Raw genomic sequence first — 111044 nt, 5'->3', positions numbered from 1 at the left:
CGCTAGGACTCACCTCTCACAGGTCCCATCGGCTCAACACTGGCACACTGAGGACCAAGCCTTCAATGCGTGAGCCCTGGGGATAGGCCACATCTAAACAAGAGCACTCCTCCAAATCCTTCGCGCCTGATCTTCAGCTGAGCACGGACTCCTGCCAGATGCCTGTGTTCAGCAGAGGGCAGAGGACGGGGGACAATGGGACCCCAGGAAACTCGAGGCTAAGGGGCTGGACACAGCTCAGGGACAGTGTTTCTCTGGGATGCTGCAAAAATGAAAACATGGCACCTGTGAAGTGACCCTAGAGTGCCCCGCGGCTCCCAGGCGGTCCCAGGAACGGCTGGACCTGTCTACACAACATCCGGAGAGTTTTCCCTGTTGAACCTGCTCCCTTGGCCGGGGGATGTAGCTCAGTGGTAGGGTGCCTGCCTCAAATGCACAGGGCCCTCGGATCAATCCCCAGCACAGAAAACTGTTTCCTTGAAAACTGGGGGTGATTCTTAGACCCCAATAACAGCAACATTCTGACACATCCTGGCTTTCACGCAGCCTGCCCTATGACGTTTGGGCCAGTTTTTGGATATTTCTTACTAATCTTTTTTTTTTTTTTTTTTAACTGGAGATTGAATCCAGGGTCACTTAACCACTGAGCCACGTCCCCAGCCCTTTATATATATATATTTGAGACAGGAAGTTGCTTAGGGCCTCACGGAGTTGCTGAGGCTGGGTTTGAACTCACCATCCTCCTGCCTCAATCCTCCTGCCTCAGCCTCCAGGGGCGCCCCCACACCGACCGTTTCTTTCTCTCTCTCACTGGCCGCCTGCACATGGTCTCTGTCGGGACCTCGAGGTCACTTCCGGGTGCCCTGTGGAGTTGGGCACTCTCAGCAGGTCACCCACAGAGCCTCTGCCGCCCTGCTCTGCTGCCCTCTGTGGCTCGCCAGTGGCGCTCTCCCACCTTCTTTCCGTTCAGCGCTGGACTCTGCTCCCCTCCGGGGCAGGTCCCCGCAGTGGGCCGCTCAGGTGGGCGCTGGGTCATAGAAAACGCTCCTTGGCCTGCTCTCCACAGAGCGCCGAGGACACCCCAACACACAGAGCCCAGAGTTCTCCACCTCCGCGCGCTGACCTCCCGGCCTTGACTTCTGGAGGCACCTCAGCAGCATCCCTGACAGCCACTCACTTGATGCCAGTAACATCGTTCCCCAAGCTGCAAAAACCAAAAATGTTCCCCGGGGAGCACAGTCACCCTCAGCTGAGACCCATTTTTAACCCATGCTCGAACCTCTGAGGTGGGGAATACCATCACCATTTTCCAGATGAGGAAACTGAGACTTGGCAAAGAAGGACGACAGTCCAGGCGCAAGAGGATGGGAATGTCTCTCTGAAACCAGTGATTCTCAGATTCCCCAGCTGACAAAACCCCCCGGGACCCTGGCTCACAGAGGCCTGGCCCCAGCCCAGACCTGTGGCTTGGGAGGTGTCAGGAAAGGGCAGGAGCCCAGCATCTGCTCCAGGGTGGATTTCGGATACCACCCTGCCCTCCATCTCCCTCCAAGGTGCTGGCATCAAGCCCAGGACTTTCCCCTCCACACACACCCAACAATTTGAAATCATCTTGCTTTTCAAATGAAATCTGAAGGTCATCATTCAGTCCCTTGCCAAAAGAAACTAGCTGGGTTGGCAAGCAGGGTTCAGAAGGTCATTGTCATGCATCCAGTGACCCTGAAAATGATAAAGGTGTGCTCAAACCACCATTAAGCAACCCGTGTTTGGTTAAGATGTGGCTGACTCCTGCTGAGCACTGGCCCTGGAGTTGAGTTCTTTTGAATCCTACAGCAAAGATCCACGTGTAAGAACCATCCCGTTGTAGAAAGAAACTGAGGCCCAGGTTCTGAACCGACCAAAATCACACAGACCACAGGAAGGGGAAAATACAATTAAAAAGAGAGAGAGAGAGAGATAAGAGAGAGGAGGGAGAGGAGGAGGAGGAGGAAAGAAACAAGCAAAAACAAACCAACCAAAATCAAGAAAAAAAGGAAAGTGAGCCGGAGGCCCTGTGCCTAGGCCCCCATTGGCAGGGGCGTGAGGGGCGTGTGATCCACCCCACGGTGGTGCCCCAGACACACCCTCCGGGGCTGAGTGAGACCCTGCCTGCGGTGACACGCCTGGCTGTCCAGTGCCGTCCCCAGCTGGACAGAGAAGGAGCTGGCCAGGTGTCCTGCAGGGGGCCTCTCTCACTTCAGACATGACAGGTTCCTGGCAGGGTGACCCCCAGACCCCTCCCCAGGCCAGCAGGCTCCCCACAGTCCCTGTGATACCGGGGCCACTCAGGAGGCCTCTCCCCTGCCCTCAGGAGCCGGAGGTGACCTCTGGTCTCTAGGGGACTCCTGTCCGAGAAAAATCCCATGAGTCATTCTCCAAGGTTCCCAGGGAAAAGGACTCCCAGATAAGGGGCCCATCCCAGAAAGAAAAAAACTCTGGCCCAGGGCCCAGCGGCTCAGGGAAACCAGCTGGCCTGCCCTGGGGGAGGGGGCAGTGGTCACCTTGAGCCAAGTCTCTTCGTTTAGATTCAAACAGTCTTTCATCAGCTCTTTATAGGTATGACATTTGCTCACTCATTCAACAAATATTTATTGGAAAGGGCAAGGTAATCCTCGCCTTTAACCACAGTATCCCCTCCTTATGTGGCCGGGGCTTTGCCTTTTTCAATGGCAATTACCTGTGGTCAACCATATTGCAAAAATATTAAATGGAAGAGTTCAGAAATAAGCAATTCATAAGTTTTGAGGTACACACTCTTCTGAGTAGCGTGATGAAATTTCCTGGTAATATCCGAGTCTCGGGCATCCGCTGGGGGCTTTGGAGTGTGTCCCTGCTGGATTAAAGGGGGACCATCATACACTTTTGAATTGCCGCCATTCACTGCTCCAGTGAGCCTGTTCTGCTTCTGTTTGTCTGAATCAGCCTGGGGTCTGATGTTTTATTATTGTCGTTGTTTGCGGTGCCGGGCAGAGAATCAAGGGCCTCACGCAAGCTAGGCCCGCGTTCCACCACCAACTTACAACCCTGCCTTTCTTTCTTTTCTTTCCCCCTTTAGGCAGGACTACCACTGAGCCGCATCCCCAGTTCTTTTTTCTTTTTCTTTTGAAATAGAGTCTCGCTAAGTTGCTGAGGCTGGCCTGGCACTTAGGGTCCTCCGGCCTCAGCCTGCGGGGTCACTGGGATTACCGGGGTGGGCCACCCGCCTGGCATGTGTTCATTTTGTGCCTAGCAACCTGACGCAAGGGCAGCTACTCTTTCCTGGTAATTCCAGCCAAAGGCCCAGGAATGAGGCCCAACTGTCCAGCGGGATCGTCCCTCCCAACCAATCATCATGGCCTGAGGAATGTAAAAGCCTGCTGGTCCAGTCGCCCCCGGGAGCCAGGGGCCGGACCCATACCCCCGGGGCAAAGCTGGGGAGGGAATGGTTCCCAAAGAAGAACTGAGATGCTGTTTTCCGATCCAGAAGAAATAAATGTCACCCAGGCCAGACAGATCTCCACTGCACACGCTTCCTGGAGAAGCTGACTGGACTTTGCCAGGTGACAGGAAGGAAATGACCGGAAAGGGCAAATACCTAGGGAACAGGTCTTGTTCTGGAAAAGGGAAGTAGTTTAGGTCAACACGGCAGGTGGAGGGAGAGGAGGAGAGGAGGTCAGAGAGCCAAGGGCCACGCTGCGGAACTGCGACGTGACCCTGCCTCTCTCGCCCCTGCCGCCCACCCGTCCCACTCTGGGCACCAAAACTGAGTCATGGGGCTTCACCCTGTCCTGCTCCAAGACTGGCACAGCGGCTGTGCCTCAGCCAACGTGTCCTCCGTCAGCAGGACTTGTCACCCGCTGATCCACAGCATGGTGTGCAATGTCAGCCGATTCCCACAGACTGGACCACACAGACTGGACCACAGACTGGACCACAGATCTCCCAGAGTCTCACAGGATGAATCCCCTTTCTTCTTCCCTTTCTTTTTTCTTTCCCTTATTTTTTAAAATTCTTCTTCTTATTATTTTGATACCAGGGATTGAACCCAGGGGCGCTTAATTACTGAGCCACATCCCCAGCCCTCTTTTATTTTTTTTTAAATTTTGAGACAGTGTCTCACTGAGTTGCTTAGCACCTGACAAAGTTGTTGAGACCGGCTTTGGAGTTGCAATCCTCTGCCTTAGCCTCCTGAGCCGCTGGGATTACTGGCGTACCTTAGTCAGTATCATACCGCCAGGTGTGGAACTTGCAGGTATTCGGGCAAGTTTGGCTTATTTATTTATTTATTCTTTAAATTATTTATTTTTTTAGCTGTAGGTGGACACAATATCTTTATTTCATTTTTATTTGGTGCTGAGGATCCAGCCCAGTGCCTCACACGTGGTAGGCCAGCGCTCTGCCACCAAGCCCCAGCCCCAGCCCCAGGCAGGTTCCATTTAACTGGAACCAAGGACTCTCTTCATAACTGTGTCTGGCCTGTGTGGAGGCCCGTGCCTGCAATCCCAGGAACATGGGAGGCTGATCACCTGTTCAAGGTTAGCCTGGGCCGCTTCACAAGACCCTGTCTCCAAATGAAAAATGTAAAGGGATTCAGCTCCGTGGTAAAACACTTGTCTAGCATCACGAGGCCTGGGCTCCTCCCCGGCTTTGCAGAAGAAAAACAATCAGGTCCCTGGCCACCACCGTCCCTTGACGATGTCCTGTCTCTGGCAGCTGCGTCTCCTGTATCTTAGAAGATTCCTCAAGAGGAAGATGCTCTTGCTGTCCCCATTTCTCAGGTGGGACTTGATGCCCCAGACTCGATGCCTTGTCTCGACTCACAAACCTGACGGCTTCTCATTCCCTACAGCCCGTGTAGGATACAGGGAGACCTCTCTTCCCACAGAGTAGAAGCAAAAATCGGGGGTGGTCACACACGGCTGGGGTGTGAAGGGGCAGCCACGCCGGGCTACAGTACAGTGGCACCACAAAAGGTTAAACCGGGCCTGCGCTCCCCAGCAGCTCCACTCCTAGGAACACCCGAGGGTGGAAAACCTGCCACAAGAAGATCTGTACACCCTCCATAGCCGTATTGTTCCTTATAGCCCAACGTGGCAACGACACAAGTGTCCAACAACCAACAAAGGCTCAAATGAAACGTGCTATGTCCCTACAGTGAAATCTTACGCAGCACTAAAAAAATGAGTGGCGTTCTGATAAGTGCTATGGGACAGGTTGACTTTGAAAAGAAAACAAAACGCAACATATGTTATATGATTTGTTTATATGAAATGTCCAGGGCTGGGGATGTGGATCAAGCGGTAGCGCACTCGTCTGGCATGAGTGCGGCCCAGGTTCGATCCTCAGCACCACATACAAAGATGTTGCGTCCGCCAAAAACTAGAAAGTAAATATTGAAAAATTCTCTCTCTCTCTCTCTCTCTCTCTTAAAAAAAATTAAAAAAAAAATAAAATGAAATGTCCAGAATAGGCACATTTATAGATATTCTAATAGAGGCCTTTGGGGGTAAGTGGGAAGTGCTGCTAATGAGTGTGGGGTTTCTTCTGGGGCTGATGCCAGGACTCTAAAGTGGACTGAGGAGTGGGCTATACAACTCTGACTATATGAAAAACTTTTGACTTGTATGCTTTGCTTTTTTCCTTGAATGAAGTTGCATGCGTTGAAAGGGTATACTGTATGGGAATTATATCTCAATAAAGTTGTTACACAACAAGAGTTAACAAATAATAATAAGGGGGTGGGCTGTGCCATGACCTTCACCACAACTCGTGCTTGAACCCCTGTTCCTATTAGTGTTCAACTAGCCTGAGCCAAAAAATGCGAGGCGAGGAGCAGGATGTATTAGTTCATGTAGTTGAAAAGTCCAGGGGTATTTCAGGAGCGGCTTGATCCAGGAGCTTAAATAATGTCACTGGTCCTTTGTTGCTCCTCAGATTCGCCCTGCGCTGCGTTCCTTTTCAAGCCAATGACAAGGTTAGACTTGGCAGCTGTCATCTAGGGGACTCTTGCTCTCCTGGCCACTCTGGGAAACTAGCTTTCTACTTATTGATTCCAATAAAGGTCTCAGGGCAGCTTCACAGAGATACAGCTGGGATCACCTTTGAATCAGTCACCATGGCCAGGACAATCTGCTGCTTCAGTGGGCCAGGGCTGGTGGCGACATCAAGAGTGGAGCCAGGTGGGTGGTTGGCTCCACCCACGCACATGGTCAGTCGCGGCAGGGTTCCCCGAAGGAGAGCTGGGACTCCAGGCAGGTGGGGGCCGCTGCTGCCCAGCAGGTGGGGGGACCGCGGCTCCACGCTTCTTCTGCATGTGGCGATGTGCCCTTGGCAGAGTGCTTGACCTCTCTTGCCTCAGTGGCTTCATCTGGACAAAGGTGGGACCTCCCTGTAGGGTCACCCTCTGAGGCTTCAGGGGTCTGACTTCAGGAAGAGGCCTAGGATGGTACCCAGCACGGCTGGCATCGGCTGCCATTCTCACCCCCGCTCCTCAGAGCCAGGGAAGGTACCCACGTGGCTTTGGGGTCAGCAGGGGATCCATTTATCCAGTGTTGGCCAAATCGGAGTTCGGGAGACGCCTATGAGGAAAGGGGAGAAGGTGGCTCTGGGACTTCCCGGGTGGCCTCTGCTTCCCCACTGGGGCACAAGCCACTGTGCTGGACCTGCTGGGCCCCCTCAAGCGCCCTCTTTAACTCAGGGCACCTGAGAGAAGTCCTGGCCCTGCAGAGGGGACCTGGGCTTGCGGGTTCAGAAGTGCAGGCAACTCTAGAGACAGAACTCAGGTGACCAGTGTGAAAGCGAGGGAAAGGGTCCATCTGCAAATCACTCATCTCAAGTAACTGGACGCTGGAAGAGTCAGGATCCTGTCCTCTGAGCTCTCTTTAGGCAGTTTACCAGACGTGCCCGCACAGGGGCTGCCCCTGCCCCCTCCAGCGCACTCAGGAGCTCCCGGCACCTCCCAGCGCCAAGAAGTCACGGCAGAGCTGCCCCTGGACCAATGAAGATTCTGTGTGCACGAGTGTGTGTGTGTGTGTGTGTGTGTGTGTGTGTGTGTGTGATACGGAGGATGGAACCCAGGGCGTTCTACCACAGAGCTACACCCCAGCCCTTTTTATTTTGAGACAGGGTCTTGCTAGGTTGACCAGGATGACCTTGAACTTGTGACCCTCAGAGTCACTGGGACCCCAGATGCCATCAGATACCCAGAAGTGAAGGTTTCTAAGTGTTTGTTACAGGCCTGGCTATGAGCTACACCCTGCTTATTTCCTACCTCAGATACCCACACCCACAAAGCTGAAAAGGCAGACACGCGGGGTTTTTTGTTTTGTTTCATTATTTTTGTTTTCTTTAGGCAATGAAGAGTTTTACAAATTCCTCTCCTGCCCAATTGAGTCTTGAGGACTCTGAAGTGAAACTGACCTGGTTAGCTCCCTGCTCCGAGTTCTGTGCTAGGGGAGTCACCTCCCTGCTCTGAGCCTCGGTTTCCCTCTCTGTGCAACGTGTTAAATTGAGAGGACTAAGTAAGATCAAGTCAGGCTGATCACGAGCTTAACAAAGTGCCTAGAGTTTGTGTCTAATACATTTCTTTTCCATTTTCTACTTCTCTGTTTGATGATGTCCTGCTTTCAAACAGAACAAAAGGGTAGAAAATGAGTCTCCTTCTGGGTGTGGGGACAAATGCCTATAACCCCAGAGACTCAGGAGGCTGAGGCGGGAGGATTCCAAGTTGGAGACCAGTCTCAGCAACTTAATGAGACCCTCAAAATTAAAAATAAGAAGGGTTGCGTCTGAAACGCATGGGAATACTCCTGGTTTCAATCCCCAGTACAATAATAATAGTAAAACATTAATAACAGAAAAATACACACACTTGCCACGCATGGTGGCTCATACCTGTAATCTCAGCTACTTGGGAGACTGACATAGGAGGATCGCAAGTTTGAGGCCAAACTAGACACTTAACAAGACCCTGTCTCAAAATAAAATTAAACTAAAAGGGATAGGAGGGTAGCTTGGTGGTAGAACACTTGCCTACCATGTGCCAAACCCTGGGTTCCATCCCCAGCACAGCAAGAAAAGAGGGAGGGGGCTGGGGCTGGGGCTCAGTGGCAGAGCACATGCCTCGCATGCATGAGGCACTGGGTCCGATCCTCAGCACCACAGAAAAATAAATAAGTAAAGATATCGTGTCTATCTACAACTAAAAAAATATTTTAAAAAAAAGAGGGGTGGGCGGGAGAGACACCCTTTTCCCCTGGTTCCTTGATCCACTATTTCCTCTCGCAGATGCAACCATAAGTACAGGTTTCAAAATCCTTTCCAATGTACAGAAATGTTACAAGAATAATTCAGAGAATTCCAGAGTACCCTCTTCCCCGAACCCCCGGTCTTCAGTATTTTGTGTCTGTTTCCCTTCCTTCATGTCAACACACTGACCACCAACGTCATTTGTTCTTAAACCGTTTGGGAGAGACCAGAGGGGCCCTGCCCCGTCTCCTCCTCAATATTTCAACACTTGTCCCAGAGCTCAGGAGCTCGTGGTCTGCAGCCACAGCACCGTTGCCAAGTTCAGGAAATCCACCTTCATGCAACTCAGTCACGCCCGTGTCCTGACGGGGACACACTCGAGAATCCCACCATCGTGTGAACACCTCCCCTTCTGGGACCTCCCTTTGCCTGTGCCACCCTTCCCTGACAAGCGCAGTTGTGTGGCGCCGGCTGCCCAGTGCCACCTGGGCTCCAGTCAGGGCCAGATGCCTCTCAGTGGTGATGTGGTTCTAAAGTGCCCCCGAGGATGTGTCTCCCCGAGACTGAAAAGGAACCCTTGGGGTGTGGGTGGCCGGGCCGTGAGGACCATTTAGATATTTTGTTCTCATCGAATTTCCCCCCTTAGTTTTAGCACCCAGGGGCGGGTTTTGCCCGAAACAATCTTGACAACAATGGTTATAAAATGACACGCGTGTTTTAACCCAGGTAAATATGAATGTTTCTGCACCTTTCGCTCATTGGTTTGTTGGTAACAGTTTATCTTGGAGAACATTCCACGGTGGCATGATCTTTTCTTTCTGGCGGCGCTGGGGATCAAACTTAGGGTCTCACTGCACCCCAGCCCTGGCATGATCTTCTTTTAAAAATAGCTATTATGTGAATGATGTTGTTATGCATGAATAATGATATGGTTGTTGTTATTGTTATTATTATTTCTGATACTTTTTGGGGATTGAATCCAGGGTCCTGCATATGCTAGACAAGTGCTCTACCATTGAACTATGTCCCCAGCTCTTTTTTATTTCTAATTTTGAGACAGGGTTTTGCTAGGGCTGGCCTCAAACTTGCCCTCCTCCTGCCTCAGCCTCCTGAGTGGCTGGGATTGTAGGTGTGCACCCCCACACCCTGTTGGCTCATGTCTTTTGAATGATGGTTGCTCCTTCTCAGTCTTTCCTCACCCACTCCGGTGGTCCACTCATCTTCTACGAGTCTATTCTAAAATCATCTCGTCAAGAGACTTTGGCTGAGCACTTGATTAAAATCTGCAGCCCCTCTAAATATGTCTTGTACTCCGCATCCCTCTCTCTGCCTAGTTTCCCTGTAGTGTTCAGACCCACCAAAGGGGAGAGCAGGGGCTGTGTGCATTTCCTACACAGACGCCTGCCTAGCAGCCAGCACCGAGCCTCTTCAGTCTCCATAAATGCCTAGTGACAGGGCACTTGCTTAGCAGCCCCAGCACCACAAATAACTACTTATTGTGCGAATGAATGAAGAAGGAGCCAGGGGTGGTGGGGATAACTGTGATCCCAGCGACTTGGGAGGCTCAAGCAGGAGTATCCCAAGTTCAAGAGCAGCCTCAGCAAGTCGGTGAGAGCCTCAGCAACGTAGCAAGACCCTGTCTCAAAAAATAAAAGTTGTCTGAGGTGGAGCTCAGGGGTAAAGCTCCCCTGGGTTCAGGCACCAGTCCAGCCAGGAGCGGAGCCAGGAGCGGCTGTGGACACACTAGGAGCCCACAAGTCCAAGAGTGTTGTTTGAATTACTGAGTACAAGAAAGAAAGAAGAGCGCCCACCCACGTGGTTCCAGCTGAGGCTGACTTGAGGGTATTGCTCAAGGTCACTTACTGAAATATCCGTACCCACAGCTCTCTCTCCCACCGTCCTGGGGCTGACAGCATGGACGGTCAGGTGGCTGGCATCAGACCGGGCCCGGATGTGGTGGTCAGGCCACAGTCCAGGGGCAGCGGGAGCCTTGTGGCCAGAGGCGCAGTGTGGGTGCCCAGTGGAGCAACCCAAGCACAGCTGGCGCCTGTGCTTGGATCTGAAACAGGAACTGGGGCGGCTGCTCAGGAAGGAGGCCCCACCTGGGCCCCTCAGCCCTGGCCACTGCTGGCTTCCAACAGGCCACAGATGCTTTGGGGGGGGAACTTGGTTATTGAAGTGGAACATGCATTCAGAAAAGTACACACGCGAGCGACAGGTAGCGCCCCGAATGTTCAAGGCATTAGGATGAAAGGAATTAGGAGGACCCGCCCCCAGATCAGGGAAGGAATCCCCACCCACACCCGGCTGCTTCCTTCCACCTTCATGTCTGTCATCCTCAGTGACGACCCTCACCACGATTTCAACACCGATGACTGCTTTTCGTTCTTCCCCTTGGCACTGGGGATTGAATCCACGGCCTTTAAGCGGCACCCCAGCCCTTCTCTCTTTACTTTTCATTTTGAGACGGGGTCTCACAAGTTACTTAGGCCTCACTAAATTGCTGAGGCTGGCCTCAGGTTTTTGGCCCTCCTGCCTCGGCCTCCCAAGAGGCTGGGATTACAGGCGTGCACCGCTGCGTCCGGCTTATACCATATTCTTTAACTTCTCAGTTTCTCTGTCTAGGAAATGGGGTTTAAAGATTTCCTTAACAAAATCAGTAGGATGAGTGGTAAGAGCCACTGAGGGCGTGAATCGTGAGAGGCTAGGTACTGAAGGACCTAAATGGACCTGCCTGACGGAGACCTCAGCTCCTGGAGGAAAGCCCTGGGCCGACGCTGGGCAGTGGCTGTCTCCCTGGAGGAGCTGAGGAAGCCCCTGGTCCTACAGGGTGCGGTCCCCCATCTGCTCATCGGGGGGTGGTAGTGCATCTGTCTTCTTGGCCATCCCCCATGTCCTCTTAACAGCACCCCGATTTCCAGGGAGCCCCGTCTTTGCTTTCTGTCCCTGTGAGGCCCGTGGGCTGACTCCATCCTGGGCACCAGGAAAGCCCCAGAGCCGCAAGCCGGGCCCTCAGCACCCACATCCCTTTGCCCACATGAATCAGCCCTGAGGTTTTTGCAGCAATTATTGGGAAAAGATTGCTCTGTTCTCTTTCCTTCTGCTCTGGTGGGTGAGTGAGAGGAAGTGGCCACTGCTGGGGGAGTGAGAGAAAGACGGAGCCGAGCACCTGAAACGTCCAAGCCCCTGATCTAGCCGCACCTGAAGGCAGCGACACGCTCTTGAACATGCTATTCTCTGGAATCCATTGGGTTCCTTTTTTGGCCTAGGTCACTGGAGCAGGTGATGTTGCTCTCTGCCCTGGCCCCTTTGGCACTCATCATTTTCTTGCACAATGACCTGATGGCTTCCAGCACCCTCCCTCTCTGCCAGAGGGACCCACAGGGGGAGAATGCCCGGGTTCACCCCCCTGGGAGCAGCCCTTAACCAGTGGTTGACAGGAGCGGGTGCAGCAATACCCCCCTCTCCTGCATTTGAGGGGTCAGTCCCGAGGAGGGTTCTACACGGAGTCCCACGGCTCCCCGGGAGTGGGAGCGTCCCTCCCCGCCTCATGTCCCATCCCCAGCCAAGCTTCTTGGGATGGTTCATCTCCCAAGTAAACCACTGGCACACAAACCCTGTCTCAGAGCTGCTTTAGCAGGATCCCGACCCCCGGCGTTTCCCAAGCTCTGCCTGATACACAGGTCAGCGTTCTTTCCAAGCCTCTGCCTCAGCCCAACCCATTTTCCACTAAAAAGCAGTGCACGCTCTGGGGGTGGTTTCCGCACTGCACCGACCTCTTGGCGTCCCCCATTCCCGCGCAGAGCAGCCCGTCCCTCCCGTACTCTTTTATCTGCAAGGCCTGCCAGTGATAAGAATGTTCCATGTCATCTTCCTGTCCCTGACCTTTGACGAACTCTGTCCACTCAGGGCCTGTGACGGTGACTCAGACTGAGATGTTCCTTTCTGTGGATGAAAGCAGCAGGAACAGAGAGGGGCCCGGGGGCTACTGCTCCTCCCTCCCCCTCCCCAGCAGTCACTGAGCACCCGGCTCTCCAGCAGGAAGGCCTAGTTGTTGACACCCAGGAGCGGTCAGAGCCGTGGCCAGGAGCGGCAGAAGCCCCAAGCTTCACAGCTGAGCTGTTCTGGCTGAAATGTCACTGCAGCTGCTGCTGCCACCTCTGCCTGGGGCTGAGAATCCAGGGCTGGCCTCTGGAACTCCCCTGCTGGAGGACAAACGCCTCTGCGTTGAACTTGCCAGGCTTGGTGCCTCTGCTTGCTCTTGCTTCCCGGGCTCAGCAGGATGAACCCAGGGGCAGAAGGTGTGCCCGCTGCAGGGGACTCTGGGAACTGGGGCTTTTTCCCTCCTGCGCTTTATAAAGCAGGCGCACCAAGGAGAGTTGGCTAAGTGTGGAGTGAGCCAGGCAGTGGCACTGCCTGCTGTAGGTCCGCAGCAACGATAAAGTCAGAAAAGTCCCCCACTTTCCAAGCACCCAGAGTTGAGGGGGAAGACAACACAAAGAAGAAATTCCAGGAGAGTGGAGCATTACTTCAGAGAAAGTATAGCAAGTAGCAAGCATACATTCCAGGAAGATTCACCTCTTCCAACAGGACCACCTGACAGAGGTGTCATTGTGCATAACTTGTGAGGATGAATAGGGGACAACTGGGCAAAGAAGAGCAGGTGGGAACAGTACCTAAGGCAAGCACAAGCATCATGTGCAAAGGCCCGTGGTAGGGAAGACGGTGAGGGAAGTATGGGAGCAGTTGAGAGAAGATAGTTGGTTGGAGAACAGAGAACAAGGAAAAATGAGGAAGCAGAGGGGTGGGAAGGGAACGCTAAGGAGTTCAGACTTTCTCCTAAGGGCAATGGCGAGCCCTCGGGCTGACAAGCAGGGCAGTAGCATGATAGCAGCTGATAATATTTATTGAGCCAACTCTTTTGCTAAACTGCTGACGTAGATCACATAGTACACATTTGCAACAATCCTATAAGTCAAGTTCTACAGACCGTGAGCAAATTTCTCAGCCACTATGTGACTCAGTTTCCTCATATGCACAGTGAAAGTAATAATAGAGCCCACTGCAGAGGGTTATTATGATGGGTGATACGTGTGCCCAAGCCAGGCACTGGGGCGCACACCTGTAATCCCAGAGGCTCAGGAGGCTGAGGCACGAAGAGGATCACAAGTTCAAGACCAGCCTCAGCAACTTGCAAGCCTCTAAGCAACTCAGTGAGACCCTGTTTCTAAATAAAATAGGAAAAAAAAAATGGGCTGGGGATGTGGCTCAGTGGTTCAGCACCCCTGGGTTCAATCCCGATACAAAAAAAGAGTGCCCGAGGGGAGGGGGCCGCACCCACATTAGCTTATGCTGCTATTTTTCCATCTTAACCTATGAAAAAGCTGAAGCCCAGACAGATCTATCAGCTTGCCCGCAGTCATGTGGCAAACAAGGTAAAGAATGGACGAGTCGGGGTGGTGCGAGTGGAGGGGCCGGTGAGCACGGAGAAGCCATGTCTTTATCCTAGGGCTGCTGTGGGCACCCACACGGCCAGCCTCTCTCTGAAGGCTGGTGTGTGGCCAGTGTCTGAATTGCGGCCTGCCACTATGTCTATGCTTGACATCTCCCGTGGCTTTAATGTTTATATAAATGGCGGCATACTAACAGTTTACTTGTGCAAGCTCGGTCAACACTTTGCCCTGTGACGCCTTCATCTTCAATGTCTGTTTGTATCCCATTACGGGAAGTGTGCTGTGGTTCGCCCGGCCCCGGCCCTCGCCTGTTCAGTGCATTCCACCTTTGGCCTTTGCTGGGCAAAGTGGCCACACCCATCTTTGCACCTGTTAGAGCCTCTCCAGGATGTGGTGATGTTGGTCACAGGGCTGTGGACTTCGGCCACCTCACACAGAGTGTGTGTGATCTGGCGTCCCCACCTCCTCACCACCGAGAGCACCACCAGCACGTACCAGGCCACTTCCCCAGCCCCATCTGCTCTGTTTCCACCAAGTGCCCACCCACACGGTGCCAGGCACAGATCCTGCCCCCAGGGGCGTTTGCTTTGAAGACCAGAAATCCAGGCGCAGCCAAGGCCTGGAGGGCCTTTTCCCAAAGCAGACACCTGTCTGCCAATAAATGGAGGGAAAGACCTTCCAGGTTCCTCCCCAGCCGGCAGTGCAAGTTGAAGAACTGAGAGACTTCTCCTAGCAGCAGACGGGCAGCAGTTCCAAACCAGAAAATACCAAAGTCACCAGCCCACACCTGTGACCAGGCAGCTAGATGGCCCCCGATTCAGGCCCTTTGTGACCCGTCTCAACTCCACCTCCCCAATGTCCTCTCCCTGGTCACCTCCTCTGTTTCTCATGAGTACTGCCAGCTGTCCTCTGTCTCTTGTACACGTGATGTCCTCTACTCTTCCCACGGTGGCTCCATCTCTTCCTTCAGGCCTCAGCCCAAATGCCACTCCTTGGAGAGGCTTCCCGACCTTGCTGTCCAGACGAAACCCAGGCACCAAGAGACTGGGCAGAAGGGAAGAACTTGTATGACTGAAGCACTGGTGAGATCTGGGGTCATCTTTTTTTTTATAATGTATATTTTTTAGTTGTAGATGGACATAATACCTTTATTTTATTTTTACGTGGTTCCGGGGATCGAACCCAGTGCCTCATGCATGCTAGGCAAGCGCTGTACCACCGAGTCACGGCCCCGGGTCCTGGGATCATCTTATTATGTGCCAGTATTTCAAGTTTTTCCAAAATGATAATGTATTCCCTGTATGGATTTTTTATTTTTTATTTTTTTTGGTGCCTGGGAGCACTTAACTAACTGAGCCACCTCCCCAGCCCTTTTTCATTTTTATTTTTTATTTTGAGACAAGGTCTCCCTAAGTTTCTTAGGGCCTTGCTAAGTCGCTGAGGCTGGCCTTGAACTTGTGAACTTGTGGTCCTCCTGCCTCAGCCTCCTGAGCTGCTGGGATGACAGTCCTGCGCCACCACCACACCGTGCCGAATAAGAGCCATCAGTGGTCAGTGATCAGAAATGCTGGGCTCCAGATGCAAAAGCCAGACCTGAAGCTACCCCCTCCCCAGAAATACCAACGAGCACCCCCAAGGCCTGTTTCAAACGTCAAAGGCCATGATGCTCCCTGTGGGCAAAGCTTCTCTGTCCCAGAGGTGAGAAGGATCAGAACTCAAGGCCATAACCTGGGTGCTGTTTTCAATGCCATCTACCGGAGATGTGCCCCCTGCTCCACCCGAGCTCGCACCCCAGTGAGTTCTCTCTCCCCTGCCTCAAGTACACCCTGCTCCATTTACTCTTCCCTCCCTTGACTGTCCGGGAGCTTATTCTTTCAAATGAGATAAGAACCAGAAAGGAAATTGGGGAAGCAGGGAATCTAGTCCCACCTCAACACTCAGGTTTCACTATGTGATTTTTTTTTAAATTCAAATCTAATTTTAAAAAGTGTTTTGAGTTGTAGATGGACACAATACCTTTCATTCATTCATTCATACTGGGGATCGAACCCAGGGGGCACTTTACGGCTGAGCCACATCCCCTGCCCTTTTTGTGTTTTATTTAGAGACAGGGTCTCCATAAGTCGCTGAGGCTGGCTTTGAACTCATGATCCTCCTGCCTCAGCCTCCCACGCAGCTGGAATCACAGGAGTGTGCCACGGTGCCTGGCACAGATTTGTTGAATGAACACCATCCTGTCGTGGTGGGTTCAACTGAACAGTACCACAGCCGACCCCTCTTCAGGGCCTTTGAGATGAATGCGTGGAGGTCTACGGACTGACTGGGCCACTAAACCCCGCTGAAGGGCTGTGGGTGAGATCAATGGTCCAACGAAACCGGAGGCAGGAAGAGTCAGCCCTCCCTCCCAGAACACTGAGAAGGGTGGGAGACCCGCCCGACCCACCCTGCCTTCTCAGTCTCCTTGTGATTCACTGGGAGAGGACTTGAGTAAACAAGGGTGACTCTGTGTTCAAGAACCTCAAAGATCTGGACAGACAAATAGCTCAGGGATCACTGCAGCCCAGAGGTGAAGCTGTTCAGCACGCACCCCCCCCCCCCCCCGCGCCGCCCCGCTCCCCACGTGGGCTCACTTTTATCTGATTTCGAAAGTAATGTTGACTCCTAACTATAAAGTTTTTTTTTTTTTTCAAACACCTTGGAAAAGTATGAAGAGAGTGAAAAATAGTCACAAATCTAGAGCATTTTGTAAATTACCTCAGCTTTCTTCCCAGTGCATATAGTACATTCAAACTCCAAAGTAAATTTGTGCTTTTTATTAAGCAGGAATACCTGAGATTTATTGAGTAACTTACAGTGCATATGCCAGTTGCTCTCTGTGTGTGAATCTACTTTATATTCACAATAGTCCTGGGTAATGAGCACTGTTGTTTTTTTTTTTTTTTTTCCTTTTCCAGTACTAGAGATTGAAGCTAGGGGATTCTACCCCTGCGCCACATGCCCAGTCCTAAGTTTTATTTTTGAGACAGGTTCTCACTAAGTTGCCCGGGTTGATCTCGTGTTCTACCCTCCTTCCTCAGCCTGCGGAGGAGCTGGGATTGATTACAGGCATGTGCCAGGGTGCCTGGCACCCATTTTACAGATAGAAACTGAGGCACAGAGAGGTGAGTGATTTGCCCAAGGTCAAGGTGTAGGTGGCCCAGCCAGGATTCAGACTCGCAGAGTCTGACGTCAAGGCCCCGGGATCTTAACAGTGCACTCTGTGGTCAAGCCGGAATGGAGGCCCCTTCCCAAGCTAATACAGAGAGGCATGTTCTCAGGATCCGCATTTATTCTCCTGTCCACAGATGATTGAGGTTTCCCTAATTTTCCCCCATTAGGAAAGAGAGAGAAAGGTCCCTTTGGGGCCATAAATGAGGTAAGAAAACTGCTTTGATGTCACCACAAGCTGTATTTCTGTCCTAGGAGTGGCAGAACAGGCTCAGCCCAGCGGGGGCAGTCACCCTGCAGTGGCACACACGTCCGCAGGACACACCCAAGGGGTCCACGTGCGCCACGCGGGTTCAGCGCTGCTGCATGCTGGTTTATTTGATCCGAAGAGAACACTCTGGAATGCCAGCCGGGGACGCGGATCCAAGGTTAACTTGCCCAAGTGTAAGCGGCAGGGCTTGGCCCTGGGGTCCGGTTCCTCCTCCGGGTGGAAGCACCCAGGTGCCGCCGCAGGCGGGTGGCAAGGCGGGCCACCCCGGCACAGGGCGAGCGGGACCTGCCGGCAAAACGGAGACTGAGGCTGGGTTTTGAACGAAGCCCTGGACTTTGTGTCTCATGCTCCAGTTCAACCGGCCTCTGGTCACCCTTGGTTTCCAGGGAGCTGGCCGGCCCTGGGTCCTCAAAGCAAACCACCTGCAGGTCAGGCTGAAGGCAGCAAGGCCAGTGTGTATCATGTCCCGTTGGGACAATACCCATTTACTTGCTGGCCCCGGGTTCTGCTGTCCCCACGTTCTCATGGGCTCTGCTGGATGCTAGGCTCAGTGTCACAGGCGCGTTGAGAGGTCGCCGTCCAGTCCTCCTCGGGAAGCCAGCTTTGAGCTCACTTTGGAGGTTGGCAGCTGCAGAACCGAGGCGCGCACCCCCGACTTGCAGCCCCGAGGCTCCCTCTGCCCTGCGGTCCTGCGGCCCTTTCCATCTTTGCATTTAAGGCAAGTGCCTTGCCGATCCTGGTGGCGCAGGACTGTAATCCCAGCAGCTCGGGAGGTAGGAGGATCACAAGTTCCAGGGAGCCTCAGCAACTTAGGTGCTGGGAGCCATCAGCCAAGTAGGTATGACAATCTCCTTGCCAGCTTACTCCCATGCTGTCTAGTGGAAGGACTTCTGTAAGGTGACCTTGCTCAAGGACCAGGGCAGGATCCGTGTTTAGGGTGTTCCCCCTTTAGAATAGGGCAGTTTAGCATAATAGGAGATTAGGGTGTTCCCCCTTTAGAATAGGGCGTATCCTGCTGCTGAGTTCCTCTTGAGTGCTTAGGGTCAGACAATATATTTTGAGAGAGTGGATTTGGGCAGAGAACGTGGATTCCCCCAGAACGTGTTTGTAGACGGCCGGTGTGAGTTCGAGAATAAAGAATTGCTGTTTGAATCTACAAGCTGTGTGGAGACTCGTGATTTGTGCCCAGCCAGAGACTGCGGCACTTAGGCCCTAAGCCCAGTTTCAAAATAAAGAATTAAAAGGGCTGGGGATGTGGCTCAGTGGTTCAGCGCCCTTGGGTGTAAATAATGAAGTGAAGGCAAATACTTTGAATGTCCCACAGACTTGTAGAAGAACCAGAGGGACAGGGACATCCCTCAGGAAGAGGTGGCTTATGGGGCCATCCTGCTTCCATTCGGGCTGGGGCCCTGGGCTGCTGTGAGGTGTCCTTCCTGGAGTCCGCTGGGTGCCCCAGGGGAGCCTTCCCCACACCCGCCTGCCATCCCTCCACCCAGCACCTCCCCTGAGGTGAAGCCAGAGGAGACCCCAGAAGATTCCTAAGGAGGAAATGAGGTTAGAGAGACAGTCACCCCCCAAAGGGAGCCCTTTGTGCTATTGTGTGCACACAGTAGGTGCTTCATCCATGGTTAATGACTTCTACCGGGTACTGTTCTGTGCACTAGAGCCCCTTTCAGTCTAATGAGGATGACAGATAATAAGGAAGTGAATTTTTCAAAGAAATAGAATATTACACTAAGTGAAAGAAGCCAGATAGAAAATGCCACATTTTTATTCCGTTCATAGGAAGTGCTCAAACAGGCAGATTCACAGAGATAGAAAATAGCTCATGATTGACAGGTGCGGGGTGAAGTGCACGGAGAGTCTTGTCAGGGTGATGGGAATGTTCAGGAATCTGAGAGTGGAGACAGTGGCACAGCACGGGGAATACACTTCAAAATGATGAAGGTCATGTATTATAGGAATATTTCAATGACAATTTTTAAACATTTTGTCTGTGTGTGTGGTGCTGGGGATTGAACCCAAGGCCTTGTGCAGGCGAGGCAAGCACTCTACCCACTGAGCTCTAGCCCCAGCCCCTTAAAACATTTTTTGGAAGAACAAAACAGGAGAATTTCACACAGTGCTATGAGCCACGAAGTCAAGAAAGTAAAACGTTGAAAGACAGCAATGGTTTGGGCAGGTGGAGGGACTACCTCAGGCAGGATGGTTTCCTCTGAGGCACAGACTTTTGTGATGGGACCTGGCAGGCTTAGAGGGCAGCTATATAGACACACACAGCGAGTGCAAGGGTCCTGAGGCAGGGATAGCTCTGCATGTTCAAGGAGAAGTCAGTACAGCTGGAGCTGGGTGAGCTGGGGAGAGGTCAGAGAGCCCTGAGGAGGCAGTGGACCAGAGGGGGCCTTGCAGACCACTAACAGACGTTGGAGTTCGGCTCACCATCAAAGGGGAGCCCCAGGTGAGTTTGAGCAGGAGAAACATGATCTGATACAGGAGGCAGCGGGTAGGGATCAAAGCAGAAAATACAGGTAAAGCAGCTGGCACGGCTCTGGGGCTGGCAGCACCCAGAAACCCCCAGTCACTTCCATAAACCAGAAAGATGCCAGCTTGTCAGGTTCAGTTGAACACAGGAAGTCAAGACCAGGGGCATCTTGGTATTTCCACTGACTCATGCCCTATTGTGTGAGTCACCTTCCCTATCAGTTATTCCTCTCCTCCCCACAGTCACCTTTGTGTCTTTGCCACCGTCCCCACCCTGAGCCTGGTGACAGATGGAAACACTATCTTCTAGACGGCCCTGAGCTGATCTTTTTGCTTTCTCTCTCTCTTAAGAACGTAATATTTTACTGGGTGTGGTGGTGTATGCCTGTAATGCCAGCAACTCAGGAGGCTGGGGCAAGAGGATTGCAAGTCTGAGGCCGGCCTCAGTAATTCAGTGAGGCCCAAAACAACTTAGAGAGACCTTGTCACAAAATAGAAAATGAGAAGGGCTGGGGTTGTAGCTCAGCGGTAGAGCACCCCTTGGTTCAATCCCCAATATAGCAACAAACAAACCACAGCAAACCCATCCTGGCTTTAGGTTTTATTTTTATTGAGGTCATTCATACACATAAGTTGAAGAGTCAAATTTCAATTCATTTTCCAAAGAAAGAAATCTCCACTTTACTCCCTCTTCCTATTACCCCTCTCACCTTGAATTTTTTTTTTCTGCCTTTAACCCTGCCTCTAGGTAACACGCTTGTATTGCAACTTGTTAATTTTTCTTTTCCAGTCTGACCTGCTCTCCACTGCAGATGACGAGGCTTCTGGGGGCTTTGCCCTCCCACACCCGAGTGCTCCAGCACATACACACACACACACACCCTTGCCCTCCCCCTTCCTCTCAATATAGCTAAATGGTGACTTGGGTGAGGTCGATACTTGCCATTCACCTCGTGGGGATCATGTAAGCGCCATTTGCAGCTGAGCTCCGCGGTGCACTGGGGTGGCCTTGACTTTCCTGCTCAGCTTTTCATGTTTCCTTGGTTATTAATTATCCTCCTCTCCTGCCCCCACCCTGGCCTAATTTTCTCAGTACTTGTCAGTTCAACTGCAAACTCTTTGACGGAGGTCCAAGTGTCCTCTCAACCCTCTCTAATTTATCATAATTCTATCCATTTACCTCCTGGACAAAACACCCTGGAGTCTCAGATAAGCGAACTCCTGGACTGCATACTCTTTGGTTTAGGGCCACCATCCTGAGGTTTCTTGCTGTCTCCATTTAGGGATTGTGCTTACTTCAGTCCCAATCAGAGTTTCTGTTTCCCGTGTCAAGGGTCTTATTCTTTTTTACTTGACCCGCCCCCCGCCTTTTTTTTTGGTACCGAAGATTGAACTCAGGGGCACTCGACCACTGAGCCACATCCCCAGCCCTATTTTGTATTTTATTTAGAGACAGGGTCTCACTGAGTCGCTTAGGGTCTTGCTAAGTTGCTGAGGCTGGCTTTAAACTCGTCATCCTCCTGCCTCAGCCTCCCAAGCCTCTAGGATTACAGATGTACACCATTGTGCCCAGCTGACCCTTATCTTTTTGATGTAAGCACCTTAAGAAAGGGTATATGGGAAGTAGAAATCTTGAGACTTTCTGTAGCTAAAAATGTTTTTATTCTGTTTTTTTTTCTTTGACAATGGTTTAGCTGGGTATAGAGTTCTAGGTTGAAAATCATTTTCCTTTGGAATTTGGAAGACACTACTCTCACCTGCTTGCTTCTAAGTTTTTATTAAGTCTAGGTTATTCTGATACTTTATATGTAATGTATTTCCCCGTCTCTTCTGGAAGTTCACGGGTTCTTTTCTCATATTTTGAAGTTTTGTAATAATGTTTCTTGTCAAGATCTGAAAGTTTGGTTCTCAAGTGGACTTTTAGTTGATTTCCTTATTTAATACCCTCCTCTCTGGAGGTGCCTACTCATTTCAATTTCATTTTCAAAGTACCTGGTGCAAAAATTCCTGAGCCTTTTGGAGTTTTGGGGAGTAAACCAGGTTGGCCTTGGCTTTCCCCATACCAATTCAGAATTCTGTATTCCCAGTTCTTTTGAGTGGTTCACCCACTAACCTATCCACTGGCTGTTATACAAAATGTTTTATAATCTCCTCTTCTGTTCTCAGGTGCATGAAGGCTTATTTTCATAATCGTAAACCCCTGCCTTGTCAATCCAGTGGTGCTTAGTGGTATTGCAAAAGTAAAAACATACCTTTGTTCTGTCATCTTTTCCCCAAAGTCTGGCTGGCTGATCTGAACACAGCACTTTCTCCATTGCTGAAACCACATATCTTCCCCAGGGCCTCTCCTGACTCCCCTCTCCTTCCTCAGGCTACCTCTGAGGTTGATCACTAGTAAACATGGGGGACATTTAACAGGATCCCCCTCAGTAGTGATCACCACGTGGGATTACCCTAAGAAGTCCCTGGGATGCAGGAATGGGGGAGAATTAAGACAGGAAAGAGCAAGAAGTCAGTACAGGTGCGGAGCCAGCCACCACTGTGGGCAGGCTGAGCTTGACCCCATGGGGGGTCTCAGGAAATAGTTGAGGACGTGCAGCACAGACTGGCCCCGCCCAAAGGGTGAGGGAGTGGGGCATGGATTCTCCAGGGGCCACTAGCTATTTGTTAAGAAGCATGAATTCCCCGGATGGCTGGCTTGTTCTGGGCTGGGAGGGAGCCCTTTCTCAGTCAATCTCTGTCACTAGGTCAGAATACCCGAGACTGGGACATTTAGAGAGAGAGGATATTTATCTCTTACAATTCTGGAGGCTGGGAAGTCTAACACTGAGGGGTGGCATCTGGCAAGGGCCTTCTCGCTGTGGCATTCTGTGGCAGAAGGGCAAAGAGAAGGCGAGAGAGAGGGGCAAAGGAGGGCCAAATTGATCCTTTTATAGAGAACCCAGTCCTGTTGTAACAAGGCTACTCTTACTACAATGACATGGATCCTTTGAGGAGGGCAGAGTCCTGAAGGCCTAATCACCTCTTGAAGGTCCCACCTCTTAATAGTATTGCATCTGGAGTTAAGACTCCAACACAGGCTTTTAAAAGGAAGACACATTCAAACTATGGAACTCAGGACGGGATGTAGCTCAGCGGTAGAGCGCTTGCCTACCATGTGCAAGGCCCTGGGCTCAATCTCCAGTACTGAAGAGAGGGAGGGAGGGAGGGAGGGGGAGAAATCATGTACAATTCTCTTCCATTTTCTCTCTCAACAATAACAAACTGATACTAAATAACACTAAATGATATAAATGAATGAAGGTGAATCCAGCCTAGATCTTATTTTTCCTGCGGTGTGGTGGGCAGAAAAATGGCTGTTCTAAAGGTGAGTACATGGCCATTCTAAAGGTGGGCACGTGCTAGCCCCTGACCCGTGGACATGCTGTGTTACACGGCGGAAGGTCGAAGGTTGCGGATGGTCAGGTCACGTGAAATGGGGAAATTGTCTGTTTTCTGGATGAGTGCGTGTAAGGGAGAGAGGAAGGCAGAACCTCAGGGTCACTGTCCCCACAATGTGAAGGAAGCTGAGGATGGGGGATGCAGTTGCTGGCTTTGAAGACGCACGATGGGCCACGAGCCAGTTGCCACCCCTCAGTGTTGGACTTCCCAGCCTGCCCTGTGGGATTGGGACAGCCTCTAGAAGCAGACAGCCCAGGGAGGCGGACTCTCCTATGGCCTCCAGCTGGAAGGCGGCCTCGCCCACCCCAGGATTTTAGCCCCTTGTGGCTTCTAACCAATAGAACGAGGCCATAATCAGGTTGTCCTGTTCTATAACAATTACTGGCTGTAAGTCTTTTTCCCCCTGAAGTACCAGGGGTTAAACCCGAGGCCTCTGTGCATGCGAGGCAAATGCTCTACTACTGAGCGCCACAAATCCCAGCCATAAATATTTTTATATAAATCTATATTTTAATATATCTCTCTTACTGGTCCTGCGTCTCTGAACCCTGACTGATCCACGTGTAACCACTTTGATTCCCTTTTTATTTTTTGTTTTTATTTAATCATGCATTTCTTGCAGTGCTGGGGATTGAACCCAGGGCCTCGTGCATGCTGGAAAAGGACTACACCACTGAGCCACAACCCCAAGCCCTAGGCTCTTTTAAAATAATATGAAATAGCAAACTTCTTAAGGAGTCTTTGGTGGTCCCTGATTTTGTTGACAGCTTCAGCATTTTCTGTCTTTTTTTTTTTTCCTTCTTCTTCTTCTTTTCTTTCTCTTTCCCAGTACTAGGAACCCAAGCCAGGAGTGGTGTACTCCTGAGCGACATCCTGAGATCCTCCCCCGCTTTTTTTATTAAGTTGCCCAGCTTGACCTCAAACTTGTGATCCTCCTGACTCAGCCTCCCGCCTGCGCCACCACACACCTGGCAGCTCCAGCATTTCTTAGGTTCTGGGAAAAGAATGATGAGCAAGACTTCAGGGTTCCACCTCTGTAAACCTGGGCTCAAAAGAATATTTCTCTTATAGGGTTACTGTCATGAGTGAGCCATGCCATCCACATAGACCACAGCCAAACAGGTTAGGTCACGATGTCAGTGTAAGGTCAGGCAAGGGATGGCAACCAGCCATGAACTCACAGGCCAAATCACTTTCAGCCATAGCAGTTCACCAAATACTCACAGGTCACCTGGTGGTCATAAGCTACGTAATGACAAGTTCTTTTATTCTAGTCTTAACTACCAATATCCATAGCACTCAAGTCACACATCACACTGTACATAATTATATATGCACAAGTTACAGACAGGCCAAGAAAGGGTTAAGATGGCCACAGGGGTTCCGGAGACTGAATCCAGGGCAAAGGTAGATAGTGAGCTACATGGGAGGCAGAGTCTCTGTAGGTGGTCAAGTAAGATTAGCAACCAGCAGAAGCCCTTGTTCAGGGTACAGAGCTGCCAAAGCTGATTCTAAGCCAGAGTCTGGATGGAAGGAGTGTCTGCTTGAGATGTCACAGTGGGTCATGCCTGGTCTTCTCCGGCAGGAGAAACCACGCTATGCTGAAGCCCAAGGACAGAGATTTGGAAATTTGTCACTGTAGAGATTTTCCTGGGCAAGGCTTGTGACTAGTGACCAGGTGACGGGGTCAGGGTGCCACCATATCCAGTCGCAGGGTGGCCTCCTTTTATGGGCCTCTGTTGAGGGGATTGCTTCATTGGGTGGTCTGGTGGGCTCCATGAACTTACAGTCCTGGTTTTTGCCATATAAATTGGATACGACCATGCACCTGTGTGCTTCTGATTGACCTGTTGAGTTTGCTGGTGGTCGTTTTCATAGCATTGTTGGTTTAGTTTGTTTCTTGTGGTGGTGTGAGGCAGGAGGTTGTTTACTTGTACAAACAAGGCGTGGGGTCACTCCACCGCAGCCCTTAGACTCAAAAGGGAGGAACTCACAGCAAATCGCCGCTTTGTAAAAGGGCGTAACTCCAGGTCAGGCACAGCCTGAAAGCACCTTGTGGAGTGATGCCCAGCAGGGCACAGCCTGCTCTCCACCATTATTATAAGGATTAAATAAATGACTGAGCACAATACTCTTGGAACAATGCCTGGAGCAGAGCAGGCATTCAAGAACCGTTATAAGAGGCTCGGGAGGAAGGACACAGGAGAGACTCCAATCCTTGATTTCCCAAGCTGTGTCCCAGGGAGGGAAAGGTGATGAACTCAGGAAGGCAGGAGAGAAGCTGGCAGAGGAGCGGGGAAGAAGGAACAATTCTGGTAGTGCAAAATGCCGCGGAGACACTTGCTTGTGTTTTAAACTTTGGCCCAGAGGTCAGAGCCTGTGGGCCACATCTAGCCTGCCACCTATTTTCATATGCCCCAATGGCTAAGAGTGGCTTTACTTTTTTTTTTGTACTAGGAATTGAACTCAGGGACCCTTGACCACTGAGCCCCATCCCAGCCCTTTTTTTTTTTTTTTTTTTTGTATTTTATTTAGAAACAGGGTCTCACTGAGCTGCTTAGGGCCTTGCTTTTGCTGAGGCTGGCTTTGAACTCTTGATCCTTCTGCCTCAACCTCCAAGCCGCTGGAATCACAGGCGTGTGCCACTGTGCCCGGCTTGGTTTTACATTTTTTAAATGGTCAAAAACGATCCAAAAGAGAAGAGTGAAAATAATGACACGTGTAAATACCATGACATTCAAATGTCAACATTCATGAAGTTTTATTGGAACCTGGCCCCACCTTCTTGTGTCTTCCAGGTCTGTTCTTTCACTGCAAAGCCTGGATTTACTGTCTTTAGAGGAAAAGTTTGCAGGTCAGAGAGGGCCCCCTCACCCAGGAGGCTGCAGGAGGTGACATCGGAGGTGACATCGGAGATGACAAGAGGTGGAATAACAAGGCGGAAGGTTGGAGGTAGTGGGTAGAGCAGAGCAGGCAGAGAGAACCCAGGCAGGCACTTTCTCTCTAACCCGGCGACAGTCTTCTAAGAGGGGTGCTGACAAAAATTGTGGTGACTCCCTGAGGCCTCCCAGGCTTGGATAGACCTGCAACTTGCAGGCTGGCACTTCTGGGCCTGGCACAGCCCTGAGCCCAGGACCTGCATGTCCAGTGGCCTTATTTGTCTTCCTGGGGCCATGACCTAGAGAGTTTAGATTAATTCCCAGGAATAGGTGAGAAGAACCTGGGACTTGACCACAGGCCTGCGAGCAGGTGACCTGCAGCCTCAGGGCTGGCAGCAGGCCCCAGGAGGCCGGGGCCGCAGTCCAAGGACTGTTGCCAAGGGCTGACCTGGCCTTGACTGGTGAGGGCAGTGAGTGGTAGGGGAGCAGCCCTTGGTGAATCGCAGCCAGGTGGGGTTTTCTGGGGCTGGAGAAAGAGGAACAGCCTTGAGCTCTTGGGTAACAAGTGAAAGCAAATGAAAGAGAATATAAAAAGAAAAAGAAACTGAGCCAGACCTCAAGGAATCCGCCATGCTTTATTAGGCAGCAGAGGGGCACACTTTCAGGAGGCAGCATGGCCACGGGCTACAACAAGGGTCTGAGTTCCACAGGGCCCAGCGGGGCCAGGCTGTGGGAGGAGTTGGTCAGTTAGGATTGCAACAGGTCAGATTCCTGAGCTCCCTTTTTCCCTGAGGGTTTTGTAAATCTCCATTTCCTTCAACAAGTATGGCCTGAGAGCACCCAGCGTTCAACCTCTGCCACCCACTCGTCTCCCATAAGGCTCTGGGTCTACTTTTATTTTAGAGTCAGAGAAACTAAGGCAGTACAGAGAAACAGGGCTATTGTTAAAAAAAAAAAAAAAATGAGCTGAGCTGGTCACGGTGGCCTACACTAGCAGTCCCAACCACTTGAGAGGCTGAGGAGAATATTAAGTTCAAGGCCAGCTGAGTGATTTAGGGCCCAGGAAGTCGCTGGGTCAAAGTGATTTTTTTTTTTTTCAGTATTGAGGATCGAATCCAGAAGCGCTCTACTCCCGAGCTACATTCCTAGCTCCCTGCCCCCTGCCTTTTTTTTTTTTTTTTTTTTTTGGTAGTGTTACCCAAAGCTCAGTCCTTGTCCCTGATGCCAATCAAATAACAAGGACACAGTTTTGAGAAAAAGGAAAAAGAAGGTTTATTATTTTGCTTGCAAAGGAGAAACTCAGGGGACTCTTGTCCCAAAGGCTATGATTCTACTCATCAAGGGGAACAGGAAGCTTTTAAAAAGGTGATTCAAAGGTTCACTTGTTAATTTTGGGGACAGTCATTTCTGAGATCTTCTGGTGCCATCCCCCAAATCTGAATTACTTCATTCCCACGGTGGGTGTGTGCTCAAGGACAGATAACTCGATGGGGAAGAAAGGTAATCCTGTTTCCCCTGAGATTAGGGAGGGGGAGAGGTTAGGGAGGAGAACAGAGAAAAGAGAAACATGTCCTTTTAAAAAATGAGTCACAGTGGCAGAGCAGCAAGGGCTATATTCAATGCATAAAAGGGTCCCCTGTTACAGTAGTGCCGGGGACTGAACCAGGAACAGACCCTAGTTGCACCCTCAGCCTTTTTTTTATTTTTTATTTTGAAACAGGGGCTCCCTAACTTGCCCAGACTGGCCTGCGATTTGGGATCCTCCTGCCTCAGTCTCCCCAATTGCTGGGATTACAGGTGTGCACTTTTATATCCAGCCTCCAAATAAAAATTTTAAAGGGCTGGGGGTTTAGCTCAGTGGTATAGAGAGCTTTTCTAGCATGCACAAGACCTTCTCCAGCACAACACACACACACACACACACACACAGGCACGTGCGCACATGAAAGAGAGACAGAGACAGACTGTGCCTCAGTTCCAGCTTCATGGTTTGCTTTTGTGTGACTGCAGGCAAGTGGCTTGACTTCTCTGTGTTGATTCAGTTCCTGAATAACGACAGTTTCGACAGTTGTCTAGAAAGCTGTGGAAGGAATTAAGGAAACAATAGCCTCACACCACACCCACAGGAAGGGCTCAAAAAACCAGCAGAATCTAACCTCATTCTCTCAGTTTTGACAAGAGTCCTAAAAGGTCTCGGAGGGTGGAGAACTCTGGGTTTCTCAGTTCAGCTCCTCAGGGCCAAAACTCTGACTTCATCCTCTTTCAACTGCCCCACTCCATCAGCAAACCCTGCCTTCAATGTGCACCCAGTCCAACCGCACCTGCCACTCCATGTACTGCCTTCATCCAAATGCCATCAGCTCTCACCCAGATGACTGTCAAGGCCTCCTGGCTGGTCTTGGGGCTTCTCCCCTAGATCCACCACACCCAATCAACACTCCACAAGCAGCCAAGGTTGTGTCATTTGTTGGAAGGAATCCTTTCTGTGACTCCCTGAAGCACTTAGAATGAACTTATTTATCCGATGATGATTATTATTGAGTGTCTACCACAAGCCTGGTACTATTTTAGGCACTGGAGATAAAATGGAGAATAAAACAGACAAGAATCTCTGTATTCATGAAGGTTCTGTCACAGGAGAAGAGATGTCTCCAGAGAAGGAGGAGTTCCCAGAAAATAGAAGGAACTCAACTGAGGACCAACAGGGTTCTTGCCACATGTGACAGAAAGGAAAAGAATTTCTGCAAGAGCCAGACAAAGGTTTAGATAGGTTTATTGCAGAAGGTAGACAGACATTCAAGAGAGACTTGGGCTGTCTGCAGAGGGAGAAGCAGCCCTGACTCGGACTGAGGGGTCCAATATTTATAGAAGGGCTGTATCAGGGACTAGACTTCAGCTGCACAATTCTGTGCCATTTTTCCGGTGCTTGTGTATTTATTTCCCTTATTTTACAGGGACACAGGCCTAGGGTATGGGCCAAGACTTGCCCATTTGTGTTTTCTGCATCTCAATGGGTTGATTCTGCATTTCAATTGCTTGAGGGTGTTTCCCTATCTCAGTTCCACTCTCATTGTACAAGATGGACAATAACTATCTAAGCAAATCACTATATATATGAACATATGAAGCCAGGAGTAATTTACCACAGTCACATCCCCAGCCCTTTTTATTTTTCTGGCTTTAATTTGAAATCCTCCTGCCCCAGCCTCCCAACTCACTGGGATCATAGGCGAGCACCATCACGCCCAGCAAAATACATGGTATTTTAGGAGATCTATGGAAAAATAGTTCAGGGACGGTGGGGGTCCTTGGATTTTAAATAGTCAGGATTTTAAATGGTCAGGGAAGACTTAATGCAAAAGGCTGAAGGTGGGAAAGGTGGAGCCCAAGCAGTTGCCTAAGAGCAGAGCATTCTTGACCAAGGGCTGGGCAAGTACCAGGGCAAGTGGTGCTCTCAGGGCAACAAGCATAGGGAGGAAGCTGCTGTGATAACAGCACAAAGTGGGGAGGGAGTGAACCGAGACCCAGCTTACTGGGGCAAACGGGGCACAGCTGATTCCTGGAGATGGTCCAGGGCTTTAAGACTGTAAGTCACTACAGGTTCTGAGCAGAAGCGTGACTGTAGTTTTAAGGATCACTCTGACCTCTATGGAAGACCTTCAGGAACCCGCACAGACATTCAGGGAGTGTGTGATTAACCAGATGAGATTCTATGGCTCCGACCAGGGCAGCAGAGGCGGTCAGTTAAACCCCAAAGCCTTACAGTAGCCCTTCTGATGGGGTCCCCCTACCCGCCACCGCACTGCTGGGCACATAGTAGGCGCCTATAACTAATTTGTTGAACCAGGGGGCGGGGGGGGGGGGGCGTGTAGCTCAGTGGTAGAGCGCTTCCTAGCAAGCATGAGGCTGGGAGGGGGGATTTTTGTCCCGGATTTCAGCCGAATGAATGTCAGGGCGCTGGGTAGAGTGCTTGCCCTCAAGGTGAGTCACAGTGACCTCACAGGAGTTTCCCCTAAATCGTCCCCTCCAGGTAATCGGGAAAAGGCTGACTCTCCGGGGCAGTGCTGCCACGTGGCCCAAACCGGATGTAAGCCCAGACAGTCCCGGGAGAGCCCTCCCACGCGCCTCCTCCCACCCTCAGGCTACTGAGAAGTCAGGACAGAGGGTCACCCTCGCGAGGTCGAGGCCCCGCCCCCCGCTCGCTGGCCCGCCCGCGCCTCCAGCGGAAGCCGGAAGCGACCGTGGGCCCCGCTAGCCCCGCGGCTCCAAACTCGGTGGTCTTGGAGGCTCCGCAGGATGGGGGAGAAGATGGCGGAAGAGGAGTGAGTGGGCTTTTCCGGGGCGGCGGAGGAGGCAGGGCTGGGCCCCGGCGGGTGACGGCGAGCCTCTGGTCCGGAAGGCGGGGTTCCTGTGCCAGTTGTCAGGACTGCCCCTGCCCGCGCCCACGCGGAGGGCGGGATGGGGACGTGGGCCCGGTCGGGCCCTGCAGCCCCCGGAGGTCGGACCCCGGGCTGGGGGCGCCCCGGGAGCAGCCCTGCGGAGGCCGCGGCCCACCTCCACCGACTGGGTTTCCGCCCTGCGGAGGCCGCTGCGCGCTCCTCGTCCCGCCGCAGGAAGGCTCCGGCCCCCCCGCGCCCGCTCGCTGCCTCGCCAGCCGCAGCCTCCTCTAACGATCGGTTCGCGTCCGTCCCCTTCACCGAGTTTCATTCATCCGAGGACGGTTGGCGCAGTTGCAGGCCCGAGGCACATGGTAGTGAGGGAGGCGGACCAGGAGCTGCTTGAAGGGACCCACGCGGTGGGCCCAGGCCCGATAAACGCGAGGAGTGGAGTAGCGTTCGGGTGCGGAGTTCCCAGGAAGAAGCGTCGCTTGAGCAGAAGCTTTAACAAACAGGAGGAATAGGAGGGGTGACAAGTTCAAAAGACCTTTCTCAAGAGAGGGTTTAGTGCTTTGGAGTGACCGAAAGAAAGGCAGCAGGGATGGAGTGTAGAAAACAGGCGAATGAGCTCCATGTGATGAGGTAGGGAGGGCGTCTGTGTCCTCCAGGCCTTTGTGGCCAAGGTCCATCGCCATCGTTGCAGGCCACCATCTGTTGCACGTTCTAGACACCCTGTCAGTGTTCGTGGAATGAGTATGTGAAGGTTAGCAAGGTACCCATTGATACTGGACTTCTTCACCTGATAACCTTTTAATAGCCCTTGGCCACGTGGGGGCCAAGTCATTCAGTCGACTGACTTATTGGGCATCTGCTCCAGACACTGAACTAGTCCTCAACAGCACAAAGCAAAGAGACTGGACTAGCCCCGTGCTGTCAGGCTTGGGTTGAAGCTTGATTCTGCCATTGACTAATAAGGATGTTGGTCAAGGTATGGAACCTGGAGAGGTAGTTTGTTACCTTGTTCCTTCAATGAAGCAGGACGCAGTAAATACCAATTGTTAAAATCACAATTAACCATTATTATCATGTCACATTGCCCTAGTTCACAGTCCCAACACAATATGAAAAGAGAACCTTGGCACAGAAGCCATGGGGTGGGTACACTGGGTGGGGTGGAGTATTATAAAGCAGGTAACCTGAGCCTTTTGAAATCTGAGTAGGATTTTGTAAGGTAGGGTAGGTCATTCTGACCAGAGTGACAATTGGGCAAATTCAGGTGGTTCTTCCACATGCAGAAATAATACAAAGAACACGAACTGGATAAATAAAAGCATGAAGTAATGGACCTTGGGATGTGTTGAGACTAGTTGCCCCCATCAAGTGTGAAAAAGCAGGACATATTTCGTTTCTTTGCCAGCCCAGATTTGCCCTTGTTCCTGGCCTCTGGGAGGCTATAATCAAAGGCACCTGAGGCCTTTATTACCCTCCTGCAGGCAGGGGTTTCCTTCATCTCCATTTCTCTGAGGCCTGCCTCTCTTTGGGAGACTTGTGAATCCCATGAAATTCTTTGCCAGGTTCTTTTCCATTTTGAGGTGTGTGTATTGATACTTAGAGACCCCTTTCTGTCATCTAATTCTGCTTTTTATATTCTCCAACAGGTTCTCCAATACAACTCATGAGGGTTTCAATGTCACCCTCCACACCACCCTGGGTGTCACGACCAAACTGGTGCTCCCGACCCCTGCCAAGCCCATCCTCCCTGTGCAGACAGGCGAGCAGGCCCAGCAGGAGGAGCAGTCAAGTGGCATGACCATTTTCTTCAGCCTCCTTGTCTTAGGTGAATATGGAGCCCACCATTGCCCTCAGGAGTGTTTGTGGTTGACCCTGTCATCGCTGTCTCCGTCAGGCCTTCCTGCCATGTGGTTCCACTTTCAACACTGAGGGCCAGTGGTCATAACACCTTAAGGGTCTATGGAATCATGGGGCTAAGCAGTTCTGAAGAGCTCTTAGTGTCGTATCCTGACCCTTGAAAGAAGGAATTAAAGAATTTTTGACCCAAAAAGGATCTTGAACAACCGTTAGTAGATTTCGTATTCTGCTCATAGGAATCTGTGTGTGTGTGTGTGTGTGTGTGTGTGTATGTATGTGTATGTACATGCACACATGTGTGAAGGTGGTGGGCAGGAGGTAGGAGGAACCAAGTGAGAACACATCTGACTTCCTGTCCCTAACTTAATTCAACCAGAGCAAGCATTTTGTCTCTTGTATTTATTAGGTTTCTGGGTATATTTCTAATTTAGTTTAAGGTTTGAGTGAAAGACCAAACCCTTGTGTCAGACACCATTTAGCTGTCATTCCCATTGACTATGGTTGTGACCTTTGCCATCTCTGCACACTCTGTGCTCTTTCCTTTCTTATATTTTTGTTTAAATGGGCTAATTTTGTCCAAGTTAAAATCTTACCTGTTCACCTTCCTCCTCCAGTGATCTAGAGAGGTCGAGCAATCGCACACCTGGCTGGTGGAGACTAGTGGCTGATATCCAGGTTGCCAGATGCCAGTCAGGCAGTCTAGATAAAGAGGTCAAAACTTCAGTGCCTCTCAGAGACAGGAGATAGACAGAGGACAACTGTTTTGGAGAAATTGTACAGTCACTTTAGATTAGCTGAGTATGGACAAAGAACTTGGAGGGTGACGGGACCCAAGTCCAGACTCTCATTTCAAAAGTTTGCATGTTTACATTTGCTGCTTTTCCTTAATGATACTGATGTCATTTAATTAGATTAGACCTTTTTAGAGGAGTGAAAGGAACTGGGGTTTTATGAGTATTGTTTTGATGTTTAATAGGACTGGTTTTGGAGAAAAAGTGTAATTTTGTTACATTTATATTCAGACTGTGGTAAATGGTCAAAGAGTTTTAACAGTATAGTAGTTTATTGGAAATCCTACGATTCATCCTTTTCCATCATAGAATTTTAAAAACTTTTAAATTGAATAATGAGAAAGTGCACAATTCGAAGTGTACAATGTGTGGGACGTAGTACACCTGGACCATTTTTTTACCCAGTAAATGTAATTGAATGGTCTCTAGTGGATTACTTCCAATAATCAAGGACTCTTTGGTTTTGTTTTCTTTTCCTTTGGTTAAAGTAATTGAATACAAAGAAGAAAAGCAGTTCTTTTCTTTATTAAGAACTCTTCAGGACCTGACGTCATCTTTCAGGATGGAGCGTTGTTAGTCTGACACTGCTGGCAGCCTGCTCTGTTACAGAATAGAAAAGGCAGCCTGGGAAACTTCTGTGATCACTTTTTTTAAGGGAGGATGAAATGTCAAAGTAAAACTTTCAGGATGTGAGGCACTTAAGATTAACTTGTGCTGGAGATCAGAAAACAGCTTTCGATAATGTGCCTTCTAATCTCAGCAAAATCCTGCCCAGTGTCAGCTCATCTTGGGGGCTGGGAAGGCCGAAACGTATTTAATAGTGCTGGGTATTTTTCTTGATTGTTTTCTCTTCAAACTGATCATAAACCTAGACTCTAGAGTCACACTGTTGTTCCGTTAGTTTTGTTTTCACCTAATCAGATTCTTGGATGAGTTAGTGTTTCTACTTACTTATCAGCAGGCATTGTCAGAAGGGAATAATGCTTGCTTTTGTTTTTATTTTATTTTTGCAGAGTTGGGGATCATACCCAAGAGAGCTCTGTCACTGAGCCATATCTCCAGTCCTTTTTATAGTTATATGTTTTGAGACAGGGTCTTACTACCTGACCTCAGCCTCCCAAGTAGTTTAGATTGCACAAGTGGAACAGGGTGCTCCAGCCATTTACCACTTTTGTTTACTATTTTAGTTAAATCAAATGAAATTGTAATTTTGTGTCCTGTAAGCATATCACAGGATTATAGTGTTTCCTCTTTGTTATGAAGGGATGACAAAACTCTATAGTTACTTTTGACTTTTAGAAACTTGAATTCAGTTGACTTGCATCTAACGTGACTGATCTTTGACTTCACTAGAAACAATGATGAGTCATTATTATTGACTTAAACTAGAGTTAACAATTAACATCATTTAGTGCATCTTATGGGCCATTAAACTTAATGGAGTTATTAAAATTGACGTTTGTTTTAATGTATTTTCCATAATTGCCAGGTCAGGCACAAAAAAAGAGAAGCACATTAGTTTATGGGATGCACTCCCTCCGTACCACACAAGTTTTCATCCCTTCTTGCGTTTTTTTCCCCTTACTGTACTTGAAGGCATGTTTGTATGAATATGCACATATATCCATTTATAAGCACATACAGGTGTGCAGGCACATATAGTTTGGAGTTTATTTTAACAAACGGAATTCGGTAATTTACTTTTTCTCACAGAATGTCTATGCTTTCTTTTTTCATGTTAGTAGATTTTATATCCACCTCATTTTTAATTGTGGTAAAATAAACAAAATATCATTTAAACCATTTTAAAGTGTATAATTCAGCTACGTTTATTCCGTTCAGAGTGTTGGGCAGCCATCTAGATCCAGAATATTTTCTTTTTCTATGGTTCTGGGGATGGAACCCAGAGGCGCTCTACCACTAAGCTACATCCCAGGCTTTTTTTAATATATTGAGCCAGGACTTTGCTAAGTTGCCCAGGCTTGGTTTGAACTTGTGACTTTTTGGCTGAGTGTCTCTGGGCTGTTGTTTTAATTATAGCTATCCCATGTGCTACTGTGCCTGGCTCGGAATATTTTTATCACTTCAGAAGGAAAGCATTAAAACAAAGCATTAGGGCTGGGCTGTAGTTCGGTGGCAGAGCGCTGGCCTAGCACGCGTGAGGCACTGGGTTTGATCTTCAGCACCACATGAAAATAAATAAAATAAAGACATGCTGTCCACCTATAGCTATTAAAAAAATTAAAAAACCCAAAGCATTAAAAGCAGTTACTCCTTAGTCTTTGTTGCTGTAGCAATCACCATGTTGCTCTCTGATTCTAGGAATTTATTTATTAAGAATATTTCATATAGCCTGGGTGTGGTGACGCACGCCTATAATCCCAGTGGCTTGGGAGGCTGAGACAGCAAGGTGCTGAGCAACTCAGTGAGACCCTGTCTCTAAATAAATACAAAATTGGGCTGGGGATGTGGCTCAGTGACTGAGTGCCCCTGAGTTCAATCCCTGGTACCCCCCCAAAAGAATATTTTTATATATAGGGAATCATACAATGTGAGACCTTTTGTGATTGGCTTATTCACTTAGCATAATGTCCTAAGGATTCTTCCATGTCAGAGCATGTTTTAGAATGCACTCCTGTTTATGCTGGATAATAGTCCATTGTATGGCTATGTTTATCAGGTGATGGACACTTAGATTGTTTCCACCTTTTGACTATTCTGAATAGTGCGTCTGTGAACATTTGTGTACAGGTTTTGTTTTGTTTTGTTTTGTTTTTGTGTGTGTGTGTGGAGCGGGTACTGGGGATCGAACCTGGGGTGCTCTATCACTGAACTATATCTCCCACCCTTATTTTTTAATTTTTTTATTTGTTCTTTTTAGATATACATGACAGAGTATATTTGGACATATTATACATAAATGGAGTATATGTTTTTTGTTTTGAGACAGGGTCTGGCTAAGTTGCTCAGGCTGGTCTTGAATTGGCAGTACTCTTGCCTCAGCCTCCTGAATGGCTAGGATTATGAACAGACATGTGCTAATGCACTTGGCAGTGTTTTTCGTTCTCTTAGATATTTACCTATGAGTGAACTTGTTTGATGGAATGGTTACTTTGTTTAACTCTCAGGAACTGCCAAACTTTTTCACAGTCTGCACCATCTTATAAGAGTTTGGTTTCTCCATGTTTTTATCAATGCTTGCTATATTCTGCTTTTTTTTTGTTGTTGTTGTTCCAGGGATTGGACCCAAGAGTGCTTAACCACTGAGCTACATCCCCAGCACTTTTTATTTATTTTTTATTTTGAGATAGCATCTCACTAGCTTGCTACAGCCTCAATAAATTGCTGAGGCTGGCTTCAAATCTGCAATCCTCCTGCCTCAGCTTCCTGAGCTGCTGGGATTACAAACATGCATGACCATGCCTGGCTGTTGTTTTTATTATAGCCATCCCAGCTGGGCATGTAGCACTCCCCTGTAATCCCATCCACTTAGGAGGCTGAGGCAGGAGGATGACAAGTTCAAGGCCAGCCTATAAAACTCAGGGAGACCTTGTCTCAAAAAATAAAATGGGCTGAGGATCACTGATAGAGGGCCCCTGGGTTCAAGCCCAGCGTGAATAAGTCAATAGATAATAAGATGGATGGATCCGAGAGGATGTGAAGTTTCGTCCCATTGTGGTTTGGTTTTGTTTCTCTAGAACTGTTGATGGTGAGCCCTTTTCCTGTGCTTACTTGCCATTTACTTGGAAAAATGTCTGTTAAGTTCTTCGCCCATTTTTAAACTGTGCTGGCTCTTTGTTGTTGGCTGTAGGAGTTCTCTGTATATTCTCTATACTAGTCCATCGTCATATATAGTAGTGCAAATATTTCCCCCCATTCTGGGGGTGTCTTTTCAGAGTTTTTTGTTAGTGGCTGAGATCATTACCTGGCATTGATGGACTTCATAGTTAGCACTTTATACTAATAGACAATTTCTCCTTAAAACTACATATAATCATTTGCTTTTTATATGAGTAAACTTTTCAAGTTAAGTTTTAGAAATCCAGCTTGGTGCAAAGAAAGAGCAGAAACTGATGCCGTTTTCTGTCTCCTCATGCTCACGTGCTCTTTCCTCCGGTCAGCGCACGCTCATCAGCACACGCTGTGCTTGCATTTGGGGACTTTTTTCATGCTTTTATTATTTAATGTAGATTTTCTAACTAGGTTAAATATTTCTATTAAAATAACATCACAGATTAATAGTGTGAAGCACAGAATGAACGAGGGATAACTCTGTATAACTGCTTTCTTTGGCCACCTGGTGCTTTTTAGTGGGATTGAAGAAATCTCATTTGTTAGTGTGGGCTCTGAGGGTGTTAACAGTTATGCAGATTGTTTAAACGTTTCCTTTAAAAAATTCAGTTCTAGTAGGATAATACTGTGATTAGCAGATGGTGTGCCACAGAGGAGCCTAATGAAAGAGAGTCTACGTATTAAGGTCTGGGCCATGAATTATTATGCGATGCTTACTTTTTTTTTCTTTTTTTGGTACCGGGCTTGAAGTCCAGCACTCACCCACTGAGCCTCATCCCCAGCCCTATTTTGTATTTTATTTAGAGGCAGGGTCTCACTGAGTTGCTTAGCACCTCGCCGTTGCTGAGGCTGGCTTTGAACTCATGATCCTCCTGCCTCAACCTCCCAAGCCACTGGGATTACAGGCGTGCACCACCATGCACTGCTGCAGTACTTTCTTTTTTTAAATAGTTTTACATCCTCTTCTCTTGTTTCCTGGCAGAACCCCTGTGAGACAAGTGAGGCTTGAGTCCTGTTTTGGAGGTTGAGGAATGGAGGCTGCCAGCCAGGTAGGAGGTGGCAGAGAGCACTGTGGCACAGAGCACAGGGTCGCAGCACCACCTGTGTGTGGCGTCCTCAGGCCTCGCTTTTCTCTGTCCAAAGAATGTAATGGTGATAACAGCTAGCCCAGGGTGGAGTTGGGATCCAGTGTGCCAACTCTGGGGAGTGCTCAGTGCAGTTCTGGACTCTTGGGGAACTGCTCGGCCCAGCTGTAGACAGCTGGGGAGCAGGAGTATCCCATCTTCGAATCTCTTTGGTGTTTTCTTCACTAAACCAAAGTATTGACCTCACTTCCTTCATAATAGAGAGCTGGTCAGGTGGTGACAAAGTATTTCATGTCTACATAACCTATTGCAGTTATATTTGCGTAAAAGTGATTTCATTGATTTCCTCTTCACTGTTTAGAGTTTTCCAGTTGAAAATTAGTTTTTAAAAAATAGGACCATTTCTCATAATCAGGAAAATCTATGTAATTTAAATGCTTGTATGTTTTTGCAGCTTATTGAAACATCAGCTACCAGAAAACAAAGTAATTCAGGCATACAAAGAAGTATAGAGAAATATTATAAAAACTGTAAGTTTAAGTTTACTTCCAGGTTAAAAGCTAAGATAATATATAGAAGAATGAAAGGTTATACTCCATTTATGTATGATGTGTCAAAATGCATTGACTGTCATGTATAACTAATTAGAATAACAAAAGAAAAAATTTTTAAAAAGATAATGAAAATACAATCGAAGCTCACTGTGCCATTACCAAGTGTCTATTATGCTGATAGCCCCCCCCAATAAACACTGCTTTGAACTTGATGTTTATTCAAATTTGGACTTTTTTTTTTTAAACACTGTCTTATTTTTTCCCACAGCTATCTGCATCATATTGGTGCATTTACTGATCCGATACAGATTGCATTTCTTACCAGAGAGCGTTGCTGTTGTTTCTCTAGGTAAGTGCTTATTGGTGATCTCATAATAAAAGTGATAACAGTAACCACCATTTTTTTAAGTGCCTCCTTAGTGCTGGAAACTACAAGAGTTGCATTGGGTATTTGATTCCATTTCTTCCTCACTGTAGTCTGCGTAGGTTGTTATGAGCGCACATTAAAGATGTGAACCTGGGCTCAGACAGTGGTGGTTACCCTCTGCAGGTCATGCAGCAGTCCGTCTACATAGCAAAGGCCTTTCTGTGGTCTCCTGCTTCTCACTGCCCTTGGTGCACATTAGCCTCTGCTGCTCAACTAGGCTGATGTCCTCCTTAGTTAAGGCAGGTGGTTGATAGTTAATTTACAGGATCACTATTTTTTTGCCCCTTGAACTGAATTTAATTGAGGGCCTTACATATGCCAGGCAAGTGCTCTACCATTGAGCTACATCCCCAGCTCTGTTTTTGAAGCAGGGTCTGGCTTAGGTGCCCAGGCTGGCCTCAAACTTGTGATCCTCCTGGCCTCAGCCTCCCTAGTTGCTGGGATTATAAGTGTGTGCCACTGTGCCTGGTTCTCCAGTCCTTTTTATTTTGAGACAGGATTTTGGTCAGTTGCTGAGAGTCTCATTAAATTGCCCAGGCTGCCAGGCACAGTGGTGCAGGCCTGTAATCCCAGCAGCTTGGGAGGCTGAGGCAGGAGGATTGTGATTCAAAGCCAGCCTCAGCACCTTAGTGAGGCTCTTAGCAACTCAGTGAGACCCTGTCTCTAAATAAAATATAAAATAGGGCTGGGGATGTGGCTCAGTGGTCGAGCACCCCTGAGTTCAATCCTTGGTATCAAAAAAAAAAAAAAAAAAAGATCACCCAGGCTGGCCAACTTGCTAACCTCCTGTCTTAGCCTTCCAGATTGTTGGGAGTGTGGGTGATGCACCATCATGCCTTGGTTTCCAGTCTACCCCACTTAACTTTCTCTGTTTCCTGTGGCAAATAATTGTTAAGATAATTAGCTTTTAATTTGGGAGAATGAATCTATGTAATAATAGGTATGAACACATGTGCAGGTTCATTGAAGTGGTTTGTGAAGAAAGAAGCAGGGACTTCAAGTGACATTAAATTCTAGTCTAAAATGTTTGTAGTTGCTCAAGGCACAGTTAAGTAGTTTCCTAAGATCACCTGAGACTTTTATCTGTTTCTTTTAGCTGTTTTTACTAGTTTCCACTTACCTACTGTTAATTTTTCCTTATCACCACTGATGCTTTATAAGTTAATTTTCTTTGCCTTTGGATCTCGATTACTGGACTAGTAATTCTTTTTCTTTTCTTTCTTTCTTTCTTTTTTTTTTTTAAATACCTTGTGTATGTAGTTGTAGTTGGACACAATATCTTTATTTTATTTTTATGTGGTGCTGAGGATCGAACCCAGGGCCTCACATGTGCTAGGCGAGCGCTGTACCGCTGAGCCACAGCCTTAGCCCTGGGACTAGTAATTCATTTGCAACATAGTTATGTCTGTGTTAGCTTTGGAAATGAACAGATTGTTCACCGGCTGCATCACTACCTGTGTCCTGATACGCTGGTGCCGACCCTCCTCTGTTTCCCCGGACCTCACTGTACTACTGAGTGCCTGCTCTAGCCCCTGAGCTTTCATGTGCCATTTCATTTAAGTCTTGTAACTTCCAGTACCACCATATCTTAAGGAGCAGGCAGAACTGGATAGTAATGTTTTTGTTTTTTTGGTACCAGGGATTGAACTCAGGAGTGCTTAACCACTGAGCCACATCCCCATCCCTTTTTTATTCTTTGAGACGGGGTCTCACTAAGTTGCTTAGGGCTTTGCTAAGTTGCTGAGGCTGGTTTTGAACTCATGTTTCTTCTTCTGGGATTATACAGAGTTGGAAACTAGTTTTACTCAGGGTTCCTGCTCTTTATTTAACAGGGGATTTTATTTTGTTTTCTGGTGCTGGGGTCAAACTCTGGGCCTTGTGCTTGCTCTGCAAGTTCTCTACCAGTGAGCTACACCCCCAGCCTTCTGGTCCCTACCCCTTGGTGCTGAGGGTGGAACCCAGGTCCTTGCCCACACTAGGCAAAAGCTCTGCCACTGAGCTGTAACCTGAGCTCAGCCCGCAGGTTCTTTGGCTGTATATCCTGGCAGGTTCTAACAGCCTTGGCTAACAGGTAGTCTTAGAACTCTGAGCATGGGAGGCTAACTCATTAACATTCCTTTCCTGCTATTAGGCACATTGAAAATAACCTCCATAGGTAATACCCATTATTCTGCCGCATTCAGCAAAGGCTTAAAAAACCACATCAAGGAATTTATGGCTTTGTGGTTAATTCATAGTTTCTTAAGAATAAAGATTATGGTTGGTGTTTATTTAGGTTGGATGTACATGAAAATTAAAATGATAATTCTCATAATTTGGTTTGGAAAGTTGTGTTCTTCACTGTCTCACCAAACACCAGTGCTTATGTTAGGACCTAGAACAGACATTGTCGCTTGCCTACCTAGGAGTCGTTTCCCTCTTCTTCCTTGGAAATAGAACCATACATTTGATCAGGTGTCCTCCGCAGTGTATGCTCCAGGAGGAGGGGGCTGTCCAAGTCACGCTTTGTCTTTGCCATCATGGTGACTCCACCCTTCCTTGCCTATGGTGGAGGCAGTGGGGTAGTATGAAGCTCCCTTCTGGCCAGTGACAGTAACAGGAAGTACGCTGGGGTGGTTGGTCTTGGAAAGTGCCCTTCCCCAATAGAAACAAGGGAAATTTCCCACTCTTCCCTCTGATACTGTGGATTGAGGATGTGTGCCTGGAGCACTGGTAGCCATTTGAAACCACTGTGACAACTGTGCCTCAGAGACAAAAGCCAGAAGGGGAGAGAGATGGGAAGCACAGATTTTTTTTTTTTTTTTTGGTACTGGAGATTAAACCCAGGGTTCAGTGTAGCTCTACTACTGAGCTACACCCCCCCCGTCTTTTTTTTTTATATTTATTTTTAGTTTTTTAGTTGGACTCAATATCTTTATTTATTTATTTTTATGTGGTGCTGAGGATTGAACCCAGGGCCTCACATGTACTAGACAAGTGCTCTACCCCTGAGCCACAACCCCAGCCCACCCAGCCCTTTTAATTATTTTATTTTGAGACAGGACCTTATTAAGTTGCTGAGGCTGGACTGGCACCTGTGGTACCTCCTGCCCGAGTCTCTGGAGTCTCTGGGATTTTAGGTGTGTCCCACCATACCCAGAGAAGCTTGATCACATATTTAACCAATAGCCCTGAAGCTGCTTATCTCAGTGATGTCTGTTACATGAGAGAATAAATACCTGTTGTTTGAGCCACATTTATTTATTTATTTATTTATTTATTTATTTATTTATTTTTACTTGCAGCTGAAAGCATCTTTATTTTATTTATTTATTTTTGGTGCTGGGCATTGAACCAGAGGTGCTCTACCACTGAGCTACATACAGAGCCCTTTTTATTTTTTGTGACCTGGTCTCCCTAAGGAGAGACCTGGTCCCTGAGGACCAGGCTGGCCTCAAATTTGCAATCCTCTTGCTTCAACTTCCTAAGTCGCTGGGATTACAGGCATGAGCCACTGCACCTGGCTAAAAGCATCTTAATATAGAACTCTTCCATTTGATGAACAGACTTAATTTGATTTAGGGAAGACAGATTGGTGGGTGTGGAGCGGTGCACCTGTTGGCTTATGTAACTGGAAAGCTACAAGTGGCACTGGCTTTCCCTTCCTACTGACCTGGGTCCAGCTCTCTGGACGGGTCTTCCATTCCTCCTGCCTTCTGTTTTGTTTGGCTGCCCTCAGGCAGCAGCGATTGAAGCAGAAAAGATGGCCTCCTCTTCCCTCTGGCAGCAGATGGATGAATGCCACGTGGCCACCTCCGAATTAGGGTGCAGTGGTGCTGGGGTCACCTGAAGATAAACCATCTGCAACGTTCGTCTCTACATTGATGCTGCAGAAATAATTGCAGCCTTTTGAGCTGGTGTGGAGCTTGAGATTGGTGATGGAAAGTAAGGGTTGCTTTCAATACTTCTTTGCCAACTCAGGTGATTGGAAAGCTAAGAGAGTGTCCAGGAAAAGAGTGCCAGGGTCCAGAAAAGAGTAGTATTTGAAAGGACAGTGGGCTGGGGATGTTGCTCGATGGTAGGGCACTTGCCCACCATGCACGAGGGGAAAAAAAAAGAAAAAGAACTTATTACTTTAGAGGACATTTTGTTAGAATTTAGAAATGCTGATGAAGCTATGAAAATAGTTCTTATTTCATAAAGCCAAGGATGTTAAAGGAAAATGTTTCTTCATGGAGCAAATCATAATGAACCATTGAGACCGCTTCCAGGAAGGCCCTTTGTACCAGAAAAGCATCCAGAGGTGCTGGAGAGCCGCCTTCATTCTTCCAGGGATAAGTTTTCCTAGCCTGCTTCTTCCAACCAGCAGTTACAAATAACCTGCAGTCACTTAGAGCCTTTTGTGTTAGGGCTAAGGATTCTGAGTTCCTAAGAAATGGCATAGAGAAGGACCAGATACACTCTGAAGCTTTTTCACCTGTTGTGTTATTGCTGTTGTTTGAAGCACTGGGGATTGAACACGGGGCTCTCTAACTCAGCTATATCCCCAGTCCTTTTTTTTTTTTTTTTTTTTTTGGTTGTAGATGGACAGAATGCCTTTATTTTATTTATTTATATGTGGTGCTAAGGATTGAACACAGTGCCTCACACATGCTAGGCAGGCGCTCTGCCACTGAGCTATGACCTTAGCCCTCCCCAGTGCTTTTTTAAAAACTTTTTTCATTTTGAGACAATCTTGCTAAGTTTCCCAGGCTGACCTTGAACTTCAGATCCTGCTGCCTCAGCCTCCTGAGTATGTGGAATTACAGGTGTGGGCCACTGTGCCCAGCTACTTTTTTATATTTTCAAATGAGTTTAGGCATTTTTTTTTATTCTTTATAAAAACAGTATCACTATAAAGTTCTAAAGAGATTTCCTTGACCTTTGTTCAAAGTTTTTAGGATACTTTCTGTCCTTTATGAAGTTCTGTAGTCTTGGCTTTTAAATTTTTTTCCTTTTCATAAACAACTGTACTTTAAAAAACAATCCTGTTTAAAAGCTGAGTATTTTTATCATGGTTCCTTCTTTTCCAAGCCATGTGTGGACTTATACATGTGTTAGATAATTTTCTGAGAGTCATTTTGTATTTTTTTCTTTTTTATATTTCCTCATATTAGTTTTTCACGTGCTTATTTTTGTTGGCCTTTTAGTGCCGATGTACTGTCTATGTATTTTGGGCCAAGGATGAGAAGTGAAATAATTGTATTACGCTCCGTTGTGTATAACACAATTTTTCTTTATTTTAGAGTGAAAAAAGACCAGAATGGGGTTAGAGTGCTAGAAATTTGACTTTTTCAAATGCCAAGGTTTAGCCTGAACACTAGTGATAGTTCAAAAAAACATTTTGATGAACCAGTTTTATGAATTGCATTTGATTTGATTGTTGAGTAAATAGGACACAAAAGTGCCTCTCATTCCTTTTTTAAAAAATATTTTTTTAGTTGTAGTTGGACATGATATCTTTATGCTTACTTTTACGTGGTGCTGAGGACCAAACAAAGCGCCTTGCACTGAGGGTGAGCGCTCCACCGCTGAGCCCCAGCCCCAGCTCCCCACCATTCCTTTTTTTTGTGTGTGGTGCTGGGGCTCAAACCCAGGGCCTTGTGCATGCAAGGCGAAAGGCAAGCACTCTACCAACCAAGCTATCTCCCCAGCCTCGCCCATCATTCCTTCTTAACCGTGTTTGGGGTGTGTTTTATTTATTTTTTAAATATTTTTTTAGTTGTCAATGGACTTTATTTATATGTGGTGCTGAGAATTGAACCCAGTGCCTCACACATGCTAGGCAAGGCGCTACCACTGAGCCACAACCCTAGCCCTGTGGTGTGTTTTATATATACACACACACATATGTAAATTATGTGATACATGGATTTTTAACACTGGGCCTCATGCGTCTAGGAAGGCACTCTGCTACTGAGCTACAGCCCTAAGTGGGTTTTTTATCTGGTACCAGGAATTGAACTTCAATGAGGTTAACCATTGAGTCATGTCTCCAGCCCTTTTTATGTTTTGAGATAGGGTTTTGCCAAGTTGCTGAGGCTAGCTTTGAACTTGGGATCGTACCTCAGACTCCTGAGTTGCTAGTATTTCAGACATGCACCACCGCGGCAGGCCACCCGTTGGACTTTTTATTTTAATGAGAGAGGGTCTTGTTAAATTGCTGAGTGATGCTTCTGCCTCAGCCTCCTAAGTAACTGGGATTATAGGCATGCACCATCACGCCCAGCTTAATATATATTTGTTTTTGTGGTATTGGGGATTCAACCCTGGGCTTCGTGAATACCAGGCAAGCTTTATACCACCGAGCTATAGTCCCAGCCCAGCTTTAAGAATAATGTTCTTTTTGCCAGTGAGGCTTTGAGTAGAAAATGCGAGGAAAAAATTAATTGCTTAGTTTGAATTGTTTACTAAAGGTAATTCTGGAAAGCAAATATAATTTTATATATGTGTCTGTGTGTGTGTGTGTATGTATATAAATTTTTTTTTTGTACTGGGAATTGAACTCAGGGGCACTCAACTATAGAGCCACATCCCCAGCCCTTTTTTGTATTTTTATTTTTTAGAGATGGGGTCTCACTGAGTTGCTTAGCACCTTGTCATTGCTGAGACTGGCTTTGAACTCATGATCCTCCTGTCTCAACCTTCCGAGCCTCTGGGAGGATAGGCATGCACCACCATGCTCAGCAATTATATTCTTATTTGTACTTAAGTTCTTTTAACAAACTTTTTAGAACTTTTTAGAGGGCTGGAGATATAGCTCAATTGGTAGAATGCTTGCCTCGCTACACAAGGCCCTGGGTTCAATCCCTAGCACCACACACACAAAAACAAAAGAAAAAAGAACTTATCAGAGGAGAATCCTAAATGTGACCGTAACAGCTTTTGTTACTTTTTAAAACTATTATTCTAAGTAATGTTGACGGAGCTTATGTTGTCCCCTGGGTAACTGCCTGCTGATTTTTACTGGAGACACAGGTATTCATCTGTCGGTATTCAGGTAGCTGTCTCAGTGGCCAAGGCCTAAACAGTTGTCAGATTGACAAGAAACCATGTTAGACTAGAAGGCTTTTCCAGGCTTTCATATGCCATAAGAGGGGGTTGTCAGCATGGTCTTGGAGCCTCAGTGTTTCTGACATCATGAATTAGAAGTGACAGTTTATCCCTGTGATGCCCTGCCGCAGTCTCTGGCTGGGCACAAATCACGAGTCTCCACACAGCTTGTAGATTCAAACAGCAATTCTTTATTCCCGAACTCACACCGGCCGTCTACAAACACGTTCTGGGGGAATCCACGTTCTCTGCCCAAATCCACACTCTGCCCAAATCCACTACTCTGCCCAAATCCACTCCGCATGGGCTTCTGTCTCCCAAAATATACTGTCTGACCCTAAGAACTCAAGAGGAACTCAGCAGCAGGATACGCCCTATTCTAAAGGGGAACACCCTAATCTCCTATTATGCTAAACTGCCCTGGTCCTTGAGCAAGGTCACCTTTCAGAAGTCCTTCCACTAGACAGCATGGGAGTAAGCTGGCAAGGAGATTGTCATACCTACTTGGCTGATGGCTCCCAGCAATGCCCCATTGCTGTGTTGCAGCCTTAGCTTAGGGCTTAGCTTCGGGCGCGCTCTGCAGGTGCCAACTTCATGATTTTGCCTAGAGTCTTATTTTAAAACTCGTCTAGTTTTATGGTCATCTTTTTTGCTTGGCCTTTTCTCATCTATGTGTTGTGTTTTATACTTTGGTCTTCAAGTAAAGTATATGCCCAGATAGTGAGGTCATCTACACTTTAAAAAAGGGAGGAAGTAGGTCGTTAAAGGATTGTCTTCTGACACTTGCCATATAAGGGCTGATCTTTTTTGTTTTGGGTGGGGGGGGGATAGAACCCAGGGGCACAGTAACCTGAGCCACATCCCCAGTCCTTTTTATGTTTTATTTAGGGACAGGGTCTTGCTGCATTGCCTAGGGCCTCCTTAAGTTGCTGAGGCTTTAAACTCATGATCCTCCTTCCTCAGCCTCCCCAGTTCCTGGAATTATAGGCCCGTGCCACGGTGCCCAGCCTGTTTTTTCTTTTACCACATTAATATTCTCATCTGAAGATTAGAAAGGATTACAGTTCTCTAAAAAAAAAAAAAATGAGCTACTTTAAAAACCATACAAACAGCCTTTCCCCCCCCAAACAGACTAACCTGAGGCGTTGATTCCCACCTCCCTGCAAGGACTGTCTTTAAGGGTATCTCGGATGTCTACTTGCAAGTAGGTAGTAGAATCACTGATGGGTTTTCAAAATCAGTCCATTATAACTTGATTCTATAATTATAGCCACAAAACATGCTTCAGGCATCTTATTTTTCCAGTACTGGGGATTGAACCCAGCGGCACTCTACCATTGAGCTGCATCCCAGCCCTTTGGGACAGGGTCTTGAAAAGTTGCCCAGGCTGGCCTCCAACTTTGAATCCTCCTGGCTGAGCCCTTTGAGTCAGTGGCATTACAGGTGTGCCAACCACACCCAACTTAAAAAGCATTTTATAAGGGCCCCGAGTATGTAAACTGTTTTTGGAAAATCCTTTGTGGTGGGTTTTAAAGTGTCACATAGGTAATCCTGTGTAGCAGCAGATCTGCCCCTCATGATCCTTGCCAGCGTGTCCTCCACTAATAGGCCTTCTGGTCTCTTGGCACAGGGAGTCCAGAGTGACGAGGAAGGCAGCATTGTGACTCTTCAATGGGTGAACCCTAGGAATGTCCCCCTCTGGAAGCCAGGATTTCTTGATCCACTAAGCCTAGCCTTCCAGGGTGAGAAATGGCCTCAGTAGGAATCCACTCCCAAGGGGGTCACTGGGAATGATGTTGCGTGTGGCCACTTCTACCCATTGCTTACTGTATCAGTGCTTACCGTTGGGGACATACCACCCATGATAGCCTTTAAGGAATATATTGCATCCTGGCTCCAATCCTCATGGAATGGGACATCCAGTCTTGTCTCAGTTCTGTCTGTAGGAGGTCATTTTGCCACTTTGGCGACTGACAGCTTCTGGGTGATTGCCATAAAGTCATTCTCTTAGTTTGACTCGTTGTGTAGGTCCCCACACTGGTGGGTCAGACACTTGTGGGCTAGTTGAAAGACATACTGTGTGTCAGCGCCAGTCAGGACGAGTTGCTGCCCTTCCAAGGGTGAGAGGGGTCTGATGTTCAGGTTGCCGCCAGCTGGTCCTCTCATGGGAGGCTGCCCAGGCTCCATGCAGTGTTGCCGTACTGGGATCAGCTTGATGGGAGGGAGCTCCTGTCCTGGACCCATGTCCACCTTCCAGCTCAGCCATCATGGCTACTGTCACATGTTCTCTGTACACACTAAGCTGGTTGGGCTGACTGGATCATCCTGCACCAAGCTTGGGGTTGTAAGAATTTGCCAGTGACACAGTATATAGGAGGCAAAGGAGGGTGTCAATGTAACAGTGGAAAGTGACATGGTGGAATGGGCCACCTGTCCACATAGCACACTGTCCTCTAGACCTGCAGAGGGCTGATCTCTAATGTAACACCTCATCTTCTGATTGGATTACTGCTGTGCCCAGCTAGCGTGTAACTTGGTAGGTCTGACAACTCAGCTTATGAAGGACATTTCTGACCATATGGTCACTTGTGTCCCTGCTCAGATGCTCTGTCTCTGCCAGGCCCCATGCCAGATACAATTTTTTGAATTGCAAATAATTCTCCACTGCAAATAGCATGACCTTGCTCCAGAACCCTAGAGATCTGTGCTCAGCCACCTTCCCCTGGAGCTTGCCCAGGATGCCACATGGCGTCCCTTCCTCCCACTGATACCTTCAGGACCACAGGGTCTGCCAGATCACGTGGCCAGAGTGGCAGGACTGCCTGACCGGCAGCGGGACCTGCTGCCAGGCCCTTTCTTCTGGGCTCACTAGGCACCATCAGCCTTCCGCACGTGGCTTCCTCAGGTTTGGGGAGTTACCTTAAATCCAGAAGAGGCCCCAGGCCCTGTGTGCCTTTCTTAGTGCTAGGAAAAAGAAGGCACAATGTCTTGTCCTTTACTTAGAAGGAATGTCACGCATGCCCCAGCCCCTGAGCCCTGAACCCTCTAATGAGCAGCCCAGACCTTTCTGTCCTGAAGCATGTGTGTCTCACGAAGGCATCTACTTCTTTCTCATCCCATAGACTAGCAGGATGTCGTTGGTAGAGCAGGCCAGCACGTCACTCTGTGGAACGTCCGTGTAGTCCAGCGCCTTTCAAACTATGTTAATGACAGAAAGCAGGCACTAGCCTAATCCTGGAGCAAGACCATGAGTGCATCCTCTCCTCTGTCCTTTGGGAATTGAGGCCGTCTCCGATGCTTCTTCCTGTTGGGAGTGAAGGAGGACACATTTTGCAGGTCAAGAGCCAACACCACAGGCTTGAGGTTTACCCTCCGGGTTCTTCTCAGGGCCCCACAGCACAGCTGCTGCAGTTTGCACTGATCTGCTGCATTTGCCAGTTTTAGCAGGGGCCACACTGGTTGACTAAAGGGACCACTACTTTTGTGTTAAGTATTTCAGGGTGGCAGTGATCTCTGCCCTTCTCCTTGGGGTGCTGTATTATTTGGGCAGAGTTGTTAGGGACCCGGGCTGGGCATTTCTCTTGACCTTTCCTGCTACAGTAGCCTTTACTTGGTTGGTCAAGAACTAATGTGAGGGGCTGTGGCTGTGGCTTATGCTAGCGCTTGCCTGGCATGTGTGAGGCCCTGGGGTTGATTCTCAGCACTTCGTATAGATAAATAAATGTCCATTGACAACTAAAAAATATTTTAAAAAACCAAAAAAAAACCCAAAAAAACAAAACTACTGTGAGCGGGGCATGGTAGTGCATGCCTATAATCTCAGCCATTCGAGAGGCTGAGGCAAAAGGATTCAAGTTCAAGGTAAGTCTCAGCAACTTAGTAAGACCCTATCTCAAAGTAAAAAGGGCTGAGAATGTAGCTCAGTGGCAGAGCACCCTGGGTTCAGTCCCCAGTACCAAACGATCACTAATGTGAGAGCCTGCCAGCTGCTAGGACACCCCTGGAACTGGGAGACAACTGCCATGTAGCTGAGTTGGCAGGGAGACCGGCACTGGGTGGGCTGCACCAGCCTGCGCTTCCTACCTCATCATCTGCTCCTGCCCCTGGGGGAGCCACGCTGCCACCTGGTATTAGTGTCAGCCTGGCTCCCATTTCTAGCAGCTGTGGGAGCCCTGAACGTTGCCCCTCCGGGTTTCTAGCTTTGTGTCGCACAGCTGCCGGGCTCCTCTGTGCGGGTGGACCACCATCTCCCTTTGCACCTGCTGTGGTGTCTTGGGTCCTTTCTCATGGTCTGCTTTTTCCTTCAGTTTGTGGGTTTAGGTCTCGGAACTGGCTTGGGTCTGGGATTGGGAAATGGATTGTGATTTTTCCATTTTGACATGAACTCTAACTTTCCTTTCTTGATCCCTTCTGATGGGACACGTTAAGCCAGGGTTTCCACAGGTCCCCGCGGGTTGCCCTTGCTGGGGGCCTTGCCTTGGCTTGCTAAGTATTGTCACTTTGCCTCTGCAATTCCAGAATTCCTTTTTCCCCAGTGCCATATCAGCACCTTTTTTTTGGTGGGCAGGTGAGACAGGTGGGGATTGAATCCAGGGGTGCCTTAGCACTGAGCCACATCCCCAGCCGTGTGTGTGTGTGTGTGTGTGTGTGTGTGTGTGTGTGTGTGTGTTTTGCCGGGGATTGAACCCAGGGTCTTGTGCATGCAAGGCAAGCACTCTACCAACTGAGATATATAGTTGGCTATATTCCAGCCCCCATTTTGTTTTTTAATTTGAGTCAGAGTCTCACCAAGTTGCTGAGGCTGACCTTAAACTTGTGATCCTCCAGCCTGAGCCTCTAGAGTCACTGGGATTTCAGGTTTGCACCACTGCACCCGGCCCACACCTCATTTTGTTACCTGGGCCCCTGGGGCTTTTCAGTGACATAGGTGCCCCTTTTACCAGTGCAATCCTGGCTGCTTGTCCTGAGGAGCACAGTCACCGCGTGAGTTTACCATCTACAGAGAGTCCCTTCTTGCATGTCAGTCTCTCTGAACCTTTCAGTCCCTTTCTGGCACTTATGCCTTTTTTCATCTGTACTATCGCTTTCCATATTCTGGGGCCTCCTGCACCAGGGCTGCCTTCTGGAGCTCTTGCTGTAGTGCTGCGTCATGTCAGGGGCGCCAGATTAACAGGCTCTCCTGTACCCTGCTTTACATTGTTCCCCCCATCTTTGATCTTCCTGGGCTGGTGCGTGTTAATGGGGTCTCCTAGGTCCTTTTGTATCTAATCCCCCCCCCCCCCCCACCATGGCAGGCCCGTACTGCTGAGGTTTGACTGGCTAGGCTGGGGGTCGAGTGAGGGCTTTTCCTTTTTTTTTTTTTTTTTTTTTTGGTACTGGGGAATGAACTCGGGGGCACTGAGCCACATCCCCAGCCCTTTTTCATATTTTATTTAGAGACAGGGTCTTGCTGAGTTGCTTAGCACCTTGCTTTTGCTGAGGCTGGCTTGAACTCTTGATCCTCCTGCCTCAGCCTCCCAGGCTGCTGGGATTACAGGCGTGCACCACTGTGCCTGGCTTTTCCTTGTCCTGTAAGGAACTTGCCTCATTTGGGGTGTCTGTGTAGTCTTGAGACAGCCTCGGGTGCCTTTATTCTCACAAGGAGACGGGGCTGTGTGGGCAGGCTGAGAGGGCCCATGGGAACCATGGGTCATGGGTCCTGGTTACAGGTGCTTGTGTGTCTCTCCCTGAGCACCCCTGCCTCAAGGCTCAGAGCCCACCTTTCCCCACTGGGGGAGAAACAGACTTGCCTGGTTGAGTCAGCTTCCTTGGAAGCTGTGTGCTCTTCTGCGCAAGTCCTCCGCCCTGTCCGCTCTCTAAGCCTTCCAGGTGCAGGAGATGAGCATCTCCAGTGCTACCAGGAAGCCCTTGCTTCCTGGCCCGGTCATTTCCTCTTTTTAAAGCATAAGAAATTCAGCACCAACCACAAAGTCCCCTGGAATCTCTCCCACGCCAGGAGACCGCAGGACCCGGGTATCTCCCTCCACAGTCCCTGACCCAGCCAACACAGGTGTGAGTCTTAGCACCTGCACTGCCACCCACGTGAGGGGTGTCAGCCCACCTACCACCAGTGACAGGGTCCTTGTTGCACTAAGTTGCGGAGTGACACCCAACTCCAGGATCCACATCCTTCCAGTGGGCTTCCTGCGACCATTCCATCCGTGGTACCAGCTCTCTTAGAAGCAAAGTCTGAGACGTGGCTGGGGACAGGTACTTTGTGAGAGGGCTTCTCTCAGGAATAATTCTGTGAGGAGGGAGAGTCAAACAGACGTGGATTCAGGTGACTAGCCTGAGTCGGGGTGGGCAGGGGCAGGAGCACAGCCAGGGTTGCCCTCTTTAAAGCAAGTGGTCCAGGCTTCTGTGCCCCACCAGGTGATCACTGGCTACTAACTAGGTGGGGCACATTCACCTAGCACATGGGGCCTGCCCACAGCTAGGGGCAGTGTTCTGCAAGGTACAGGTGGGAGCATTTAGCAGCCACCACTCCCGACAGCTGGGATGGTGCAGTGCCCTGGGGAAGGACCCGTGTGTGCTGCCGTGGAGTGGTTGCCAAGGTACGTGTTAAGGTTAAAAGAGTGAGCCAGGCTGGTGGTGCACACTTGTAATCTCATCTACCTTCGAGGCTGAGACAGGAGGATCGCAAGGTTGAGGACAGGCTGGGCAACTCAGCGAGAGCCTGTCTCAAAAAAAGGGGGGTGGGACTGGGATGGAGCTCAGTGCCTAATACAGCCAAATAAATAAGTAGATGAGAATGTGAATATTAAATATCATTTGTCTTGAAAACTTGACATGTTCATGCATGTATACAGATGAGACTATAAATGTGCAGACACTAAGAAAAAATGTAGAATTATCAAGAAACCTTAACACTGGAAAGGAGAAAAGGGAATGGGGGAGGGAGGGAGACTCATGTCTTCACTGTGTACCTTTATATACTCCTTTGTACCTTTTTAGTTTTGTAACAAATAATCAAATAAAAATAATTAATATTAATATTATTGTTTTAGTCAGCTTTTTTATTGCTGTGACTAAAAGATATGACCAGAACAATTGTAGGGAAGGAAAAGCTTGTTTGGGGGCTCATGGTTTCAGAGGTTGCAGTCCATGGGCAGCTGGCTCTATTCCCCGGGGCTCAAGGTGAGGCTGAACATCACGGTGGAAGAGTGTGGTAGAGGGAAGCAGCTTGCTGTAATCAGAAAGCAGAGAGAGACTCCACTTGCCAAATACAAATATAGACCCCAAAGCCACCGGCTCCCCACAGACCTCGCCTCCTCCAGCCATACCGCACCTGCCTCCAGCCACCACTTAGTTAATCCCATCAGGAGATTGATCCTTTGATTGGGTTAGGGCTCTCACCACCCAATCATTTCTCCTCTGAACCCTCTTGCACTGTCTCATATGAGTTTTTGGGAGACACCTCACATCCAAGTTATAACAAATTATCATGATTTTTTGTTATATGGTTTTATTACCTTGTAGGCTAGTTGTGAGAATGAGCTAAAAAATGGGCTTTACACATAAGCATGGCACCTGCACAGTGTGGATGTGGGTGTGCTTGTGTATTTTTAGCAGAGTGCAAATAAATAGATGTGTGTATATTTTAAGAACTAGGACCATACTGTGCATACTGTTTGGCAACCTGATTATTAATGCGTTTTCAGTATTTTTTCCGTGGCCTTCATGACCAGGGATACTCATGTTTTACAGTGGTAATCGTAGCCCAGCAGTGCACTCTGGGGGAGAGAGTCGCCGTCGCAGTTCTTAGAGGCCATGCCGTTCATAGTGGCCATGTGGATGGGCGGCAGCCAGTCTGCCTGTCTTCGCATCTTGTGGAGGTAGAATATACTTGGAGCCAGCAGACTGGCCAGGCTTGCTGGCCCCGAGCCTTCAGACGAGCTACTTAAACTCTGAGCTTTGCTCCCTACAGCATCTCTTGAGGATTAAAACTAATTTAAAGTGACAGATCCTGGGAGAAGGAGCTCAACAAATAACCATTAGCTGCTTCTGTGCTTTGAATGAGTCTGTGCTGTCCTGATGAGATGTGGGCATGAAAAGCCAAAAAGAAAATGTGAGAACTTGGGTTTCTGTTTATTTTTAATCGCACTCTTTTATAATTTCTGGTTTTGTGTGCATATATTTTAAAATATATTAGAGAATCGGGCTCAGTGGCTATGTTGCTGTAGTCCCAGCAACTCAGGAGGTTGAGGTAGGAGCGTCACTGAGCCCAGAGTTGGAGACGGACCTGGACAACATAACAAGACCCCATCGCATAACAACCAACCTGTAATCCTTGCAACTTGGGAGGCTGAGGCAGGAGGATCACAAATTCCAGGCCAGCCTCAGCAACTTAGTGAGACTGTGCCTCAAAATAAGATGTAAGGGGAAAAAAAAGTACTGGGAATGTAACTTGGAGGCAGAATGCCCCTGGGATCAGTCCCCAGTACTACAGAAACAAATAGAAGCCAGGCATGGTGGCGTGCACCTGTAGTTCCAGTGCTCAGGAAGCTCCCTTGAGTCTAGGAGTTTGAAGCCAGCGTGGGCAACACAGGGAGACCCCTCTCAAAAAACAACAGCAACAAACATTGGAAACAATTAGTACAGTAGCACTTGCATAAAGTAATAAAAATCTGTAGCCATGCACGCTTAAATTATACTTACTGATAGGAATATATAAAACTGTATCAGGGTATATTCTCTCTGTAGACTAGGTTGAGTTAACTTTGAACCTCAGCCTCAAGACATAAAATAGAAGTTTGCCAACTTAATACTGCACTGTAATTTAGTCCTGGGATCAATCTCAAAAGGATTTCTCTGGTGATCAGCTATTGTTATTCATAAAATATACTCACAAAATATATTCACATTATATTTTGTAAAGTTTCCCAGCCCCTCATAGGCAATAATATAGACACAGGCACAGGCAGTAGAGTGACTTCTCAGGTGGAACTGCTTGTGTGCACCTAGGGAAGCATTAATTGTTTTAAAATTTGGCATGCACCTACAAGGGGAAAAGAAAGTTGAAATTTCAGCAGAGCAGAAAAATACTAGCTTTAAAAATGAAATCTGGAACCATGTTCAACTTCCGTGGTCATCAGGAATCATTGCTGAATGCAATACAAATTAAAACATTGAAGTATAATTCTTGCCCATCATGTTGGCAGAAATGTCAGTGTCTGCTGGTTATTCATATCCACCCTGGTGAGGACGTGGAGTCTCTCATGCAGAGGTGTAAGTTGGCACAGCCACTTTGGAGGATAATTTGGCAACAGTTTCAGAGATAAAAGTGCTTGTGTTTTATAATCTAGCCCTTCTTAGTCTCGGGATCTGCCTTAGGGACACTATTTCAGACAAAGTGGCAGGTAGGAACGTTCATTGCAGCACCCTTGTTGACAGCAGCAGTTGGAGACAAATGAAGTACTATTCACATGTCGTACGTAAACTTTGTCACTTCAAAGTGTACAATCCAGTGCTTTTCAGTATATTCACAGGGTTTTGCAGCTATCCCCTCTATTCTAGAACATTTCATCACCTCAAAAGGAAACCCCATGCCCACATCCCCTTCTTACAGTCCCTAGAAACCACTAATCTGCCCTCTGGCTCCATGAAATGACCTGTTCTGGACTTCTCCCTTGTTTTATTTTTTTACCACCTTTGTTACTGGGGATTGAGTCCAGGGCACTTTATCACTGAGCTACATCTAAGTTGCTGAGGGTCTCACTAAGTTACTGGGGCTGGCCTTGAACATGGGATCTTGCCTGAGCTTCCTGTGTTGCTAAGGTTATGGGCATGTGCCACCATGCCCTGCTTGGACATTTCATATCAGTGCAATTATATAATCTGTGATTTTTTTTTTTTTTTTTTTGCAACAGCTTTAATTTTTTTTTTTTCTTCAATACTTGTCAACAAACTGTCAAGCTCAGGGCCTTGCTCATGCTAGGTAAGCACTCTACCTCTGAGACACAGCCCCCACACCTACAGCAGCTTTATTGAGATACAATTCATATAACACGATTTGCCTGGCTTAAATGTACAGTTCCGTAGTTTTCAGTATATTCATTGAGTTGTGCAACCATCCCCACAGTCAGTTTTAGAACATTTTTATCACCCCAAGAAAGAGCTCCATGTACCCTTTAACTATCATCCCCAAAACCCTCCTCCACAGGCCCAGGCAAGGATTTCTGTCCTACAGATTTGCCTGTTCTGGACATTTCTTGTAAATGGAACAGTAAACGTGGGGCCTTTGGTTTCTGATTTCTTTCACTTACAGATCCCTCCCTACTGCAGTGCCTGTCAGTGCGCCCTTCCCTTCTGCCGCTGAGTGACATTCCCTTGTGTGGACACACCACTTTCTGTCTGTCCTTTTATTAGTAGATGGATGTGGGGGTTTCCCACCTTCTGAATATTAAGATAATTCGGTCGTGAACATCCATGTACGAGCTTTTTTTTTTTTTAATATTTACTTTTTAACACAATACCTTTATTTCACTTATTTTTATGCGGTGCTGAGGATCAAACCCAGGGTCTCGCATGTGCGATGCGAGCGCTCTACCGCAGAGCCCCAACCCCAGTCCTCCATGTACGAGCTTTTATATGAACATATGTTTTCAGTTGTCTTAGGGGGAATGGCTGGGTCATTTGGTAACTCTACTTAATTTTTTGAGGAATTGCCAAACTCTCTTCCCTAGCAGTTTTCTGTTTCTATCAGTCATACGTGAGGGTTTCAGTGCCTCTAATCTTGCCAATGTTGTTATTTTTACTGTTTCAGTATAACCATCCTCGTGGGTGTGACTTATGATGTTGAGCATCTTGACACGTGTTTTTTGGCCATTTATGTGTGGCCAAATATAGAATATCTATTTATACTGTGGCATTTTTATGCTACTCCATGGAGCAGTTAAAAGGAATGAGGTGGCTCTATATGTGATGATCCAAGTAGCAACATGATACAGTACCATACATTTTATATCAATGTACTCAGGTGTCCTGTTTTTGTACATGAATATACACACAAGAATGTATGGGTTCTGTGTGCTTAAATATAGACAATGTAAGTTCTTCTACCATCATTCTGTGCAATTTCTGGTCTCCTGGAGCTCTATAGCACTTCTGAGTGTCTGTTTCTCTTTTTTTTTGGCGGGGGGTGTGGTACTGGGGATTGAACTCAAGACTTGCATGGTAAGCAAGGGCTCTACCACTGAACTACATCCTCAGTCCTCTAAATACACACACACACACACACACACACACATGCATAGATGTATATAGGCATATGTCTGAGAGCACAGGGGTGGTGGTACAGTCCCCAAGACTTACCGAGATGGCTTTATCTTGCATTAGAAGATGAACTAAGCTGGGGTGGGATATGATCAGAGGGGACTGCTTATCACATTTTATGTGGTAGTCGTAACGACGTGTTTTAAAACACCTGGAAATAAATGGTTTACTGCTTGAAAACATAAGAAGAAAGAACCTCTGGGCTGCTGGCTGGCCACTCTGGCGGGGAGTGTGCCGGCTGCTGTGTCACTGACTCCCTTTAGAGCTGTGTTCTGTGCTGAGGGTTTCCCCGGACCTCACACATGCTCTGTAAGCGCTCTGCCACTGGTCAACGTCCCCACCCCCTATCATTAGTCTACTACTGCATAGCATCTCAAATAGTGTAGAAGTTTCTGAAATTAAAATGAACATACCTCCTGTCTTCACCCCCGACCCGTGCACGTGAGGGCACACACGCTGTTATGCCAGTGAGAGTCCTTTTCTTTTCCTTGTTCTTTTTGTTTGGTTTGGTTTGGGCCTTGGTACTGGGGCTTGTTCCCAGGGTGCTTTAACACTGAGCTCCCCCACAGCCTTTTCTTTTTTTGGTGCTGGAGATTGAACTCAGGGGCACTCAACCACTGAGCCAGATCCCCAGCCCTTTTTTGTATTTTGTTTAGACACAGGGTCTCACTGTGTTGCTTAGTGCCTCACAGTTGCTGAGACAATTTTATTTCTCAGCCTCCTAAGCCACTGGGATCACAGCCGTGCGCCACCGCGCCCAGCCCCACGATCTTTTCTATGTATTAGTTTGAAACAGGTCTCACTAAGTTGCTGAGGCTGGCCTCAAACTTAGGATTCACCTGCCTCAATCTCCCAAATAACAGTGTGAGCACTGTGCCCAACTTTAGATTCTTTTTTTCCTTTCTTTTTTTTTTTGGGTAGTGGAGAGTTAACCCAGCGGTGCTCTGCCACTGAGTTTACATTCCCAGCTTTTTTGTTTTTATTTTGAGACAGGGTCTGACCCTGTCTAGCCTCAAACTTGCCATCCTCCTGCCTCAGCCTCCTGAGAAGCTGGCATTATAGGCGTGTGCCACTGCAGCCAATAAGGATCCTTTTCTTGATAAATGTCTGTGTTCTGGTATTGTTCCTCCACCCAGTGAGGTGTCCCTGCTTAGCCTTCTGTTGGTGCTGCGGAAGCTCCTTCCTCTGTGTCTTCCTCAGAATGCCGCCAGGGCCATGCTCTGCAGACCTTCCTAGTGTCATCTGAGTGTGGGGGTTAGGCCTGGAGTTCTGCCTAAATATCTTTTTCCCCCCCAGGACTGGGGATGGAACCCAGGCTTCTCGCGTGCTAGGCAAGCGCTCTGCCATGAGCTTGGACTTCTTTTGTTTTACACAAGACTGCTGTTATGATTCAGATGGAGCAGTGGAGTTAAGAATCGTTTGTCTAGTGAGTAATCCAGCAATAAAAAAATGAACCCAAGGTGCATCTTTGAGAATTATTTTTGGTAGGTGCTTTAGGAGAGATTAACGAGCCTGTCAGTTTTATAGAAACATGCTGTGCTTAGATGATCTCTTTTCTTCCAGGAATTTCACAGAACTTTTTACTCTGGGTTATTTTCAGCATTTGAGTTCATCTCTAAATAGTCAACATAGAGCTGCCATCTGAGTCTGTGAGAAAGTGGTCTTGGGTTTTTTTTGTTTTTGTTTTTTAATGCTAGGACAAACTTGTCTTACAAGGTTTCCCATTTTTACCTTGAAAATGGGCATATGGGCAGCTTCTCACTCTTTTTATATATATATATATATATATATATATATATATATATATATATATATATATATATATTAGTTTTAGATGGACACAGTATCTTTATTTTATATTCATGTGGTGCTGAGGATCGAACCCAGTGCCTCGTGCATGCTAGGTGAGCGCTCTACCACTGAGCCCCAGCCCCAGCCCACATTCTCACTCTTGAGATGGCCTACTTTCTCTCTTGAATGTGTCTCAGCTTCCCTGAGGAAATCTCTATGCTTCTAAAAACAAAAACAACAACAAAAAAAGGAAAAATAGAGTGGGGGTATGTAGAAGAATGACAGGTATTACATCTTCCATGCCAGGCAGAGTACCTTGTGCAAAAATTTCTTCCTCCAGATTCCTGTAGACTTCTTAGTTTATCTGCGATGCAAGTGAGAAACTTGAGTGACTCATATAATGATAGACTAATTTCCTCTCTTTTGTGTGCATGTATGTTGCGGGCGCTTGTGGGGGTTAAACCCAGGGGTGCTTTACCACTGAGTTATATATCCCCAGCCCTTTTTATTTTTTATTTTGAGGCACAATATCACCAAGTTGCCTGGACTGGCCTTGAACTTGTGATCCTCCTATGTCCGCCTCCTGAGTCATTGGGATCACAGGTGTGCACCACCATGGCCAGCCAATTTTTTATTCTTATTTTTTCAGATATAAAACTTGCTGAGCTCCATGAAAACCATTTAGAGACACAATGAATAATATTCAGTTTCTCTAGAATTATAAGCCTGAGTAGTCTTTCTCCTGTCTAAATTTAAATTTATGTTAAACTTCACTTTCTCTCTTCTAGGTATCCTCATGGGAGCAGTTATAAAAATTATAGAGTTTAAAAAACTGGCAAATTGGAAGGTAAGTTTGCCTAACTGTTCATTTTCTAATATGATCACAGTTTCTGGTTGTTTTTTTAGTAGCATTAATACTTATTCTATATTTTCTTATTGACTGGATTGTCACTGAAGTTATTTATATTGTTCCATGAACTTTTTTTTTTTTTTTTTTTTTTGGCATGGGGACCAAATCCAGGGTCTTGTGCTGGATAGTGCTCTACCAGTGAGCTTCAGTCCCAGCTCCCTATTCATTTTTTTGTAAGATTCAGGTTGATTCCTTTACACGTGAATTTTTAGAAAATGCATAAATCTCGCACCGGCTGACTGTCAGTTTGTTGTTACTTGCCTTATGATAATCCTACACTAACCGACTTCATGGGGGAAGACTAACCAGCATTAAGCCTGAACAGTGAGGTTCTGCTCCCACTCTGCCAGCTGAGGGTGATGAGGTGATGAAGGGTACTTGTCCAGCACTGTGGAGCTTAGAGCACTTGATACACTTTAGCTCCTGTGGTCCTTGTGACAGCCGCTTGGCAAGCTAGGTTGACCAGTCATTATCATTGCCACCTCCTTACACATGAAGGAGGTTGGGTTATGGCCAGCGTTGGCAGGGTTAGAGAGGAAGTGGCTGAACTGAGTCTGTTCAGACCCTGTGCCCTGTATATTCAATATTCTCTCCTCTATTCCTTAGTTCCTCAGTTCGCTGATGTACATCCCCTTGTGTTTACAGGGTGGTTATTAGGGTATAAGTATCATTTGAAGTACAAGGACCAGCTGAAACTTGAATTTCAACTTAAACTTGAGCATCCTTATTGAGTAGAAAGTGTGTGGGAAGGTTCTAGGCTGCACAGGTGGGGCGGCGTCCTGGAGGAGCCGGCATCTGTGGAGAGCTGGAGTTGAGAGCCGGACAGCCTTCTGGAAACTGGATGCACAGGGAGCAGTGTGTGAGAAGAACAGTGAAGGAGCCTGATGGTTTCCTTCCACAGAGTCCTGTTTGTAAACTTTCCTGTTGAATCTGCTTCTTTCTGCCTATATTATCACATGCTTAATATTTTCCTTTTTTTAAAATCCAGAGTCTCATGTATGCTGGGCAAATTCTCTATCACTGAGCTACACCCTTGGCCGATATTTTTGTTTATATCAGCTTACTTTTTAATTTATGTATATTTTTGGCAGTTTAAAAAAATGTTTCATGGTATAACATGCATAAAATTTATATTTTAGCCATTTTTTAGCAGATAATTCTGTGACATTAAATACATTCACAGTGTTATATGCCCATCCCCCTATGTATTTTGAGAACTTTTTCATCATTCCAAACAAAAACTGTCTTCTCGAAGCCACAGCTCTGTCCCCCTCCCCGTAGCCTGTGTGCCCTGTATTCATGTGGTCATGCAACATCTGCCCTTCCGTATCTGGCTTATTTTCGTTAATATGGTGCGTCCAGGGTGCATTCATGTGCTTGAATCTCTCAGAAATTCATTCCTTTCTATGGCTGAATAACTCTCACTTCTGTTACCCCTTCCTCTGGGGGTGGAGTCCTGGTTCTTTCCACCTTTTGGCTACTTTAATTCTGCTGCTCTGGTGGTGATACACTGTATTCAGCTTATTTTATTGCAGTGCCAGGGATGGAACCCAGGGCCTCCTGCCTGCTAGGAGAGAGCCACTCCCAGCTCCTTACCACCCCCAGCTCCTTTCGCATTTATTTGGAAGGAAACAAACTAACATTAGGTGGGTTTTTGTTTTGGTTTGGTGCTAGGGATGGAACCCAGGGCCTCACTCAAGCGAAGCCTGTCCTCTGTCGCTGAACTGCACCCCAGCCCCTAGTGCTGTTTTATAAATAAATGGGGTAAAAGTGAAGTAGGACAGGTGCCTGCTGACGCCTGGGCTCAGGCCTGCTCCCTCTGTCCAGGGGGCAGCCCAGTAGAGTGAGACTGTCGCCATGGCGATGCCAAACGTTGGGGCCAAACTTTTGAGGTTAGAAAAGAATGGCAAGGGGCTGACCTTCTGTCCGTGGGGGAGTGGATTTGACACCATTGCTCGATGGCCACCCAAAACCACCTCAGACCATTTCCAGGGAGAAATTGTGGAAGGAGCCTGGCCGTCTGAGGAGGGGTGTTCATGTCCCCATTCCCTACCACAGGGGTGGCTTGAGCTACAGGTTTGTCCCTCACAGTCTGGGGCCCGAAGCTGCTGGAAAGGCTCGAGGGGGGAATCCTTCTGGGGCCCTAGGCACCCCTTGGCTTGTGGCTGTGAACTGCTGTCTCTGCCTCTGTCTTCCTGTGGCCTTCTGTGTCTGTCCTTTCCTGACTCCTGCAGTTTGGCTGCACTTGGGCCCTCCCTCAGGGCGGGAACCCTTCTCAGTTCTCCCATTACCTCTGGCCTGTCCTTACACCAGCCTGTTTCCCACTGAGACAAGCCTGGGGGGTGCGGGGGGCACGGGCAGGGGAGCTGTGCAGGCGCACTCCTTTGTCCCGGGGTTTAGGTTTTGAACCTCCAGAAGGAGGTTTAGGTTTTGAACCTCCAGAAGGAGCTGCCAGGGCCTGACTGTGCAGATCCTAGCAGGCCACTGCGAAGACAGCGCTCAGCCCGTTTCTTTTGTGTGTGCCCAGAGGAGTGCCACCGCTGCAGAGGGGTTATTTTCAGACTCAGTAGGGCATTTCAGAGTCATCATTTGCTTCTATTTTGAGCCTTTTTTGAATGTTATTTTAGTCTTTATGATAGCAGCTACATTTGTAAGAATACAGTTAGTCATTCTTTTGAGTTAGAATTTTGACAAGAAATCAGACTGTCAGGATTGTGACATGGAAACATTCAGAGGGAGGGAGGCTGGTTTTGCAGTATTGAGTAGCCTGGGGACTACATGCAGCCATTTGGGGTTTATTGTTTTTCCCCAAATCCCAACAAAATTAGGCAGATTAATGCAGAGATGGATCCTGGAGCCATAGCACTTCATATTCAAGTCTGGAAGCCTGGCAAGGGGCTTGTGTCACAGCCACCTCCCAGGCACCCAGTGTGACGCAGGAAAAGAGCAGGTGCGGGTGGTGGGAGGAGGCCGAGCTGCCAGCCACGTTGCGGGCTGGCCCTCCCGAGCAGGCTTCTCAGGCCCACTGCCGCCCTGTTCCCAAGGTCCCAGTTTGTGCACTCGATTTTGAAAGCTTTCCATCTGAATTTAAATTGTGTTTATTAAAATGAATTTTCCTTCCTTCCAAGGAGTAAGCTTAGCACACCAGTAAGTGTTTGGTAGCAGTTAATTGTGCTGTTTCTTTTTTCTTTTGCTGGTCACCCTTTACAATTGCTTGTCCTACATTTGAGAATGCAGATGACTAATTTACTTTCGGTCTCTCCTTCAGCTTGGTTTTAGTATCAGGGAGTACACTCAAACCTCAGACATCTCCCCTCTGCCAGACCCTGGGAGAAGAATGGATTTCTTGGTTATACAAATCTCTTTTTATATTTTTAGGAAGAAGAAATGTTTCGACCTAATATGTTTTTCCTCCTCCTGCTGCCGCCTATCATCTTTGAGTCTGGATACTCCTTGCACAAGGTGAGACCTGACCTGCGTTAGCTGCTGGTATCTGGACGCAACTTGTCTCTCTGGGGCCAGTTCCTGAAAAGCTTGGGGTTAACAGAAGAGTAAAAGATGTGATTTCACAGGACATCTCTGCCACTTGCTGACTGTTACCTTAACAAAGCCATTCAACTTCCTGACTCTTGGTATTTTCAGCTATCAAGAGAAAATGGTGGGGCTGGGGTTGTGGCTCAGTGGTAAGTGTTTGCCTAGCATGCATGAGGCACTGGGTTCAATTCTCAGCACCATATCCAAATACTTAAAAAAAAAATAAAGATCCATCAACAACTAAAAAATATCTTTAAAAAAAAGAAAATAGTAATTCCTACTATATAGGTATGGTGAGATTTAAATGAGCTATATGTGTAATACATATATCACAGTGTTGTCATATACGTAACCTTTATCAGGTGCTTATAATATACCAATGGCTATTTTGCCTCTGTATTAGCACCCATCCAGGCTCCCTAGATCTGTAGTACATTGTGATTTCTTTTGCCTGGGCTTGAATCCCAGCTCTGTCACTCAATAACTGAGAGATCATAGGTGACTTACATGGCCTCTCTTTCAGATTCCTCTTCTCTCAAGTGGAAAGATGACTCTTGCTTTGTTCTAACAATTGTAACAAAATTCAAGGAAAATTATAGCTATAAAATTACCCCTTGTTCTTCTAAACATTCTTCAAAAACAACTGCTAGTTGGATAAATATTGAAACCCAACGCTCAGTGACAATTGTGGAGACTCAACCTTTTCTGATACTGATATTAGAAGAGATTGTTTTATTGTGAGTAGCAAAAGAATAAAATCTGGCTCTGTTGTGCATGTTCAGCTGACATAACAGTATCCTCAGGTGCGTCTTCAAAAGAGCTTGGGGGTTAATTTTAGCAGTGGTGGCTCCCTGACCCTATAGTTGACCCAGGGAAGCCAGAGAAGAGCGGACGTGATCTTAATTGGCTGCTCTGAAGTTTCAGGTAGAGTGGCCTGTTGAGCTAGTGTTTCCTCGGGGGTACTTTGCCCAGGAAGATGGTCAGACAGGACCTTGCTAAGTTCCTGAGGCTGGCTTTGAACTTGTGATCCTTTTGCCTCAGCCTCCCAAGCCGCTGGGATTATAGGCGTGTTCCAAAGTGATTTTAAGAGGCACATGGACAGTTATTTTATATACATGTATTTATATAAATGTATACATCTTTATTTTGTTTATTTTATGTGGTGCTGAGGATCAAACCCAGTGCCTCCCGTGTGCAAGGCAAGCACTCTGCCACTGAGCCACAACCCCCGCCCGGACAGTTACTTTGGATTCCTCTTGTTGGATACAGGCTAACACATGTTATGAGGACACACTATGTCCTGGGATGAGGAACATGTGCCCAGGCCTGTGGCTTCTCGCCTTGTGGGACCTTTTTCCTTTCTCAGGCCCATCTTTCCTATCTCTCCTCTTAGTGCCCCTCTGTGGGCCTCCACCCCCAGTTGACAAGTCCCTTACCCCACTCCCTCCCCCTCCCTGGTCCCTTTCCTGACTGGCTGGAGGCCTGTCCTTCCCCTTGGCTTCCAGCTGCAGATGCGTTGCCCATTCTGTGTTTGGAGACCAGGGCAGCACCACCCCTGCCCGCGCTCTGCTTGTCCTGGCCTTGCTGCTGTCTGCCCTCTGATACTCGGTGCAACACTTTCTTGTCTTCTTTTAAAAAATCTGTTTGTGTATGGCTGGATTTTTCTTCCTTTGAGTTTTCCTTAAATATAGAGGCATTTAAGTTTTAAAATAAGTTGATTCAGCTTGAGGTATTTGTAATGCTGTAGGTATTTTGTAAATGTGATAACAAACTGAAGGCTGGATGGACAAGGGCAGCTAGACCAACCCTGGGGGAGAGGAGGGAGCCAGAGATGCAGCTCTGCTCTTGTGCTGCCCCCTACAGGTTTCTTGTTAGGAGGTAGAAATTAAAAGAACCCCCATCCCCAAACCCAAAACCCTCTTCCATGTGGCTTTGAGATGTACATTCCATGAAAGGATGTCGGCGAATTGCTGCCCCCACATTAAGTAGACTACTGCTGCTTCTTGATATTGATAATGTTATTTCCTCATATTAATGATATTTATGTCATTACCAGGAATAATAATGACTTATTAAACTTAAAGATATTTTTTTTAACTTTTTTTTTAGTTGTAGATGGACACAATATCTTTTTTTTTTTTTTAGTTTTCGGTGGACACAACATCTTTGTTTGTATGTGGTGCTGAGGATCGAACCCGGGCCGCACACACGCCAGGCGAGCGTGCTACCGCTGGAGCCACATCCCCAGCCCTGGACATGATATCTTTATTTATTTTTTTATGTGTTGCTGAGGATCGAACCCAGTGCCTCACATGGCAAGGCGGGCACTCTACCACTGAGCCCCAGCCCCTTAAGAGTTAGATTTATTAAGAGAGTTTCAAGTGGAAAAAAAAAAAAAAATATATATATATATATATATATATATATATATCTCATATATCAAATATCACATATCGTATATATAAAATCTTGAATTTTCCACCTAATATATCCTAAGATATTCAGTTCAGAATTTTTTCAAATCTCATTCATCCAAAAAAAAAAATTAAAAGGAAGTTTAGTGTAAAAAGTACTCCCAAGTCTTCAGACATTATTATTATTTTTTTTAAAAAAGAGAGAGAATTTTAATGTTTTTTTTTTTTTTAGTTTTCAGCGGACACAACATCTTTGTTTGTATGTGGTGCTGAGGATCGAGCCTGTGCCGCACACATGCCAGCGGAGCGCACTACTGCTTGAGCCACATCCCCAGCCCCTCAGACATTATTAACATTAGATAATCATTTTTTAAAAAACAAGCAAAAAAATCAAATTCAACATCTCTTCACTCCTTCATTTTGTAAACAAATCTTAAAATAACTGTAAGCAGATTATGAAAATATTTCAAAATAATGCTGAAGAGGGTTGGGGCTATAGCTCAGTGGTATGCTTGCCTAGCATCTTAGGCACTGAGTTCAATCCCCAGTACCACATATAAATAAATAAATGAATGTCCATCAACAACTAAAAAATACTTTAAAAAAAATAATGCTGAGGAGGGGCTGAGGTTATGGTTCAGTGGTAGAACACTTTCCTAGCACGTGCAGGGCCCTGGGTTCCATCCTTGGTACCACATAAAAGCAAATAAAAACAAAGTAAAGGTATTTGTCCATCTACAACAATATATATATATATATTAAATGCTGAAGAAATTGGTCTCGTTTTGAATTTAAAACATGACATTTTGAATATTAGAGTATGTACAATTTTTATTTTCTAGTTTTTTTGAGGGAGAGGAGACAGGCTTGTTTAAAATTTGAGGAAAATAATAGTTTTTTAGAAAAACATTCCTGTTTTTTATTTACTTGATTTTATAGTATGTCTGTTTTCTGTGACTGGTCCCAGTGCTCACACTAACTTGAGGGAGATGGTTTGGAGGATCAAATCAAGGCCAGCCATGCCACTTCGCAAGGCCATAAGCAACTTAGTGAGACTTTTCTTGAAATAAAGAATTAAAAATGCTGGGATGTGACTCCGTGGTTAAGTATTCCTGGGTTTAATCCCTGATACCAAGAGGAAAAAAAAAGAAGGAAGGAAGGAAGGAAGGAAAGAAGAAAGGGAGGGAGGGATGGATGGATGGATGGATGGATGGGACAGTCTGATGTGAGCAGGAAATATCAATTCAAAGACTTGTCCACTTCCACCTTCCCCCTGAGAAGATAGGAAGTTGACTTTGAATGTTTTATTTTAATATTGCTGCATTTGCTAATTCAAATTTGACTTAGAATACACATTTCAGGAAGACTGTCAGCAACAGTGTGTGAAGTAAGCAGCTACTGTTTTTTTTTTTTTTTTTTTTTTTGGTAGATGGGCACAATACCTTTGTTTTGTTTTATTTGTTTATTTTTATGCGATGCTGAGAACTGAACCCAATGCCTCATGTGTTCTAGGCAGGCACCCCACCACTGAGTTACACAGAACCCCTACTGGTTCTTTAAATTGTAAATGTCACATAATGTTAATTATGTCAGATAAATAGATAAATTTGCTGTGTAGCATAGGGAAGTTCTTCTGGCAGAGCAGCTTGAATTAGGATAATTTTAATATCTAGATTAATATTAACCAATTATATAAATCATATCAGAATTAGATCCCTGTGAACAGAGCAGGGGTGATTAATATTCTTTTTTTTTTTTTTGTGTGTGTGTGTGTGTGTAGGTTGAACCCAGGGCCTGTGCATATGAGGCGAGCACTCTACCAACTGAGCTACATCCCCAGCCATTTACAAAGACTCACAGATAAAAGTCCTTTGTTTAGAAACAAAACTAAACATTGTGTCCTCATTGAGCTATTTTAGAACTCTCTGTGTACCCGAGATTGATTTGTCAAACACAGACCCAGTGAGCAGTGTGTGCAGCCAGAACGAAGTTGCCAAGCAGCTTCCTCAAAGAGAGGGGCTCCCTGGTCTATCAGCATCAAGCTGAGGACACTCTTAGAGTGACTTTGACATAGCAGCTCCTGGTGTCCATAGTGTGACAGTTTCTGAGCAAAAGAGGGCATCTTTGGGGCTGGTGCTGGGGCTGTGGCTCAAGCGGTAGTGCACTCACCTGGCAAGTGCAGGGCGCTAGTTCAATCCTCAGCACCACATAAAAATAAAATGAAGATGTTGTGTCCACCGAAAACTAAAAAATAAATATTAAAAAAATTCTCTCTCTCTCCCTCTCTCTAAAAAAAAAAAAAAAAAAAAGAGGACATCTTCTCCACACGGAGTCAGGAGTCATCAGGCCCCGGGCAGTGGTCCCTGGGTCAGGTCCATAGGATTCCATTCCACAGCCTCATCTCTTCACCCTGTGCAGATTTGAAAGATGTCACTTTGCTACTTGGGATGAAATATTTTCTCTTGAATGTTGGGAAGGATAGATGTAGATATATTTTATCTGTCATATTTGAGATGATACCAATAGTGAGACAAAATTATTGAAGAGAACTGGACAGTAAGATAACCTGTTATCTTGGCATTCTTTATAAGAGTGCACTCTGTGTGTGTGTGTGTGTGTGTGTGTGTGTGTGAGAGAGACTGGGGATCAAACCCAGGGCCTTGTGCATGCGAGTAAGCCCTCTACCAACTGAGCTATATCCCCAGCCTAGTAGTGCACCTTTTCTTAAATTAAAATTATAATTATATGCGTTTGGACTTGCTTGATCAGACATGGGACACAGTTCGTTCCTTCAATACCAAGTGACATCTGACAGGCAATGTGTCAGTCACTGTGTGTGCAAAGCGAATGTCATTGTCCCCATTGAGCACACAGCCTTATGAGGAAGTCAGACATCAAATAGTTACATAAATAACTATAAAACTGCAGCCAGATCAGTGCCACCAGGAGAGGGCCATTGTGCACCCAGGACATAGACTAGGAGCCCAGCTGGGAGCTGGCTGAGGCGCAGGGAAGGCTTCGCTCAGGAAGAGTGGAGGTGCACTGAGGTCTTGGGGTGATGAGAGGTAGCAGGACATCCATGTGACCAGAACCCAGAGAACAAAGGACAGCATGGTGCCAGATGGGGTCAGAGGCTTTACCAGGGGTTGGGCCGATAGGGTTGGGATTTGCATCTGGAGCAGAGGGAGTTGGGTGCGGGCAGCACCATCAGATTTGTCTTTGGCAGAGATCGTTCTGGAAGTGCTCAGAGAGTGCTGGGGAGGGCTGTAAGAAGCTGGGGTCTGGGTGAGAGATGATCCAAGGAGCGGGGCACAGGGAGACATGAACGGCATGGGGATGCCGACGTGGGTATGGAGGACTCTGGTTCCCAGCCTGCCATACAGGGCAGGCGATGGTGCCCTGAGAGTGGAGCTCCAGAGAGGGCCACCCTCCCCGGCAGGACAGCCCTCTGACCGTTTCTCTGCTCTCTGCTCTTTCACACAGGGTAACTTCTTTCAGAATATTGGTTCCATCACTCTGTTTGCTGTTTTTGGTACAGCGATCTCTGCTTTTGTAGTAGGTGGAGGAATCTATTTTCTGGGTCAGGTAAGAAAAACATCTTTGAAAGCCTTTGAAGATTCAGGAGCTTGTGTGGGAGGCAGGGTGGGCACCTCCTGAGCAGGGATTACAATTTTTAGAGGAGATCCCAACTCACAGGAGATGTGGCAGAAGCGTGGGGACATTTCCAAGGGTCCCCCAAGAAGCTGGACTTGAGTGAATCTCTCCTATTATCTCTCAAGTATTGATCTGATTTGCAAACTAATGTTGTCTTAAACTGAAACATCTAAAAATGAAGCAGAGTATATACCATCATGATTTTCATTGGCTAACAGTTATCAGTTATGTTGTCTAATAGGTAGAATTGGTGTTGAATGTTGTTTTTTAATAAAAATTTACATTTTAAGTCAAATATGATTCTGAATCTGTTCGCTCAATTCTAAACATTCCACCTGTAGAATTATGTGCTCTGGATTTTCCACCATTCTGAGCCACTTCACAGTGGCATCGGTTGGGTGTTCTGTACTTTGGTTAATTTGCATTAATTGAGACCAGGTTCCTGTAAGTTGACACCGTGTCCATCCATGCACGCCCCCAGTTCTGTTTCTTTATTGTCAGGTTTGCCTGCCCTGGTGCTAAGAACTTAAGTTGAGGTTCAGGCACTGGGTTGCTGGCAGGTTGTGCTTGGTGTGGTGGGGTATTGTTCTCTTGATAGCCAAAGCCCCTTCCACCTGATCCTCACCTTTAGTGCTGCCTCAAGGGCACCAGAATAAATCTGTCTGCCTTGCCACTTTCTTCATTGCTCATCTTCTAGTATCAAAGAGAAATAAACTATAGAGAAGAAAGCTGCATGCAGTTAATTGGGCTTGGAAAATGTACCCTGTGTCCATACTTCTGTGGTCTGATTGATACACACTGTATCTGAAACTTAGTTTTTTTTATTTTTCAATTGGTTTGGGGACTGAAGATGAATGTCCTTATTAGTTGGTAATAAAGCACTAGTGGACATTTTAATCTTCTTGGCTGTTCTCCAGGGGTTTTTTGTGTCTGTGTGTTTATGTGTTTTATTTTACAGGCTGACGTCATCTCTAAACTCAACATGACAGACAGGTAAATCCTTCACACTGTAGCTCCATGTGACTGCTGCTCAGGCTTGGGAGTTTTCTGCACATTGCTTCCTGGGTGTGGTACTTCTCTCTTTCCTCTCTCCCTCCCCACTTGCTGATGGTCTCTGCTTCAGAATCTATTCTGAATTAATTTGTGTGTCTGAGGTGAATCAAAATTATAGTGAAGATCCCTTTTGAAGGTGTCTAGTCAGAGCACTGCTGGTGGAAACATTCATCTAGCCTCTGCTCTGGGTGGCCAGCTCCGGTTGGTTCACTGCCCCCCCCCCCACCCTCCCACCCTCGCCCACATGCTGCGCTGCTGTCCTTTTATCATTATTAAGAATTATTTTCAACGAATTACTGTCTTTTCGGTAGCCATGATGAAAGGCTGCCTTCTTGATAGATTAGGATGGAGGGGTGGTTGAGGTAGGCCTGTCATGGGTCCCTGTCACTCTGCAGCTGCCCCCGGGAACACTACACAGTGAGCAGCTACCTAGGAGCCTATCCAGAAATCATCTCAGTCACTTAGCAAGCAGCAGCCCGGGTGTGGTGGCACATGCCTGTAGTACCGGTCACTCAGGAGGTTGAGCCGGGCATGCGAGTGTGAGGGCACAGACCCCATCTCAAGGAAAAAGAAGAGCGAGCCCCGGCAGCTGGGTCTCAGGAGGTCAGACTAGCAAAGCTCCAGACTAGCAGCTGGGGGTGTGTCTCCCTGCACCTTGGTTCCTGGTCTGGCCTTGTGGCTTTCTGGGGATGGCTCAAGGACTCAGTCCCAGGTCCTTAATACGCGCAGCCAGAGCTTCCAGACTGTAGCAGCAACCTAGTACCTTGGGACTGAAATTCAGAACCCTTTTCATGGGAAATGTGCCTCTGATGACGGGTCCCATTCCCTTTCCACCTCCACTGTCCCCCCTGCCTCCTGCACCCTCCTGAGACATGAGTATTGGAGCTCTTGTTGTGGGAAAGTCTTGATACGTGAAGAAGTAGCTGGAGTCACACTCCTGTTCCTTAGGAGGCAGAGTAAAGCCCGTCTGGTCCCTGGTCGCACAAGCAAAAAGAAATGCCCCGCTGGGGCTGGGGATGTGGCTCAAGTGGTAGCGCGCCCGTCTGGCATGCGTGCGGCCCGGGTTCGATCCTCAGCACCACATACAAACAAAGATGTTGTGTCTGCCAAAAACTAAGAAATAAAATATTAAAAAAAAAAAAAAAGAAAAAGAAATGCCCCGCACCCCACTGACATGAGGGCAGGTGTCCTCATTCAGACCTTCGACCAGATTTGGGGGCAACTGGCTAGAGACGATGCTGCTGGATTCACTTTTGTGAAATTGAATTGAAGCCATGGTTGGGGTATTGGGGTCGGGGAGGGGAGAGAGTCGCCTACAGCCAAACGGTAGGAGCAGACCCACCCAGCCCCAGGCAGGTGTCAGGTGTGGTGGAGGTGGGACGGTGGCCACTGGAGACACATGTCTGAGAGCTGCAGTGCTTCTCAGCTCCTCCACATAATGTGGGCCAGTGGACATGGGGCCCACAATGACTAGATGTTTGAAGTTTTTGTTTTGGTGCTGGGATTGAACCCAGGGCCTCATGGACACGAAGCAAACGTTCTCCAATGCACAACACTGGTTAAAAGTATTTTAAAAACTGGCTAGATTTGTAGTTTCTAGATGTTTACAGAGAATGGTCCAGTTTTTGTCTTTATTTTGGGTACTGGGAGTTGAACCTGACGACTTTACCACTGGGCCACATCCCCAGCCCTTTTTATTTTTTATTTTGGGACAGGGTCTCACTAAGTTGTTCAGGACCTCGCTGAGTTGCTGAGGCTGGCTTGACCTCCTTGACCTTCCCAAGGTGCTGGGATGGCAGGTGTGAGCCACCGCACCTGACTGGAGTGGTCCAGGCTTTTGTTGTTGATGTTGTTGACAGCAATGCCATTTTCCCAGAAGCACATGTAGGCCACAGTGAGACCCACAGGTCACCTGATGCAGCCTGTGCAGGGCAGAAAACACAAAGATGACCAGTGGCACAGGTGGTGGTTTAATGATGTTTCTGCTGAACTGAGATCGCACCCTAAATAAAACCCCAGGGTTTTCCACTGCCCCAGGCAGCACAGGCTTTTCAGGTGAAGGTTCGGCTTCCTGGGAAATCCAAAGGGAGTTTGAATTAAAGAGACAGACTCTAATACCTTTAAACCAGCTCAGGACGGCTTCCGGTACCCCCAGCCTCCAGCTGCCTATTATGATAGCGAGGTTTATGAAGAGGCCAACGAGAGAGAGAACACGCCAGGGAGTGGACTTTTATTGGGGAACAAAAAATTCTGGGGGAAATCCCATCCAATGAAGATTAAGTGTCCAAGGTCCGGTGAGATGATTGGGTCTTAGGGGCTGTGGCCAGGCACGCCTCCACACAGACAAGCCCTCCAACCCCAGAAGGGTGGAGAAAGCTCTGGACACCAGGATGTGTCTAAGCGCCTCTCGCTCAGCCGGGGAGGTGACCCGGATCACTTGCGAGGATGGCCTCCCACAGTTTTCTTTGCATTTTGTCGATGTTGCTAACTTGGGAGGTGATTAAAACAAAGAAGACCCATTTTTTTAAGTTGAACTTGTAGCTCCTGGCCTTAGAAGACTGGGGCCCGTTGCTGCCCCTCACCAGTGCCCCTGTGGATCCTCGCTGTCTGCCTCAGGATGTCAGAGCGACTGTGCAGCTCAAGCTAGCGCAAACTGGTTTAGGTAAAAGAAAAAAAAGATGAAGAAGTTTGTTGAGGAAGAAGTTTACAGGACCGAAGTGTCCCCAAGGTGATGGCATCTAGCATGACACCCTATGGGGACCACCATGTGGGAGTCTTGCCTGTCTGTCACTGCACCTTAGCCCAGACCCCCCCAGGTTGGCCTGCTCCTTGGTGAGCTTGCCCTGGGTGGCAGGGCCATGGCTCCAGGCTCACGTCACCTCTTGTCAGCATCCCTGCCAAAAGGGCTGCACCGCAGACCTCCAGTGATATTCTCATTGTCCAAGCTTAGGCCCCGTGACACGTCTAGAGCCGCATGGTGGACAGGAGTGGGGAGTAGGAGATGTGGCTGTCACCAAGACAGGTGTGGGTGCTGAGTTGTGCACCCATGTGCTCTGCTCAGGAGTGGAAAGAGGGCCAGCCAAGCCAGCACGTGGGTGCAGCACGCAGCCCCGCCCAACCCCCAGCTGGCACCCATGCTCCCTGCCATGTTGCTGGGGCTGGGTGAGAGCAAAGGCCAGGCCGGGCTGCTGTGCAGGGCTGCAGCCTGGGCCTCCCACTCACAGGTGGTTGGGAGTCGCCTTTCTTTACGCCCCTCCGTGCCCTGCCTGCCTTCTTTCTACAGGTGTCAGGGCTGTGCCTTTCATGGATTCTGGTGACAGCAAAGGTGACAGGCAGCCTACACGCAGATTGGGTGGAGTCAGAGCTGAGCCTGAGCAGGGACTGCTCTCCGGGGTCAGTCCTCAGTGCGCTGCAGGCTCTCCTGCCTGGATTCACACTCCACAGGGCGCTGCCGTGGAAACCCCAGGGCCAGAGAGAGAGTGACTGAGGGGAGAGCGATGAGCAGGGCAGCCAGGTGGGACCCCTGTGGGCAGTCTTCTCGGGGCTGCTTGGTGATGGCAGAGTCTATGAAGTGCACTCTCTGCCCCAAGCTGAGTGTCGCTCCTTTCTCTCCCAGATTGCAAGCTTGGTGACAGTCTGGCTTGCGACTCTGCTGCAGGGCCAGGACCCACCCCCCCCCCCCTGCCAGGCTTTCTGCTTTGTGGAGAGAAAGTGATTCACAGCAGAGAGGGGACTGAAGCACTGTAGGCCAATGCACACACCCAGGAGGAGCCAAGGGCCATCAGTAAATCATCCCGACTCCCTGGGCCCACAGGACCCCAGGGGACCTGGGCCGCCTCCCTCACAAGCTTCTAGGTCTCCTGCCCTGGCCACCCACCCTGCCACGTGCACCTTCCTCTGCTTTCCACCTGCCAGGCTTGCTCCCACCTTGGGGATACTCGATGTCACCTCTGCCCCCATCACCTTGGCCTGCCCGCTGCTTCTTGTCATGTAGGTGCTTGCGCACACAGGCTCCTCCTCTTCAGAGAGGCCTTTCCTGACCCCTCAATCAGATGGGCTCTCACACACCTCTCTCTGCCAGGCTATTGGTTCTCACATCATCCCATTTACTTCCTGTGTCACACTTTGCCATTTTCTAAATTTGGCTGTCTCTGGCTAGTGCCATAGCCACCTAGGTGGGTGGAGCAGGATGGAGCTAATTAGTCTATGTTCGAGTCTGATCCTGCTCCTCCTTAGCTGACTGACTGGGTGAGCCCCTCACCCTGTCTGCTGTCGGGCCTCTGTAACCAGGCAGCAGCCGGGCTGTCTCCACACCCACTTCGTGGATTGCTGAGGAACTGTGTGCAGAGTGCCTGGGACAGGGCTGGGACCCAGTGTGTGCCACAGGTAGCTTGCTGTTGTGAAAATCCTCAGTGGCTGGAACAATTCAAGTGGTGATCCGGTGACTTGGTAGAGGCAATTTCATCATCCTGGGCACTGTCTGTGAGTCCCAAGGGCCTGGTTGGGAGCCAGCACTGCCTTGGTATCTGCCACCCAAGCTACCCCCTGGAGTTGCCCTGGCTTTTTTCTTTCTTTCTTGGTCTTTGTACTACAGATTGAACCCAGGTGCACTGAGCCATGTCCCAGCTCTTTTTATATTTCATTTAGAGACGGTCTCACTGAGTTGCTTAGGGCCTCGCTAGGTTGCTGAGGCTGGCCTTGAACTTGCAGTCCTCCTGCCTTGGCTTCCCGAGCCTCTAGAATTACAGGCATGTGCCACCATGCCCCGCTTGGCACTTTCTTAGATATTGCAATCTGGAGACTGGTGTTGGTCACAGGTGGCACTAAGACCACCTAATGGCATGGGGCAGAGGTCAGGCCCAGCAGGTTGTGAACCACTGGGCTCCAGCTGCTCTGACTGGGAGGGCTGGTTGGTGTGTGATGTATGTAGGCAAAAGTCTTCCATCCAGTGTTGGGCAAAATAAAGTCACAGTGCTGCTGGGGACACCGGACCATTTCTAGTAGCTCCTTCTGGAATGGGTCTGACTTGCTCCACCTGCAAGGCCTATCAGCAGATATAGTGGGCCAACACCAGCTCCTGTCAGTATTCCAGCTGGTGCACCTCACATTGTGTGAAACAGGCACTGACTGCGATGCTTTGCTCTGTGGACCAAGCACATCATGTTCAATGTTTCCTTCTCTCTTCTTCCAGTTTCGCGTTTGGCTCCCTAATATCTGCTGTTGACCCCGTGGCCACTATTGCTATTTTCAATGCTCTGCATGTGGACCCCGTGCTCAACATGCTGGTGTTTGGAGAAAGTATTCTCAACGATGCCGTCTCCATTGTCTTGACCAAGTAAGTGTGGGTGTCATAGAACCAACAGACCCAGGAACAAATTGTCAGAAGTGGACTGGGGCATGGCTCAACTGACCTAGCATGCTCCAGGGCCTGGGTTCATCCCCAGCATCAAAAAAAAAAGTTTTAGCCAGGTGCAATGGCACATGCCTGTTTTCCCAGCAGCTTGGCAAGCTGAGACAGGGGCATTGCAAGTTCAAGGCCAGCCTTAGCAATTTAGTGAGACCCTAAGCAACTTAGTGAGACCCTGTCTCAGAATTAAAAAAAAAAAAGGACTGGGCATGTGCTCCATGTTTAGGTGCCTCTGAGTTAAATCTCCAGTACCAAAAAAAAGTTTCAGACATTTCCACGCAGCTACCTACCTGTACAGTGGCTTATTCTCTGGGTAGTTGGCTCACCTGCTGTGGTTCTCCATCTTAATGCATTGACAAGCCATTCTGGGCCACAGGAATATATCAGGACCAGGAGTGACTAGGAGAATCCATGTCTTCTGAACTGTTAGTGGTGGTTTCTGGGCTCAACTTGTTAGCATCACTGAGGGTGCTTATTCAGTGTGACATTTTCAGGTCCCACCTTCAGTCTGATTCAGTTGGTTTGCAGTGAGTTTCAAAACTTTATTATTATTTTTTTTTTTGTAGTGGGGGCAGGAGGGGTTCGCGGGAATGAACCCAGGGTCTCACATGTACTAGGCAAGCACTCTCTCAGTCAACCATCGCCCCAGCTCTTTTTAAAAACTTTATTTTGAGACAGCATCTTGCCAAGTTGCCCAGGCTGGCCTTGAACTTGCAGTCCTCCTGTCTCGACCTGAGTAGCTGGGGTGATAGGTGTGTCGCTGTGCTGGCCCCTTGGCTTTTTGTGTGTTCTCCAGGCTGTGACACAGTGGTCAGTTGAGGGATCAGCACTTGGGAAGCATTGTTGGAGACAGAAGCAACAGACAGGTGCAGGCTCAATGGCAGAGTGCTGGCTTGGCATGCCTGAGACCTTGGGATCCATCCTGGGAGCAAAAAAAAAAAAGTGATCAAGAGGCCCTCCTCTCCTGCTTCCCAGCTGTTGTTGCACAAGGCCCTCGTTTTCATAGCCACAGGTGTCCCACCTGCAGGTGCTGTGGTGTAAAGCTACTTTGAAAACTACAGATCGTTTTCAAACATTCACTGGTATTACTGCCCTGGTTGATAGGATCTGAGAAATTAAAGATGAATCATAAGATGTCAGAATTCATATGTTGGAATAATATGGTATTCTGTAGTAGAGAGAGCCTATTTTCTTCCCTTTGTTGCTGGGGACAGAACTAGGGGGTGTTATACATTCTAAGCCAGTGCTCTACCACTGAGCCGTACATCCAGCCCCAACCCAGGTTTTGAAGTCAAGCTGACCTGGGTTCAGGTCCTGTCAATGCCCTCAGCTGTAAGACTCTGGACCATCTCCTATACTTTTTTTTTTTTTTTCCATTTATTTTGGCAAAAACTTATATAGTTTTATTAGGAAATTATCATATAGCATGCCATAAGACCTTTCAAAAAATCTATGGCACTGGGTGCCTGTACTGGGAATTGCCTATAATTCCGGCTACTTGGGAGGTCAAGGCAGGAGGATCACAAGTTCCAGGCCAACCTGGGCAACTTAGTGAGACCCTGTCTCAAAATAAAAAGGGAGGGGGTTGTAACTCAGTGGTAGAGCACTTGCCTGGCATATGTGTGGTTCTGGGTTCCATCCCCAGATCAAAAACAAAAACAAATCTGGTGGCAATGAGGGTTTTTTTTTTTTTTTTCCTTTTTTTTTTTTTTTTCTGGGGGGTTACCAGGGATTAAACCCACAGTTACTAAACCACTGAGCCACATCCCCAGCCCTTTTAAAATTATTATTATTTTGAGACTGGGTTTTAAGTTGCTTAGGGTCTTGCTAAGTTGCTGAGACTGGCCTTGAACTTATGGTCCTCCTGCCTCATCCTTTCAACTTCTGGGATCACAGGCATATGCCACCATGCCTGGCACAGTGTGTTCTTCTTATCTAAGGTCTATTCTGAAAGCCGCTTAGCTCTCTGGTTTTTACTTTTATCTCATATCCTGGTAACATATTGAAAATTTGTGATAAGGAATTTTGCCTGATTTGGAGTTAACATCATGAGTTATTTTTATACATTAGGAGCTAAACTGAATTGCCTCATCTCTCATTTATTTAAAGAGAAAAGATCTGTCACGACCTTTTCTGAGCTTTTCCAGGTCTCTGCTGCAAAAAGGCCAGAGATTAGGAGATATTTTGAAAAACAAGAGCTGATGACGTCATTGTATATAGACAAAGGTTCTTTCTTAGTGGAAGTGCCTTTGAGGCCAAGATTGCTTGTGGTGACTGTTTCCACAGTGGGATCTCTGGACTGCATGCATCCAGTTCCCAGCCTTCCTTCCCTCTGCCACCCTGCCCCTCAGACGTCAGCCTCCCTGACTACAGATATGCTAATGGCTGATTGTCAGTCCTCTGCCTCTGGTGCCAGATGCTGCTCAGAAACAAGTTGGACTTGATGACCTTGATGCATGCTGGGTGAAAGCTACCCCTGGAGAAGTGAATAAGAGGGTCAGACATGGTAGCCTCCACCTTATATACAAAAATTAGAACCCAGCGGGGCACTGGCACACCCCATGGTCCCATTGCCTTGGAAGGCTGAGGCGGGAGGATTGAAGTGGGAAGCTATTCCTCAGCAACTTAGCAAGACCCTGTTTCAAAATAAAGTTTCTGCAAAGGGTAGCTGGAGGCCCTGGATTCAACCCCCGGTACTGAAAAAAAAAAGAAAGAAGAAAAAATTGCTAAGCCAGGAAGAACCCAGCTCCTGCTTTCATTTTTCTGGCATTCAGAGCCTGCTGGCCAGCCCTGGGTCTGCTCTAAATCCTAGTTGGTCTTTGGGTCTTCACCTCCTCTGTATAAAAACAAAATAGCCAGAGACACCTGTGTTCTGGCAGGCAGTGGAGAAGGGTGGGGCTGCAGGCCTGGGGTCAAGTATGTGATCCCCAGGTCCCTGTGGGGAACTGCAGATGACCTTGACCTTCCAAAGCACTTTTCTAGGGAGAGCCCTCGTTGGCCTCTAGTTGGCTAGTAACGTTTTGGAAAAGACAGGAGGTGGGGGAGATCGAAGGAAAGGAAAGTGGAAGACTGGTGTGAAGAAAGTTAGTGTCTCAGAATCCTTGTTATGTTATTCTGTGCTGAGTTTCCACAAAGGTTTCCTGGGTGACTTGACCAAGCTGCCCTGTTGACAGAGATTTTTCTGCTTTCAAATGAAATGCTGATCGATGAAGCTGTGTGGTGCTGCTAGAGATTCTTGATTTTATTTACTGATTCAACAAAAATGTACTGAGTGCCTTTCATGTGCTGGATTGTGCTTTAGACCTGGGACAGGTGGCAGTGATCCAGGTAGACAGAGGCTTGGTCTTCATGGAAATGATTCCCTGCAGTTTTCACATGGTGTGAAGCAGTCAGGCACCACGAAGGCCAGTATCTGGGCTGGCTTGTGTTATGGGTCAGTGTAGGTGTCCTGGGGGAGTGGCACTGACACTGGGTGCTTAGGGTCCATTGGAGGATTTAACTGGGGCCAGGGAAGATGAAAGGTGACCTCCAGGGAGGTACCAGTGACAGTGTGGCCCACCTGAATGGGAGATGAGGTCAGGTAGGTGAGGGAGCTAGGTCATACCTGGAAGTCGGGGCTTCCTCCTGGAAGTGTCAGGACACCGCCGAGGAGTTTGGAGCTGGCTGCTGGCCTGCTTGCGTACATTGCCCCAGCTGGTCTGCAGGAAGAGGAGGATGTCTATAGAAACTGGGGAGGAGTGACTCTGGGAGGGAGGAGGCGGGGAGGAGAGAGGTGTGGAGTCCTGAGAGTCCTGGGACTGGGTGGAGGAGGATGTGTAATGAATAGAATAGCTTCGTGGGAATGGTGTCCTCCCTTTGAGGACAAAACCCACAATTGAATTTTATGGCTCCTGACATTTTATTTAGTCTTGTGTTAGAGCGAAAGGAGAGTTCTCTCAATTCTTCTTCCTTAATGCCTCCTCAGTCCTCCCCTCGCCCTGCACCTTGGGCGGCTCCATTCCAGCCTGGCTTTTTGCCGAGGTCTCAGTTTCAGGGTCACTGCAGGTGTCTGGTATGAAAACCTGTCCCATCGTCAGGGTGAAACACTACCGTCTGCTGCTCTCCTGTCTCCTGCCACTGCCCCCACCTGTCCCCACGTCCTGCTCCTGTGTTGTAGCCGCACTCATCCAAGCACTTGAGTGCGTCCACCACTTGGGCTCCCTGCCTCCCCACCCCCGCAGGGTCCTTCCTGATCTCTTCTTTATCCTGTATCTAAATCCAGCCCACGTTTGTTCTAGAAGCTTCCTTGACTCCCCCCTCAGTGGGAGTTCCACACCCATGCCGTGTTTCTCAGCCCTCCCTGCCCCCCCCCCATTCATTTCCATCTCGGGTTTCTCCTTCAGACCAGGGAGAGCTCCTGGGGGGCTGGACGCTGCTCTTATCGCCCAGTCCCCAGAAACTAATGTAGCACCCCAGGCACAGTGGAGGAACAGAGATCACATCTGACTGGCTGAACAGTGTAATAATGAAGGAATAAGGAAATAAGCAAGAAATAAGTTTTAAATTCTAAATTTCTAAGAACATTGTCTATAATATTTTAACTTTTTATTGAGTTTTATTCTTTGCGCTACTGAGGATTGAATCCAGGGTGCTATGTCTCTGGGCTACATCCTCAGCCTTTTAGCTCTTTTTATTTTATTTTTGAGTCAGGGTCTTGCTAAGTTGTCAGGGCTGGCCTCAAATTTATCATCCTCCTGCCTCAGCCTCCTGAATCATAGGGATTGCAGGCATGTGCCACTGCGCCTGATGTAACATTTTTGACTTCGTTATATTATCCTTTATTTCCTAGCACAGCTGAAGGTTTAACAAGAAAGAATACGTCAGATGTCAGTGGGTGGCAAACATTTTTACAAGCCCTTGGCTACTTCCTCAAAATGTTCTTTGGCTCTGCGGCACTCGGCACCCTCACTGGCTTGATTTCTGCATTAATATCCTTTTGGTGTGATCCAGGGTGGGGTCCTCTAGTGGCACCCATCGGGAGCTGGCTCTTCCTGCTCCTTCGGGGCCAGTTTAATCAAGGTTTTGTTTAAAGGAAGACATGTTTAGTTTTGGTTTGAGAAATACTCTAGACTCAAGGAATTAAAATTTAACATATGAAATTTAGGATATCACTTTCCAAGCTTAACAGCACTGTGCATTGTGGAGTCATCAGGTGTGACTGGAGACTTTCTCAGCTGTCAGGATAATGACTGCATTCTGATGGCTTTCCTTGTCAGCTGTCTCAATTCGCACATACAGAATATTGGAAATGGGATTTCTTCAAAAATGTGGAATTGACAGAATCTTTTCCCAGCTGAACGTGATTGGAAAGGGCCTTTGGAAGTGAGCTCCGTCTAAGTTATTTGCACTGATTTTGTTGCTTAAAAACCGTGAGCTTTTCCAGCCAGAGCAGAAAAGAGGCCTGTCAAGGCAAAGGCGCCTCAATTGCCATTGAAAATCCATCATGTTTAAAATATGAGCCGGCACCAGACCATTCTGCACGCGCCGAGCCGCCAGCCCGGACGTGGCCACCTGGCCCTCTTCCACAAGCAGTTTGTTTCACAGATGGCCGGAAGACTCTTGCCTGGAGTGTTTTCCTGCCACTCTGTTGAATTTTCCCATCGGCTCTTCTGTCCAGAAGCCTAAAGCTCTCAGGCGGCTGACAGCTTTTCATATTGTACCAATAAACAGAATGGGCAGGAGAGCGAGCCTTCCTGTTCAGCGTTTCCCCCACGCTGAGCTTCTTCTCTGCAGAGCATGTGCGTAGTGAGGCAGAGTGATGGGTCCCTGAGCTCCGTCTAGGCCCGTGAGCAGCATGTGAGTGGGCACTGACTCCCTCCTTACACAAGACTGTGGTATAGAAGTGTGCAGGGACGGGGACACTGTCCTTCAACTGGGCCTTGAGTCCCTGGAAACAGTCACCCATTGACGGTCCCATCTGAGTCCTCCTAGGAGGTGGGAAGGTGGCCTAGCATTGTGGCCTGTCCTCTGTGTGTCTGCAGCCCAGACTTTGTCCGTCACCACATCTCCAGTCCTCTAAGTCAGCATTTTTTAAGGAGTTGACTTGAGTTGATTTGAATTTTCCCCTATTTATCATAGGAATTTGTACTTTTTAGTGTTTTATTAGTTTCCCTTTTTTATAACAATAGTCTCTGCAAATAAATTTTCCACAAGCCCCGTGGAGTAGGAAACATCCATGATGATTAGTTTGCCGTTGGAACCCTTGGGATGCTCAAGTCTTTCATTTCCTCTGTCTACTTCATACATTTGGAAAGCTGCAGTTCTGTGACTTCTCTATCAAGAGCCCCTGGTTCGTTTTCCTTGACGATTGCCATTTACGTGCTAAAGCATATTGACTTGAGGAAAACGCCTTCCTTGGAGTTTGGCATGATGATCATTTTTGCCTATCTGCCTTATGGGCTTGCAGAAGGAATCTCACTCTCAGGTAAGTGACAGACCCTAGAAATACTATGGCAATGGCTTATTGTCCTTCTGTCGAAAAGTTTTTCACTTGGGTCACTCTCCATCATGAGAGGCAGAGTCAACTCAGAAGAGATTAAGGCTTAAAGAGGGTTCATGGGTGCCTAGAGATTCAGGCCTGACCATCTCCAGGGCGCAGCCATTTGGGGTCTTTACCCACCTTCTTTCATTTAACCACCAGTCTTAGGAAGCTCCCTTATAGGTAGGTGGCTGTGGGAGGGAGGTACTGTGAGGATCCCTGTTATACTGATGAGAAACCCAAATTGAGAGAAATGAAATATGCTGCCTGAAGTCAGAGCTGAAATTGGCAGAGTAGTGATGCATAATAGTTGACTTGATTCAAGAACCCATGCTTCTCTAACCTGGTCCCTCCAAAACAGGTCATTGTGAAACCACATACCAAGGGCTGTTCAGAGGACAAGAAAGTGTGACGTGATGCTATCACGGTGGGGTGCATTGGACACAATGAACCTGTATTCAGGGTTCCATTTTGTTTTGTCTTTTGAGATGAGGTCTCACTGTGTTCCCCAGACTGGCTTTGAAGGCAGCATCCTGCCTCAGCTTCTCAGGTATCTGGGACTACAGGTGTGCTCCACCATGCCCCAGCTTGTGTTCACTTTTTGAATTTTCCACAAGCCCCGTGGAGTAGGCTCTAGGAAGCTAAGTCATCAGCTCAGAGAAGCACAGGCAGTAAGTGGTGGCCCTGAGCTTCAAATGCCCTTTCCCTGCACCCAGGGGAGGAGGGTGTGTAGTTCCCAGCAGTGGAGATGGCTCTGGGATGGGATTCTAGAAGCCCTGCTCCCAGCTGCAGGAGGAGTGGCCCCTCACAGGGTAGTGCTGCTGGAGCCCTCCCCCTCGCATCAGGCATGCAGGGCAGGCCTTCCTCGGAGGGGGGGGAGGTGAGAGCCTGTGTCCGCTGCAAGTTTTTAGGGTGCTGGCCTAGAGATGGAGGCTGTCCTGGCACCTGGAGCCTGGCTCCCGCTTCCCCTGTGTGAGGGACAGCTGAACAGTGGAGAGGGAGGGTCTGCCGTGACCCCACCCTGCAGGCCCTTCAGAGGCCTTGTTCTGGAAGGAGCCCCCGCTGTGGGGGCTGGCTAGCTCTCCCACAGAGAGGCTTTTCTTTTCTGTTCTTTCTTGTTTTATTTTAAATCTTGGTCCAGGTTTGACTTACCTGTAATAAATGTACCTATTCTAAGTATACATTCTGTGAATGTTGACAACCATATGCAGTCACATTGCCACCACAGTCAACGTGGAATGTTCCATCTCCCCACAGGGTTCCCTGGTGCCCTCTGGCTGTCCAAGCCTGGCACTCCCTGACCTCCTGGTCACTGGAGCTCCGCCTTCTCCTCATGATGGTGTCTTTGGTCTCAGGACTCATTTCCTTCGCTTGTGCTGTTCCTGAGAAGTGTGTGTGTTCTCACACATCAGTAACTTAAACGCTTCTTGGCACCACAGTCTGCTGGCCATTCACCATTTGAAGGACATTTGGGTCTTTCTACCTTTGGGACTATGAACGTGTGGGAATGTTTTTATTTATCTTGGGTTAAATACCAGGAGGAAGGTGGGTCATATGGTAAATATATATTTTGCTTTGTTAGAAACCTGCCAAGTGTTTTTCAAAGTGCTGTATCATGTCACGTTCCCACCAGGATGTGACAGAGTCCAGTTCCTTGATGACTCTTATTTTAACTTTTAAAAAGCTTATCCCTCCCAGGAGGGGCATGGCCATTGGGTTTGGATGTGCCTGGGTGTGGTTCTCTGGGGATTCTGCTGGGAAGCCCCCTGGAGATTTTTGGGTTGATAGTTTAGGTGTGTATAGCCTTCATTGAATTGGTGATTTCTTTACCTATTTCTTCAGTTTTTCTTTTCTTCTCTCTGCCCCCTTGTTAGGACTCCAGTTATGACTGCATGTGTGCTACTGGCCCACAGTGTGCTCTTTTTTTTTTTTTTTTTTTTTTTTTTTTAGTGATACACATATTTAAATATAGAGATACTGTTTATATACACACACACACATATACATATGTGATATATTTTAGTTAGTTTCTACCAGTGTGTCTTCAAGTTCACTGATCTTCTGCCATTTGGGTATCTGTTAATCCTATTGTTTCTCATTTTAGCTATTGTGTTGTTTCATCTACAGAAGTTCTGGTTTTTTTTGTTGTTGTTGTTGTTTATTTTTTTGGTAGACACAATACCTTTCTTTCTTTCCTTTCTTTGTTTCCTTTCTTCTAAGAATTTAACCCAGTGCCTCACACATGCCAGGCAAGCGCTCTGCCACTGAGCCACTACCCCACCCCGTTTTTATATCTTTCATTTTTCTCTTATCATGCTCATTTTTTTCTCTGTATTCTTGAGCATATTTATAATAGGTATTTTAAAGTGCTTCTTTACTGATTCCTTCAATCTTTGTCAATTCTCGGTCTGTCCTATCACTTTGTTTGTGTTTTAGGTCATGTTTCCTATTCTTTGCTTGCTATTAATTTTCTATTGGAGGCTGGTCATTATGAACTCAAGTGTAAGATTTTACTGTCTTTCTTTATATGGTTCTGGACTTTTTTGTGTGTGTGGTGCTGGGGATTGAACCCACCCTGGGCTACACCCCCAGTCCTTTTGATTTTGAGGCAGGGTTGCCGGGGCTGGCTTTGAATTTGGAATCCTTCTACTTCAGCCTCCTGAGTCTCTGGAATCACATGCGCCATCACCCCTGGCCTGAGGTCGACTTAAACTTTGTTAGGACAGTTCCAGAGAAGCAGTGCTAACAACTAAAGCAATGCCCTGCTCAGTCCTTGGCCTCTTGTCCCATGTGCTGCGACATCACTGCTCTAGCTGGGGGCGAGGCAGACGGCTCTCAGGCCTCAGGGATTGCTGGGCCGACCTCTCAGTGGTCCTATCCTCAGCCTTGCGGAATCTCATCCTGGCAAAGGCTTCAGGGGATCTTATGGAAAATGGCAGAGCTTTTTCCGTGCAGCTACCCCAGCTCCAACCTCCCAGAACCTGCCGGGCTCTCCGTGGTGTTGCCCTCCTGGAGTCTCAGCTGGGAACTCCTCTTAAGTTCAGCCACCACACCTGGCTCCATCCTGGCTGTTAAGTACCTGGCACAGGGAGAACCCGTGGTGAGGTTTTTAATGGTGTGGGTGACCCGCCTTTTCCCTCTGCAGTCCATTGCCTGGAGGAGGAAGCAGCGGGGAAGGGCTGCTTTCCCTGGAGGCCTCTTGTGACCTCAGGGCTTTGTTGTCAGTCCTGAGTCAGTTCACCTGGATAACTGCTCCCACACTGCCAACTTGTCTTTTCTGAACTTTGGTGCTTACTGAACATTACCTGTGAGTCACTGCCCCGCCTACCTGTTTTTACCTCTGGTTCTCTAAATTATCCCCCTGCCATTAGCACTGAGTCCCTGTTGGGAAGATACATTTTATGCATCCATTTAGGGAGTGTTTTTCTTATCTTCTGTCCAAGAGGCACTGTTTTCTGATCAGAGGGAAGTGGTTTCTCGGGAGTTGCTAGTTGCTGCAGGTGCCGCTGGACAGCAGCACAGGCCAGGAACATACCGTCAGCCCCAGGGAGGGCACTGCTCTCCTGCACTTTGCCTTTGGGCTGTGGTCATCAGGGTCTTCAGAGAGAGGTTGGATGGAGCCTCCAGATCACTCTGTGAGAGTGAAGATTCTCACTATGGAATACCGTGCAGCCACTTACTAAGTGCTGGTCCGTTTGCACTGCCGTGGAAGGAACTCCAAGACGCATTGTGTCTCTGCTGAGTTTGGTTTTGGTACTAGAGATTTAACTCAGGCACTAGCTGAGGCTGCCTTTGAACTTGCCATCCTCCTGCTTCCTCCCCAGTCGCTGGGATTGCAGGCGTGTGCTACTATGCGCGGCCTGCTGGCTACCTACTTTCTTAAATGATTTTGCCCTTCTTCTTCTTCTTCTTTTTTTTTTTTTTATACTGGGAATTGGACTCAAGTACACCACTGAGCCACGTCTCCAGCCCTTTTTATTTTTCATTTTGAGACAGGGTCTCACTAAGTTGCTTAGGACCTCGCTAAGTTGCTGAGTGATCCTCCTGCCTCAGCCTCGTGAGCCACAGCACCTAGCTGATTTTGCCTTCTTAAAGAGGTAAATGTGGGGCTGGGGCTCAGCGGTAGAGCACTAGCCTGGCACGTGTAAGGCGCTGGGTTCGAGCCTCGGCGCCACATAAAAATAAATAAATTAATTAAATAAAGGTTTAAATAAAGAGGTAAATGTGTCAGGATTTCTTTCTTATAGTATTTTTTTAAATAGCCATGGCATTTATCTCACTTATAAGAGTGAGCTTAGGTCACCCTGTTCCCCTGTGGTGTTTTTCCAGCCTGTACAGGTGGCAGCTGCAATGGATGGGGTGGTCTGGGTGGTGGTGGGACCCCTTTGCATAGGGAGGGATCATGGGGAGACACCTGAGCTGTCCCTTGGGCTCTGGAGCCCACTGCTGGCCCAAACTCTTTCCTGTAGCCCAGAACTTGACATATGCCCCACCTGGCACTGCCCTGGGTGAGGCACTCTTCCCCGTGGGTGGCCCGTTTCCAACATCAGTAGGTCAAGCACACAGGCACAGCATCGTCCGGACTCACTTCCCAGACTGGGTTTGTTTATTCATACAGGGAATTTTTAAAGATTTGAATCAGTTGCTGTCTTTAAAAGTTGGGAAATACCCATGAGCAGCAGATTCCCGGCATCTAAAAACACCAGCAGGAAGATTGGCCCACTCCAGGCCGCCAACCCTCCAGGCTGCAAGCCCTTGGTAAAGAGGCCTGTCTGCTGGGCGTGATGGCGCAGGCCTGTAATCTCAGAAACTCAGGAGGCTGAGGCAGAAGGATTGCAAGTTTGAAACCAACCTCAGCAACTTAGCAAGGCCCTACGTAATCAGTGAGATCCTGTCTCAAAACATTAAAGGAGTGGGGCTGGGGATGTGGTGGTTCAGTTTTTAAGTGACCCTGGGTTTCATCCTCAGTACCAGAAAAACGAGTGTCTTCTGTGACCACCCTCCCACGGTCCACCTCCATCCTGCTAATTTTTTTAAAATTTTTTTTGTTTTAGGGGGACACAGTATCTTTATTTTTATGGCTGCTGAGGATCGACCCCAGTGCCTCATGCATGCTAGGCGAGCGCTCTACCACTCAGCCCCAGCCCCAGCCCCAGCCCCGTTGCTGACTCTTGATTCTTATTCTTTGTGTTGTTACTGGGGATTGAACCCAGGGGTGCTTACCACTGAGCCACATCCTCAGTTCTTTTTACTTTTTATTTTGAGATAGTCTCACTAAATTGCGTAGGCCCTCGGTAAATTGCTGAAGCTGGCCTCAAACTTGCGAACCTCTTACCTCAGCCTTCTGAGTTGGTGGGATTAGAGGCATTTGCCACCCGCCCAGCTTATTTGTATTTTCAGGATGGCCCCCAAGGAGTGTTGAGTAAACAGGCCAGCTAAACCCTTCTTTGCTGAGCCTATCCCCGTGAAGAACTCTGGGGCAGGATGGTCCTGGGGGTAAGAGTCTCATCAGGCTTCCATATGGGCTCTCCTAGTGGTCAGTCCCGAGAGAACTTCCACACTCTGTTGTCAGATCCGACTGCCCGCAGCCTTGGCTTTCTAGAATAGGTATTTGACGTCCACTCCTATGGCCGTGACAGCTTCTCTCTGTGGGTGGAATGACGATTGGGTGTGAGGTAACTTGTGTGGTGACTTCAGCATGGCTCGGGCTCCTCTTGGGTTGACTTTTACATCAAAGTAAGAAACACAAAGGCCTGACCTTGCCAGAGGATTGATGGTCCCTCTTGAAGTCAGCTGGTGGAAAGAGCCCTTTCAAAGCTGGGAGCCAGGATCTGTGAACATGGGACTGAGTGGCCGAGGGGCTGCCAGCGCTGCACCCGGCGCCCAGTCTTCCAGCTGAAGTGGGGTCCAGGCCACCCAGTGCTCCCTCCCTGCCCTTTCCACATGATGTTGCCTTTGTCTTATTGATTTGCTCTTGTGCCGGGGTTGGACCCACGGCCTTCCACCACTGAGCCACACCCCCCAGCCCATCCTTTGATGACCTCAGTGCCTGCATTTTCTGCAGGATCAGAGGGCTCAGCTGTCCCTCCCAGTATGGAACAGGACTTAGGGAGAGGAAAAGTGAACTTGAGAAGAACTGAAGTTTCTATTGGGCTCACTCTCTGTCCAGTAGAGCCATGATTCAGAGGGACGCTGAGCTCCAGGGAGCTCCTGCCCCGACAGGGCAGGTGAGGAGATCTGCCCTGGCTTCCTCCCCGGCTCTCAGGCCTCATGGGAAGTGTTTCTGGGCTCTTCCTGGAGGGAAGTGAAAGAGCAAAGGAATTTGCTGTTTCCTTAGAGAATGAGGGGACAAAGCGTCCCAGCCCCTCTCACACAGCCAGCAGGCACCTGGGCGATACAGAGAGCAGGGCTTGCCAGGTTTCTTTAGGGCGTTGTGCGTACACTCGGCTCAGCAGCTGGAACGTCTGCGACACAACCCTGTCGTCTTCACCCGTATAAATGGAAAGGTAGTTTAACTGACTTCTGCTTCTCCAGAAGGGCCCAAGTTGAGTTGAAACTTTTGTTATAAAATATGACTTGCAGTTTGTGTGTTTTGGCATCTTGTTCGATGGCTTTTTTAAATGCCAGCAACCTTACTTGACATGGAGACCCCTTTCCTGCTACCTGGGCAGGGGTGAGCTGAGAAGAGTCAGAGCCAAGTGCCTAGGAGGGGTGCAGGGCAGGGGACAGACTGGGCACTCAGAACCTGAGCAGCACAGGCCGTGGGCCATGGAGAGCTTTGAAGAAGAGACGTGTCACCTGCTTAAATACACATTTTCCTTCTTACATGATGGTTATGGGGAATTCAAAATTAAGGGGAAATAGTTAAAAAGCCCCCCGAAGCTGCCCCTTCTCCTTGTCCTCAGGTTCTCTGCCACCCGAGCTTCACCTGCCCCACACCCCTGGATGGCCGTGATGGTGCACACGTGGTGGGGGCCGGGACCGTGGGGCACTTTGCGTGGCCCGTGTTCCCTTGCCCCCTAGCAGTTCGGGTGGGTACTGTCGTCCCGGTGCCTGCGAGCAGACAAGCTGCAGGAAGGGAAGGCGCTCAGCCAGTGCCAGTGCCGAAGAGCCAGGGCCTCGGCTCCCCGCAGCCCTGGGAGGCCTCGGGATTATTTTTTTTTTCCTTTTTCCTAAAGCCCTCGTGCCCCGGGCTCTGGGGCTTGCAGGAGTGTGTCGCCTGACTTGGGCGCCCCGTGGCAGGTGCTGTTCTGCCGCTCATGTCTGTGCCCCTCTGTCCCTTTCCAGGCATCATGGCCATCCTGTTCTCGGGCATCGTGATGTCGCACTACACGCACCATAACCTCTCCCCGGTCACCCAGATCCTCATGCAGCAAACCCTCCGGACCGTGGCTTTCTTGTGCGGTAAGTCCTTCCTGGTGGCTGGCGCCAGGGCCCTCCAGCCCTGATGGGCTTCCTGTCCTGTGGTGGGAGTTGGTGGAGATTTCCCTGCAGCAGAAGCAGAACCTCCACCAGACACTGGGCTCCTTGCCTGTGCTGTCGCCCTGCTGTGCACCGCCAGGGCCAGCCTCGCTCCCGACAAGGGGAACATGCAATGTATTGAAGGGATGTGTCCAAAAACTTCTCCTTGGAAATGGTATTGAAGAGGGTCAGATGCCCAGAGCTGTATGGGAGAAGAGTTTGGGAAATCCTGGGTGAGCTGAGCAGGCTGTGAGCCGGGGCTTTTCAGCAGATGGGCATCTTGGGTTTCTAAGGGGGGACACTGTCCCAGCATTCCCAGGTTCGTCCAGGGGGCCCTTTATCCACGGGCCATCCTGAAGGATGCATTTGGGGCTGTCATGTGCTGGCTGAGCTGGGCTGGACCGTGAAGAGCTGTTTCAGTTTGAGCTCTCACTTGCCTCCTCCCTGGTTCATCCCAGGAGTGAAGGAGCCAGTCACACTGTCCCTTTACACCAGCCCTGAATTACTGTGCCCCAGCTGTCATCACCAGTATCCCCTGGCACTTCAGGGGCCTTGTCTCATTCTAAAGCAGTAGTTCCCTGTGGTGTTCCAGGAGGGAGGGCTGGCTATGCGGAGGCAAGGAGGCCCAGGTGAGGCCTGGTGGCCTTCTGCCAGGAATTGGCGCCAGCAGCCAGGCCTCTGTATCCCAGGGCCGGTGGGTATTTATTCCACAGTATCCTCTTCAAAAGCCAAGGCTAAAGATTCTGACTTCATCCTCACAATTGCAGGAACCTAGAACAAAACATCCATCAAATTCTATTTGGCACTTATCAATCAGATTGGCAACTTTTAAGCAAATTGGCAAGTTGGTGATATTCAGTTCTGGCAGGGTGAGTGGAAATCAAGCTGTGGGAGGGTCTTCCCTTGGAGAATCTTTTGCAGTTATCTGTCTGAATGTAAAAGGCACTTACTCTCTGGGCCAAGCAATTCAGTCTTCAGGAATCTAACCTGTGTGCAGGGGTGTGGTGTTGTAGCTTGTAATGTCAAATGGAACTTGTCTTAAGTATTCATCTGCAGAGGGTGGGTTAACTGTGATACACCCAGGACTAGAATTTAGACTGCCAGGGAAAAGGTAGATATGAATGTTCTAAATGTGCAGATTTGGAAAGATCACAAAAATGCTTAATAGATAAGAAAAAAACCTTCAAGTAGGATAAGGGTGAGTATATCATTCAGCTTGTGGACTCACTTTGAAAAGATACACATTTCAGGAGGCTGAGGCAGGAGGATTGCAAGTTTGAAACCAGCCCCAGCAACTTAGTGAAACCCTTTCTCAAATTAAAAAAAAAATTAAAAAATATATGGGGCTGCGGCTATGGCTCAGTGGTAGAGCGCTTGCCTAGCATGTGTGAGACACTGGGTTCGATTCTCAGCACCACATATAAATAAATGAATAAAATAAAGGTCTATATATCTAAAAAGTATATTTAAAAAAAAGAGAGAGATATACATTTGGCTGTGATGGAGCTCAGTGGTAGACAACTTGCCTGTCATGTGTGAGGTCCTGGATTTAATCCTCAGCATGCACCAAAAAAGAAAAGATTCACGTTTGAAGAAAAAACATTACTGCAATGCTTTTAAACAGTTTTAATGCTTTATGATGTTCAGCTATTTTAAAATATAGTCTGTGTCTCCCTGGTTAATCGGCAGTTCTGGAGGTCATCAGAGTTTAAGCAGGGTGCCCAGAAATTTATAAAGTGCTTTTTCTTAAGACAAGTGACTGCTGGCCCACAGGAAGTCGGGGCTCCTTTGCTCTGTGGAGCAAAGCCCAGAGCTGGAAGGGGATCTCTTCCTGAAGTCGTGTTGGGCTCGGGCTGCTCTCTAACCTGCAGCAGCAGTCAGTATGTTCATTCTGTCACTTGACTGTGGCACTGACGGGGAAGTTAACCAAAAGCCCTTTCATGCTTGTCATCTGGCGCCTGCAGCCTTTTGCTCTGAACTCTTGCCACTTGGCTGCTATCAGGACCCTTGCTAAGAACAGTGCTGAGCACATGGGCAGATTCAGTTTATCATCTTCCCCGGGTGGGATGGTGTTTATTTAAGTTCATATTTGACAGTTAACTCATTACTTTGGGAAATCCTGGAGAACAGCCCATGTAGCTAGTGTGACAGAAAAGAAAGAATCCAAGCACAGTTTGACCAAAATATTGGTTGCAGTATTTTCCAGAAAATGAAAAAAAATGCCTTATTGACTCATGACTTCTGCATGTTTGCTTAATAGTTTTGCACTGTATTGGAAGAAAATAGTTGGGGCTGAATAATCCATTCTTTGGTTTGTTTCAGAAACATGTGTGTTTGCATTTCTTGGCCTGTCCATTTTTAGTTTCCCTCACAAGTTTGAAATTTCCTTTGTCATCTGGTGCATAGTAAGTATTTTCCTTGTTTTTTTTTTTTTAATTTAAATACTTATTTGTAGATCAATAACATATTCTGGATTCATTTATGTAACTGTTAACTGTTCAGAGTCAACAGCTACATAGACTCACTTCTGTTTTAAAGTCTCTTTTGTTAAAAATCATATACAAGGGGGACAGGGTGGGGGTGGGGGGATTGAAATTAAGTGACTGAATAACCCTGGAAAAGGACTTATTCATAGTTTTTAATTTTCAGTGCACTTGAATGTTACGGTCTCTTCTAAGAAGAACAAACTCATATATATTTTTTTTCTTTCTTCTTTTTTTTTGTTGTGCTGGGGATTGAACCCAGGGCCTTATGCATGCAAGGCAAGCACTCTACCAACTGAGCTATATCCCCAATTTTATGTTAGGTGATAAAAGCAGACTTCAAAATTGATTATGCAACCAGTTATAACCATGTATGTAAGAAAATACTGATGGGGCTGGGGCTGTGGCTCAGTGGTGGAGTGCTTGCCTAGCATGTGGGAGACACTGGGTTTGATTCTCAGCACCACATATAAATAAATGAATAAAATAAAAATCCATTAACATCTTTTAAAAAAATTTTTAAAAACTCTCATAGTACATTTTTTTAAAAAAAGAAAATACTGACAAATGTTCACAGCAGTTGTTAAAATGGGGATGATTTTTTTCTTTGACCTTTTTCTGGAAAATTTATAATGGATTATACTGCCTTCTTACTGCAGTTTTTTTTTTTTTTTTTTTTTTCCCCCAAATGTGCCTATTTATAAGCATGACCTTAGATAGTGGTTAAAGTAAAGATTACCAGACCCTGGGTGACTTCCTCAGAATCACCCAGGGGAGTTACCCAGGTGATGCTTATGACATGGAAACAGGGTTATATTTGGGCTGAGGGTGGCAGTAAAACAATTAAAATATATCTTTAAGAAAGAAGAGAGAGGCTGGGCCCAGTGCTGCACATTCCTGTAATCCTAGTGACTCATGAAGCTCAAGCAGGAAGAATGCAAGTTCAAGGCCAGCCTCAGCAACATGGCAAGACCCTGTCTCAAAATAAAAAATAAAACAGGGCTGGGCACATGGCTCAGTGGTAAAGCACCCCGGGTTCAAATAAATAAGGAAAAGGGAAATGTAATCATCTACAGCAGAATGGAATCCTTTTTGGGACTGGGAGGGAAAATAAATGTTTAGCATTTGAAAGAAAGGTCCAGCCCCCTCAAGCATCTGATTCAGGCGACAGCAGAGACCGCTAGCATTTGGGCATCTGGCCAAACACCTCCAGGTCCTTGCCTGCGTTTCTCCATTGGTCTCTGTGTCTCCAGTTCGGGCTCATCCCTCAGCCCAAGGCCCAATAGCTGATCTATACTCTTAATTCCTAATTTAATCTTTTTGGGTCCCTCATTAATTTCAAGCATTTACAAGACACTCCTTCCTGTAGGAGTGTGGCATAATTGTTTTTTGTTAATGTTTATTGCCAGTTCCACTTAAAACCCAGCTATTAGGAAGCAGACTTTATTAAAGCACTTTTACCTACCAAGTGCAAACTGGTAAGGACCGCCTGCTTGGCACCCAGGAGAGCCATGGAGGATATAAGGAACCCTATGGAAAGATGTCCTCCCTGCCATCTGGGTTCTTCTCTCTGCCTTTCACTTGGCCAGAGCTTGTTGCTGTTTGTCAGTTGTCTGTCCTCCAAACTCAGGTTTCAGGACAAGAGAACAGCAGCAAAAGCCTTTTACAGAAAGTACAATGGCCGTTACTGTCGTCCTTGGTCAAGGGCCACCTTTGGTTAAACCTGAAACAAAGTGTAGGAGCTGAGATTGGATGTTACGGTGAACCTGGGAGGTAACTGTCCTAGCCATGGCTGGAAGGAACATGGGAGAACACCCAAGGCAGTGGCTCAGTCCCCGCAAACACCGGGCACAGGCTGGCCCTGTGGCTAGCAGAGCCCCTGTTTTGTTAAGGTGGTGATAGTTCCACACTCACACCCAGCTCAGTGGTCTAGACTGTGGGCTTTGGGGTCCGACCAGGTTCACACCTTGGATCTACCTCCTCCTGCCCAGTCAGCTTCACCCAGTTCCTTGGCTTGCCTCGGTTTGCTAGTCTGTAAAATGGAGGTAGCACCCACTCCATAACACTGCTGCAAGATTCAAATACAGGCAGATAGGACGCATGTGAAATGTTTAGCACAGTCCCTGGCACTGGACCGCTGGATAATTGGGAGCAGTCCTTGTTAACTTGACCCTCAGAGGCGTACCAATCAAAGCACACTCAGGTCATGTTTGTTAAGAGAAATAAACTAAATAGGATTAAAATACGTTCATGTGGAGGCTGGGGTTGGCAAGATTCAAGCTTTACATAAAGCTATATTTTTGGTTTTTACCTTCTTTTTGCAGTACTGGGGAACGGGGCCTTGCTAAGTAACGCTCTGCCACTGAGCCCACCCCATACAGCTATTTTTTTTTTAAATATATATATTTTTTAAGTGTAGATGGACACAACACAATGCCTTTATTTTTATGTGGTGCTGGGGATCGAACCTGGGTCCCACCTGTGCTAGGCGAGCGCTCTACTGCTGAGCCACAATCCCAGCCCCATAAAACTATTTTTCGTTAAGACTAAATGCCTTTGGAGATGGTGGGAACTAAAAGCCATAGCAATGGGCTAGGCCGAGTGTGGCCTCCTTGTAGAATGTTTTCTTTCTGCTCAGAGAAAAATGCCCAGGTAGGCCTTCTCAGTCCTTCCCTCCTTGTCCTGAGGAGCGTGGTCCCTGTGGGTGAGGTAGAAACACCTGGTTTACCCCTCCAGAGTTTGTCCCGTGGGGAGGATTAGCGCAGACCTGTCCCATGGTGGCCACCTTCAGAGGCAGATTGCCCTGAAGTTGCATTCTGGATGTTTCTGCAAGGCCTTTGGATTCTGTTCTGATGTCATTACCAGAACCCTCATTGACACTTATTGGACCTTTCTTTGGACTTTGGAACCAGGCGGATGTGATGCTGTGCGCCTGTGATCCCAGAGAAAACGGAGCCACAGGCGTCATCCAGGCCTACGTCTCTAGCCACCCACTGCTGGCTCTGCCTGGTGTCGTACCATTCACACCTTTCACGGCTGAGGGGGGCTGGCTGAGGGGGGCTGGTGCGTGGTGACAGGTGTGTTACAGGTCTGCGTTGACTTGGGCAAACTGGGACCTGAAGAAGCTGACGTGTCCCTCCGGGACTTGGCTCTCTGCTGTTAACAGGTGCTCGTGCTGTTTGGCAGAGCGGTCAACATTTTCCCGCTTTCCTACCTCCTGAACTTCTTCCGCGATCACAAGATCACCCCAAAGATGATGTTCATCATGTGGTTTAGCGGTAAGTCAAATCTTGAGTAAATGGATGAAAAGTTTTTATAATAAAGGTGCACACCAGCTGGGGAGAACCTGAAGCCACCTGCTAGAAACCCTGAAAACCAACGTGCCTCATAAGCCAAAATTAATAAAAGCTCCCATTTGGCCAGGTGCCGTGGCTCTCACGTGTAATCCCAGCAGCTGGGGAGGCTGAGACAGGAGGATCACAAGTTCAAAGCCAGCCTCAGCAAAGGGGAGGCGCTAAACAACTCAGTGAGACCCTGTCTCTGATAAAAAATAGAAAATAGGACTGATATGGCTTAGTGGTCAAGTACCCCTGAGCTCATTCCCTGGTACCCGCCCCCAAAAAACTCCCATTTAACGGCCTCTACTGTAAGCCAGGCCCCTACCAGATGCGACCTGGCCACAGTAGCCTGAGATCTGGGGGACAGAGGGCATGCTTGGGATCCTGTGACCATAGGAGACAGAGCCAGGGTGTGCCCTTCCTTTGTCCACCCCTCTCCTGGACAGGCCAGTGAGCCCAGGGGTGACCAGGCCAATTCTGGTTTTCTAGGCTGAAGTCATAATGGCTCAAAATAAAAGAGGTAGAAGTTAAAATTCTCACGGACCACGTGGTGATTCTCTGTCTTCCAGGGCTGGGGTGGGGCCCAGGCCTAGCACATGCGGGCAAGGCTCTGCCACCAGCCACGCCAGCCCTGCGTGCTAATGCTGGGTATTTCTTCCTTCAGTCACAAAGTTCTGACACTCTCATTCAGAGTCTCAGCTGCCATTCCATCATGTTTCTCTACTTCCTCAAGGATGGAAATGACTCCATAAATCTTTGGCTCCTAGAGAACCGGATCCTCAGCCATCTTTAAATTTATTTTTGAACAACACATAGAGTTCTCTGTGCTTTCGTGTTTAAATATTATAATTGAAACGTTTCCATGTGAGTTGGATACAGCAACATGCTTTATAATGTTCTCTCTGGCGGCACAAATGGAAATTTGTCTCAGATTTCTCTTTTTTCAAAAAACGTGTGTGTGTGTGTATGTGTGTGTGTACACGCATGGACTCATATACAACGAGAGAAGCTCAATTTTTTCTTAATTTTTATTTTTTTTAGTGGGACACAATACCTTTATTTTATTTATTTTTATGTGGTGCTGAGGATCGAACCCATTGGCCACCCCTGCCAGGCGAGCGCTCTGCCACTGAGCCCTGGCCCCAGCCCCGTTTTTTTCTTAATCCTTTTTGCCAATGAAGAAAAACTCTTTTCGTGAACATACTTTATATACAAAGATATGGAAAATTGTGCTTTATATGTGTAATAAGAATTGCAATGCAAAAAAGAAAAAAGAAAAACTCTTTGGAGTAGTCGATCCCAGGTCATGAAAATCTCCCAAGAAAATCTAAGAACTGTGTCAGGTAGTTCACAAAGCCACGGGGGCTCCATATTTGGGAGTGAGGGCAGGAGGACAGCTGCTGCAGAGCCGCGTGTTGGGGGTGAGCCACTGGCCTCTGATAGCCCTTCTCCATGATTTCTGAGTCTTTCTGGATCCTCTTTGAGGACTTTGCCTCTCTGGCTCCGCCCATGCCCATTTCAGCCTCTTCTCTTTCCCAGGCTTCAGCTCAGTCCCATCCCTGTCCCCTCTTCCACCATGGCCACCTGGGACAGGCCACCCTCACTCACTGTCTCCCCTTCTTCATCTCCTGTCCAGCACCCCGGAACTGGCCTTACCTGGTCACCGGTGCTACCTGCAGCCGACCTGCTGGGCCCAGTCAGCCCTCACCCTAGCCACCTTCTGGTTTTAGGCTCCCTCTGCTGCCCACACTCCCGGAGGCCCCTTGCCCTCTCCCCTGTGGGGTCTCCTCAGGCTCCCGCGGGCACCACCTCAGGACAGCCCAGCCCTGCTGTGCTCGAGGTCATCATTCCCTGGGGAGCTCGGGGTTCATCGGGCTCCCCTGAGCAGACCTTGCCGAGTGCCTCCCTGGATGTCGTGGGGCCAGCATGGCCTCACTGAGACAGGTCTAGGGCCGTTAGGCTCGCAGCGCTGGCTGGGCAGCAGGGGAAGCACATCCCTTGGCTTCATCCTTTGGCTCTGGACCCTGCCTGTGTCCCTCACCACCCGCTGCCCCATCCTGGACCTGGGTGGGCCCTGCGCTGTCTCTGCCCCGCCCTCCCTCTGCGCACTCAGCATCTCCTGCGTCCCAGCCACTCTGGAAGCTCCCAAGGGCAGGGCCAGGGCCACCTGTGATTGGCTGTGGGGTACCAGAGTGGCCAGAAGTTTCTGACTGAGTGAAGGGCTGTCTCCTGCTCAGTCCACACCCTTGTCACTCCCCAGGAGCCTGTCACCACCACCAGGCAGCCAGAGCCCTGCCAGCGCTGCCGGGGGCTCAGCACAGGCAGCCTCCTCAGAATCAGGGGGCACCTCCCGACTGCAGCCTGTGCTGCTGCTGTTCATGGTGGCCCGGGGTGGGACAACTATGCTCTGTCCTGGCTCCTCAGTGTGTGCTGGAGCACACTGGAGACTGCTGTGCACAAAGCCCTAGGCCTGGGACGCCCGGGAGCGCTTGGCCCACAGCAGCCAGCATGACTCACAGGCCTGGTGGCCTCCCTGCACCGGCACCTGTGCCTTGCAGCCTAGCGGGTCGGTCGCCTCACCACATGTCTGGCCACTCTGGTACCCCACAGCCAATCACAGGTGGCCCTGCTGCAAGGCACAGGTGGAGCGAGTGGAGGAGCACCACCCCGTCCCCACTCCTCTGCGGCCTGCGTGGGCTGTGGTGCAGGCAACCTGGGCCGTGCCCCTGACCACCCTGCTGCCCCCAGGCCTGCGGGGGGCCATCCCTTACGCCCTGAGCTTGCACCTGGACCTGGAGCCCATGGAGAAGCGGCAGCTGATCGGCACCACCACCATCGTCATCGTGCTCTTCACCATCCTGCTGCTGGGCGGCAGCACCATGCCCCTCATCCGCCTCATGGACATCGAGGACGCCAAGGCGCGCCGCAGGAGCAAGAAGGACGTCAACCTCAGCAAGACAGAGAAGATGGTCAGTGCCGGCCACCGGGCGGGGCGGGGGCAGGCGTGCTGGGGACCCGCTGGTCGCCGCTTGCTGCCAGAAGGCAGGGCGACAACCTGGCTTCTGGGTGCCCCGAATCTCCAAGATGCGCACGTGCACGCTCGCAATACACATGCACGCGCACGCATCGCGGAGCACAGTGCAGTCACTGTGCTGAGGAGGAACTGGAGTTCTGGAGCAAGGCACTTTGGGGTGGACAGGCTGTCCAGACTCGGGGTTTGATGAGGCCACGGAGGCCATGGGCAAGCTCTCGTACTACCCTCTGGGGCCTAGGGGGCATTCCTCCCCTGCTAGTAGCAGAGCCACCTCTCGGGACCCAGGGCTGGAAGGTTTCAAAATCATGTCATCTGCTGAAAACCTCCTGTTGGGGGCTGGAGGACAGGGAGGGCATGACTAGGACTGGAGGGGTCCAGGGCCCAGTCCAGCCGAGACTCCTGTTTCCCTGCCCACCTCTGCTTCCTGCAAGCCACCCTCCTGCCACCAGGCGGCCCTCTGGGCCAACAGCCCTGGTGCCTCCCTGCGGTGTCTTCACCCTCAGGCTGTGCAGAGGTGGGCCTGCTGACCTCCCTGCAGGCTCCTGCATCCCGCCCCCACCACATTTCAGGAAATGCATCTTTTTTTGGTTCCCTTATTTGAGGCCACTGGTAACCGGTCACAGAAATCTTTCCCTGTTGGTCTAACATGGAGGTCAGGCCTGGCTGGTCCTGGGTCTCGTCCCCACACTGGGCCTCAGCCAGGGCTGTGCCACTGGAAGGAAGCTTCCATGGCCGGGACAGGGCTCTGCAGGGCCTTTCGCATGCTCCCAGGCCTTTCTCCCCACCCACCAGCTTTCTTATTTGTCTTTAACAAAATCTCTCATGGGGGTCAGACATTTGCTTGAGTATCAGAATGGACGGCAGGGACGGCAGGCTCGTCACAAGGTTACTGGGCCTCACCACGAGGGTCTTAGAGGTCTAGAGGAGCCCCCCAAAATGGTCATTTTTTACAAGTTGCTGCTGCTGCCACCACTTGTGGAGAGCGAGCTGGCTGAGGGCCAGGAGGGGTCCTCGGGGGACTGCTGCGGGGCCTCTCTCGGGTGCAGGCATGTGCCTGTCTCGGGCCATCCTGAGTACCTGCAGGAAGCAGATGCTCTCCTGGTCCCCATTTTGCCAATGGGAATGCTGAGGCACAGGAGAGTCCCACTCACCCAGCTGGGGTCCCACAGCTCCCACAATCTAAGCTCAAAGTCACCACTTTCTCTCTTTTTTTTTAATGTTTATTTTGAGTGGTAGTTGGACACAATACCTGTATTTTTTATTATATTTATGTGGTGCTGAGGATCGAATCCAGTGCCTTGCACATGCTAAGCGAGCGCTGTACCGCTGAGCCCCAGCCCCAGCCCTCGAAATCACCACTTTCTACATTGGTGGTCCTCACAGTGGGGTCCTAGACCAGCAGCATCACTGGGCACTTAGACCTGCACATTCTCGGGCCTCACCCTAGACTTACTGAGACAGAAACTGCGGTTCCTGCCCAGTGTTTCGGGGTTTAATAAGCCCTCCAGATGATGCTGATGTGGGCCAGAGCATGGGAACCGCTGCTCCACAGCGTCCGAAGGCACTTCCTTCGCCCCACTCCCGAGCACACGCCAGCAGGCCTGATGGAGGCTTCCTCCGGCAGAGCAGAAACTCCTGCATCCCAGTGCTGCTGGCCTTTGGGCCTCCTGGCCAAGGGTGGGGCTGTTGGTGAGGCTTTGGGGAGCGCAGGAAGACGCACAGTGCCTGAGACCTAGGTCCTCACTTCCGGAGCCGCTCCTTTCTTCACCCCTCTCTGGAGCTGTTCTCCCCCCTCCCCTGCTCTGACTTGATTGGCAGAAGCTGCCAATCAAGAAGTGGCCCCAGAGCCTCTGACTTGACTGTGCCAGGAGGTGTCCCTGGCATCCATGATGTTCTTAGATACTGTTGTACCTCCCGTGGGCTCCCAGGAGGCTGTTTGTACCTACATTCACCCTGCCTGGATGTGAGGCACTTCGGGGACACTGGTGACCTGGGGCAGAAGCCTCTAGGTAGTGGTGTGGGGCTTCCAGTTAGTGCCCGCTGACGCATCCGGCTGCCTCGTCCCCCAGGGCAACACCATCGAGTCCGAGCACCTGTCGGAGCTCACCGAGGAGGAGTACGAGGCCCACTACATCCGGCGGCAGGACCTCAAGGGCTTCATGTGGCTGGACGCCAAGTACCTGAACCCCTTCTTCACACGGAGGCTGACACAAGAGGTGGGACCTTGCCTCCCCTCAGGAGGGCTGGCCGAGGGCTGGGGGAGGGAGTGTTGCGAGCGCGCCTCCCGGGCTGGGTGTAGGTGCAGCGGCAGCTGCTGTTTCCCTGGGCTGCGGATTTGCTCTTCACTTGGTAACAGCCTGTTCACGTGTTTGGTTCTCCTGGTTGGTGGCTCCGGGCCTTGATCAGCTGTTGAAGCTGTGCTAATCAGGCAGGCCAGGGCCTCAGGAGCCATGGTGCACTGCTAGGCGGTGTGGACGCCCCTGCGCTGGGGCTGGGGCTCTTCCAGCCACCCAGCACCTTCTGCTGCTCAGGCCGTGGTGCCAGCTGTCAGCACATGAGCACGAAGTAGGGGCCATGCTGCAGCACCACCGTCCACCCCAGCCATCTGCAGGAGGCAGCCATGGTCTCCCTGACATCGAGGAAACTGAGGCCCCTGCTCCAGCCCAGGAGACCACAGAGCCAGCATGGGGATAACTCTAAAGGCTGCAGGGGTTTGGGGGGTTTTTTGTTTGTTTTTTGGGGGGTGCTGGGAATTAAACCCAGGGGTGCTCTACTGCTGAGCTCCATCTTTGGTCATTTTTCTTTTGGGGAGTTGGTGGGGTCACTGGGGATTGAACTCAGGGGTACTCGATCATAGAGCCACATCCCCACCCTACTTTGTGTTTTATTTAAAGAGACAGGGTCTCACTGAGTTGCTTAGTGCCTCCCTTTTAATCTTCTAAAAGCAAGAGGTTTGAACCCACGATCCTCCTGCCTCAGCCTCCTGAGCTGCTGGGATTACAGGCATGAGCCACCACGCCCAGCTTTATTTTTCATTTTGAGCCAAGGTCTCACTAAGTTGCTGAAAGGGGCAGAGGTGCCACATTTTTATCCTCACACCATCTGCCTCCTCACCTCTTGTTTCTCAGGGGCCCCTCCTGGTGCCCCCAAAGCTGGCTGCTTAACACTCTGCCGTTGCCTGGTGCCTTGTCCTGCCCCCCCAAGCCCAGGGGAAGCCCCTCCTCCACACTGACCAGGCTCATCTCATCTCCCGCCGCAGGACCTCCATCATGGGCGCATCCAGATGAAGAGCCTCACCAACAAGTGGTATGAGGAGGTGCGCCAGGGCCCATCGGGCTCTGAGGACGACGAGCAGGAGCTGTTCTGACCAAGCTGGGTGCCGTGCCTTCTGGCAGACAGGGCCCAGGCAGGCCTTGCCACCCACAGACACCGAGCGTGGCCCTGGAAGTACTTGCACTTGGCAGCCTCTTCAGGGTGTCAGAAGGAGAGTGACGTGAGGCTGCCGAATCTTCTTAGCCCGCAATTTTCCAGGCCTTTGGAAACACTCATCTCCCCACTCCTCACTGAGCAGGGCCTCCACAGAGTGGAGTGGCTGCCGTCACAGGTAGTGCCTCCTCCTGCTTCTGCAGCCCCTGTGCAGCCCCTAAGGGAGCGGTTCCATCTGGACAGGGAAGCCCGAGCCAGGGCCTGCAGGGAGCGCTGAGCCTGGAGCCTGGGGGTCAGGATCTGAGTCACTCCCAAGCTGAGTCTGCTCCAGGGGCTGGTGAGGAGCAGAGTCGGAGGCAGCAGTGGTTCTGACCCTCAGGCTCAGAAAGCCAGAAACCTCACACCCCCTGAGAAGGAAAAACTGAGCGACCCTTTTTCTTTACCTCTGATTGGCACCTCACCGCCTGTCTTCCCGGGGCAGGCAGCTGCTGCCCTGCTTGGGGCATATCGTGAATGTTTACACTAGTGCCCGCCTTGAGGGCTGGGCCCTTCTTAGAGCCTGGTTGGAAGCTGCAGCCCTGGATCTCAGGCTGGGGCATTGGGCTCTTTTGTGGGGTCAGAGCGCCCCCTAGAGAGAAGCTGGAAAATGGTGTCTGCGGCCAGCCATGGCTGTCTTGATTCCGTTTCAGTTCATGCACTTTTACCAAGTCCAGGAGTCTGGTAACCTCCTGCTTTGGCCGGCATCCCATCTCCCTCGCTGGGTCCTGCTGCTCCGTTGTTCTCGTTCATCCAGTCCGAGGTCCTTTGCCAGCTGTATGTCCACCTGCCATTACCTGCTGCCATCTTCACTGCTATTTAGGGTTCTGTTCTCTTCAGTTCCCTACCATCTTGGTTTCTGTCCATCTCCCATGCTGGGGTGCCAGCTCCCCACCCAGAGGTACCGTCTCGGGCCCTGCCTCCCCTGCCGCCTCAGGGTGAAAAGCTGCCAGTCGTTTCCGTGTGACCCACACCCCATTCCCACCCACCTTTCGTGTAACTGCTCCACTACGCCCATCCACAGGCGTGGACAACGTTCCCCTATGGCTCCGGGTCCCAGCTAGAGTCGAGAGCAGAACCCTCAGGTGATTCAGTTCATCATGTGCATGTCCTTGGCTCTCAGTGGGACACTGTGGGCCCAGGTCTGTATGGGCCAGCATGCCTTGGACTGGTAGAAGGTGTATTTCCCTGTCTTGTGCCCCAGGCAGGGTGACTCTGGAGTCAGGAAGGACCTACCACAGACCCCCTAGGATTCTTGCCAGGCCCAGCCCTCACTGCTCACCTTGCCCAGAACTTGTCGCCGTCAGGCAGGAAGCCACGTTTGCTTTTATGCATGAGAAGTGAGTTTGTGCTTGATAGAGCTAAAGCGTGGTCTTCTCCTTCCTAGAGTCCCACACCTTGACCCCATAGTTCAAGTATCCCATTGCCTTGCATAATTTTGTTTTCCACTATTTCTTTGCTGTGGAAGAAGAGGTCAGAGAAGAAGGGAACCTTCGCCCTTGCCTGAGAATAGGCAGGGAGCTGAGACCAGATTGATCTCTTAGCCCAGCTCAGAGCTAATTTCTCTTCTCCCCTGAAATCCGGGGTCTGATATCAGAGATGAAGGTTGTTTTGCAAGCTCAGTAACTTGCCAAGATTTTCTTTTTTTAATCTTAAATTTATAGATGAAGCAATGAGACAGATGGAGTCTTCTCAGTTCAGACTATTGTCATCAGGTCCAGTGGCCCAGCCACATCATGCCTTGTCCTCCCACTTTTTGCTGAGACCTGAGAATGTCATGGTGGGGAGCATCTGTGGGGTTTGGTGGAAAGGCCACCAGGCTTTGCTGGTGGGGAGGGTGGGACCTTTCGCTGGGCGCTACCAGCCCTAGCCTGGGTCTCCTGTGAGTCTCATGTGCCCCCTGCTGGTAAGTGAGGGTTTAGCAGCCTGCAAGAGCAACCCAAGAGGTGGGGGTGACTGGCTTCGATTTGTAGTAAGCAGAAGGCCCTGGAGGTGTGATTTTCAGGTGGAGTATCACTTCAGGCTGTAAATAAACATAGAAGATATAAAAGGATCCAGTTTTGCTATACCTTCCCGCCTGCTTCAGATCTAGCCAAGAGATAGGACAGCTGTGGCTCAGAAGGTATTGCTTTAGAGTGAGGTAAGAGCCATGAGTGCCCCTGGGAATGCTGGCCCTGTAGCCAGTAAACCAAGATGTGCCACAGCAGGCCTGTGCCCCCGACATCCCACTTCCTGGAATAAATCGTACACTCAGTGCCACCTGTGGTTGTAGGACCTCTTGGAACAACCACATCCTGCAACTTGAGATTGGAGTCCTCAGGAGCTTTTCCTAAGTCCCCAGAGGTCAAGTCAGCTGTGGGCTGGACCAGGCTGGGGATGGCTCAGCCCATTGGTGCCCAGCCTCTCAGCCCAGGAGCAGAGCCGAAGCCCTCCAGTCCTCAGCCCAAGCCACCAGCCCTCTCACAATGGGGCTGTAGCAGGGCCCTGCCTGGCCCAGAACGTGGCAGCCCCAGTCAGCGCAGACGTCCTCTTTTGCTGTATATGCCTTTGTGTGCGGTGGACGCCAAGACGGGCGAGTGGAGGCCTCCTTGACACTGGCCAGATATCCCTATCCCTCAGCAAGACCTGGCCTTCTGAGTCTTGGTCCCGGATTCCATGGACCCATACCCCGGCAGAGCTCTCAGCAGGGTAGCTGTTACCAGGACCCCATTAGCTTCGCAGTCCAGGGTCTGGCAAAGCCCAGGTAGAGAGTTGCCCCCTAATTCCAGCTGGAGGATCTCACAGCTCTCTGCTGTGGGGTAGGATTTTAAAATACAAAATAGGGTCCCCTCCCCATTCCCTCCAAAATGCAGCCATGTGTTTCCCCTGCTGGTTGGAGCATCAGAAGCTGAATCTGAGATGTTCCCAACTCTGTAGCCAGAGTCATTAGGGTGTCCTCCCAGGACCCCACCTCCAGGGCCCAGGCCTAAGTACAGGCTCCCAGAGAATAAGGAGCTAGCTCCTTGCCGGTTCCTGCCGTTTCTCAAATGCATATTCATGGGCCACAAAGGAAGGACTTTCTAACCTGGCCTGCCCCATCCCATTTCCCCACCATCCCAGGCCTTACCCACGGTGTGGACTCCCAGCTCTGCAGGCAGGAGGCTGCTGGAGCCCCTCGGGGCTGTGGGGCTGGAAGGAAAAGTGTGCTTGGTGGCCAGAGGAAAGAAGCCACTTGCACATGACAGGGAGGGATGGTTGGGAGGCCCCAGCTTCCACCAGAGGCTCCAGTGCCCTCCGCTGCAGTTCCCACAAGGCCAGATCTATTCTCACAGCCAATAGGAGTCTTGTATTTTTTTTTCATATTTTCTCTAAAAATTAAGGTGTGTGTAATTAAGTTTGGGTTTTTTATTGTTGTTTATTTTTTCTTTAAGGACCCCAGGGAGGAAAAAACAAACAGGGAACACTGGGGCCAGGCACTGGGGGCCCTGGCCGCAGGGGGTGGTGGCTGCATTGGGAGGGGCGGCTGTGCTGCTGGGCCCCTGCTTGTCTCCCTGGACTGAGGATTCAGGATGGAAAAAGTCATGTCACTGGATATTTATTTAGAAATAAAAATGCTGCCGAATCCGAACGGGCTTCTGTGTCCGTGTTCACATGGCTTTGCACATACAGGTCCTGCACTCCTGGACTCACTCTGGTCACACAGCTTCTCTGGGCCAGCAGCGAACAGTCCCGTGAAGGGCAGTGCCTGGCAGCGGGGACTTGGCGTGACGAGGGCCGGGATTTGGTTCCTGCCTCTGCCCCCAGGAGAAATATGAGGCCGAGGTGGCCGCCTGGGCTTCTCACGGGTACAGGAGCCCATCTCCCAAGCTGGTGGCAGGGCCACCTAGGATGGCACCTGTGGTGGCCGTTGCCTGACAGTTAAGCAGATCGTCTCCACTGAGCCCACACAGCTGCAGAAGCTGCCTGTCCCGCTCCTGGGAGAGGAGGCAGTGGTGGTGGGTGGGCATGAATTGAGCTTGCACGTCTGTCCAGGGGCATCTGAAGCTTCTGTGAGAAGAGGTGCAAAAAAGAAAACGAAAACGAATCTAGAACGTGGCGCGAACCCGCTCCCTGTTCTGGCCCATCGGGGGCGAGGGCGGGGGCAGGCCTCATCTCTTCCAGGCCTGCACCGCATCCCGTCCCGCCACAGCCATGAAGGGGGAGAAGTCGCCCCAGAACACGACCTGGCCCGGGCTGCCCAGGTGCCACCAGCCACAGACGGGGTGTTGGGAGCAGCGATCCAAATTATAGTCCTTAAGCCAGCAACAGGAGCGCATCTGAGCTGGGAACTTGTGCAAAGGCCCAGGTGAGACTGCCCAGGTAGCTGTGGTGATGCCCTGTTCAGAAGAGGTCCCAGCCTGTCATGGGACTGTCACTTCTGACTCCAGTTCACAGGGGTGAAGAATTGTGAGCAGAGTCTGGTCACGTTGGGCTGCCCCCAACCGCGACCTTTGTCCTGCTTGTGTTGAAGAAACTTTCCCAAAGGCCCCTTTTGATGTTGAAACCTCGATGATAAACATGCTGGCCTGGCTCAGTTGTTCGTCCCTCACCAGGGGATGAGAGCCACCGGGCCCCAGCTTTCTCTCTAGGTGTGTCTGTCTGTCTTTTCTTCATCCCCCATCGCCCCTTGTCCCATTTCTGAACTAACAGCCATGCAGGTGGCAGCAGCAGGGGACCCAGTCAGGGACTGGGGGCTGCAGAAGGCCCACAAGGCCTCAGCCCCCTCCCCTCTGCCCACTGATGCTGGAGAGATCTGGGTCCGGAGAAGAACTGCAAGTGTGGTGACAGGTGGTGGCTGTCACGCCTCAGTGTAGGGAGACTGAAGTGACAGGACTGGGAATGGAAAGCAGGATTCGCCCAGGCAGCACTCCATGTTACGTAATGCCCCAGCCACACCCGAGGACAGCTGTCAACATAGCGGGGAGCAGTCAAGAGAAAAAGCCATTTCCTTAGAGCTCGGGGCCAAGGAAGGTCTGGAACAAAGCTGAGGACCCCCGTGGTCCCCACTCTCCACAGGGGAGCTAAATGTAAATTTCAGGAGTAGAATTTTGTGAACGTGCTTTGAGAAATACACATACTGGGTTAGAGGACATGGAGAAGACTTTGACCGTGACAAGAGGGGTCCTGCGAAGACGATTTGTATGTGAAAGATGTTTTTCATACTATAACCGGTGTTTTGTGTGTGCATTTACTCCTCATGACCATATGTGGAGTTGACAATGCTGAGTACTTTTTTTTTTGAAAAATCTAAAGTGCTTGATAAATGTTAAAAACAGAAGTAAAATATAACACAAGTAAAATATAAATGATTTGGAGGGGCAGTTACCACCCGCTGTGGAGTGGCGCTCACTGGGTGCTGGGCTGGGAGCACGGTGGCTTACGCGAGGTGGGGCAGAGCACTGTCCCGTGCCCGGGTTTGGTTTTACTTTGCTGTGTACATAGTGTATATAAAGAACACACGAGTCCTACTCTACATCTAGTTTTCTGGATGCTAAAAAGATTGCAAGTATATGACAAAAGTGGGATTCGTAAACATTCTGTTTACGAATGTGTTAAAATTCCTAAGCATCCGGTGCAGTGACCTGTAATCCCAGTGGCTGGGAGGCTGAGACAGGAGGATCTGAGTTTAAAACCAGCCTCAGGGGAGAAAGAAAGCAACTCAGGAGACCTGTCTCTAAATAAAATACAAAATAGGGCTGGGGTGCGGCTCAGTGGGCGAGGGCCTCTCAGTTGTTGAATCCCCAGTACCAAAAAAAAAGGAAGTCTAGGAAGGGGTGTCCTCGGAACACTGGAGCACGTAGCCCTGGCCGTGGAGGGCCAGGGGGCTCACATTCTGAAGACCTTTTCACATTAGAACTATTGTTACACGTGTGCCGTTTACTCAAGACGACTGTCATTACATAGTGGACAAACGGCGTCCTCACCTGAAACACCTCATCTGTCTGGGCATTTAGAAGTGTTTTGTGGGTGCGTTTTCCTCCTTGTGACTGTATGTATAGTTGACGATGCTAAGGACTTTAAAAAAAAAAATCTAGACTTTCTAGCTGTTCTAAAGTGCCTGATAAATGTTAAAAGTAGAAGTAAGATATAACCCATTTTGTAAATTGGATGTACGTTAGGTGTGGAGGTGGTGGAATAGCTTCACAAGGCTAACGTCCTCTGCTGGGCGGCTGCCAACACGGGGCGGGGGGTGGGGGGAGGAGAGCTGTATTACAAAGGAGGATGGGGGGCAGGGGACATGGAAGGGTCAGAACCTTCCTGTGTGCATATCTGGATACACGGCAGTGTCACTCCACATCGTGCACAACCACAAGAATGGGAAGCCACACTCCAGGTGTGACATGTCCTTTATAATATACACTCTACTGTCGTGTGTACCTAAAAAGCACAAATTAAATGTTTAAAAACAGAAGAATTCCCACAGTACCAACATGCTCCCTTGACCCCTGTGTGCCAGCCCTGGTCCTCCACCTCCTCCCTCTGCTGCGGCATCACCTTTGCTAAGAGAACCCGTCGTGTTCATGGAGGGACGGGGAGGCCATGTCCTTCCGGGGAAATGGCACACCCTGGATCTGGCCATTCCTGGCCGTTCTGCCTCTTGCCTGAGGAGTGCTGAGGGGTGGGCCTGACCCAGGGGCAAGAGAAAGAGGGCTGTCTTGGGGGAGTTCAAACTGTCCCCTCATTCCCAAAGAGACACTCGGGAAAAAAAGAAGCCAAATGGTGTCCCTGGGTCGTGGCCCTAGAGGTGAGGGTGTGAGGAGAGGCTGGAGCGGCCAGCACCTGGGACAGAGGCGCCCGGTGATAGGAGGTGGTGGCCATTGTGCCCGTTGTGGCTTAACTGTCCTCAGCTGTCCCCTGCAGGTTCCCTTCCCCAAGAGTGGCAGGCAGCAGGAGCTGGTCCTGGGAGTCCACCCCACCTCCCGCCCTGGGAACCCACAGGGCTCCTCGTGCCCTCCCTGCCCTCCGCAGGAGTGACCAGACCCTCTCCCAGGGCCACAGCCCCTCCCAGCAGTCATGATTAGGGTTAGTCAGGGTGACAAAAGCCGAAATTAGTAGTGGCTTTCCTGGTGCCCTTGATAACCAGGATTCTCAGCATGGGAAAAAGGATAGGCTTAGAAAGAGTCTGTGGCCCCGGATTTTAATTTGAAGTATGAGTAATCCCAGCGGCTGGAGGCTGAAGCAGGAGGATAGAGAGTTTAAAGCCAGCCTCAGCAATTAGTGAGACCCTAGTGAGACTCCCTGTCTCTAAAAAAATAAAAAGGGCTGGAGATGTGGCTCAGTGGGTAAGTGCCCCTCCGCCTCAAAAAGAAAAAAAAAAGCAAATGGAAAAAAAATGACTTAAGCAAAACAAGAATTTTTCATCTGGTAATCTGGAGGCAGGCAGCGCAGGCAGTGCATCGCAACAGGTCCCTGAGCACAGGACCCGGCCCTCGGGTGCTGCCCAGCCTCCTTCACCTGGCTTCTGCCTCAGAGTCTCAGTGCTGCTCCAGGCCCGGCCTTCACAGCAGGCCAGTTGGGGAAGGATCTCCGCAGGAAGAGCAAGCTCCCCGTTCTTTTTTTTTTTTTTTATGTGCCATCCAGCTGCCCACGGCTGCTCTGAAATTCTGGGTTCAGGCATGTTCCAGTCTCAGCTTGTTGAGTAGCTGGGACTCCAGGTGCCTGCCACTGATCAAACTCCTTTTTTTTTTTTTTTTTTTTTGGTGCTGGGGATTGAATCCAGGGGCACTTTACCACTGAGTCACACCCCCCCCAGCACTTTTTATTTTTTATTTGAAAGAAGGTCTTGCTTAGTTGCTGAGGCTAGCCTTGAACTTGCAATCCACCTGCTTCAGCCTCCCAGATCGCCAGGATTACAGGCGTGTGACACTGTGCCTGGCTCAAGCTGCCTTTTTGAAGAGCATGTCCTAGAAGACTTACATACGAGGCAACTGTCCATCCAGGCACCAGACATGATCACGTGACCCTCTGGCTGCAGGAGAAGCTGGGAAACAGTCCTTATTCTGGATGGCCTAGAAGTCCGGGTACCATCTGCAGTGTCTACCACAGCTCTCCTCCCAAGACAGTCATCAGGCATGTGGGGTCCTGCAGCCTGGTGCAGGGAGCTGGCAGCAGAGTGGGTGCTACACAGCTGGTGGTGTTGAAGTATGCTTTCCATTTCAATAGACAAATTAAGCAGTTGCCCCCCACCCCATGCGGAAGCTGTCGGGCTTCCTTTATCTTCCTTTATCTCTGGGCTGTGTGCGCCTCCAGGAGGCCGCTGCTCCCAGGAGGACCATTTCCTGGGTGGCAGCTCACTGTAGTCCCAGCACCTGGACATCTGGTCCAGGCCCTGAACACTTGGTCAGCCAGTGCATGAAGCAGAGCGGCCTCCCTTCCCGGTGGCTGTGCTGCCCTACAGGGCCAGCCTGGTGGGGAGTGAGCACAGAGGTCCTGCTGGGCTTTGGGCCAGAACTGCCAGCTGCGGCTGCTCTCTGCTCACCCTCAACACTGCTGCCTTTTTTAATGGAAAAGTGGCATGGCGTGCCCTAAGAGGGTGACTGAAAACCCAACTACAGTCCTGCCAGAGGCTCTGCCTGACACTTCTTTTTTGGTGGGGGGGGTGCTGGGGTTGAACCAGGAGCACTTAAACACTGAGCCACATCCTCAGCCCTTTTCGTATTTTGAGACAGGGTTTTGCAGAGTTGCTTAGGGAC

General features: G+C 49.0%; 1 protein-coding gene across 1 annotated transcript; it reads left to right on the top strand.

The window, feature by feature from the left end:
- Positions 1–30237: 30237 nt before the first annotated feature.
- Slc9a8 (solute carrier family 9 member A8) lies at positions 30238–106078 on the top strand. Its single transcript, XM_076851960.2, has 16 exons — positions 30238–30319; positions 32032–32210; positions 38733–38813; positions 59855–59913; positions 63355–63438; positions 69408–69509; positions 70537–70571; positions 75823–75966; positions 80867–81005; positions 82396–82501; positions 89843–89959; positions 92339–92421; positions 95666–95777; positions 98586–98806; positions 100941–101087; positions 102131–106078. Exons 1-16 carry the CDS (start codon positions 30294–30296, stop codon positions 102236–102238), a joined length of 1743 nt encoding a protein of 580 aa, XP_076708075.1. The 5' UTR covers positions 30238–30293; the 3' UTR covers positions 102239–106078.
- The last annotated feature ends 4966 nt before the right edge of the window (positions 106079–111044 follow it).

This window comes from Callospermophilus lateralis, chromosome 3 (assembly GCF_048772815.1).
Source record: "Callospermophilus lateralis isolate mCalLat2 chromosome 3, mCalLat2.hap1, whole genome shotgun sequence".
Lineage (NCBI taxonomy): Eukaryota > Metazoa > Chordata > Mammalia > Rodentia > Sciuridae > Callospermophilus > Callospermophilus lateralis.
This window is presented reverse-complemented; position numbering and strand designations above follow the sequence as displayed.

Coding starts and splice junctions, on each gene's coding strand:
- Slc9a8 (XM_076851960.2), top strand. CDS start 30,294: ATGGGGGAGAAGATGGCGGAAGAGGA. Junction 38,814..59,854: donor CGTTGCTGTTGTTTCTCTAG/GTAAGTGCTTAT, acceptor TCTCTCTTCTAG/GTATCCTCATGGGAGCAGTT. Junction 89,960..92,338: donor GACCGTGGCTTTCTTGTGCG/GTAAGTCCTTCC, acceptor GGTTTGTTTCAG/AAACATGTGTGTTTGCATTT.